Genomic DNA, 137,707 nt, shown 5'->3' with positions numbered 1-137,707 from the left:
ACGAAATAATTTTCGACGAGGGCTCGGCTGCCGGGGAGCTTTTCGTCGACGAGGGCTCGGCTGCCGACCAAATAATTTTCGACGAGGGCTCGGCTGCCGGGGAGCTTTTCGTCGACGAGGGCTCGGCTGCCGGGGAGCTTTTCGTCGACGAGGGCTCGGCTGCCGGGGAGCTTTTCGTCGACGAGGGCTCGGCTGCCGGGGAGCTTTTCGTCGACGAGGGCTCGGCTGCCGGGGAGCATTTCGTCGACGAGGGCTCGGCTGCCGACGAAATAATTTTCGACGAGGGCTCGGCTGCCGGGGAGCTTTTCGTCGACCAGGGCTCGGCTGCCGACGAAATAATTTTCGACGAGGGGCTCGGCTGCCGGGGAGCTTTTCGTCGACGAGGGCTCGGCTGCCGGGGAGCTTTTCGTCGACGAGGGCTCGGCTGCCGGGGGAGCATTTCGTCGACTAGGGCTCGGCTGCCAAAGAAATAATTTTCGACGAGGGCTCGGCTGCCGGGGAGCTTTTCGTCGACGAGGGCTCGGCTGCCGGGGAGCTTTTCGTCGACGAGGGCTCGGCTGCCGGGGAGCTTTTCGTCGACGAGGGCTCGGCTGCCGGGGAGCTTTTCGTCGACGAGGGCTCGGCTGCCAAAGAAATAATTTTCGACGAGGGCTCGGCTGCCGGGGAGCTTTTCGTCGACGAGGGCTCGGCTGCCGGGGAGCTTTTCGTCGACGAGGGCTCGGCTGCCGGGGAGCTTTTCGTCGACGAGGGCTCGGCTGCCGGGGAGCTTTTCGTCGACGAGGGCTCGGCTGCCAAAGAAATAATTTTCGACGAGGGCTCGGCTGCCGGGGAGCTTTTCGTCGACGAGGGCTCGGCTGCCAAAGAAATAATTTTCGACGAGGGCTCGGCTGCCGGGGAGCTTTTCGTCGACGAGGGCTCGGCTGCCGGGGAGCTTTTCGTCGACGAGGGCTCGGCTGCCGGGGAGCTTTTCGTCGACGAGGGCTCGGCTGCCGGGGAGCTTTTCGTCGACGAGGGCTCGGCTGCCGGGGAGCTTTTCGTCGACGAGGGCTCGGCTGCCGGGGAGCTTTTCGTCGACGAGGGCTCGGCTGCCGGGGAGCTTTTCGTCGACGAGGGCTCGGCTGCCAAAGAAATAATTTTCGAGGAGGGCTCGGCTGCCGGGGAGCTTTTCGTCGACGAGGGCTCGGCTGCCAAAGAAATAATTTTCGACGAGGGCTCGGCTGCCGGGGAGCTTTTCGTCGACGAGGGCTCGGCTGCCGGGGAGCTTTTCGTCGACGAGGGCTCGGCTGCCGGGGAGCTTTTCGTCGACGAGGGCTCGGCTGCCGGGGAGCTTTTCGTCGACGAGGGCTCGGCTGCCGGGGAGCTTTTCGTCGACGAGGGCTCGGCTGCCGGGGAGCTTTTCGTCGACGAGGGCTCGGCTGCCGGGGAGCTTTTCGTCGACGAGGGCTCGGCTGCCAAAGAAATAATTTTCGACGAGGGCTCGGCTGCCGGGGAGCTTTTCGTCGACGAGGGCTCGGCTGCCGGGGAGCTTTTCGTCGACGAGGGCTCGGCTGCCAAAGAAATAATTTTCGACGAGGGCTCGGCTGCCGGGGAGCTTTTCGTCGACGAGGGCTCGGCTGCCGGGGAGCTTTTCATCGACGAGGGCTCGGCTGCCGGGGAGCTTTTCGTCGACGAGGGCTCGGCTGCCGGGGAGCTTTTCGTCGACGAGGGCTCGGCTGCCGGGGAGCTTTTCGTCGACGAGGGCTCGGCTGCCGGGGAGCTTTTCGTCGACGAGGGCTCGGCTGCCGGGGAGCTTTTCGTCGACGAGGGCTCGGCTGCCAAAGAAATAATTTTCGAGGAGGGCTCGGCTGCCGGGGAGCTTTTCGTCGACGAGGGCTCGGCTGCCAAAGAAATAATTTTCGACGAGGGCTCGGCTGCCGGGGAGCTTTTCGTCGACGAGGGCTCGGCTGCCGGGGAGCTTTTCGTCGACGAGGGCTCGGCTGCCGGGGAGCTTTTCGTCGACGAGGGGCTCGGCTGCCGGGGAGCTTTTCGTCGACGAGGGCTCGGCTGCCGGGGAGCTTTTCGTCGACGAGGGCTCGGCTGCCGGGGAGCTTTTCGTCGACGAGGGCTCGGCTGCCGAAGAAATAATTTTCGACGAGGGCTCGGCTGCCGGGGAGCTTTTCTTCAACGAGGGCTCGGCTGCCGGGGAGCTTTTCTTCAACGAGGGCTCGGCTGCCGAAGAAATAGTTTTCGACGAGGGCTCGGCTGCCGGGGAGCTTTTCGTCGACGAGGGCTCGGCTGCCGGGGAGCTTTTCGTCGACGAGGGCTCGGCTGCCGGGGAGCTTTTCGTCGACGAGGGCTCGGCTGCCGGGGAGCTTTTCGTCGACGAGGGCTCGGCTGCCGACGAAATAATTTTCGACGAGGGCTCGGCTGCCGACGAAATAATTTTCGACGAGGGCTCGGCTGCCGACGAAATAATTTTCGACGAGGGCTCGGCTGCCGGGGAGCTTTTCGTCGACGAGGGCTCGGCTGCCGGGGAGCTTTTCGTCGACGAGGGCTCGGCTGCCGGGGAGCTTTTCGTCGACGAGGGGCTCGGCTGCCGGGGAGCTTTTCGTCGACGAGGGCTCGGCTGCCGGGGAGCTTTTCGTCGACGAGGGCTCGGCTGCCGGGGAGCTTTTCGACGACGAGGGGCTCGGCTGCCGAAGAAATAGTTTTCGACGAGGGCTCGGCTGCCGGGGAGCTTTTCGTCGACGAGGGCTCGGCTGCCGGGGAGCTTTTCGTCGACGAGGGCTCGGCTGCCGGGGAGCTTTTCGTCGACGAGGGCTCGGCTGCCGGGGAGCTTTTCGTCGACGAGGGCTCGGCTGCCGGGGAGCTTTTCGTCGACGAGGGCTCGGCTGCCGGGGAGCTTTTCGTCGACGAGGGCTCGGCTGCCGAAGAAATAATTTTCGACGAGGGCTCGGCTGCCGGGGAGCTTTTCTTCGACGAGGGCTCGGCTGCCGAAGAAATAGTTTTCGACGAGGGCTCGGCTGCCGAAGAAATAGTTTTCGACGAGGGCTCGGCTGCCGGGGAGCTTTTCTTCGACGAGGGCTCGGCTGCCGAAGAAATAGTTTTCGACGAGGGCTCGGCTGCCGAAGAAATAGTTTTCGACGAGGGCTCGGCTGCCGGGGAGCTTTTCGTCGACGAGGGCTCGGCTGCCGGGGAGCTTTTCGTCGACGAGGGCTCGGCTGCCGGGGAGCTTTTCGTCGACGAGGGGCTCGGCTGCCGGGGAGCTTTTCGTCGACGAGGGCTCGGCTGCCGGGGAGGTTTTCGACGACGAGGCCTCGGCTGCCGGGGAGCTTTTCGTCGACGAGGGCTCGGCTGCCGGGGAGGTTTTCGACGACGAGGCCTCGGCTGCCGGGGAGCTTTTCGTCGACGAGGGCTCGGCTGCCGACGAAATAATTTTCGACGAGGGCTCGGCTGCCGGGGAGCTTTTCTTCGACGAGGGCTCGGCTGCCGAAGAAATAGTTTTCGACGAGGGCTCGGCTGCCGGGGAGCTTTTCGTCGACGAGGGCTCGGCTGCCGGGGAGCTTTTCGTCGACGAGGGCTCGGCTGCCGGGGAGCTTTTCGTCGACGAGGGCTCGGCTGCCGGGGAGCTTTTCGTCGACGAGGGCTCGTCTGCCAAAGAAATAATTTTCGACGAGGGCTCGGCTGCCGGGGAGCTTTTCGTCGACGAGGGCTCGGCTGCCGGGGAGCTTTTCGTCGACGAGGGCTCGGCTGCCGGGGAGCTTTTCGTCGACGAGGGCTCGGCTGCCGGGGAGCTTTTCGTCGACGAGGGCTCGGCTGCCGGGGAGCTTTTCGTCGACGAGGGCTCGGCTGCCGGGGAGCTTTTCGTCGACGAGGGCTCGGCTGCCGGGGAGCTTTTCGTCGACGAGGGCTCGGCTGCCGGGGAGCTTTTCGTCGACGAGGGCTCGGCTGCCGGGGAGCTTTTCGTCGACGAGGGCTCGGCTGCCAACGAAATAATTTTCGACGAGGGCTCGGCTGCCGGGGAGCTTTTCGTCGACGAGGGCTCGGCTGCCAAAGAAATAATTTTCGACGAGGGCTCGGCTGCCGGGGAGCTTTTCGTCGACGAGGGCTCGGCTGCCGGGGAGCTTTTCGTCGACGAGGGCTCGGCTGCCGGGGAGCTTTTCGTCGACGAGGGCTCGGCTGCCGGGGAGCTTTTCGTCGACGAGGGCTCGGCTGCCGGGGAGCTTTTCGTCGACGAGGGCTCGGCTGCCGGGGAGCTTTTCGTCGACGAGGGCTCGGCTGCCAAAGAAATAATTTTCGAGGAGGGCTCGGCTGCCGGGGAGCTTTTCGTCGACGAGGGCTCGGCTGCCAAAGAAATAATTTTCGACGAGGGCTCGGCTGCCGGGGAGCTTTTCGTCGACGAGGGCTCGGCTGCCGGGGAGCTTTTCGTCGACGAGGGCTCGGCTGCCGGGGAGCTTTTCGTCGACGAGGGCTCGGCTGCCGGGGAGCTTTTCGTCGACGAGGGCTCGGCTGCCGGGGAGCTTTTCGTCGACGAGGGCTCGGCTGCCGGGGAGCTTTTCGTCGACGAGGGCTCGGCTGCCGGGGAGCTTTTCGTCGACGAGGGCTCGGCTGCCAAAGAAATAATTTTCGACGAGGGGCTCGGCTGCCGGGGAGCTTTTCGTCGACGAGGGCTCGGCTGCCGACGAAATAATTTTCGACGAGGGCTCGGCTGCCGGGGAGCTTTTCGTCGACGAGGGCTCGGCTGCCGGGGAGCTTTTCGTCGACGAGGGCTCGGCTGCCGGGGAGCTTTTCGTCGACGAGGGCTCGGCTGCCGGGGAGCTTTTCGTCGACGAGGGCTCGGCTGCCGGGGAGCTTTTCGTCGACGAGGGCTCGGCTGCCGGGGAGCATTTCGTCGACGAGGGCTCGGCTGCCGACGAAATAATTTTCGACGAGGGCTCGGCTGCCGGGGAGCTTTTCGTCGACCAGGGCTCGGCTGCCGACGAAATAATTTTCGACGAGGGCTCGGCTGCCGGGGAGCTTTTCGTCGACGAGGGGCTCGGCTGCCGGGGAGCTTTTCGTCGACGAGGGCTCGGCTGCCGGGGAGCATTTCGTCGACTAGGGCTCGGCTGCCAAAGAAATAATTTTCGACGAGGGGCTCGGCTGCCGGGGAGCTTTTCGTCGACGAGGGCTCGGCTGCCGGGGAGCTTTTCGTCGACGAGGGCTCGGCTGCCGGGGAGCTTTTCGTCGACGAGGGCTCGGCTGCCAAAGAAATAATTTTCGACGAGGGCTCGGCTGCCGGGGAGCTTTTCGTCGACGAGGGCTCGGCTGCCGGGGAGCTTTTCGTCGACGAGGGCTCGGCTGCCGGGGAGCTTTTCGTCGACGAGGGCTCGGCTGCCGGGGAGCTTTTCGTCGACGAGGGCTCGGCTGCCAAAGAAATAATTTTCGACGAGGGCTCGGCTGCCGGGGAGCTTTTCGTCGACGAGGGCTCGGCTGCCAAAGAAATAATTTTCGACGAGGGCTCGGCTGCCGGGGAGCTTTTCGTCGACGAGGGCTCAGCTGCCGGGGAGCTTTTCGTCGACGAGGGCTCGGCTGCCGGGGAGCTTTTCGTCGACGAGGGCTCGGCTGCCGGGGAGCTTTTCGTCGACGAGGGCTCGGCTGCCGGGGAGCTTTTCGTCGACGAGGGCTCGGCTGCCGGGGAGCTTTTCGTCGACGAGGGCTCGGCTGCCGGGGAGCTTTTCGTCGACGAGGGCTCGGCTGCCGGGGAGCTTTTCGTCGACGAGGGCTCGGCTGCCAAAGAAATAATTTTCGAGGAGGGCTCGGCTGCCGGGGAGCTTTTCGTCGACGAGGGCTCGGCTGCCAAAGAAATAATTTTCGACGAGGGCTCGGCTGCCGGGGAGCTTTTCGTCGACGAGGGCTCGGCTGCCGGGGAGCTTTTCATCGACGAGGGCTCGGCTGCCGGGGAGCTTTTCGTCGACGAGGGCTCGGCTGCCGGGGAGCTTTTCGTCGACGAGGGCTCGGCTGCCGGGGAGCTTTTCGTCGACGAGGGCTCGGCTGCCGGGGAGCTTTTCGTCGACGAGGGCTCGGCTGCCGGGGAGCTTTTCGTCGACGAGGGCTCGGCTGCCGGGGAGCTTTTCGTCGACGAGGGCTCGGCTGCCGGGGAGCTTTTCGTCGACGAGGGCTCGGCTGCCAAAGAAATAATTTTCGAGGAGGGCTCGGCTGCCGGGGAGCTTTTCGTCGACGAGGGCTCGGCTGCCAAAGAAATAATTTTCGACGAGGGCTCGGCTGCCGGGGAGCTTTTCGTCGACGAGGGCTCGGCTGCCGGGGAGCTTTTCGTCGACGAGGGCTCGGCTGCCGGGGAGCTTTTCGTCGACGAGGGCTCGGCTGCCGGGGAGCTTTTCGTCGACGAGGGCTCGGCTGCCGGGGAGCTTTTCGTCGACGAGGGCTCGGCTGCCGGGGAGCTTTTCGTCGACGAGGGCTCGGCTGCCGAAGAAATAATTTTCGACGAGGGCTCGGCTGCCGGGGAGCTTTTCTTCAACGAGGGCTCGGCTGCCGGGGAGCTTTTCTTCAACGAGGGCTCGGCTGCCGAAGAAATAGTTTTCGACGAGGGCTCGGCTGCCGGGGAGCTTTTCGTCGACGAGGGCTCGGCTGCCGGGGAGCTTTTCGTCGACGAGGGGCTCGGCTGCCGGGGAGCTTTTCGTCGACGAGGGCTCGGCTGCCGGGGAGCTTTTCGTCGACGAGGGCTCGGCTGCCGACGAAATAATTTTCGACGAGGGCTCGGCTGCCGACGAAATAATTTTCGACGAGGGCTCGGCTGCCGACGAAATAATTTTCGACGAGGGCTCGGCTGCCGGGGAGCTTTTCGTCGACGAGGGCTCGGCTGCCGGGGAGCTTTTCGTCGACGAGGGCTCGGCTGCCGGGGAGCTTTTCGTCGACGAGGGCTCGGCTGCCGGGGAGCTTTTCGTCGACGAGGGCTCGGCTGCCGGGGAGCTTTTCGTCGACGAGGGCTCGGCTGCCGGGGAGCTTTTCGACGACGAGGGCTCGGCTGCCGAAGAAATAGTTTTCGACGAGGGCTCGGCTGCCGGGGAGCTTTTCGTCGACGAGGGCTCGGCTGCCGGGGAGCTTTTCGTCGACGAGGGCTCGGCTGCCGGGGAGCTTTTCGTCGACGAGGGCTCGGCTGCCGGGGAGCTTTTCGTCGACGAGGGCTCGGCTGCCGGGGAGCTTTTCGTCGACGAGGGCTCGGCTGCCGGGGAGCTTTTCGTCGACGAGGGCTCGGCTGCCGAAGAAATAATTTTCGACGAGGGCTCGGCTGCCGGGGAGCTTTTCTTCGACGAGGGCTCGGCTGCCGAAGAAATAGTTTTCGACGAGGGCTCGGCTGCCGAAGAAATAGTTTTCGACGAGGGCTCGGCTGCCGGGGAGCTTTTCTTCGACGAGGGCTCGGCTGCCGAAGAAATAGTTTTCGACGAGGGCTCGGCTGCCGAAGAAATAGTTTTCGACGAGGGCTCGGCTGCCGGGGAGCTTTTCGTCGACGAGGGCTCGGCTGCCGGGGAGCTTTTCGTCGACGAGGGCTCGGCTGCCGGGGAGCTTTTCGTCGACGAGGGCTCGGCTGCCAAAGAAATAATTTTCGACGAGGGCTCGGCTGCCGGGGAGCTTTTCGTCGACGAGGGCTCGGCTGCCGGGGAGCTTTTCGTCGACGAGGGCTCGGCTGCCGGGGAGCTTTTCGTCGACGAGGGCTCGGCTGCCGGGGAGCTTTTCGTCGACGAGGGCTCGGCTGCCGGGGAGCTTTTCGTCGACGAGGGCTCGGCTGCCGGGGAGCTTTTCGTCGACGAGGGCTCGGCTGCCGGGGAGCTTTTCGTCGACGAGGGCTCGGCTGCCGGGGAGCTTTTCGTCGACGAGGGGCTCGGCTGCCAAAGAAATAATTTTCGAGGAGGGCTCGGCTGCCGGGGAGCTTTTCGTCGACGAGGGCTCGGCTGCCGGGGAGCTTTTCGTCGACGAGGGCTCGGCTGCCGGGGAGCTTTTCGTCGACGAGGGCTCGGCTGCCGGGGAGCTTTTCGTCGACGAGGGCTCGGCTGCCGGGGAGCTTTTCGTCGACGAGGGCTCGGCTGCCGGGGAGCTTTTCGTCGACGAGGGCTCGGCTGCCGGGGAGCTTTTCGTCGACGAGGGCTCGGCTGCCAAAGAAATAATTTTCGACGAGGGCTCGGCTGCCGGGGAGCTTTTCGTCGACGAGGGCTCGGCTGCCGGGGAGCTTTTCGTCGACGAGGGCTCGGCTGCCGGGGAGCTTTTCGTCGACGAGGGCTCGGCTGCCGGGGGAGCTTTTCGTCGACGAGGGCTCGGCTGCCGGGGAGCTTTTCGTCGACGAGGGCTCGGCTGCCGGGGAGCTTTTCGTCGACGAGGGCTCGGCTGCCGGGGAGCTTTTCGTCGACGAGGGCTCGGCTGCCGAAGAAATAATTTTCGACGAGGGCTCGGCTGCCGGGGAGCTTTTCTTCGACGAGGGCTCGGCTGCCGAAGAAATAGTTTTCGACGAGGGCTCGGCTGCCGAAGAAATAGTTTTCGACGAGGGGCTCGGCTGCCGGGGAGCTTTTCTTCGACGAGGGCTCGGCTGCCGAAGAAATAGTTTTCGACGAGGGCTCGGCTGCCGAAGAAATAGTTTTCGACGAGGGCTCGGCTGCCGGGGAGCTTTTCGTCGACGAGGGCTCGGCTGCCGGGGAGCTTTTCGTCGACGAGGGCTCGGCTGCCAAAGAAATAATTTTCGACGAGGGCTCGGCTGCCGGGGAGCTTTTCGTCGACGAGGGCTCGGCTGCCGGGGAGCTTTTCGTCGACGAGGGCTCGGCTGCCGGGGAGCTTTTCGTCGACGAGGGCTCGGCTGCCGGGGAGCTTTTCGTCGACGAGGGCTCGGCTGCCGGGGAGCTTTTCGTCGACGAGGGCTCGGCTGCCGGGGAGCTTTTCGTCGACGAGGGCTCGGCTGCCGGGGAGCTTTTCGTCGACGAGGGCTCGGCTGCCGGGGAGCTTTTCGTCGACGAGGGCTCGGCTGCCGGGGAGCTTTTCGTCGACGAGGGCTCGGCTGCCGGGGAGCTTTTCGTCGACGAGGGCTCGGCTGCCAAAGAAATAATTTTCGAGGAGGGCTCGGCTGCCGGGGAGCTTTTCGTCGACGAGGGCTCGGCTGCCAAAGAAATAATTTTCGACGAGGGCTCGGCTGCCGGGGAGCTTTTCGTCGACGAGGGCTCGGCTGCCGGGGAGCTTTTCGTCGACGAGGGCTCGGCTGCCGGGGAGCTTTTCGTCGACGAGGGCTCGGCTGCCGGGGAGCTTTTCGTCGACGAGGGCTCGGCTGCCGGGGAGCTTTTCGTCGACGAGGGCTCGGCTGCCGGGGAGCTTTTCGTCGACGAGGGCTCGGCTGCCGGGGAGCTTTTCGTCGACGAGGGCTCGGCTGCCGGGGAGCTTTTCGTCGACGAGGGCTCGGCTGCCGGGGAGCTTTTCGTCGACGAGGGCTCGGCTGCCGAAGAAATAATTTTCGACGAGGGCTCGGCTGCCGGGGAGCTTTTCGTCGACGAGGGCTCGGCTGCCGGGGAGCTTTTCGTCGACGAGGGCTCGGCTGCCAAAGAAATAATTTTCGACGAGGGCTCGGCTGCCGGGGAGCTTTTCGTCGACGAGGGCTCGGCTGCCGGGGAGCTTTTCGTCGACGAGGGCTCGGCTGCCGGGGAGCTTTTCGTCGACGAGGGCTCGGCTGCCGGGGAGCTTTTCGTCGACGAGGGCTCGGCTGCCGGGGAGCTTTTCGTCGACGAGGGCTCGGCTGCCAAAGAAATAATTTTCGAGGAGGGCTCGGCTGCCGGGGAGCTTTTCGTCGACGAGGGCTCGGCTGCCAAAGAAATAATTTTCGACGAGGGCTCGGCTGCCGGGGAGCTTTTCGTCGACGAGGGCTCGGCTGCCGGGGAGCTTTTCGTCGACGAGGGCTCGGCTGCCGGGGAGCTTTTCGTCGACGAGGGCTCGGCTGCCGGGGAGCTTTTCGTCGACGAGGGCTCGGCTGCCGGGGAGCTTTTCGTCGACGAGGGCTCGGCTGCCGAAGAAATAATTTTCGACGAGGGCTCGTCTGCCGGGGAGCTTTTCTTCAACGAGGTCTCGGCTGCCGGGGAGCTTTTCTTCAACGAGGGCTCGGCTGCCGAAGAAATAGTTTTCGACGAGGGCTCGGCTGCCGGGGAGCTTTTCGTCGACGAGGGCTCGGCTGCCGGGGAGCTTTTCGTCGACGAGGGCTCGGCTGCCGGGGAGCTTTTCGTCGACGAGGGCTCGGCTGCCGGGGAGCTTTTCGTCGACGAGGGCTCGGCTGCCGGGGAGCTTTTCGTCGACGAGGGCTCGGCTGCCGACGAAATAATTTTCGACGAGGGCTCGGCTGCCGACGAAATAATTTTCGACGAGGGCTCGGCTGCCGACGAAATAATTTTCGACGAGGGCTCGGCTGCCGGGGAGCTTTTCGTCGACGAGGGCTCGGCTGCCGGGGAGCTTTTCGTCGACGAGGGCTCGGCTGCCGGGGAGCTTTTCGTCGACGAGGGCTCGGCTGCCGGGGAGCTTTTCGTCGACGAGGGCTCGGCTGCCGGGGAGCATTTCGACGACGAGGGCTCGGCTGCCGAAGAAATAGTTTTCGACGAGGGCTCGGCTGCCGGGGAGCTTTTCGTCGACGAGGGCTCGGCTGCCGGGGAGCTTTTCGTCGACGAGGGCTCGGCTGCCGGGGAGCTTTTCGTCGACGAGGGCTCGGCTGCCGGGGAGCTTTTCGTCGACGAGGGCTCGGCTGCCGAAGAAATAGTTTTCGACGAGGGCTCGGCTGCCGGGGAGCTTTTCGTCGACGAGGGCTCGGCTGCCGGGGAGCTTTTCGTCGACGAGGGCTCGGCTGCCGGGGAGCTTTTCGTCGACGAGGGCTCGGCTGCCGGGGAGCTTTTCGTCGACGAGGGCTCGGCTGCCGGGGAGCTTTTCGTCGACGAGGGCTCGGCTGCCGGGGAGCTTTTCGTCGACGAGGGCTCGGCTGCCGGGGAGCTTTTCGTCGACGAGGGCTCGGCTGCCGGGGAGCTTTTCGTCGACGAGGGCTCGGCTGCTGGGGAGCTTTTCGTCGACGAGGGCTCGGCTGCCGAAGAAATAATTTTCGACGAGGGCTCGGCTGCCGGGGAGCTTTTCTTCGACGAGGGCTCGGCTGCCGAAGAAATAGTTTTCGACGAGGGCTCGGCTGCCGAAGAAATAGTTTTCGACGAGGGCTCGGCTGCCGGGGAGCTTTTCTTCAACGAGGGCTCGGCTGCCGAAGAAATAGTTTTCGACGAGGGCTCGGCTGCCGGGGAGCTTTTCGTCGACGAGGGCTCGGCTGCCGGGGAGCTTTTCGTCGACGAGGGCTCGGCTGCCGGGGAGCTTTTCGTCGACGAGGGCTCGGCTGCCGGGGAGCTTTTCGTCGACGAGGGCTCGGCTGCCGGGGAGCTTTTCGTCGACGAGGGCTCGGCTGCCGGGGAGCTTTTCGTCGACGAGGGCTCGGCTGCCGAAAAAATAATTTTCGACGAGGTCTCGGCTGCCGGGGAGCTTTTCTTCGAGCAGGGCTCGGCTGCCGAAGAAATAATTTTCGACGGGGGCTCGGCTGCCGGGGAGCTTTTCTTCGACGAGGGCTCGGCTGCCGACAAAATAATTTTCGACGAGGGCTCGGCTGCCGAAGAAAAAATTTTCGACGAGGGCTCGGCTGCCGGGGAGCTTTTCTTCGACGAGGGCTCGGCTGCCGACGAAATAATTTTCGAGGAGGGCTCGGTTGCCGAAGAAATAATTTTCGACGAGGGCTCAGCTGCCGACAAAATAATTTTCGATGAGGGCTCGGCTGCCGGGGAGCTTTTCTTCGAGGAGGGCTCGGCTGCCGATGAAATAATCTTCGACGAGGGCTCGGCTGCCGGGGAGCTTTTTTTCGAGGAGGGCTCGGCTGCAGAAGGGCATATCAATTTTTATAACAACGTTGTCATTGCATTTAATGTGCTAGTTTCTTACATACTTTAGAAGGACACCTATCGTTTTCTATCTACAGCCAAGAAAATTTAAGTTTAATTCCGAACCTGGTCACATTGCTGATGTAATAGGTCTAGCTGTAGTATAGGAGCAAGTAGCGTCATTTCCTGGAGAGTTTACTTTCTCTGCTCAGGGCTTTGCTTGCTGTAAATTTATGCAGGTGAGAACAGTGCTGCTGCTCCTCCAGCTGAATTTATAGCTTCTGGTCGTTTGCCCTTCCCCTTTCCCAGGTGATTGTGCTAAGGGTGGTGGGCGGAGGCTCGGAGTATTTGAGCCACAGCCTCTGCTGGGGGAGCTTATTGTGCTTTTAGGTTTTTGTGGTGTTGGTGCTTGGTTCTTCCTTGAGTCCTTTGCAGCTTTTGAGTTGGCTCAGTCTTTTGGGAAGAGGTGTTTGCCTGAGGTAAGAGCTTCAGGACCAGTCAAGGTTCAGCAGCATGCATAGTAGAAAGTAACACTTGTATGCAGCTTTTTTTTTTTCCTTTCTTTCTTTTTATCAGGTCAGTAACTTTGTTTTGAGTGTTCAGGGATAGAAAGATAGTTTAATAGTATGCATTGTTTGGTTTTTTTTTTCTTTTTAGTTTTTCATGCATTGTGTTTTCCTGGAGTTCCTGACTGTGTTGAAAACAGAACTTTGTTTTTTTCACCAGTTCTGCTGTATGCTGTGTAAGTTGCTGATATCTCTCAACAGGACTGATGGTGATGTTGTTTAGCAGGGGTTCGGGTGAGTGTCTTGTATGTATCTGTATATGCAGTTTTAGTATTTCTGAAGAAAGCAGAAGGGCCATGAGGCATAGTGCTTTTCAGGGTCTGGCATGCCTCGTTGCTTTTCCTCATTGCCCACAGAATGCCATGTTGTCCCTAGAACCTTTGCAGCTTGTGGCAGGCTCCTTGTAGGTTATAAACCTTAGGACTTAACTTTATTTTGTGGACGTGTGGCAGAGCTCAGAGTCTCTGGGAAGCTGTAGGTTAGGAGGTGCCCCCAGAATTTGGGATGTGGCTCAGAAGAGCGTCTCCTGAGGAGTAGCCACTGAAGGGGGTTCAGGGGTGCAAATTGAGGACAGGAGGTGTCAGGAAGCAGTGGTGTTCCTTTCCTGACAGTTGAGAAGAAGAAAAGGGGTTTCTAAAGTCTTGGGACTGTTGGGGAAAGGGAGGAGGGTTCGCCAGCCTTTCTCAGATGAGTTTTGCAGTTGAATTTGGATGTCATAGAATGGTTTGAGTTGGAAGGGACCATAAAGATCCTCTGGTTCCAACCCCCCCAGCAATGGGTAGGGACACCTTCCGCGAGACCAGGTTGCTCAAAGCCCCATCTGACCTGGTCTTGAAAGCTTCCAGGGAGGGCGCATCCGCAGGTTCTCTGGGCAACCCGTTCCAGTGCCTCACCACCCATAGTGAGAAGCTTCTTCCTAACACCTAAACTAAATGTACCCTCTTTAGGACTAAAGTTGTTATCACCTTGTCCTATTTCTGTACACCCTTGTAAAAAGTGCCTCTCCAGGTTTCTTATAGGCACCCTTTACGTACCATGAAGTCTGCTATAAGGTCTCCTGCAAAGCTGCATGCCAATGAGCGGTCCGAGAAGGTGAGGCGGTTGTCGGCCAGGTCAGTGTTGAATAGCAAAGTATTATGCGGCTGCTTGGTTAAGCATTTACCTTCTGTTTTGGAGGCGCTGTGTGGGCTATCTTTGAATTGGATGAGCGTTTGAGGAAAGCTGCAGATTAGTGAGGAGGAGCGTGGGGCCGATGACCTCTCATGAGCGCCATGCTAATTTGGTGTGTCTTGGTACCTTAGGTACCACGAGTGACGATGGCTGCAGGGTCTGACTCTGGAATGAGCGGGGAAGTGAACACAGTGGCACTTGTGAGGAGGGGGGAGTTGGGGAAGTAGTTGGCGTTGACTGGCGGGATGCTTACTCCCTTTCCTGGTTTGGTTTTTTTGTGTGCTTGTTCTATTGCAGATGTTGAAGACCAACGTGTCACCTTGAGGAACATCCCAGTTAGCCTGTATGGTTTTTGCGGAGGATGGATTTGGACCCTTGGCCCTTTGAAAGCTAAGTTGAGGGACCTGGGCTGGGGAGAGGCTGGGAGCGAGGGACACAGTTGGGAATTACAGGGAGGGGTTTTAAAGTTAGTGCAGGAGAGAGGGCTGTCCCAAAGCATTCCCCTTTGGGCAGGTGAAGGGAGCAGGTTGCTTTTCAGCATGAGACCAGCGTGTGCTGGACAGGGCAGTTCCGGCCTGTGTCTGCGGTGGTGTGTAGTTTGTGTAGTCTGTCTTCTGTGCCTTCGACCTTCCTCGGGTCTCAATGCCATCATCAGTCTTTGTGCTCAGGGAGCACGGCATGCACTTCGGTCACCGTCCCTAGGGTTTTGAATGCCCTTACTCATCGGCACTGTGCCAATCGGGTGCTGCTTTTCTTGTGCTCGGAGCTCTGAAGCGTGGATCGGTGTCAGAAGGTACCAGCTGGCTCTCTTCTGTGGCGCTCTTCCAGGCTGCTTTGGCAGCTCTGCTCTCTAGCCGTGTGTTGTCTTGGACTGGGAGTTCTTCCCTGCATCTTGATGTTCCTAGGTCTTGATGACAGGCTTCTTAAGGATATGTCATCTTGGCTTTGACAGTACCATCTTGTAATGGGCCGTTACTTTTGCCTCTTCTTCTTTGGGGCTGTCGTAGAGCCTCCTCGCTTCATGGTTTTGGACACTGTAGGTCATCTTGCCGGATGGCACCTCCCATCTAGGAGTCCTTCTTCTTGCTGAGAGTTTTCTCTCGCTTTGAATCACCTTGTTTGTAGTGTTCTGTGTTGGGTGTGTTTGTGCATGGGTGTGTTTGGCTTGGAGCTGCTCTGCCCGGGGATGTAGAGTCAGGGGTAGGTGGAACAGCGATAAGAGTCTATGGGTGAAATGTTGATATGCCTAGATTTTTAGCATTGAGGGTTAAATGATTTTTGGGTCATTGCATGTTAGTAGTGGAGTGGATTGCAAGTGGATTGTGAGGTAGAATATAGTAAGGCAGTAAGCAGGCATTGGTGTTAATATTTTTTTATGCGGACATTTTGCGGTAAGCTTCTAGAAATGGTTAAGGCATTGAGGTTTTTGTTTTTAGAATAGGTGGGAAGCAGGAGATTGGAGCTGTGGAGGATTTTTTTATGCCGAGGGTGAAGTGTCTATTCAACAGTTTTGTGTGTTGGTTTTGCAGGTGATCACGGGGCACGAGGCGATTGAAGGAACCTCGCGTTTAGGCGATGTGGCTGCTACGGAGGTTGGACTGTGACTTGCGCCACTATGAAAGCTAAGGATCAGGATGAAAATCTACTTGTGGTGGAGATGGTGTGTGTTGAAACACTGGTGTAATGGAAGGGTAGTTTGTGGGGAGCTTCGAAGGAGGTTGGGCTGGGGCCGGGGGTTTTGCAGGCAGGGCAATTTTTGAGGCCCCGGGTGCTGCGGGTAAGGGGCGATGGCCCCTTGATGCCCTTTGGCAGTAGGATGGGTTAGTTGAGAGTGAGGGCTAGTGTGTCTGTGATCTGAATGAGTGGTGTGTTGTGAATGTGTGTAACCTTGTAGGGTTATGTGGTTTAGCTTTTTAATGGTCTCTTGCAGGTTGGATGGGGAAATTGGAAAAAATAAAATACAATTAGAATTTAAAAAAAACCCAGCTGGGGGATTCCCCCCCCCCCCGGCTGGGTTTTTTTCTTCCCTGGTCCCAGCTGCTCTGTGAAGTGATGTTCATTGCCAATGTTTGGATGGGGGTCAGGCTTGGCCTGAGGTTTTGGCAGACAGGGCGATTTTTGAGGCCCCCAGTGCTGCAGGCACGGGGCGATGGCCCCTTGAGGGTGGCGGGCTGTTGGATGGATGAGATAGAGGGCTGGCATGCATGTGATGTGAATGTGTGGTGTGTTGTGAATGTATGTAATATAGTAGGGTTATGTGTGTTAGCTTTTTAATGTTTTTTTCCTTTCAGGTTGTACAGTTAAGATGTTTTTCAGGGAATTAGAATTAAAAAAAAAAAAGTACAACTAGAATAAAAAAACCCCAGCCAGGGGATTTTTTTTTTTTTTCCTCCCCGGCTGGTCAGGCAATTAGAAAAAATAAAATACAATTAGAATTAAAAAAAAAAAAAACCCAGCTCGGTTCCCCCCCCCCCCCCCCCCAGCTGGGGGTTTTTTTTCCCTGGTCCCGGTCGCTCTGTGAGGCGATGTTCATTGCCAATGTTTGGACGGGGGTCAGGCTCAGGCTGGGGTTTTGGCAGGCAGGGCGACTTTTTTCAAGGTTCCTGGGAGTGGCGTTCCTGTGGAGCACTCCCCTGGAACGTGGTAATTGCCACTTAGCACAGGCAGTTATGTTGGTCAGTGGATGGTCTTTGGAAGACAGTTGAGGATTTTGTGGACGAAGGGTGGGGGGAGTTGGACTAGATGGCCAGCATTGAGGAGGCCAGGGTTGTGAAGTGTGTGGGTGTAACTGTATTTTTCCGTGGTGTGCTTGTAAAATATTTGGGTGCTCTTTGTAGTTTGTGATGTAATGATATTTTTCAATTTTTATTTTTGCGTTTAGGTGTGGAAGGGGAAAGTCTGTGAAGAGGAGCGGAGCTCGCTCGTTTTCTGCCCGGGAACAGGGATGGTGGAAGTAACGTATCCTCGGGGAGGAAAACTTCTGGATGTGCAGCGACAGATGTAATGCCAGTGAGGAATGTGGAAAAGATTGATACGTTGGAAAATGCTCTGTAAAATTAAAAAATGCTCTGTAAACTTGGAAATTAAATAAAATGTGAAAAAACAAAGCAGTAGAATATGGCACTGTCACAGGGTGTAATTAAGTAAAAAAAATTTACTACTACTATGAAAGCCATTTTGTATTGCAATTTTTGAAGTTGCTATTGTACAACTGTATTGTAAAACTTTGAAGTTGCTATGGTAATCCTGTATTGTAAAACTATTGTAAAACTTCACAGTTGCTACTCTAAGACCGTATTGTAAAGCTTTAGAGTTGCTACTTAAAAACGGTTTTGTACCGCCCTCTTTTTGTACCGCCCTCTTTTTGTACCGCCCTCTTTTTGTACCGCCCTCTTTTTGTACCGCCCTCTTTTTGTACCGCCCTCTTTTTGTACCGCCCTCTTTTTGTACCGCCCTCTTTTTGTACCGCCCTCTTTTTGTACCGCCCTCTTTTTGTACCGCCCTCTTTTTGTACCGCCCTCTTTTTGTACCGCCCTCTTTTTGTACCGCCCTCTTTTTGTACCGCCCTCTTTTTGTACCGCCCTCTTTTTGTACCGCCCTCTTTTTGTACCGCCCTCTTTTTGTACCGCCCTCTTTTTGTACCGCCCTCTTTTTGTACCGCCCTCTTTTTGTACCGCCCTCTTTTTGTACCGCCCTCTTTTTGTACCGCCCTCTTTTTGTACCGCCCTCTTTTTGTACCGCCCTCTTTTTGTACCGCCCTCTTTTTGTACCGCCCTCTTTTTGTACCGCCCTCTTTTTGTACCGCCCTCTTTTTGTACCGCCCTCTTTTTGTACCGCCCTCTTTTTGTACCGCCCTCTTTTTGTACCGCCCTCTTTTTGTACCGCCCTCTTTTTGTACCGCCCTCTTTTTGTACCGCCCTCTTTTTGTACCGCCCTCTTTTTGTACCGCCCTCTTTTTGTACCGCCCTCTTTTTGTACCGCCCTCTTTTTGTACCGCCCTCTTTTTGTACCGCCCTCTTTTTGTACCGCCCTCTTTTTGTACCGCCCTCTTTTTGTACCGCCCTCTTTTTGTACCGCCCTCTTGTGGCTGCTCTACAGCTGTCTTGTCAAGCTGTCTTTTAAAACTGTATTGTAAAACTAATGTAAAACTTTGAAGTTGCTATTGTAAAACTGTGCGGTGAAGCTGTGCTTTGAATCTGTGTTGTGAAGCTTTAGGGTTGCTACTCTAAAGCCGTGTTGTAGAGCTTTATAGTCGCTAGGCTGAAACCGTGTTGTAAAACCGTATTGTAAAGCTTTAGAGTCGCTACTCTGAAACTGTATGATAAGATTGTATTGTCAAACTGTATTGCAAAACTATTGTAAATCTTGGAAGTTGCTGTTGTAAAACTGTGCTCTGAAAGTGCCCTGTAAAACCATAGTGTGAAGCTTTAGCGTTGCTACTCTAAAACTGTATTTTAAAACTGTATTGTAAAGCTTTAGAGTTGCTACTCAAAATATACTTTAAAACTGTATTGTACAATTGTACCGTAAAGCTTTAGAGTTACTACTCTAAAACTGTATTGTAAAACTATTGTAAAGCTTTAGAGTTGATGCTCTAAAACTGTACTGTAAAACTGTATTGTTAAACTTTAGAGTTGCTACTCTAAAACCATATTAGTAAAAAGGTATTGTAAAGCTTTATAGCTGCTACTCTAAAAATCTATTGTAAAGCCTTAGAGATGCTGCTCTAAAACTGTATGGTAAAATTGTATTGTAAACCTACTGAAAATATTTGAAGGTGCTGTTGTAAAACTATGCTCTGAAGGTGTGCTCGGAAAGTGTGCTGTAAAACTGTGCTGCGAAAATGTATTGTGAAGCTTTAGCGTTGCTGCTCTAAAACTGAATTGTAAAAAAAAAATTTCGACGAGGGCTTGGCGGTTGGGGACGTTTTTTGGAGGAGAGCTTGACCGCTGCAGAAAAAATTTTCGACGAGGGCTGAGCTGCCAGGGACCTTTTCTTTCACGAGAGCTCAGCTGCTGAAGAAAAAATTTTCGATGAGGGCTCGGCAGCTGGGGACCTTTTCTTCAATGAGGGCTCGGCTGCTGAAGAAAAAATTTTTGACGAGGGTTCAGGTGCCAGGGACCTTTTCTTTGACGAGGGCTCGGCTGCAAGACAATATATTTTCGACGAGGCTTGGCTGCCAGGGACCTTTTTTTCAATGAGGGCTCGGCTTCCGAAGAAAAAATTTTCGACGAGTGCTCGGCTGCCGAAGAAAAGCTTTTCGATGAGGGCTCAGCTGCCAGGGACCTTTTCTTTCACGAGGGCTCGGCTGCCGAAGAAAAAATTTTCGACGAGGGCTTGGCTGCTGGGGACCTTTTCTTTGACGAGGGCTCGACTGCCAAAGAAAAACTTTACGACGAGGACTAGGTTGCCGGCGACCTTTTCGACGAGAGCTCGGCTGCTGAAGAAAAAATTTTCGACGAGGCTCGGCTGCCGAAGCAAAAATTTTCGACGAGGTCTCGGCAGTTGAAGAAAAAATTTTCGACGAGGCTCGGCTGCCGCGGACCTTTTCTTCGACGAGGGCTCGGCTGCCGAAGAAAAAATTTTCGACGAGGGTTCGGGTGCAAGGGACCTTTTCTTCTACGAGGGCTCAGCTGCCGAAGGAAACATTTTCGATGAGGCTCGGCTGCCGGGGACCTTTTCTTCAATGAGGGCTCGGCTTCCGAAGAAAAAATTTTCGACGAGGGCTCGGCTGCCGGGGACCTTTTCTTCGATGAGGGCTCGGCTGCTGAAGAAAAAATTTTCGACGAGGGCTGAGCTGCCGGGGACCTTTTCTTCAATGAGGGCTCAGTTGCCGAAGAAAAAATATTCGACGAGGTCTCGGCTGCCGGGGACCGGTTGTTCGACGAAGGCTCGGCTGCCGAAGAAAAAATTTTCGACAAGGGCTCGGCTGCCGGGCACCTTTTCTTCGACGAAGGCTCGGCTGCCGAAGAAAAATTTTTGACAAGGGCTCGGCTGCCGAAGAACAAGTTTTTGACGAGGTCTCGGCTGCCGAAGAAAAAATTTTCGACGAGGGCTCGGCTGCCAGGGAGCTTTTCTTTGACGAGGGCTCGGCTGCCGAAGAAAAAATTTTCGACGAGGGATCGGCTGCCGAAGAAAAAATTTTTGACGAGGGCTCGGCTGCCGGGCACCTTTTCTTCAACGAAGGCTCGGCTGCCGAAGAAAAATTTTTGACAAGGGCTCAGCTGCCGAAGAACAAGTTTTCGACGAGGGCTCGGCTGCCGAAGAAAAAATTTTCAACGAGGGCTTGGCTGCCGGGGACCTTTTCTTCGACGAGGGCTCGGCTGCCGAAGAAAAAATTTTCGATGAGGCTTTTGGTGCCAGGGACCTTTTCTTTGATGAGGGCTCGGCTGTCGAAGAAAAAATTTTCGACGAGGGTTCGGGTGCCACGGACCTTTTCTTCGACGAGGGCTCGGCTGCCGAAGAAAAAATTTTCGACGAGGGCTGGGCTGCCGAAGAAAAAATTTTCGACGAGGGCTCGCCTGCCGAAGAAAAGATTTTCGACGAGGGCTCGGCTGCTGTGGACCTTTTCTTCGACGAGGGCTCGGCTGCCGAAGAAAAAATTTTCGACGAGGCTCGGCTGCCGGGGACGTTTTCTTCGGCGAGGGCTCGGCTGCCGAAGAAAAAGTTTTCGGCGAGGGCTCGGCTGCCGGGGACCTTTTCTTCGACGAAGGCTTGGCTGCCAATAAAAAAATTTTCAACGAGGGCTCGGCTGCCAAAGAAAAATTTTCGACAAGGGCTCGGCTACCAAAGAAAAAATTTTCGACGAGAGCTCGGCTGCCGGGGAACATTTCTTCGATTAGGGCTCGGCTGCTGAAGAAAAAATTTTCAACGAGGGCTCGGCTGCCGGGGAGCTTTTCTTCGACAAGGGCTCTGCTGCTGAAGAAAAAATTTTCGACAAGAGCTCAGCTGCCAAATAAAAAATTTTCAACGAGGGCTTGGCTGCCAAAGAAACAATTTTCGATGAGGGCTCGGCTGCCGAAGAAAAATTTTCGACAAGGGCTCGGCTGCCGGGGACCATTTCTTCGACAAGGGCTCGGCTGCCGAAGAAAAAATCATAGAATCATAGATTCATAGAATCATTTCGGTTGGAAAAGACCTTCGAGATCATCAAGTCCAACCATTAACCATGCCCCCTAAACCATGCCCTGGAGTACCCTGTCCACTCGCTTTTTGAATACCTCCAGGGATGGTGACTCAACCACTTCCCTGGGCAGCCTGTTCCAATGCCTGACAACCCTCTCAGTAAAAAAATTTTTCCTAATATCTAACCTAAATCTCCCTTGCCTCAACTTGAGGCCATTTCCTCTTGTCCTATCTGCAGACACCTGACAGAAGAGACCAACACCCACCTCACTACAACCCCCTTTCCGGTAGTTGTAGAGAGCGATAAGGTCTCCCCTCAGCCTCCTCTTTTCTAGACTGAACAGCCCCAGATCCCTCAGCCGCTCCTCAGAAGACTTGTGCTCCAGGCCCCTCACCAACTTGGTTGCCCTTCTCTGGAGACGCTCAAGCAGCTCAATGTCTTTCCTGTAGTGAGGGGCCCAAAACTGAACACAGTACTCGAGGTGCGGCCTCACCAGTGCCGAGTACAGGGGAACAACCACCTCCCTGCTCCTGCTGGCCACGCTGTTCCTGATACAGGCTAGGATGCGATTGGCCTTCTTGGCCACCTGGGCACACTGCTGGCTCATATTCAGCCGGCTGTCAACCAGCACCCCCAGGTCTTTCTCTGCCGGGCAGCTTTCCAGCCACTCTTCCCCAAGCCTGTAGCGCTGCATGGGGTTGCCGTGACCGAAGTGCAGGACCTGGCACTTGGCCTTGTTGGACTTCATACGATTGGCCTCAGCCCATCGATCCAGCCTGTCCAGATCTCTTTGTAGAGCCTCCCTACCCTCAAGCAGATCGACCCTGCCTCCCAACTTTATGTTGTCTGCAAACTTGCTGAGGGTGCACTCAATCCCCTCATCCAAATCATCAATAAAGGTATTAAACAGAACAGGGCCCAACACCGAGCCCTGGGGAACACCACTCGTGACCCGCCGCCTACTGGATTTCACCCCATTCACCACGACCCTCTGGGCTCGGCCATCCAGCCAGTTTTTCACCCAGTGAATAGTGCACTTATCCAGGCCATGAGACGCCAGCTTCTCAAGGAGTATGCCATGAGAGACAGTGTCAAAGGCCTTGCTGAAGTCTAGGAAAATAACATCGACAGCCTTTCCCTCATCCACTAGGCGGGTCACCTGGTCATAGAAGGAGATCAGGTTGGTCAAGCAGGACCTGCCTTTCGTAAACCCATGCTGACTGGGCCTGATCCCCCTCTTATCCTGGAGCTGCCGTGTGAGTGCTCTCAAGACAAACCGTTCCATAATCTTTCCCGGTACCGAGGTCAGGCTGACAGGCCTGTAGTTCCCCGGATCCTCCCTCTGACCCTTCTTATAAATGGGAGTCACATTGGCAAGCCTCCAGTCCTCTGGGACCTCCCCTGTTGACCAGGAACGCTGATAGATGATAGAGAGTGGCTTGGCAAGGACCTCTGCCAGTTCCCTCAGTACTCTTGGATGGATCCCATCAGGTCCCATAGATTTGTGACTGTCCAGATGGCGTAACAGGTCCCTAACTAATTCCTCATGGATTAAGGGGGGTATGTTATCCTCTTCTTCCTTACCTTCCAGCTCATGAGGTCGAGTACCCTGAGGATGATTGGACTCACTATTAAAGACTGAGGCAAAGAAGGCATTAAGTACCTCGGCCTTTTCCTCATCACTGGTTGCTACGTTCCCTTCTGTATTCATAAAAATTATCCATTACAAAATTTTCGATGAGGGCTCGGCTGCCGGGGACCATTTCTTCGACGAGGGCTCGGCTGCCGAAGAAAAAAGTTTCGACGAGGGCTCGGCTGCCGAAGAAAAAATTTTCGACGAGGGCTCGGCTGCCGGGGACCTTTTCTTCGACGAGGGCTCGGCTGCTGAGGAAAATTTTTTCAATGAGGGCTCGGCTCCCAGGAAAAAATTTTCGACAAGGGCTCGGCTACCAAAGAAAAATTTTCAACGAGGCCTCGGCTGTCAAAGAAAAAATTTTTTATGGGGGTTTGGCTGCCGGGGACCTTTTTTTGACGGGGGCTTGGCTGCAGGGACCTTTTGTTCAAAGGGGGCTCAGCTGCTGAAGAAAAAATTTTCGACAGGGGCTCGGATGCCGAAGAAAATTTTTGACGGGGGCTTGGCTGCCGACGACAAAATTTTCAACGGGGGCTCGGCTGTCAGGGACATTTTATTAAACGGGGCTTAGGCTGCCGAAGAAAAAATTTTCGACAGGGGCTCGGCTGCCAAAGAAAAAATTTTTGACGGCGGCTCGGCTGCCAGGGACCTTTTTTTCAACAGGGGCTCGGCTGCCAGGGACCTTTTTTTCGACGGGGGCTTCGGCAGAGCCTCTTTCCGAAAAGGTATACGTCCGACTCCTTCTCCCACAAGGAAGCCCCCGTTGAAAAACAGGTCCCTGGCAGCCGAGCCCCCGTCGAAAATTTTTTCTTCAGCAGCTGAGCCCCCATAGAAAGTTTTTTCTTCGGCAGCTGAGCCCCGGTCGAAAATTTTAACTTCGGCAGCCGAGCCCCTGTTGAAAATTTTTTCTTCGGCAGCCCAGAGCCAGTCGAAAATTTTTTCTTTGGCAGCCAAGCCCCCATCAAAAATTTTTTCTTTGGCAGCCAAGCCCCCGTCGAAAATTTTTTCTTCGGCAGCTGAGCCCCCGTGGAAAAATGGTCCCCGCCAGCGAGCCCCAGTTGAAAATTTTTTCTTCGGCAGCCGAGCCCCCGTCAAAAAAAAGGTCCCCAGCAGCCGAGCCCCTGTCGATAATTTTTTCTTTGGCAGCCGAGCCCTTGTCAAAAATTTTTTCTTCGGCAGCCGTGCCCCCATCGAAAAATATGTCCCCGGCAGCCGAGGCCCCATCGGAAATTTTTTCTTTGGCAGCCGAGCGCCCATCGAAAATTTCTTCTTCTGCAGCTGAGCCCCCATAGAAAATATTTTCTTCGCCAGCCAAGCCTCCATCGAAAAAAAGGTCCCCGGTAGCCGAGCCTCCGTCAAAAATTTTTTCTTCGGCAGCCGAGCTCCCGTCTAAAAAATGGTCCCCGGCAGCCGAGCCGCCGTCGAAAATTTTTTTTCGGCAGCCGAGCCACCGTCGAAAATTTTTTCTTTGGCAGCCGAGCCCCCATCTGTATTGGGTCTGGCTGAGATGGAGTTAATTCTCCCCATAGCAGCCCTCATAGCACTGTGCTCTGCATCAGTAGCTAGAAAGGTGTTGATAACACACCAGTGTTTTGGCTACTGCTGAGCAGTGCTGGCACAGCATCAAGGCTGTCTCCCCAGCATTTTTGCCCCCCCCTCAATGGCAGGCTGGGGCAGGGCAAGATCTCGGGAGGGGACATAACCAGGGCAGCTGACCTAATCTAACCAAACAGATATTCCATACCATATGACGTCAGCTCAGATATAAAAGCTAAGTAAAGGGAGACGGAAGGGGGGCATTTTTGTCTTCCGGATCAACCACTACGCGTACTGAAGCCCTGCTTCCCGGGAAGTGGCTAGACATCGCCTGCTGATGGGAAGTAGAGAATAATATCATTTGTTTTTCTTTGCTTTTGCGTGCGACCTTGGCTTTCACTTTATTAAACTGTCCTTATCTCGACCCACAAGCTCTTTGTTATATTTTCTCTCCCCTGTCCAGCTGAGAAGGGGAGTGATACAGCGGCTTTGGTGGGCACCTGGCATCCAGCCAGGGTCAACCCACTACACCATCGAAAACTATTTCTTCGCCAGCCGAGACCCCATCGAAAATTTTTTCTTCAGCAGCTGAACCCCAGTCAAAAAAAAGGTCCCCGGCAGCCGAGTCCCCGTCGAAAATTATTTCTTTAGCAGCCGAGCCACTGTCGAAAATTTTTTCTTTGGCAGCAGAGGCCCTGTCAAAAATTATTTCTTTGGCAGCCGAGCCCCCGTAGAAAAAAAGGTCCCCGGCAGCCGAGCCCCTGTCAAAAATTTTTTCTTCGGCAACCGAGCCCCTGTTGAAAATTTTTTCCTTGGCAGCCAAGCCCTCGTCAAAAAAAAGGTCCCTGGCAGCCCAGCCCTCATCGCGTTGAAAATTCTTTATTCGGCAGCCGAGCCCTGTCGAAAAAAAGGTCCCTGGCAGCCGAACCCCTGTTGAAAATTTTATCTTCGGCAGCCGAGCAGCCGTCGAAAATTTTTTCTTTAGCAGCCGAGCCCCTGTCGAAAATCATTTCTTTGGCTGCTGAGCCCTAGTCGAATATTTTTTCATCGGCAGCCGAGCCCCCGTCGAAAACTTTTTCTTTCGCAGCCAAACACCCGTCAAAACTTATTTCTTCAGCAACTGAGCCCTTGTCGAAAACTTTTTCTTCGGCAGCCGAGCCCCCGTCCGAAAATTTTATCTTCGGCAGCCGAGCCCCCATTAAAAATTTTTTCTTCGGCAGCCGAGCCTCCGTCAAAAAAAAGGTGCCCGGTAGCCGAGCCCCCATCAAGAATTTTTTCTTCGGACGCAGAGCCCCCGTCAAAAAAATGGTACCCGGCAGCCGAGCCCTCGTTGAAAACTTTTTCTTCGGCAGCCGAGCCCCCGTCGAAAATTGTTTCTTCAACAGCCAAGCCCCCATCGAAAAAAAGGTCCCCGGCAGCCGAGCCCCCGTTGATAATTTTTTCTTTGGCAGCTGAACCCCCGTTGAAAATATTTTCTTCAGCAGCCGAGCCCCCGTCGAAAAAAAGGACCCCGGGAGACGACCACCCGTCAAAAATTCTTTCTTTGGCAGCCAAGCCCCCGTCGAAAAAATGGTCCCCGGTAGCCGAACCCCTATCAAAAATTTTTTCTTCGGCAGCCAAGCCCCCGTCGAAAATTATTTCTTCGGCAGCTGAGCCCCCGTCCAAAATTATTTCTTCGGCAGCCGAGCCCAGGTCGAAAAAAAGGTCCCCGAAAGCCAAGCCCCCGTCGATAAATTTTATTCGGCAGCCGAGCTCCTGTCGAAAAATTTTTCTTTGGCAGCCTAGCCCCTTTGAAAAAAAGGTCCCTAGCAGCCGAGCCCCCGGTCAAAAGTATTTCTTTGGCAGCTGAGCCCCCGTCGAAAATTTTTTTTCGGCAGCTGAGCCCCTGTCGAAAAAAAGGTCCCCTGCAGCCGAGCACGAGAACGGTGAGACGCTACATCTCTGGGAAAGCACAGATCCCCAGGGCTGTTGTGTCTGTGAATAGGCTGCAGAGGGAAGGTGAAGACCAGCAGCAGCTGCCAGGGCTGGCCCCATCCTTTTGGGAGAATTAGCCAGATATTTGGTATTTCGGAAAAAAGTTCTGCGGTGCTCGAGAATGGTTAGACGCTACATCTCTGGGAAAGCACAGATCCCCAGTGCTGTTGTGCCTGTGAATAGGCTGCTGAGGGAAGGTGAAGACCAGCAGAAGCTTACAGGGCTGGACCCTTCCTTGTGGGAGTAGCCGCCGCACGTTTTGTATTTCGGAAAAAAGGCTCTGCTGAGAAGAAGAACAGTGAGACGCTACATATCTGGGAAAGCACAGCTCTCCAGTGCTATTTTGCCTGTCAGTAGGCTGTTGAGGGAAGCTGAAGAGCAGCACAAGCTTTCAGGGCTGGCACCTTCCTTGTGGGAGAAGTAGCATGTTATTTGATATTTTGGAAAGAAGATGCTGCCAAGCATGAGAACGGTGAGATGCTACATCTCTGGGAAAGCAGGTATCCACAGTGCTGTTGTGCCTGTCAGTAGGCTGCGGAGAGAAGATGAAGACCAGCAGCAGCTTTCAGCACTGGCCCTTTCCTTGTGGGAGAAATAGCCGGACGTTTGGTATTTCGGAAAAAAAGGCTTTGCCAAGCACGAGAACGGTGAGACGCTACATCTCTGGGAAAGCACAGATCCCCAGGGCTGTTGTGCCTGTGAATAGGCTGCGGAGGGAAGGTGAAGACCAGCAGCAGCTTTCAGGGCTGGACCCTTCCTTGTGGGAGAAATAGCCCGACGTTTGGTATTTTGGAAAAAAGTTTATGCCGACCTCAAGAAAGGTGAGATGCTACATCTCTGGGAAAGCAGAGATCCCCAGGGTTGTTGTGCCTGTGAATAGGCTGCACAGGGAAGGTGAAGAGCAGCAGCAGCTTTCAGGGCTGGCCCCTTCCTTGTGGGTGAAATAGCCAGACGTTCGGTATTTCGGAAAAAGGTTCTGCTGAGAACAAAAACCGTGAGACGCTCCATCTCTGGGAAAACACAGATCCCCAGTGCTGTTGTGCCGCTGAGTAGGCTGCTGAGGGAAGGTGAAGACCAGCAGAAGCTTTCAGGATTGGCCCCTTCCTTGTGGGAGAAATAGCCGGACGTTTGGTATTTCGGAAAAAGGTTCTGTCGAGAACGAGAACGGTGAGATGCTTCATCTCTGGGAAAGCACAGATCCCCAGGGCTGTTGCTGCTCTTCACCTTCCCTGTGCAGCCTATTCACAGGCACAAGGCACTGGGGATACCTGCTTTCCCACAGATGTAGCGTCTCACCTTTCTCATGCTTGACACAGACTTTTTCCGAAATACCAAACGTCCGGCTAGTTCTCCCACAAGGAAGGGGCCAGCGCTGAAAGCTGGTGCTCGTCATCACATTCCCTGGCAGCCTATTTACAGGCACAACAGCAGCGTGTATACCTGCCTTTCCACAGATGTAACGTCTCACCCTTATCATTGTCGGCAGAGACTTCTTCTGAAATTGCAAACGTCTGGATAATTCTCCGACAAGGAGGGGGCCAGCCCTGAAAGCTGCTGCTCATCTTCAGCTTCCCTCGGCAGCCTATTCACAGGCACAACAGCACTGGGGATCTGCGATTTCCCAGAGATGTAGCGTCTCACCATTCTTGAGGTCGGCAAGACTTTTTCTGAAATATCAAGCTACCGGCTACTTCTCTGAAAAGGAAGGGGTCAGCCCTGAAAGCTGCTGCTGCTCTTCAGCTTCCCTGTGCAGCCTATTCACAATCACAAGAGCCCTGGGCATCTGTGCTTTCCCACAGATGTAGCGTCTCAACGTTTTCGTGCTCGGCAGAGCCTTTTTCCGAAATACCAAACGTCCAGCTAGTTCTCCCACAAGGAAGGGTACAGCCCTGAAAGCTGCTGCTGGTCTTCACCTTCCCTGGTCAGCCTGCTCTCAGCCTCGACAGCCCTGGGGATCTGTGCTTTCCCAGAGATGTAGCATCTCACCGTTCTCTTGCTTGGCAGTGCTTTTTTCCGAAATACCAAACGTGTGGCTATTTCTCCCACAAGGAAGGGGCCAGCCCTGACAGCTGCTGCTGGTCTTCACCTTCCTTGGGCAGCAGATTCACAGCCACAACAGCAATGGGAATCTGTGCCTTCCCACAGATGTAGTGTTTCACCGTTCTCGTGCTTGGCAGAGGCTGTTTCCGAAATACCAAACACCCGTCTATTTCTCCCACAAGGAAGGGGCCAGCCCTGAAAGCTTCTGCTGGTCTTCAGCTTCCTTGGGCAGCCTATTCACAGGCACAACAGCACTGGGGATCTGTGCTTTCCCAGAGATGTAGCATCTCACCGTTCTCATGCTTGGCAGAGCACTTTTCTGAAATACAAAACGTCTGGATAATTCTCCCAGAAGGAAGGGGCCAGCCCTGAAAGCTGCTGCTGCCCTTCACCTTCCCTCTGCAGCCTATTCACAGGCACAACAGCACTGGGGATCTGTGCTTTCCCAGAGACATAGCATCTCACCGTTCTGGTGCTCGGCAGAGCCTTTTTCCGAAATACCAAACGTCCGGCTAGTTCTCCCACAAGGTAGGGGCTACCCTGAAAGCTGCTGCTGGTCTTCACCTTCTCTCAGCAGCCTACTCACATCTACCACAGTCCTGTGGATCTATGCTTTTGCAGAGATGTAGCATCTAAACGTACTCGTGCTCAGCAGAGCCTTTTTCTGAACCTGCAAAGGGCTGGCTAGTTTTCCCACAAGGAAGGGGCCAGTCCTGAAAGCTTCTGCTGCTCTTCACCTTCCCTGGGCAGCCTATTCACAGGCACAACAGCCCTGGGGATCTGTGTTTTCCCAGAGATGTAGCGTCCTGAGGAGATTGAAGTAGACGGACGACTGTAAAGTTGAAAGCAGACGACCCTTTATTGCTAAAACACACACATATTTATAGTCACATATTCTGCAAAGTCACTGTACACGCACACAAGCGTAAAATATGATTGGTTATACTAACTCTGTACACACGCATAAACATAGGACATAATTGGTTATACCAACTAGAACATGCGAAACTTGTCTCAGTCTAATTGGTCGAGATAAACTGCCAAATTGAGGTTTTTTGTGCCAAGTTCCCTTTATCGTGGAATGCACACCTGTGTTCTTCTAATGGGCTTTATTATCATCTTTCTTTTTTTGTCTTCTTGTTTATTCTGTTTAAAGTCTTCTAAAGGCATCTGCAATGCTCTTGCGACCAACGTTAGCTAAATATGTGTCCACAATTCCCCCTTTTTGTTTTTCGACAATTAACACCTGCTGTATTGCCCTTTGCAAAGACCTATGAACACAGTTAATTAAACATGGCAAAAGCAACATTATACCTAATAAAATACATAAGAATAAAAGACTGTGAAGGTAATGCCAATGACACACAAAAAGAGGTTTAGTTAATAGCTTTAGCCAGTGTCACCCAAACATTCTTACTGTCCCACGGCGTTAAACGATGTGGATCAATCACCAGTGTCACTGTCATGCTGCTTACTACAGTCGGTGTGTTCCATATCAATCTCAGCATAAGGTTTCGTCCATTTAGTTGGAATCCACTTTGGCCCATTTTCTGAGAGTTCCATAGTAGAATGGTTTCTATTGTTGAGACATCTACTCCGGCACTTCCAGCTGTTTGGGCTGGCAATTCTGCCAGACATCCTTCTTGGCGTCATTCTGGGATCCTTATGGAGCTGTTGGGGTCATCGCACTGCTCCTCACACTCTTCTTGTAGTTTCCCAGCGATGGGGTACCTCGAGGTGGCAGAGCTACACGTTTCTTTGTGAAACGAGATCTACATTGGTTAGCATAATGTCTCCCTTTATGACAACGAGGGCATATATTAGGCCCAACTTCCACTTTGTTTCGCCCCTCTTTACACTGAAATTGCAAATGTCCTGGTTGTCCACATTTATAGCATTTCTTAACATTTTTTGTATCCATTCGCATGGCTACAGCAAAAGCATTGGCCATTAATGTAGTTTTATGCTCCAAAGACCCAACTTTGTTACAGGCCTTTATCATATCTACTAGCATCACTCTTCCTAGCATCGATTGTAGTATTTTTCTACACTCTGCATTTGCATTTTCCACGGCCAGTTTTATTATCAATGCTTCTTTGGCATCAGCATTATCTATTTGCTTTTCAATAGCATCTCGCAGACGATCGATAAAGGACATATAAGGTTCCGTATTACCCTGCCTTATACCTGTAAATGATTGTTGTGGCTTTCCAGCTTCAGGCAAGGTTAACATTGCCTTCAGAGCTAAGGAAGCTGATTCTTGTAATGCTTCCACCAGTAGCCTTGCTTGCCTATTAATGTCTGCAAAGTCACCAGTCCCCATCATTTGTGCAGTAGTGATCATATACCACGGATCTCCTTCTGGGCGGTCCAAATTTCTTAGTGCCGCTAAATCACATAATTCTGCCCATTTCACCTTCCATAATAGACGCTGAGTCGGGGTTAAAATCATTGTAGCCAATTGTGTACAGTCAAAGCCCATTAAAATTTGACCAGAAAATATATTCTCCAATAACGCCTGACTAAACGGAGCAGACAGTCCATTAGCCATTACTGTTTTCTGTACTTCTTTTATTAAATCCCAATTGAAAGGTTGCCACATGTTTGGGGCATTCTGCCTGACTGTAACTGGAAAAGCAACAGGATTTAGACCTTCAGTTAACATTTTATCATTTATGTCCTTCCATCACTTTTTTATAGCTTCTCCTGGGGATGTATCTGCCTCATAGGGAGGTGCAGAGGGGAATAGGTCCCTGCTTGAGAGGCAGGTTACTTAAAGGTTGATCGTTGCCTCCATTAGTGACATCTCCCTCGGTGTTTAATTCCTCATGACTGTCCGAATTATTTACCACCTCACCGCACACACTTTTCTTTTTTTCCGGGGCTTCTTCAATTGAAATTTTTGCAGCGGCAGCCACCTCCTTTTCTGCCTTAAGGGCTTTCAACATTTCCAGCACCGATCTCCACGTAGCGGAGATTTACTGAGCCTTCAAGTCCCCACACAATACAAAGTCCCAAATTACTTTTCCCATTTCTTCCCAATTTTTAACTTCAAAGACTTCTACATTCAAAGTGGGGGCACCATGGTCCTTAAGCCACTTCAGCATCATACGTAAATTATTTAAATCATAGTTAATCCCTCTCATGGAGAGGATATGCGAAAGCATTCGTACAATTGCCCCTTCTTCCGCAGACATCTGGCACCCATTTTAATCCTTCTAGCCGCTCACCTTACTTCCAAACGAGCAGGGTGATTGATCTCCTGGGAGAAGGTTGGCCGCTCAGTCCGGCTGGCTAGATGATCGCTCAGCTAGAGTCTCCTCTGGACGCACTTCCAGCAAGTCCAGCGTTTTCTCGGCCCGCAATCACGTCAGGGTCGCCATTTGAGGAGATTGAAGTAGACGGACGCCTGTAAAGTTGAAAGCAGATGACCCTTTATTGCTAAAACACACACATATTTATAGTCACATATTCTGCAAAGTCACTGTACACGCGCACAAGCGTAAAATATGATTGGTTATACTAACTCTGTACACACGCATAAACATAGGACATAATTGGTTATACCAACTAAAACATGCGAAACTTGTCTCAGTCTAATTGGTCGAGATAAACTGCCAAATTGAGGTTTTTTGTGCCAAGTTCCCTTTATCGTGGAATGCACACCTGTGTTCTTCTAATTGGCTTTATTATCATCTTTCTTTTTTTGTCTTCTTGTTTATTCTGTTTGTCTTCTAAAAGCGTCTGCAATGCTCTTGCAACAGACATTAGCTAAATATGTGTCCACATGTCTCACCATTCTCGTGCTCAGCAGAGCCTGTTTCTGAAATACTAAATGTTCGGCTAGTTCTTCCACAAGGAAGGGTCCAGCCCTGAAAGCTGCTGCTGGTCTTCACCTTCCCTCCGCAGCCTATTCACAGGCACAACAGCACTGCGTATACCTGCCTTCCCACAGATGTAGCTTCTCACCATTCTCGTTGTCGGCAGAGTCATTTGCCAATATACCAAACGTCCGGCTAGTACTTCCACAAGGAAGGGACCAGCCCTGAAAGCTGCTGCTGGTCTTCACCTTCCCTGGGCAGCCTGCTCACAGCCACGACAGCCCTTGGGATCTGTGTGGAGGACCTCAGCTGGACCGAGGGGCCTGAGGAGGATATTGACCTTGACAAGATTGCAGTGTTCCCATGAGAGAACAAGAAAGGATGAGAAGCATGCCTGGGAAGCTAAGTTTAAGGAATGTGTTGACTGTTTGCAGTTGTGATAAGGAACCTGAAAAAGTCACCCAATGAGGGGTGAGAAAAACAACTTCTGACAACTTTCTGACCAATAAGGGACAGACATATGTACAAGGTAAAAAGTACAATGGGTATAAATTTGCTGGCTTGTAGTAATAAAAAAAAAACCTTCTTTGCTTGTACTATAAGAATGCGTACTTGTCGTTTGTCCGTCTCGACCACGACAGATCTGTGCTTTCCCAGAGATGTAGCGTCTCACCATTCTTCTGCTCGTCAGAGCTTTTTTCCAAAATACCAAACGATAATTCTCCCATAAGGAAGGGGCCAGCCCTGAAAGCTGCTGCTGCTCTTCACCTTCCCTGTGCAGCCTATTCACAGGCACAACAGCACTGCGGATCTGTGCTTTCCCAGAGATGTCATGTCTTACTGTGCTCGTTGTCGGCAGAGCCATTTGCCAAAATACGAAATGTCCGGGTAGTTCTCCAACAAGGAAGGGGCCAGCCCAGAAAGCTGCTGCTGGTCTTCACCTTCCCTCTGCAGCCTATTCACAGGCACAACAGCACTGGGGATACCTGCTTTCCCAGAGATGCAGCATCTCACCATTCTCGTTCTTGGCTGTGCCTTTTTCCAAAATACCAAACGTCCAGCTATTTCTCCCACAAGGAAGGGGCCAACCCTGAAAGCTGCTGCTGCTCTTCACCTTAACTGTGCAGCCTATTCGCAGGCACAACAGCAGTGTGGGTCTGTGATTTCCAGGATACGTAACATCTCACCACTCTTGTTCTCGGCAGAGCCTTTTCCCAAATTGCAAACAGCTGGCTGCCTGGGATCTGATCTGGGGCTGCTACCTAGGATCTGACGTCCCTATAAGTAAAGGCCAAAAGACTCTGTGAGATTCCTGGGATGAGTTTCGGGCGGATTGTGGAGAACAGAGCTTCCTCCAAAGGAGAAAAGTCATCTTGGGTCACTGTTACGGATGCACACATAACCAAATCCAACAGGTGTTAAAACTCAGATTTATTCTTCAGCAAAAGTTAGTTAGAAGTCCGGTAACATTTTATAAAACCACAGGCTCAATGATGTAAAGAGAATTAATAGTACAGAGCCTACTCAAGAATCCCCAAGGTTTAAAGTGCTGGCTCCAAAACACCCGTATCACTCACCTAAATGCTGAGGGCTCTCTCCCTCAAGGAGTTACCTCGGGTGGTGCCCCGACCCGAGGGGGAGTCCCCGACTGCAGAGCTGCTGCTCCGAGGAGGACTGCCAACATGTCCTCCGGCGGGACCCCGTTTATACCCCTGTTGAATCTGACCTGTGGTCATTTAACCTCTATTGGCCAAGAAGCTCGCCCACCTGGTGCGTCTTGATTGGCCAGGTCAAAATTCAACCTGCGGCCTCTAGGGTTTACGTTTTCTTTCCTTCCCCTTCTCCCTGCCTGGAGAAGTTTCGTTTCCTGCTGGCGGGATGGCGGGGGGGGAAGTGTACTGCCACAGTCGCTGCCTTGGAGAAGTCTGGTGCTGATACCCAGGATCTCAAGTCCCTAAAAGAGAGGTCAAAAGCCTCTGCGAGTTGCTGGGAGGAGTCACAGGTGGATCCCAGAGGGGAGAGCTTCCTCCAAAAAACAAAAAAACCTCAAGGGTAGCTTCCTTGGAGGAGTCTGGGGCTGCTACCTAAGATTTGAGGTAGAAAAGCAAATGTCAAAAGCACCTCTGCCCCCCCCAACCTGGCCAGCACCCAGCCCTTTCCCCCAGGCACCGGCAGGCTCTGCCCTGGTGGTGCTGATGCCTGGCCCAGAGGGTTACTCAGTGCTGGCAGCAGCAGGAGGAGCCGCTCTCCGGGAGACCGCTGCAGCCTGTCCCCCTGCACTCAGTCCCAGGGGCACTCACGGACTCGGCCCAGGGGTGCCTGAGGGCTGCGCCTCCACCTGCTCCCGCAGGAACCCGCTCATGGACCTGTTGGCCAGGCACGTCTGCCCCTCGGGCCCTGCCGGTGCCATGACAGCCTCCCATGGAGCAAGGCCCACACGCTCCCTGGAAGCAGCCCTGGCCCCTGCCAGCAGCCCCCACCCACAGCCCGGCCCCTGCCCGCAGCCACCGGAAGCCCCCCCAGCCCCCTCCGTGGCCAGACCTGCCCCGCCGCTCTGCCGGGCCTTCCACAGCACAGCCTGGCCCAGGCCTTCAGGGCTCGCAGCCCAGCTGAGCCAAGCCGAACCGAACCAACAGAACCGAACAGAGCCAAGCCCAGCTGAACTGAGCCGAACAGAGCCGAGCTGACCCGAACAGACCACAGCAGAGCTGAGCCGAGTGTAGCCGAGCACAGCGAAGCTGAACCAAATGTGATGCCTTGAATAAAGGCATGAGAAGGAAAACCGTATCACTGTAGTGATTAACTTTTGCTTGCTTGAGCAACTTTGAAACTTTGGTATGTACGAATATGAAAACCTTGAGCCTTGTCAATGGTATGCACCAACAGACAAGAGGCCTTGGGCCCTGATGTTAAGCCTTGGGTCCTGCTGAGTTTTTGTAATTCAAACCTGCCAAGGCCAGCTAACTAGGAAAAAGAGATGAACCACCTGGGATGACCCACACTGTACATACCCAAAGGGCGGACACTATGTAAATGATTTCTGGGAAATAACATGAATATGTATATGATTAGAACAATATAAGCTTTGTTTGCTGTAGGTAACAGTATGCATGCTAGGAAGAATTATCCCCCATGCATCCAGCTCTGCAATAAAGAATGCCTGCTTTCTAAAACTCCAAAATCGAGTCTTAGACCGAGTCAGAGACCACCTGAAAGGGGCCTGAGCAAATGCAGAGGTGTGAAGCACGCTGCCAGATGGGTTTTGCATCACAGGGTGTGTCTCTGAGGCTGGGGGAGCTCCTGGGTGCACCCCCGAGAGGCTTGTGATGTCACAAGAGAGTCACAGTCACCCCATGACATCACTTGCGATGGGCAATGATACATGCCAGTGGCACGTACTGCCAGCAGCACATGAGAGGTCAAGTCCTGTGGGCAGCACCTGAGCCATCAAGTCCTGCCAAGAGCACACTAGACGTGACCTGCCAGCAGCCAAGGTGCCACCGAGTCCCACCGGCGGCACCCATTAAGTCCCGGCAGCAGCTGACAGGACATCAAGTCCTGGCAGCAGCAGCGCTGGAGGGGCCCAGGCATGAGCCAGCGGCACCGGGACCTGCCATGATGTCCCAGCAGGGGGACATCTGCCCCATCTGCTTGGGTCCTCCTGAAGACCCAAGATCCACTGGTGTGGACCTGTGCTGGCATGAATTCTGTTATGCCTGCATCCAGCGCAGGGCTGCCACCACCGTCACTGCCACCTGCCCACTCTGCCAGCAGCCCATCATGGCCATCCGCCACCTGCAGGTGGAGGATGTCCATGGTGGGTTGGCCCTCCATCCCCGCAGCCGATTCCATCCCTGCGTGGGGCCATGGCAGGGCCGGCAGGTGCAGCAGCAGCAGCAGCAGCGGGGCCCTGGAGGTCCCTGGTGCTGGTCTCCGGAGCCTGTCTGGGCAGTGGGACAGGGGTGGGCGCAGCCAGCTCTGCTACCGGCTGGAGAGCAGCAAAGATCCATCATGGCTGCGGAGGGCCTGGGAGGAAGAGCTGGGCTCAGGGGACCATGCACACCACCTCCCCTGGCTCCGCTTCTAAGTGGGGCAGCCAGGCCCCCCAGGGTCCCTCTGAAATAAAACCACCAGGGATGCTGAGAGGGGCCATGCCTGGTTTCTTCCGTGCTGCTTTGCTCATTGCTGCAGAACTAGGGGAGTGGGAGGGATATGGCCCTGGGAGCTGGGGGAGTGGGATGCACCCCCGGAAAGGGAAGGGAAAGGGGAAGGGGGAAGGGACAGTCCCCTGGGACTCTTCCAAGAAGATCCCCAAAGGGGCCAGGGTGAGGAAAGAGGCTGAGATGGGCGTTTGGGGGAGACCCTCCTCTCCTCTCCTGGTCCCACACACCTCTGTGCTGTGGAGGGCTGCGATCCTGTGGGGAGGCTGTCCAGGCTGGGGGAGGCAGCCCTGGCACAGCCACCTGCTGAACGGCCCCTGCCTGCACTGCCCATGGGAGAAGTGGCCCCAACTGGGATGTGCCTTGATTTGAGGAGTCTCCAGGGAAACCCAGAGCTCCTCCCCACACTGGGGCATCCCCAAGAGCTGTGCAGTGGCAGTGTGCCCCAAAGGGTGCCAGGCCCTCGCTGCCACCCCGCTCCATCCTCTCCTGCAGACCGGGTGGCTGGAGAGGTCCCGGCGTTGGGGCTGAGCTGCTGCCCACACCTGCCTGCCGCCTTGGCAGACCTTGCTTCCCAGTGAGTGGACCCAAACGTTGGTGTTGAGAGTTTTGGGGGCCACGTCTGCCCCTGCAAGGGCAGCCGAGCATGGGGTGAGGCTGCTCAGGGAGACCACGGCCTCTCAGTGCATTCTTCCCCAGAGATGGATGCAAAGATGAAAATCTCACAGAGAATTAGATGGGAAAATGCTGGCAAGCGGGAGGTGGCTCTTTGGCACTTCCCAAAGGCTCCCTCTGAGCAGCATCTTTTCGTTGGAGGTCCCAGGCTATGCCAGGCATCCAGGTGGCCCTTTCTGTCCTTCCCCGGCACTCCAGGGGAACAGGAGGCAGGATGTTTACGAGCGGCTTTCTGGTACCTAGAGGAAGATCCAACCCTCACAGGGCTTTTGGCAAAATCCCCCCTTGGCCCAGCAGCTGGCAGAGCTCCAGCCCTTGCCCGCCATGCCTGCAACGAGACAGGAGTGGGCTCACATGCAGCTCACATCACAGCTTGCAACATCTGTCTGCTTAACCTGAGACACGTGGCGCCTCTGGCACCAGGCCTTGTTCCATACAACATCCCCATCAATACTGCAGGGTGCCGCGCTGCCACTGGTACAGCGTAACCCACTCTGGCACTGCAGCTGTATTGCAGGGTGGCATTGGCTCATCTACCCACGAGAGCCACTCTGTGCCAGGCGTCAGCCCGTACCGGGACCGGGGAGGGATTAAGAGGCTGAATCTGTAATGGATCCTCACTGGGCAACCAATGTTTAAAGGCTGTGATCTGCTGCTTCTTGATTGTATTCCAGCCCCTCGATGGAACTTCTCACATGTAACTGAGCCCCGCTAACCCATCCTGGCCATATATAATGGATGTCAGTGGAGTGAAGGAACACAAATGTGGCTGAATATTGGTAACAGATGTCCAGGCAGCAGTGCAGCAGGTCCCTCTGCGGAAGATCCCCCATTGCCGGTACCTGCCCTCTGTGCCAGCCAGTGCAAAATCCTTCCTACGCCCCCAAAACCTGGCTTGGCCATGTGCAGGGGCAGGTGCTGTGACCAGCTTCAGCCATTCTCCATTGGCCCGAGGAGTGGGACGAGGCTTGGAGCCAAGCCACAAAGCCTCTATTTCCAGGACTGGCACCGGTACCACCCACAGAGCCCCAGTGCTGCCACTCATTGTCCCCATCAAATATTAGCACAATGCTCACTGCGCTCTCTGCCCAGCCCCAGTGCCGCAGCCATGGCCCCTGCCCACTCCAGGGCTGCCCAGCCCCTTCAGCCTCCCCTCTCACCCTGTAGTGCTCATTGCTCCCAGCGCAGGGACTTTGGGGGTACAGCTGCACCCACCTTTGGGTGTTGCCTGGGCAGGGCAGGATCTGACCCTCTGCACTTGGCAGGGGGCTCCCGGGTGCTTCCTGTCCCAGGCGGCCAGCTCAGCCCCCCGCGGCAGGTAAGGCCCCGCTGGGGCTGTGGGCACCCCCATCCCCTGGGGAAAGCCAGGCCCTCACCCCCCTGGGAGCGGGGCAGGGGCATGGGGCACCCAGAGAAGGGCTGGCGGTGATGGGGGCAGCCCTAGGCTCGGTCCTCCGCTGTGGGGGCATCGCAGTGTCCTCCAGGGGAGAGGGGTCAGTGGGGGCTCTGCAGCTCCGTCCCGTCTGCTGAAGGAAACACCCGCCCATTTGCAAAAATTTGCAACTGGCCTGTGCCGACCGATGGGAGAGGCTAGGATGCAAAGCATAGAACTACAAGGGTAAATATTTATTCATGGGCATGTGGTGTCCCAGCCAAACTGGGGCACCCTGAATGTGCTTTTACACAGGGGTCTTATACCCTTCAAATGATCAAGAACAACATAATCGGACTAAGCACTAACACCCACGCCACCAATTGCTAGTCAGAGTAAAACTCTGCAAAGCCACTCTATTTCTGCAGCATTCTTGCTGCTTGTCTATTGATCCAGGCATCCCTGGAGTCAGTCTTGCTCGAGTTGCTGATCTGTGACACCAGATGATGCTGGGAGGCTTTCAAAGATGTGTCAGAGGGGCTGGGGTGCTGGCATTATCATGGTTGTCCTGGGGTATCCCATAGGCCCTTAGTGGAAGAGTTGAAGTCAAATAAGAATAAATAAGGAGAAGAGCTGTTCAGATGTTACGGGGAACAGTGATCCAGCTAATGAAGAGAAGGTTGTCTTGTCTGTTTGTCGTGGTTTAACCCCAGCCAGCAACTAAACACCACGCAGCCGCTCACTCACTCCCCCCCACCCAGTGGGATGGGGGAGAAAATCGGGAAAAGAAGCAAAACCCGTGGGTTGAGATAAGAACGGTTTAATAGAACAGAAAAGAAGAAACTAATAATGATAATGATAACACTAATAAAGTGACAACAATAATAATGAAAGGATGGGAATGTACAAATGATGCGCAGTGCAATTGCCCACCACCCGCCGACCAACACCCAGCCAGTCCCCGAGCGGCGATTCCCCGCCCCCACTTCCCAGTTCCTATACTAGATGGGACGTCACATGGTATGGAATATCCCGTTGGCCAGTTTGGGTCAGGTGCCCTGGCTGTGTCCTGTGCCAACTTCTTGTGCCCCTCCAGCTTTTCTCGCTGGCTGGGCATGAGAAGCTGAAAAATCCTTGACTTTAGTCTAAACACTACTGAGCAACAACTGAAAACATCAGTGTTATCAACATTCTTTGCATACTGAACTCAAAACATAGCACTGTACCAGCTACCAGGAAGACAGTTAACTCTATTCCAGCTGAAACCAGGACACTGTTGGAATGTTTAGCTTAGTGAAATGAATGCTGGATTATGGACCATAGACCACTAGGGATAACTGAGAATGGAAGAGATGCAGTGAAAGGAACTGGTAAGAGGGGACCCTGGAATGTGCAGGTGCAAACATGTATGAAAACACATCTGTTGGCAAGTTAGAAGGCTTCTACCCAATGGCTGGTTGACTTTGGAACAAATTTTTCACATAAAGTGGCATGAAACCAGCTGGTTGCAGTGTGGAACTTGGTTGAGAGAAGCAGTCCTGTTGTGTGGTTGCCTGGAACATGGGACTCATGATGCAGGAGGCCCTCATGGGACAGTTTCCCTTACTAGTGGCTCTTAGCAATGAGCTTTATTTCATTAGGTTCCCAACTGTAGCTGTCTGTTGCCTGGGGTGGTGGTTCAGAGCTCCCCACAGTAGCAGGATGCTGCTGAGCAATAAGACAGGGAGAGTTTATTTTCAGGAAACCTCCTGCAGACCCCACTCTGCCAGGAAATACAAGCAAACCATTTTTTGACTTCCACTAAAGCTGGGGTTGAACCTGCCTTTCTGACTGTCTGGCTACTCACAAGCATGGTGAAACCTGCTCCACAGTGCTTCCTTTTCCCCTTTGCCCTGAAAAATGGACAATACAATCCATTCTATGGAAATAGTTATTAACTGTACCATAACACTCTGTATTACGTTCCTAGTTGGAGTTGTGCTTTCAGTACTCTTTAAAAAAGAGAAGGAAAGATGAGTTTTCAGAGGAGAGAGGGGGAGAGAAGACAGTCAGAGAAGGACAAGCTGATACTGCTCTCACCAGCTCTTGCACTGGAATTAAGAGGGGCCTCCTGGAGGGAGCACCAGAGAGAGGGTTGCTTGGCTCAGCTTTTGCGCTGCTCAGTTCATTCATCTCCAAGCCCTGCCAGGATCCTGGGACCGAGTGCTCTGGTGTGCATGATGTTCTACAAGCTGTGCCATTATGTCTAGGACTGAGGACTTTGATGTGTGCAAGAGTCTCGGAGCCCCAACAGTACATGGAGAATGGACTCGGTGCTGTAGGCAATGGCCCAGAAGCCTCAACAGTACAGCGCTCCTGGGTGCAGTGCTGTTAGCATTGTTCACCAAGCTCCGACAGTGTCCCATGGAATGGGCATGCACCTGTGTGTGGTGGTCTACAAGGCCTGCTGGTATCCCTGGGACTGAACACTCTATGATATGTGCAAGAAGGCTGCCATCCCTCCCATAAAGAACATGTTGCAGGTACTTAGTAATTGATATCAGAGCCAATAAAGAGTTTCCCCTGCCCCTCCATGCTCCATTGCCACCTTTCAGCAAGGGTAAGACTAGGACATATTCTGGGAACATGCAGCATTCCCAATTTTTGTACCAGCCTGTCAGAGTCAACAACTAGGACTTACACTACAAGGAGGCTTAGATGGCTCCTGCTTTGAGACAGCTAGGGTAAGCTTGGTTATGAGTAACATGACTTTACAGCACCAAAACCAGGGTCTCCTCATCATTTTCCTCTGATGTACACCAAGCCTAGACAACACCAGACTGAGTGAGAGCATCCCAGGACCTAAAGAACATGTATAATGAAGTACAGAAACACCTTTGAGCACCTCCACTGTTTGAGGACTGATCTTATGAAGGTTTCCTCAGTCTGTCCCCCAGGCACCGTTCTTCCAGGATTGCTCTCAGGACCTTATTTATTTCCTGGGTTTGTTACTTCTCTTCAGGAACTGTGATTCCTTTTACACCATAATACCAAGTGAAGGGTAATGACATTCAGATTTGCTTACTTGCTTGTTTTCTCGAGACAGAAGAAAGACTTCTGTCTGTGCTGACAATGCTAGAACTGGAGATGCACCGGACCAGGAAGCTGCAGTTAACAGACATCCTTGAGATCACTGAGCAAAGCATGAATGACCAGATGCCTCAGACCCAAGGAGGTTTACCATGGCATCTTCTGAGAAAAGTAATGGGTCTGCATGGCATGGCCAGAAGCGTGAGCCTGGGAAATGGAAAAAGTGCTAGCATACAAACAAGTGTGGATGGAGATGACCTGGTCATTTCTGATGATCTCTTTTCTCTGGTTGAGATGGATAGGAGTGATTCCTCACACCCGCTGGATGTTCTCTGTGCTGTTTTGCATTCCCCAGACAGCTTCCTCCAGCAGGAGCTCATCTCCAAAATGGCTGTGGGTCAGTTTGCTCTCCCACTGCTGCTCCCTCCCCTTGACAACTACCAGTGAACCCTCCTGCTCTGGGCCATGAGGGGCACTGTGAAGAGGTGGAGTCTGCACCCCCTGCCAGAAGGCAGAGGGTTCAAGGAGGAGAGCTGGGTGCACATGTCCATGCCAACCATCTCCTTCATGCAGATTGGACACTGCAGCTTCTCCAAGTCCAAGCTCCTCAACACTGTTCTCAGTCCTTCCCAGCACCACCAAAATTTCTTTGTCCACTAGGAAATGGAGTTGGGTGATGCACTGAAGGAAATTGCAGATGGGCTGGTAGAAATTTCCTGGTACTGCCCTCGCAGAAAGGAGAGGTCCAGTCCCCCCCCAGAGCCTCTTCCAGTTATGAACCTTCATAGGCACAACAGATAACACTTGGTGCAGCTTTGCTTTCTCAATGGTGTTCATAGTGATTGAGAACACTGGTGAGAGAGAGTATGTCTAGTCTGTCAGGATCAACAACCAAATACTGCTTCGTCATCAGTGACCAGGGCGGGGCAGCCAAGAAAACACTAGAGGAGTGCTTTCTGAAGGAGTTTGCCCCCGCACTGAGCTTGACAAAAGCATGTCTGCTCATAAAAACTAGTAGCACGAATGAAGCAAGATTTGATAAAGGCCTCCAGTACACAATAGCAGGCACACTCAGCACTTCCAAAGGAGAGGGAGCATTGAGAGCATGGCTGAGGTGGCACATGATCTGAAGATCTTGGTGGGCAATGATTGTGAAAAATGTCAAGACTGAAAGGAAACTGACCACAGAGATCACTTCTGGAAGAGCACATATGGGAAAGGACAAACAGGAGACACTGCAGTTGCAGGGTGAGCTCTCGAAGAACTTGGCCAGAGTGGAGAAAGAGCTGTGCTGGATGAGAAAGTTGGGAGACACTGCCACTGCAGATTACAAATCTCAGCTGACAGAGAAAATACAGAACCTATGTAGACAGCAAAACCACTGTGATCTCACTCCTGGTTTGACGTAATTTATTACTGCAGTAGGGTTGTATTCCACAGTGGGAAAACATTATTTCCTGAAATAGCTGAAATTCAACTTGGATCATATTGCCAGGGAGAAGCTTTCCCAGCTGAATGCCCAATAAAAACAGGAAAATGAGCAATCAGGGAACAACCTGAAGTTCCTAACCAGGCTCGATAAAGACATTTTGGAGAGCTCCTTAGACATGGAGCATTTCACGTGGGAGCTGGGGCAGTTTTATGAGGCTGAATGTTCAATGGCCCAAGAAAGAGAAATGCCTAAGGACCAGAGACAACTTGTCCAACTCCCAGATAGAGCAGCCGAACTGGAGCTGGAAGGGGTTTCTCATGGAGCTGGTGGATGGAGAAGCCTCCAATATCCCACTGCAGTGGGTGGCTGATGTGTTGGCTCAACTCCACACCAAGCTGGGGGGCAAGTCCAGGGTGGTGGTGCTAGCTGTGTTGTGGATGCAGAGCACAAGGAAATCCACTCTTCTCAACCCCATATTTGGCCTGCAGTTTCCTCTTTAATAACCTGAGCAGCTGGAAGGGTAAAGACGGCTACACAAATCCATATAGATTTTTTAACTCAATGGACAGAAAATACATTTATTTTTTCTTGAGTCTTGTAAGGAATACATATGCCCTAACAGCCTCTGGATCTCTTTGGTTTACAAAGACCCAGAAGTCTGAAGAATTTGAATAGACAGAGGCATTTACCTGTCTACTAGGTATTTGATGAGGTAGCTCATCTTCAAAGCCTGACAGTGACTCCTCATCACTGTATGTTGATTCATCTTTTAAACTATGATTTATAATGTCTGAAAGACAAGAGAGGTTTGTTAGCATTCCCAAATAGTGTGAGCAGGATGTCAAGCTGGAACACCAGGCCTCAAAAACAGGCACAGCTTTTGATGGCAACCAGCAGTATGATGAATGCTATGGAAGGGCAAAGGTAGGGTTTGAGCACAAAATTATTTATATTGCTGCTCTGGCATGCACGCTGTCTGTGCAGAAGAGCAAAACTACTTGTGCTTAATCGGAATTAGGCAGGCTAACGTAAGCTAAATCTGTCCAGAAAACATGTGTTGTAGATGAAGTGTAACAAGCGTAAGCTGTACAGTCAGAAGGAAGTGCTGCAATGCAAGGTCACCCTCATCTTGATGACAATATCAATAATATACTATTGGGCCAAAGTTACTTAAGTAACCATGTCAGAAACACCAAATCTGAACACAGTTGTAACAGAACTGAGACCATGAGAAAAAGGGATTAGGGGCACTTGGTCTATATGGGACAAGTCTGGGAAGAGAAAAGAAGGAGCAGAAGTGGCAAAAAGGTGGGTGCAGGGAAAGAAGGAAGGAAGAATAAGGTGTAAAATCAGGTGGAGAAGAAAGAACAGGGGGATTTGCCGGAGAGTAGAAGTGCAAATGCCCGTGGACAGTGGTGAGGCTGACCTGTGCACCCAGGTGGTCTGGGACACTGGAGCGAGGGACCTCTTGGCCATCTCACCAGACTCTCCAGCAGGCCGGTGTCCAAAAGACCTGGTATGGAAGGTTGGACTAGGGAGGGATGAACCTGAATGGAAGAACAGGCTTATACCTTGATACTAAATGCAGCAGGATGGCAGATTAAAGGTGTGGATGATTTATGAGATTTCTTTATGGTAACATAACTGTGTATCAGTGCTAATCCTACACGATAGACTTGGAACTCAGTATTACTTGCAGCGATATCCTGGCAAAGTGACACTATGAAGAACGGTGGTGTGTTTATTAGTAGTCAGTTAAGGAATTATTCATTTCCTAAAAGTGTGTTGCTTATGCAATAACCTTCTTGATAAGCTGCATTTCAAGTCCCACTCTAAAAGAGGATAGTTCTTTTTAGGGAGTATCATGTTGGGGGCTATGATCTGGTGCACCAAACAGCTCGCATTTACTCCAAACCTCCACCTTTCCCAGGTCACCAGTGCCCAGCTCCTGGCACTGTTCTGGCTCAGCTCTGCCACCCAACTGCTTGTAGGGTGGCAGGAGAAGCCACTTCCCAAAGCCAGGCTATGACCCAACTCTTCCTCTTCTGTGGTGACAGAGGGACCCTGGAGCACATGGTCACAGGGCAGGAAGCCCAGCAGGGACAGAGCTCAGGGCCTCACAAAGGGCGCAGCAAAGCGAGGCGACACCAGCCTGCAGCCTGGTCACGGCAACAGGGAGACGTGGTGGCCGCAAGGCAGTTGTGGTCCTGAGCAGCCTGGCCCCAATCTCCCACCGGGATGGCACCCCAGGGCATTGTCCCATCCCCATGGCAGCCCCACCAGTGTACCTGTGCAGAGGAGCAGCCCCTGCCATGCTCTGGCTCGGCACCTTCTGCCCAGGCACCTCCATGTCACTTCTCTGTCATGCAACAGCCTCTTCTCCTTGCCATGGAGGATACATGTCCCACCTTCCCCCAGGGCCACCGAGACCCTCCAGAGAGGCAAGAGGGTGAACGATGCCTCACGTGCCTGCAGCAGGGGGGAAGTCACAGGCTGCAGTTCCCTGGGGGCTGCTTCATCTTCAGAGCACTTGAAGTAGGGTTGGCCAGAGAGATGAGCGGGAACGTGCTGCCCTGGCCGTGGCACTGCAGGTGCAGAGGACGTTGGGCAAGTCTGATGGAGCTGCAACAGGACATGGGGTCCCTGAGAAGCTGGGCGGCTACAGAATTTGGACATGCTTGGTGCAGCTGTAGACCTCCTGTTCTGGATGGCAAAGAAGCAGAAGACTGGCTTTGCAAGCCAATACTCTGGAGAGACTTTTGCTTCCATTTTTGACAGGTCTTCCTCTGCCCTCCTTTTTGGGAACTGTGTGGTTTCAGGACTCAGTCCGATGGCAGCAGTCAGCAAGGGGTGTGATGCCAAGTGCAGGGATGCAGTGTCTCCTGCTGTCAGGGGAATAAGCAATGGCAGCCCCCGCTGCAGGTGCAAGTGCCACATGCTTGCTGGCACACTGATCAAAATGGCCCTCATTGTTTGCTCTCAGACAACAGACACACACCCTTTGCACACACACACACACACAAACACAGATCCATGCACTCCACACACACAGCTCCATGTGCCCCTAACACACACAGACATGCTGATACAGTCCCATTAACTCTGCATTCACAGAGAGCCACGCACCCCTCACACACCCATTCAGCCTGCACACACACCGACACTCCCATGCACACACACCCCCTTACAATATGACCCACACACCCCTTTTACACACACACACGCAGAGACCCATGCACCCCACACACACGTACACATACTCTCCCACACACCCCCCAAACATAGTACTGGTGTCCAGGGAATCCCCAAATGTGTGTGTGCTTGTGAGCCCTGGGAAGTGTCGTCTGTGTGTGCCAGCACAAGCGACCTCCTGGCTGTGCCAGCCCCAGAGGAGGGAACATGGCTGTCAGTGCTGGTGTGTGATGGTGACAGCAGTGCCTGGGCTGTGGCAGGCTGTGTGACCACCTGTGCCAGTGTCCTGTGTATGAGTCCTGCTTGTCTGTGTGTGCATGTGTGCATGCATGGGTGTGTCAGTGTCTGCCTGCCTGTGTGTCTGTACATGTACATGTGTGTGTGTCTGTGCGAGTGTGCATGTGTCTGTGTGCATGTTTGCATTCGTGCGTCTGTGTGTGCATCGATGTGCGAGTGTTTGTGTGTCTGTATGAGTCTGCATGTGTGTGCATGTCTAGGTGTGTGTGTCTGTCTCTGTGTATGCATGTGTCTGTGCATGTGTCTCTGTGTGTCCGTGTGTGTGTCTGTGCATATATGTCTGCATGTGTGCCTGTGTCCAAGTGTGTGTCTGTGTCTGTGCTTGTGTCCGTGGGCATGCATGTGCATGTCCGTGCGCATGTTCACTGGTTGAGGCTGTGTATGCAGGCAGGCAGAGGCTGCTGCATCATGGGGAGCGCTCAAATCACTCATAACCAACTCATTGCCTTATCAGTCCAGAGCAGAGGTGGGGTGTGATGAGTGGGGGCCATGCTAGGGAGCTCTGCTGGGCACTGCCCCGCTCAAGCCACTTCCTCCTTGGTGGCCACAGCAGCCACTGCTTGCTCCTCACCTGCCACCCGCAGGAACCGCCACTGGTGCTTCTCCCCAGGGGACACTGGAGAGCAGTGGGAGTGTGATGGCTGCACTGGCCCAGGCACCTGTCAGAGGTCCAGGGCCAGGTGCCAGGGCCAGTCGTGGTGGCAGAGCCATTGTGTACCCTGGGAGGAAAGGGTTGCATGGCTGGGGCCTCTCCAGGCCAGGCAGCACGGGTGGATCTGCGGACCTTCCGGCCTCCCCTTAGAGCATCCAGTGGGCAGTCAGAGCCAGCCTGCCCCAGCACCAGCTGAAGAAAAGGAGGAGGATGGGGGGACATTTGTGGTGATGATGTTGGTCTTCCCAAGGAAACGCTGTGTGGGCTGAGGCCCTGCTTCCCAGAAAGTGGCTTAACATCAGCCTGCCAATGGGAAGCAGTGAATAAATTCCTTATTTTGCATTGCTTGTGCACACAACTTTTCCTTCACCTATTAAACTGTCTTTATCTCGATCCACGAGCCATTTCAGCACCTCCTATTTTCCCCCCATCCTGGGGAATGGGGGAGTGAGTGAGCTGCTGTGTGGGTGCTTGGCCATTAGCAAGGGTCAACCCACTCCACTGGCTCATAGATCATAGAGGAGCCCAGGTTGGAAGGGGCCTCCAAAGATCATCTGGTCCAACCTCTTGTGGGAAGGGGAGCCTGGATGAGACTATCGTGCACCCTGTCCGATTGCATCTTGAAACCCTTCAGTGACGGGGACTCCACCACATCCCTGGGAAGGTTGTTCCAGTGAATGATTGTTCTCCCTGTCAAAAAATTCTCTGTCAAGATGAAACCTCTTCTTTCTCGTATCATCTCATATCATGCCCAATTTGTGGTCAGTGTGTCCTGGTGCCTGGGGTCATTCTTCCCCAGGGGAAGGACTTTGCACTTCCCAAGGTTGAACTTCAGGAGGTTCCTCTCAGCCCAATTCTCCAGCCTGTCGAGGTCCCTCTGGATGGCAGCATGACCCTCTGGTGCCGCAGCCACTCCTGCCAACTGAAGTTGTACCACCTGCCAACTGGCAGAGGGTGTAGGTGGTCACCTTGCTGCAGAAGACAATCAGACTGGGGAAGCGTGATCTCCCCTTGGTAAATCCATGCAGACTCCTCCTGATCACCTTCCTGCGCCTGGAAAGGGTTCCCAGGGTCGCTTGCTCCATCCCCTTCCCAGGGATGACGGTGAGGCCCGTCTGGCCTGCGGTTCCCCAGATCCTCCACCTTGCCCTTCTGGAAAAGAGGGGCAGCATTTGTTTTTCTCCAGTCCTTGGGAACCTCTCCCCTTGCTGGCACCTTTCCAAGGCGACGGAAAGCGGCCCCGCACGGACGCCGGGCAGCTCCCTCGGCCCCGGCGGGTGCCGACTACCGACAGGCACAGCCCCGGGCAGGCCAGCCCTGACGCGCCCGCACGCTCGCTCCCGCCCAGGTACCGCCTTTCGCCCCGGAAGCGGCAGCGGAGCGCTGAGGGCGGCGCACCCGGAAGCGGCGGCGGGATCGGGGAGCGGCGGCGCCTTTTTCCGCGTCTAGCAGCTCCGCGATGGCGGTTACGCCGCTGCGCGTGTGAGTGCGGTGGGACGGGCCGGGCCGGGCCGGGGAGGCGGGCGGCGGGGCTGGGCCGTGGCGTGGGATGGCGGCAGCCGCTGACACGCCGTGTCCCGCAGGCTGGCGTGTGGCGACGTGGAGGGGCGGCTGGAGGCGCTCTTCGGGCGGGTCCGGGCTATCCAGGGCAAGAGCGGCCGCTTCGACGTAAGGCCCCGGGGAGCCGGGGGGGTGGCGGGCGGGCGCGGGGTGCTCCGCCTGGGGCTCCCGGGCCCGCCCGGCGGGTGAGCGGGGCGCGGGGCTGGCTCGGGTCGGGTCGGGAGCCTGCCCGGGGTGATACGGGAGAAGCTCCTGGGTGGGTTTCGCGTGGGGGTGATGTGCGGGGGGGTGCTCGGGCGGGTGCTGCTGTCCGGAGCCGCGCTCCCCCCCTCTTTCCGCTGGCTGGAGGAAGGGGCCGGTGGCGGGGGCTTTGCACCCCCTCAGCCCTCCTTGTCCAGCACCACGGTGTGGGGAGGAGCCGCGATCCGAGAGCGTGGGAGAGCAGCTGCCGCTTTGTCACATCAAACCCGTTTGTTTTGCCGTTCTGCCTTCGATCCCAGACACAGAGAGACACGGGGGAACCTCTGTACCCTACTGAACAAAGTGCTGTTGAAGCAATGCGTGTCACGGCGTTGTGACAATACGGCAACACCTCGGTGAAAAAGTTGCTCGTGTCAAGTCTTTGGTCAAATGGCAACTCTTGCTTTATCTGATGTTTTTAGATGCTTTTGTGTGTTGGGAATTTTTTTGGCTCTACTTCAGAGACAGAATGGGCAGAGTATCGCACAGGGGCCAAGAAAGGTAAGGAAGGTGTTGTCACTCTGGATGCTGGTGATTATGCTATTGCACGACCCACTCCGCTGTCTCATCGCAGTGTGCTTTGGAATTCAGAAGTTGCAGTTACATGGTGTAATGTTAAAGCAGTTAAACTCAAGCAGGAAAACTCCACGCAGGAGGGAAAGATGGGTTTGTTTTAAAACAAATCTCATTTCTGTCACGCTCTTGGACTTGGGAGCATGAAGATGCATGTGTCCCAAGTGGCCTGCCTGCGATTTGGGCGTCAAGGCCCATGCCTGGGTCACTGGGCCAGCACTGTTTGCAGTCATAGGAGAGACACAGGATGCTGCTAATTGGTGTCAGGGTCTTCTCTCTCCTTGCCTAGATGTCTTATGGCTCTGCTTCTGTTCCTAATATCAGCTCCCTACAGTTTCAGCCTGCCATGTGGGGCAGTCTTTGTTTTTGCAACCTACGTAGCCTGAGAAGCTGTAGGTACATGTTTACAGTGCTTCAGTCAGCAGGCTGTGGGATCCCAGCATGCCTGCCAGTGTATAGCCCTTCTTCTGCCACTCCTGATGCTTCCCTTGCAGAAATTTCTGGTCATTCCCTGTTCACACCCACCTTCACGCTTCTACCACAGACATCTCCGCAGTGTGTAGCAGTGCTGTTCTTCCCCTCCCTGCATTCAGTCCTGAGGAGAAAGGGGAAAGCAGAGGTGCTGGCAGGCTGAACATCTCTGTTCTTCAGCCATGGAGATCATAAGGCTTTCCAAAGGAGCAGGGTTTGCCCATTTCTCCTTGGTCCCTGCAGCCCTTGTGCTGAAGACATTTTCCCAGCCATGGACATGAAAAGTCCTATGTGGACTTCTCTGCCTCTTTCCACACCCCTCTTGTAAGGGAGATGCTACCTCACAAGCACTTGTAGTGTTCCTCTTTCCTCTTCAGTGCTACTCTGGCTCTCGGCCCTGACACGAGGCAAGCCAGAAAGGAGCTGGGACTCTTGCTTTCTGGTTCCTCTCTACTGCTGCGTCGCTTCCCAGTTATCCCCAGCTTGTTTGTGCATTTATGTGAGCTGTCTGGACAAAGACTGTCCCATTTGCTGCTTGTAGCTGAGGACTTACCATGGTGAGGCGTGCTGCCTTGTGTTCCTATTGCTATGAGAATATAAGAAGAATTGTTACTGGTTTAAACTTTGCTCCCTGAGGAGGCTCTCCTGTGCACACAGGGAGAAAAGTGGGTGTTAACAGCAAAGTCTTCCCTGGACCGATGCATTTTTGCTCATCCTCACTTGAATCGTCTTTACCCTTTGAACTGTTGAAAAAATCTCTAGCTTATAACCTCGCTTATATGCACATAGATACAAACCAGATTCATGTCACTTCATTTTGGGTTTAAGCCATTCATAAAGTTTTCCAACTCTGCAATTGAAAGCAATCTCCTCTATCTTCTGACTGTGGGAGCTGGAACTTCAAGCAACAGTCTAACAACGGCTGTAGCAGAGCTGCTGTATTGCTGCTGCTCTCCCTTCTTAAACAGGAAACTATTGCTGGTTTTTATTCTGTGAAAAGCTTTGGACCTGCTGACTAGGTGAACTGTTGACCAGCTTACTGGTGTACTGGTCTGCCAGGAAATCTACAGGAGGTGTCTTTGACATTGGTCATTGCTTTGTCTAACTTTTAATAGCGTGAAAAAATTTGACTTATGCTGTTTGGAGAAATAAATTTTTACTGTTCACCTAGCTAAAAGAAATAAAAAGCAGTACTTCCCATTGCTTTTTTTGTGTTATATCCACCAGTTCTAGGTGAAGTCATGCAGCAAGTTCTTTTACCAAGTGAATCAAAGAGCTGACAAACTTGAGCTTTTCCCCTAAAACATCAAGGGTTTGCACTTTTTCAATAGCCATATGAATTTAGATCCGCTTAAACTGAATCACCAGGTGTCCCTCTGTGCTGGTATTTACTTAGCATTGCCTTAGGGAAGACCCGTGTTTTTAGGGCTATGGATCATTTTGGAGCTGATCTGCTTATGTAGGCAGTGGAGCAAGTTGTAGTTAAAATGGAGGTTATTCTCTCCTGGTGCTCTATGCATCTGTGGAAACAGCAGGCTTGGGGACTTATTTTGAAGGAAGGTTTCTTGTTCTGTTCTTATTGCTCCTCGGCACACAGCAAAGGAGTGGTGTTGGGGTCTGTAGGAAAGGATGGGACCTGCTGTGATTCCTAGTAAATGTGGATGGAACTTGTGCTAACGTACTTGAATTAAAGCAGCCTGAGTACATATGGTTTTCTTCCTCAGCTCCAATTCCAACCTACGTGCTTGGCGCTAATGACCAAGAGACTGTGAGCTATTTTCCAGAAGTCAGTGGCTGTGAATTAGCTGAGAACATCACTTATTTAGGTAAGGCTGCGGGTGGTTTGTGATAAGGGATGTGCATTTGCCCGGTCGTGCTTTCTTGAACGTTTTCTGCTCTTCCCACTTCAAAGCCCTTCCTTTCTCCGGAAATTTTAAGGTGTCATTTCTTATCCTGGGGTTCAGACTGGAGTTGAACTCTATGTTGAAAGGCTGACAGTCTGCTACATAAAATGTGAAAGAGAACCCTGCTTTATTTGTTGTATTCTAACACTGAATTTGCTAACCAAAAGCAAGAGTGGTTGAAAGAGCCTGTTCTTTGTGAATATCTTACTCCCATAGCATGCCCGTCTTTGTATGGGGAAGGTTTCCTACTTGAAGTATGATTTTGCTATGCTCTGAGGCTGTACTGGAGTAGCAGAGGTAAGAAGTGTCATCTTTAAAGGTAATGAAGCTGTAGCAAAGCTAAAAGGAAAAACTAATTTCTTTCTAGATTGCCACCTGACAAAAAGCATAACAAGTAAAGGCACTTGCAACTGGCCTTTTTTACTCAGCCTTCATACTGAGCTTTTGATGTGGATTGATTTTGGGGAAGCAAGATAGCAGGGAGGAGAGAAGGCTAGGGGTTGTCTGAACAGCTGCTTCCCTGCAGGCAGGGTTGGATTTGAGCCATTGCACTACAACATGTCTTTGCCGCAGCTTACGGGCACAGAAAATGAGCTGTCTGTAAGGATAGTTTCAGTAGAAGTAAGGCAGGACTGCTGAATTTGGTCCTCTGTCTACGATGTGACTAAGAGATTACTTGCAATGTCTACATCTCAAGCGCGTGCCTGTGTATTAATGCAGGCCGTCGAGGTCTTTACAGTGGTACTTCTGGACTGCAGATCGCATACCTGAGTGGTACCGAGTCCCAGGATGAGCCAGCTCCTGCCTACAGCTTTAGTGCAAAGGATGTGGCAGAATTGAAAACATCTTTGTTATCAACCCCAAACTTCAAAGGTGTGGATATATTGCTGACGTCCCCCTGGCCCAGAGATGTGGGGACTTTTGCCAACAGTGCGGTAAGTGTTCCGTTTTCTGGTGGAATGGTTTTCCAGTTGGATTTAACAAAGGATTGCCTCTCTGCTTGCTGTGGCAGTTTGGGCTACTGGGCCATGTCTGAGTGCTTGAGAAAGCTGAGAGTAAAAAACAGACAGCGGATGTTCTGGTTCTTCAGAGAAGAAGGACCAATGGGAAGGGGAATTTGTGACACTTCAGGGTGTTTTATCTGTCTCTGCCTGAAAAGTCAGAGTCGATAGCTTTCATCTGATCACAAACGTTGCTCTGAATTCAGTTCGTTGCAGTTGCTGTGGAACAATGCTGCTAGTCTGTCAGGTGGAATGCTGTGCTCTAAGCATCTCCAATACCACTTGACATTTGTCATTCCTTTGCCCCCCTTCAAAACTTTTTAAGCGTTTTAGCATTTATTTCCTTAAGTATCAGTCAGCTGTACTAAATGATCTGGTTCTTCCTCTGTCTGGATTTTGAGGATGTTGTTTTCATTTGTGTCCAATTTTCTGTTGTTAGTTTTCCTCAGCAGAAGTGATTTTCCAGTCGTAAGTTCAGGTGATCTGAAACCTTCCTGGAGTGCAAGGCCATATACTGTGGCAAAACTACACTTTTTTCTTCCTCTCAGTATCATCCAACATCCAAAAAGAGATACAATCCCCAGTCTAAAAGCATAAAGACCCTCCCTCATCTCCCACCCCACTTCCCCCCCCCCCCAAAAAAAACCCAAAACAAAACAAAAAAAAAACCACCAACCCCACTAGCCTAGGGATTTGGAGAGAAACAAGTTGTAGGGATGTTCTGGCTTAAAAAGAAAATTCATGTCTCGAAATTCCCATGGGGATTCTCTGTAGTAGTTCAGTGTATCATTCCACGCTTGGCTTCCCTCGGCATGAATTTTCTGAGAAAATACTCACTTGGATGAACAGAGGAGTATACTAATAGTGATTATATTCAAATATGCATCTTGTTGGAGTGTGTACTTTATCAACTGAGGATTTCAGTAATAAGTCTTGGAGATTCCCTTGTGCACTGCGTCCCTGAAATCCTGTCACTCAAATAAAGCAGGTTTGAGGAATGAATAATTGGGTCTCTTGCTCTTTGTGACCTGAAGTTTCTCTTTCAGCAAAAGCGGTGTGAGGAGCTAAATTGCATGGATGAGAACTGACTCCCTGGAGAAGTCTGTGGGTTTCCTTTTCCTGACATGCTTTGTAGCTCTGGCTGTTTTCAGTGGGGCTGGAAGCAGACACTGCTGGGCTCCCCTCTGCCATGCTTCCTGCAAGGGCAGCAGGCGGGAGCACAGAGAGGAAAACCGCTTTCTTGAGGGTGGGTTAGTGCCTGTCACACTGCCGCAATGAAGGGCTGTGACAGATGCCTGCCAGGTCACAGTCTCGTTCCCTGTGCTTTTACCAAAGATAACAAGGTAACAGGCATAAGCTGTTTCTGAACTTCTCTCTTCTCCTGCCCTTCTCCTTCCCTACTTCACTTCTCAGTCTAAGGCTAATGGGGAAAAGACATCACAAGAGCGTTCACCCAAGCAAGTGGTTTGAAGTCTGCTCTTGGGTTGTGTTCTGTTTTGTTTGGACTTCTTAGGGATGGGAGCGGGATAAAATTCAGCTTCCTAAGGAAACCTCAGAGCTTTCCTGTTCGCTTGACTTGTGCACTAAAGGTTGGGCACTCTGGACATGTGGTCAAATATGTCTTAATGATTTTGACATCTCTTGGTGTTTGCCAAACTCACTCTGTGCTGCCCTGGCTCCCCATGACCAAGAGGAGGAAAATATGACAAACTTGGATTGATGAAATGAGTGGATGCAAACCCTGAGTACACAGAATGGACTAAATGAGTAGGCTGTGGTTGGTGATAAGAGATCGAGCCCTTTTGACTATTTTTTCCACTTCCAAGGAATGGTGACCACTATAGTCAGTCTCTATGTTTCCAGCATGCAGTTCTGTATAAAACTGTTTCTTTTCACTGCAATCGGACAGGTTTTGTTACATAAAACTTTGTTTGTATTTCGTAGGGAGAAATAGATACCAAGAAATGTGGCTCCAAGTTAGTATCTGATCTAGCGGCAAGTCTCAAACCAAGGTACCACTTTGCTGCCCTGGAGAAGGCCTATTATGAAAGACTTCCTTACAGGTTTGTTAGACCATGTGAAATCGCATGTATTTTCTAATAAGAGTTAATTTTTAAAGAATGCAGGAGGACAACTTTAAAATAATTTTATGAAGTCATCCAGCCCCAACGCAGGGTCAAGATTGTTTCTCAGATGCATCTTATTACCATAATTCCTGCTGCCTCGAAAACTGTGCTGTTGCTGACAGTACTTGTCTGAGTATGTTGCTGTGAATCTGATGCCAAGTTAGTTGCCCTTAGTCGCATTTAAACAGTGTTCAGCCTAATTCAGGGGTGTACCTCTGAAAACGTATCATGGAAAAGCTCTTGTGTGGTGAAGAGACTGGTGTCTTCAGTCATAACTTCGTATATAAAATGTGATTGGGGACATAAGGTAGGTGTCAGAACAACCTAAAATAAAACTAAGGCTGTCGTGTTAATGTTGGGTAAGACTATTATCCTTTCCACAGGAAACACTTCAAAGGTGTGGCTGTTTTCAGACCAGTGAATTTTCCTCCCCTCTCTGTATTTGGACTGCAGTGAGATGTCATTTTGGTCTGTGCAGCTGTTTGCTGTTAGATCTCATGAGTCCGTCTGTCCTCAAGCCTCCTTGTTCTGGGCCAAAGACTGTACGTGGCTGACGTGCTGTCTGAATAGCTTCATGGAGGACATGTGGTTTTCCCACTGTCTTTTTCTATATTGTATAAGCCAGTACAGTCATGTTCTGCTTCCTTACAGAAATCACACAGTGCTACAGGAGACCCCACAGCATGTGAGCAGGTTTATTGCACTTGCTGATGTTGGCAATACAAGCAAGAAAAAGGTACTGATGCTCTTGAATCTTTCTTCTTTTCTCAAGTAGAAGTAATAGGGCAGTAAGCCCAGCTGTGGCTAGCTAGAGGACGGTGTCAGTCACTTAAAAGCTTGACTGAAGTGGAGGGATCTGTCTCACTTGAGTAATACATACCATTTGCCCATTATGTCAGAAGGGTAAGGGCTGCAAGATGTGTTCTGAGGCACCGCTGTTCTTCTCTACCTGGTCAAATGGCATGTAGCTGTGAAAACAGCTGCAGAGGAAAGTGGTTAGAAAGCTGCCATTCCTTCCTCTTCCCCAGCTGCTTTATGTATTTTCTGTTCGCATGGCCTGCTTCAAGAAGGAAGCGAAATTCCAAAGAAGCCCTTACAAATCACTGACAGTAACTAACTTCCGGGATGGGAAGGGGCTGGGTTTTTTTAACCTGTTTCTCTTCTCCCCTTAAGAAAGTTACCGAATATTGATGTAGAAGGACAGGTTGCTAGTGGTTAAGAAGGCATTGGAACCAGGCCTGGTAACAAAAAAAGGTCCAGGAGTTCTGGACAGAAAGAAGGCCTGGAAACAGGCAAGGATCAAGGTTGTTTCTTTTTCAAGTAAGATATACTGCTGCTTTTCAAAAAGATCTTTCCATAAAGTGAAAGAAGTGAGCCACTTGGAAGCACTTCATAAACTCTTGGTTGCACTGGGTGGAAGACTGGCACAGGGAGTGTGTTTCTCATGTCCTGCCTTAGCTTAAACACTGATTTGCTGAGTTCTTGCAGTGCCAAGTTTTGTGTTACCATTTCAGGGTGGCTTAGTTCACAGCTGACGTCTTCAGAGTTGCAGTCATGGCAAGAGCTTCTTGCGTTTGAGCCATGTGTTTTTGTTCTAGTATCTCTATGCCTTCAGCATTGTGCCAATGAGCTTGATGGACCCTGCAGAGCTAGTGAAACAGCCACAGGACGTCACTGAAAATCCATACCGAAAATCGCGGAAGGAGGCACAGAAGACCAAAGCACCCCTGTGTGCAGAGGTACTGCTGCGTTCTCCTTCATGTGTGCACTCTGGTTTCACTCTTCACTCTCTCTGTTCAGGGAGCTTAGAACAGTGTTTGGCTTTAACCTTGGAATATTTCTGTCCAAAACACTTCAGGGTTCTGTGTAAACTATTTGCATCAACCAAATTGTATAGATGCAATGCATGGGAGTTACAGTTTACCCCTTCTTAAACCAACCGTATCCTGGGCTGCATGAAAAGAAGCATAACCAGCAGGTCGAGGGAGGTGATTCTCCCCCTCTTTTCCGCTCTGGTGAGACCCCACCTGCAGTACTGCATCCAGCTCTGGGGTCGCTAGTGCAAGAAAGACCTGTTGGGTCCCTACCTGTTGGAGGGAGTCCAGAGGAGGGCCACAAAAATGATCAGAGGATTGGAATGTCCCCCGTGTGAGGAAAGGCAGAGAGAGTTGGGGTTGTTCAGCCTGGAGAAGAGAAGGCTCTGGGGACACCTTACTGTGGCCTTTCAACACTTAAAGGGGGCTTATAAGAAAGATGGGGACAGACTTTTTGATAGGCCCTGTGGTGATAGGACAAAGGGTAATGGTTTTAAACTAGAAGAGGGTAGATTCAGACTAGATACAAGGAAGACATTTTTTACGATGAGGGTGGTGAAACACCGGAACAGGTTGCCAAGAGAGGTGGTAAGATGCCCCATCCCTGGAAACATTCAAGGCCAGGTTGGACGGGGCTCTGAGCAACCTGGTCTAGCTGCAGATGTCCCTGCTTATTGCAGGGGGGTTGGTCTAGATGACCTTTAAAGGTCCCTTCCAACCCAAACGATTCTATGATTCTTCCTGCAGGCCTGCATGGTGATGCTGTAGTTAGATCTGCTTGCTTGTCAGAACTGCTCCCTGTGGGCACCTCAGCACACACAGTCTTATTCTTTCTAAGCTTGTAAACTACAAATTAGTCCTTTGCAGTTGGCCCCCAGTTTTCTCCCTTAGGCTGCTGGCTACTCAGATGCTACTTTATTTGATGTTGCATGTCCACTGTGTCCCTTAATGCTAGTGAAAGAGGTGTTGGGTACTGTTTTTTCTTGAGTGTCTTAAGTTACCACCTTTGTGCTCCTTTAAATATTGATTACTTGCCACCTGAGGGCAGAAGGGTTCCTTCCTGGGGCCTGAACTCTGAGCTGTTGGTGTCAGAAGCTTTGAAATCCCCAACTTTGTAAGTCACTCATCAGACAAGTGGCTTGTGTTCATCTGTGTAAAGGCTCAGATTGTCTTCCTGTGCAGAGCACGTTTTGCCTTCTAAGCGCTGTGGGATACTCTGCTTATGTAGACATTTGAACAGCAGTGCTTGTGTATCTCAAGGTGTGTAGAGAAACCAAACTGTGAAATCATTGCCTGTTGCGGGGGAATACTGAGCCTGAGGTTAGAGCTGAGGTGGGCTTTGCTGAACCAGTGTGTCAGGTAGGAAGTGCAAGCGCTGCTCTCCAGTCTTTCTCCCTGGAGCATGCACACAGAGCGAAGGGCTGGCTCCTTCCAGATGGCAGCATGGGTGGGCACGAGGGTGACAGACACCTCCTGACCCCTTTAGCTATGACAACTTCCCTGCCCCCAGCTGAGATTTGCTGTTGTGTTCAACCCCTGGCAACAAGGCTTTTTCAGAGACCAAACAGTCAATAACTTGATGGAAGCAAAAATTCTTGTGCATTTGAGCTTCAATATCCAATTGAAGACAGGCAGGAAAGCTTGCCAAGTTTACTGGGAAAAATGCTTCTGTTGTACATAACAGTTCTTCCAGCATGGATTGGATTTTAAACTGCAGTTGTGCTCCCGTGTGGGAACTAAGCTAAGCTTGCGCAAGCAGCCCTGTTCTTTGCTGTCCCCTTCCCCAGTGCTTTCCTCTGCAGCATTAATACCTTCTAGCGGCATTTTGCTTTACGTTACCACTTAAGTCAAGTGGTTTCAGCCTCTGTGTGAGTCTGTTAAGAGGCTAACATCTCTAAGAAATAAAGACATTCTTTTGTCACTGGCTGTCAAGTGAAAAAGAGATTTGAACAATCCATAAAATCAAGCAATTCTGAATGTTCAACATAAAGCTAAATAGCACAATGTAGCAATTTGGGGCAGCTCTCCCAGAATTTTTTCCTTGGCTGAGGCTGCGTATCCAGGCAGGCAAAGTCTGCTGCATTACTGGGAGAGCTCAATTCATTCTGTTCCAGGATATTGATGCTTTTGCTGTTGATGCTTTTCGAAGGTGGTTACACACCTCTTCAGGAAAAAGCAAATTCTTGTACGTACTGTGACTCTGTGATGCAGTTATAATGGGCTTCGGTTTTCATTTTCTAAACAGGAAGAACCAGCTTGTCAGTTTTTCTTTGATTTGAACAAGCATCAGGGAAAGAAACGTCCCTCAGATGAGAAAGAGAGAGGGAACTCCCAACCTAAGCAAGCCAAAAAGCCCTGTAAGTATGCAGATGCTTTTTTCCTGAGCTCTTCCTTTGAGGCATTGGACCATCTCACTCTTTGTTTTTCTCAAGCTGTTGAGCTGTACAGGTCAGCTTGCCAACGTACTCTGTCACTATACTAGATGCTGTGGGAGTAGAGAGTAATGAAAGGTCCCTTGTTTCCTACAAACCTGACAATAGGTGAAAGAAAAGTCAAAAGCATAGTTTAAAAGCTAGTTGGATCTGTGGTGGTTGTGGCTGGGCTGATGCCATTTACCCTCTGAACCAGACTGGCCTCTGAACATGACAACAGGCAGTTTCACAAAGCAGTTTCCATTCAGAGGGACTGCAAGAGACTGGATTACGGTGCTGATGAGTTCTTGAAACACCACTTCAGTTGTTCTGTGCTGTGAGTTCATGAAGTATTAATGAACTGGGAAGGGAGGAAGCCCTTCTGTTACCTCTCTATTTCTGGGCTGTAAATATCATTAGAGTTTGTCTGACTTGTAGAAATTGTGATCTTTAAAGATTTCATTTCGACTTCTCAGTGACAGTATTACTGCAAGCATGTATCTTTAGAAATGTTGGTCTCGGTTATAGAGAAATTTGGGCTTAAAATGCAAATGTAGGTGTCGGCCTCCCCTTTTGTTTCTGTGAAAGCTAGTCCCACTGCCAGTGGGTAAGAAGACATTCTTCAGAAATGCCTCTGGTAGATAAGTCTGGTTGCCTTTGTTACGTGAGACTAAGTTGTTCAGTTTTTTATTTACTAGATTTCCAAACCCTTTGCATAGTCCTTGCACATAACAGTTCTATGGGCTAAATTACTGTATGCTAAAACGAGCACAATGTCATTGATCTATACATGCCTGCAGAGGCACAACTGGCTGTAATGGCAGTCAGTTTTGATGAAAGAACGTGTATGGGTTTTCTTGTTTTCCCCCATCACTTCTGTAGGACATAGTGTGCCATTGTGCATATTCATGTAAATTCCAAAGTCTTCTGGAGTTTGATGTCATGAGAGCCTTGTTACACTGTTTTGCTCAGAAATGAACCCCAGAATTGGACGTTTGGTTTCCTGCAGTTCTTGAGAACTTTGTCATGTTTATTGCATTTGCAAAGCTGATTGTCTATCCTTGTATGCAACCTGCAGAGGATGTGAATATAGTATTTGACCCTAAGGAGAGGCCTAGGTTATCAATGCCATCAACTTATATTAAAGGTCAGCACAGGTATTGCAGTTTGGGTGTGAATGCAGGTGGTTTTGAGTGTGATGAATAGGCCAGAACTGACAAGTGTGTTTGACAGCATCTGTCCTTGTCTGTACCTATGCAGTAATTTTACCTCATTTTGATTTGTCTGTTTAAATTTGCTGGTGCTTTCTTATTAGTGAGCTGTAACCACTAAATTCCTGGGATTAGTGCTCTTCCATTAAATTAGAGCACTCGATGAGAATGGCAGTCAGCAAGGGTCTGACTGCCACGACCTCTCTTGCTGGAATTGCCCAGAGGCACCGGTTCTCTGACCAGACCTGCTTCCAGGGGCTGTGTCCTTTTGACATCTTCAGCACTTTATCAACTGGGAAGGGTGGCTGGAAAATAACACCTCTTCAAGATCTTTTTCTGTTCCTTGTTCTGACAAATAAGCCCCGTGCTAACACTTGTTTCTCTTTCCTCTCCCAATAAAGCACAGCCCACAGGGCCCTGCTGGTTCTGCCTCGCCAGCCCAGAAGTTGAGAAGCACTTGGTTGTTAGTATTGGCACGCATGTAAGTACCCATAGCACGTTCTTTGCTATGTGACGGCAGAATCGTGCTAAGACACAGCAATATAAAATATCAATCTCCAATTTTAAATCTTAAGAAAAACAATCAAACTTTATTTGAAGCTGACTCTTGGGGTTTTTTTTCAGTTTCTTTGCCTCTCCCCTACAAAAGACGTAGGTATGTAGATATTAAAAAATTAAGCATGGCCCAATTTTGCTCTGGCAGCAGAGCTGGATTACAGTGCCAGAACACTTTTTACTGTGCCAGCCCTCATGGTTTGCTTATGTTACCATCTGGCAGAACTTTTCCAGCGTGAAAAACTGCGTCCTGCTTTGGCAGCAGGATGCACCATCTGGAGTTATGCCATATCTCCCTTGGATGATTGGTTCCAGTTTTGTTATATAGAGATTAAACAGAAGATCAGATAGCTTTAAAGTTGACACCTCGAAGTACATCTTGGAGATTAATTCAATCGTTAGTGTATTCACTTTGCTTAAAGTTATTGCTCTTGTATAGCATAATCCACTTCAAACTGCTACAGGGACAGATTGGTCCATGGACTTATTTTAAAATAAGCTGTTAACAATTTTCAGGTGGATTTTCTTGTCATAGTAAGAAATTCTAGCCACAGTGGTGAAGTTCACTCAGCTGCTTTCTTGCAGACAAGGCATTCTCTGACATTCAAAAGATTTTTTTTTTTTTTTTTTTTTTTGGGCCTTTAGCAGTCCCTCTCTCTTTCTCATTCCTCTAGTAATTAATAAATAGCTGATAAACAATCCCTAATAAGTGACATAGAGGAGAAGACTTTCCTGTTCCTGAGGCAGAATCGCTAGGCTGGGGGATACTCAGAATACAGTCAGAGAGTAAATTTCCACAGAGTGGTAAATAAGTGTTGCTTGTAGTGAGTAACTGGTGTGCATTGTTTCACTCTAGTGCTATCTTGCCCTGGCCAAAGGTGGCTTATTACCTGATCACGTCTTGATTTTGCCTATTGGGCACTATCAGTCAGTGGTTGACTTGTCTTCAGAGGTGGTGGAAGAAGTGACCAAGTACAAGTCTGCCCTAAAGGAATTTTTCAGAAGCAAGGGAAAGAGATATGTCCTATTTGAAAGAAACTATAGGAGTCAGCATCTGCAGTTACAGGTATGGTTTTAGTGTCACCATGGGAGAATATAAACTTGCACTTATCTGCAAATGAATTGAAAGAGAAAGCTCACCTTCAAATTTCCCTCTTTATTCTGTACCTTCCCAGAGTATGGAGAGAAGTCATCCTACCCACAGACAGAGACAGAGCAAAAATAAAACCAGTGTGCTGGTTCTACCACAGTCCTTTAATTCTTCCTGTTACAGCAGCACAGCATTGGTTGTGTTGAGTGGGTGAGGAAAACTTCTCCCTGCATGGAACTGATTAAAAAAACCCGCAGGGTTTTCAGATAGGTTGCAAGACCTCGCTCTGACTCTGATCGGCTCACACTGGCACACAAACTGTGGTGCTCACATTTGTAACTAAAGTAGGCTGAAAATCTAAAGATATATGCAGAACTCTGGTCTTAGTCTACCAGTACCAGCCCTTTGATTTTCTTTTGGTTTTTTCTTTTTTTTTTTTTTTTTTTTTTGGTCCTTGTGTGTCAGTCCTTTAGGGGTTTAATGTGGTAGTTTCTGTATTTGGCAGATCTGTAATTGTATCAGAGCGGCCTTAAACTACCACAGAGATCAGAAAGGAGAAGGCTGAGCTGAGAACTCTTTCAAGCTTTTTGGTTTTCAGCTTTTTGTTCAGCTCCTACAGAAAAAAAATCTCATAAGTTTAAGCCTGTACAGATAGGTGCTCACCTGTCTTGTTTGATGATGCTGAGCGGTACTGAGGAGCATACCAGCTCCAGTGATGGATTGATTGCTTTCTGCAAGTGGTTTGTTTTGTCTTTTCTTTTTACGGAAATGTTGTCTTCCCTCTCCAGGTGATTCCTGTCCCATTGGACCACTGTACTTCCGAAGACATTAAAGAGTCCTTTATTGCACAGGCACAGGAACAACAGATTGAATTATTAGAAATCCCAGAGCACTCAGATATCACGCAAGTATGAGACAAGATTTCACCTCTTTCTTACTTTCCCTCTGTCCTGTCTAAGCTGCTGTTTCCCTCTGAGGTCACTTTGTGTGGTAGGGTTAAGCTGTGGGAGGCAGACCATTGTAGACTTGATTTGGAGATGTGCCAGGTGTATTCTGCTTTGGGTGAAGTTCTCATGAACAACAGATGCATTCCCTATTTTAAGATTATTCCAGCCATGTGTAGGGCTTGCTGAAGTCATTCCTGCTGATACCAAACATCAACCCTCTTTCAGTGCTGCTGCCTATCAGGTAGTTTTAGGTTGCCTTCGATAAGAATTTGAAAGAAATCTTCCTGTTGTATCAGAGAAATGAGTCAGTAGTGATGTAGGGTTTTTTTCTTTGTGCTCAGTGGCCACAGGGAGACCTGATCTGCGGCAGGAGGCAGAAATAGCATGTGTGCATGCTTGTCTCTTTCAAAGCCATTACAGCTATTGATACCCACGTTGGCAAGCTTAGGGGCTGATTTCTCAGCCAAGAAATGTGAATGTAGTCTCTTCACGTGCTTTTTTTTCCTCTCAAAATGTGCTGTATTGGCATGGGATGACCTAGGTCAGGTTAAGAATGATCGGAACTGCCCGACTCTCTCATTTACTGACTCTGCAGTGATAAGTGCAGAATTAAACCACGAAATAAATTATGGTAGTGCCCTGTGCACATCATCAGCTGAGGACCCCAGCGGAAGGTGACCCGTGGCTTCACCCTCCCTTGGCAGTTACAGTTTCACGTCGGCCACTGGGGCAGTTTGGTGTCCCCGGGGCGGTCGGTTCGGTTTGCCCAGTTTCCTCTCTAGAGAAACGCCTCTCCGGCTAGGAAACACCTGCTCTTTTCCAAGAAACCGTGCTCTTTGCTGGCGGGGGGACTCTGCAGCGGGCCCCCCTCTCCTCGCTTCTGCCCCCCCTCCCCCCCCGCAGGTGGCGCAGCCGGGGACGCCCTACTTCTACGTGGAGCTGGACACGGGGGAGAAGCTCTTCCACCGCATCCGCGGTCGCTTCCCGCTGCACTTCGGCAGGTCGGTGCCTCTACCCCACCCCCACCCCGCCTCCTTCCCCGGCCCCGCGGGGCGCGGCGCTGACGGCACGCCCGGCGCGTGACGTCGGCGGTGACGCCGGCTTGTGCTTGCAGGGAGGTGCTGGCGAGCGAGGCGCTGCTGGCGCTGCCGCAGCGGGCCGACTGGCGGCGGTGCGCGGCGGAGCGGGCGGAGGAGGCGGCACAGGCCCGCGCCTTCCGCCGCGACTTCCAGCCCTTCGACTTCGCCCTCCGGGCCTGACGGCGGCGCTGACGGCGGCGGCGGACGCGCGGCAGTTGGCGGGCGGGCGCGCGCGCGCGCGGTGACGCGGCAATAAAGGCGGAGTGCCCGTGGCGCCGAGTGGCTGCGGCGCGATGGAGCGGGGCGCCCCCCCCGGGCCCGGCGGCGGCGCGGAGCGGGCCCCCGGCGGGGCGGCGCTGCGGGGGCAGCCGGCGGGCGGGTGCGGGCCCTGGGAGATGCGCGACCGCCTGGGCACCGGCGGCTTCGGCAACGTCTGCCTCTACCAGCACCAGGTGGGGCGGCGCGGAGCGGGGCCGGGCGGCGGCGGGGAGGGCCGGGCCGGGGCGGCTGACGGCGCTGTGTCCTGCAGGACTCGGGCGCCCGGGTGGCCATCAAGTCCTGCCGGCTGGAGCTCAGCGTCAAGAACAAGGACCGCTGGTGCCACGAGATCGACATCATGAAGAAGTGAGTGCGGACGGGTCGGCACGGGAAGCCGGGGCCCAGCGGCCCTAAGCCAGCCGCGCTGAGGGGCCGGGGCACGGGGACAGGCGGGCCCAGCCCCTGAACCAGCCGGGATGAGGGACCGGGGCTGCGGACAGCCGGGCCCTCAGCCCCTGAACCAGCCGGCATGAGGGACCGGGGCTGCGGACAGCCGGGCCCTCAGCCCCTGAACCAGCCGGGATGAGGGTCTGCCTGTTGCCCAGCGGCTCTGCACTGGTTTCTCTGTTATCCCAAGATGTCTACGCACTTCTGATCTGGTGTACCAGCTTGTGCCTTGGCTTGGGACCTAGCGACATACAAACACCCTTCACTCTTGTGCTGCCTGGGCTCTTTGTCCATCCTAAATTCCTCCAAACTCAGACCACACGGTGTGTTGAGTTTTAATGTGGTGACATGTTCCCATACCATGCAGCCCGTTCATCTTTGATCTAGCAACCAGGGATCTAGGAATTGCTTTTTTTCTGTCGTGCTCCGGCATGTACAGATTAATGTCTCCTAACACTTTCTCATGAGAAACTACGTACACTGTGCTGCCCGCCATCCCTTTCTCCAGCATGTCACTCTGAGGTACCTGTGAACCAGAGCTGGCCAGGTTTGTCCTCATGGATGTCAGCGGCAGCTCTGGGTGTCATGGTCTCATACAGTTGTTCCCTCATCCTGAGAATTCCTCCTCCCTTTTGAGAGATATCCTGGAGCATGAAATGCTCTGTCCCACTGGTGGGAGCAGGGATGCTGCTCAGTTTGAGTTGTCCTCGGCAAGGCCTGCAGTGCCCTTGCTGCATAGAGCTTTACTGAGCTCCTGCTCTGCCTTTTTGTCACCCTTGCCTGCTCACTGTGTGCACTAACGTTGGAGGAAACCACTTGCAGGCAACCTGAGTTCATATGGCCTGGGCTTGGTGATCACTGTTTTTGTTGGCATCATCACCGTGCTCGTTTTCTGAATACAGGTGCTGAGCCGCACAGCTACAGCTGCTCTTGCGGCTTCCAGAGGCTTTGGAAGGTGTACACAGAAGTGCTTTGTCTTCACTTCCTTCTGCATGTGTCGTTTATTCCCAAGGGTAACATATATCGGAGACAGTCAGGAAGCAGCTGTTTGAATTCAGCTGCAGAAATGAATCCTGCTCCGTGTATGTGGATTTCACCTACTTGGTTCTACCTCCCTAGAACAGTTACACAAGTGTTAACGGATTCCTGTGAAACCCTTGGGCCAGGGGGAAACTGTTCCCACGTGTAGAAACAGATGCATGTATGTAATGACTTTGCCAGAAATGTGCAGGAATCCAGAACTTGAGCCCGGATCCCCATCATCAAAGTCCTGTACCTTGACTTTGAGACGTCATTTGTCCTCATCACTGGTTTGTGTATTCCCAAGGTATGGATTTTATGCATTTGGATGCTGGTAGGTACCAGTTGAAGAGTGTGCTTCTCAGCAAGGATATATTTGGGGAACAGAAGTTGTACCTGAAACATAAAACATAGTTGGTTGACAATCTGTTGTCTCATTCTTCCAAAAGAGGAGTCAAGAGTTTTCATCCAACTTTCCATGTGCTTAGGTTGAACCATCCCAATGTAGTAAGAGCCTGTGAAGTTCCCGAGGAGATGAACTTTCTGGTTAATGACGTTCCCCTTCTGGCAATGGAATATTGTTCAGGGGGGGACCTCCGGAAGGTAATGTCTGCTTTGCTTTGCAATATGTAGCAAAATAAGTGGCCTTAACGCTCTTTCTGTAGCTGTGGTTGTCTGTGAAGCCATGTATGTTCTGTGACGCTTTTCTTCTTTGGTACAGGGGTGGGGAAGTAAATGTAAAGTGGAAAAAAAACACGTGTAGGAAATGAAGCTTGTGTTTTTGAAACCAGAAGACAGAAAGCAATCTGGGGCAGACACTGTTATCCTGAAGCAGCATGTCCTTTCACGGAACTGCTTTAGCGTTAATACTGCTTCCCACAGCCTAGATACCCGCATCCAGTGCGTTTGGCTTTGCTGCAATGTGTCTCTATCTGTTTGGAGTCTGATCTGGTTTTGATTCACGTGTATCCAGTGTTGTATTGCTCTCAGCACAGGGAATGATCCTTTTGGTACTGAATTGGGGCCTCCAGGGCTTCAGAGACTTTCCTGTTTCCTGTTGAACTGGGAACTACCCTCCTGCAAAGCAGCAACACCCAAGAATAAAGGAACCTTTCAGTAGTTCCCCAGGCAGTGGCTGTATGGCCTGTTAGAGTTTATGCTCCCTTTCTGTTGCAGCTGAATTCGGGAAGCAGCCATTTGTATATGGGTGAAAAAGCAAATCCCTGTTGATTAAGGTTTGCTTAGAAATTGCCTTATCTAAGTGATCAGGAAGCTCGTTTTTCTGTTGTTTTTGTTACTGGTGTTAAACAGCACTGGAGGAACGTGAGCAGATGTTGAATGCAATAACTGCATATCTGTGAGAGCAGCTAGTGTATTGGTAACTTAATGAGCCTCACTTTGTGTTTTTGAGTTATTTAGAACAGTAGGGACAATTTTAAGGTTGGCAATGAAAGGAAGTGGGTATGTATGAAAATAGCATTTGGATGTTGCAAACACACGTAGCTGACCACGTTCTTGGTGACGCTTGGATATTGTATTTTTGCAGTAAAAGTTTTGAGACTACTTGAAGGTAAATTGGAGACCCTGGCCAAGAAACTTAGGGTTATATTAGCTCTACTTGTAATGCAGTGTTTGATCATTTAATTTCTAATGATTCCTTAGATGTTGCATAGATGTTGGGACAATTTAGGAAGTAACATGCTTCATTTCATTTGATTGCATGTAATGCTTTGTTCCTTAAAGAAAAAAAAGTGCATGTTTTTTTTATTTCTGATCCTGCTCTTCTTTAAATCTTTCTTTTACACTTGATTGGCATCATTTGTGTTTTGCACCACTTTTAATTTCTCATTGCACGTCTGCAATCTTCCCTAAAGCCTGGAAAAGCATCTGCTTCTGTCTATGGGTCATGCATGTTTTTATGCTTGTGCTCTTCCAGGGTAGTGTTGTGGGCTCTGAGCTTGATTTCTGACTTTGCCCCTTTCCTCCTTTGTTGTTCAGCACATCTACCCAGAGCTTAAGGAGTGAGATGTTGAAGTTTGGCTTCTCCCCCATAGAGGTTTGACTACTGGTTGTGCCTGAAGTGTGGGAGGCAGACAAAAACATGAGGATGCATCCTGGGAGGGGTGGCTGCAGTGCAGAGGTGTACCTCAGTCATCTATAAAAGCCATCAGTGTAGTAAACATGAGATCACATGTTGATTGATCCAGGCCATATGCAGGAAATTGTTGAAGCTACTTATTGACAGATCATTAAGACACTGATTAGGAGGGGTCTTCCTATGGTGCTTCTACCATAGCTTTCACTAGAGGAGAAGAATTCAGGGCAAGGGAGAAGAGAAATGAAGAAGCACTTTAGAGTGGAGGCAGGTCACTCTAACTTGAGAGTTCAGGTCATGGTCCATGCTGTGAACACTCCAGTGATCCACAGGCCAGTGATCTGCTTTTTAGCTTGGATTAAGTAGGTGGGCAACCTAGGAGCCAGTGTGCTGAAGTGTCGAGCAGCTGCTTCTTGTTGTGAGAGGGCAGTCAGGAAGGAGACCGTGTCCCAAGGCAGAGCTAGCCAGCGACCAAGCGCTCCGAGCTGAAGGTGACCTGTGTGGAGTGGGGCCGCCTGCGGCGATAGCACTGTTATCAGAGAATGTGCCCTTTGCTGGTTTTAAGGTGCCTGACCATGAGGTGGGTGGCTGGTCCTGTGCCTCAGACCCTGCAGGGCTCAGGCAGCGTTGTGGGAGTGGGGCATGACTACAGGAGAATGCGGAGGTGGCTGCACAGTGTTTGGCAGCCTCTTGCAGTGGGCACCGATACCTGGGTGGCTTTTCCATAGTGCGGGGTATCACTTGGGTACAGCACATGGAGAAAAACAGGCTCTGTTAGAGTCCATGGCCAGCTTGTTCAGATTAAAGCAGCAGTTGCTTTGGGCTAGCTGGGCTGTTTGGGAGCTGTAAATGGCTGCAGTCATCTTCTCTTCTGTGGCCTGCCCTGAATTTAGGAGTTCAACTGTTGTTTTTCCTTCTTGTCCTTTTATCAGTAAGCTGTGTTTGAATGCCAAGGGCTTAGATGCGTATCCATTCCTTTTGTGTTCTGTCAGTCAGTTTATTTTCTTCACTGGAGAGTTGTTTTTTCAAGCAGCAGTCCTGCTTCAGGTATTTGAGGTGTTCCCAAATCCCATCAAGCCAAACTTCAGCAGATGAGGAACGAGCAGATTCCAGGAGCCTCAGGATCCCTGTTGCCTGCAGCCATATGGCCCTGCCTGCATCTCTTGCCCGTTTGCTTTCTGATGGCTTTCATGCTTTTGTGGTATTATTCTAGCAGTCCAAATCTTTTCAACGCCATCTCTGTGCAATAAACTTTCATTTTGTCCTAGTTGTCTTCTTTTCCCCCATGCTTTCATTTCACAAAGCGAACTAGCTCATTTAACTAGTTATATTTGGGCTCTGCTGTTTTCTGTTGTGTCAGCAGGGGATGGAAAGTTTTGTTCTTGACTGTTAACTGTTGCACTGTGGGTCTAAACATCTTTTTCTCTACTGTAGTTGCTAAACAAACCGGAAAACTGCTGCGGACTCAAGGAAAGTCAAATACTTTCTCTGCTTAGCGACATTGGTACGTAGTCTAATGCCTTTCTTGTGTTTTGGTTTTTGGGTTATTTTTATTATGTGTAATGGCATTTTGCTTTTTCAGCTGACCCTGAAAAGGGGACTAACGAGAACAGGGTGTTAAAAAAAAATCAGGTTTCTTTTCCAGAGGAAGGACTCAGTATCCCTGCTGATCACAGAAACAAGAAGCTTGCGCTAATGACGTGTCTGTGGAATGGGATTGGAAAAGCTGTGTAGTGGCCAGTTGTCGGTAACTGACCTTAACATTTTATTTTGTTAAGGTCACAGTTTTCCATTCAAATCCCATTTCTGTTCCAGGCTCTCGAGATGCCAAACTGCATGTCACTTGAAGGAATGTAACTTTTACAAGCCAAAAAGCAAGAAACCAATGTGAGAAGTGCTAAAGTTGCCCTGTGGCTTCTCTCTGTAGGGCTTCCTTAGTAGGAGGGAAATTTTGTTTGTTCAGGGTGACAGTACAGAGAAGACAATACACTGGAGTGGAGCTGAGAGCCAGGTAGGTATAAGAGCATAGCAGAAGAGGAAGCCAACCATGCCGTGGCTAGTCCAGCAATCTTCTGGCTAATGATTTGCTCTCAACTGAGAGTTAATTAGGTAGGCGATCGCAAAACAAGTGCACCTAAATGTTGTGAAGCTTCTCGTTTTGGAAGAGCAATTCTGTTGGTCTGCATTAGAGTTCTGGCTAGCACAGTGACGGAGATCATTGTCTCCTTTACTCAGCACTGGGGAGCTTACATCTGGATACAGTTGTCCACATCTAGCCCCATGTTCCAGAGGGATGTGGAGATCCCGACAAGGCCATGCAAAGGCTGCCCAGGGCCTGGAGCACTCGGCCCACCAGGAGATGGGCTTGTTGAGTCTGGCTGCAGGGAGGCTGAGGAGGGTCTGAGAGCTGCCTGTGGCTACAGAAAGGGCAGGTACAAAGGTGATGGATGGGACCAAACTGTACTTGGTGAGCAGCGTAACAGGAGGCACCAGCCCTGTGTTGCACCATGGGAGGTAGAAGCATGAGGTTGGAGGAGAAACCTCCTTTCCCATTAACACTGCTGTTGTGCTGTGTATGGCCTAGGGAAGGTCCCCAGCCAGCCTACAGGGAGGCAGAGTGATGACAAGATGAGAATTAGCCAGACAGCAACTTGATACACGTTACAGAAGGTCTCTGATATCACATGGATTTCAGATTCTGCAGTTTGGAAAGGTAGCAGGCAGCAAATCCATACAGGATGGGAGTAGCCCAAGGTGACAGCACTGCTCATGGGGAACAACTTAATTTGATATCTTTGGGTGCCTGCTTTAAAGCTATTTCCCAAGGCTGTAGTAGTCCGTGAAAATCATTCCGTGACATGAACTTGATGGTATCCATAAGTGTTTCATCAAATACCTTATTTTTCAAACTGTTGAGCTTTAGTTTGCTTGATGCCAAATTCTTGACTACCAAGAGCACTGTAAGAAAATAATGTGACGCTTGAAGCTGGCCTTCTGTCCATCAGGAAGTGCCTGGCTTCTTGGACCTGGGGAGGACAAGTCATCTGATTGAGGGTGATGCCTACAGGTGGTTTCTCTAGCAAGTAGGCTTTTCAGGAGAGCTCCTCAGTAGACCTCCTTGGTTTTTCAGTTCTGTTACAGATAACCCGTCTCTACTCATAGGAATGGAGCTAGTTTTGGCATGAGAAATGATTTTGGACATATTGGCCTGGGCTTCTGTCCTTTCAGTGCTCAGAGGGCTTGCAGTTGAGTTCCCGAAATCAAGCGCAACTCTGCGTTCCTTCATCCGTGTTCCCCTTCTACCTGCAGAACAGGGTCTGTTGTCTTCATAATAAGTTGAATGTCTTTGGCATGTCTTTGGCAAAGATTTGAAAATGCAGTGTAGAAGAAATGCAAGTTAGAAGCTGTTAAATATATAAATGAGTGGTAAATCAGTGAAGATGGGGGACTTCCTCCCTGATGGGTTGAATATTTCTCTTAAAATAATCCTGTAATGAATTTACAGTCACATCTGGTTAGAAGTAGGCTTTACACATTGTGCAGTCAGAATATCTTTTGCATAGGAAAATTGTAAATACTCCATGACGGAGATGAGAAAATGCAGTACCTGCCTTGGGCCTTTCATAGGACCTTTTATTTCCATTTGCACATCTCCAAGATTGAAAAATCATGACTTGAAAAAACAAACAAATGAAAAAAACCCCTCAAATTCTGAAAGTTGTCTTTTGCTGTTTTGTCTGTGGCTATGTCCTGTGGCAGATACTTGCTTGATAATCTTTTGTTTAGCGGCCAGTGTTGTTACTTGGGTGGACCAGTAGTGACTTTTCCCCCTTCCTGCAGGCAGTATTTCTCTTGTTTCTTTGTTGTTAGTGGCTCCACAACCCCCTCAAGGCAGTTCAAGTGTGGACTGTTGCCACAGGCCAAAGTCCTGCTCTTTGCCTTTTCTTGGGCGCATGCTCCCATTCCCTCCCTTATTGGAGCTGTTCCTGTATCCAGGTGAGGAGCAGGTTCTGGAAACCAGCCTGGCTAAAACCTGATTATTTTTTTCTTAGAAGTTTCCAGCTGGATCGGTCCCAGGATCAAGCTGATCATGCGGTGCCATAAATGCTTGTGCTGCCATGGAAATTGCATCTGGGAAAGGAGAGTCTGGGAACCTGTGTTCCTTCTGGGGACAGCCCCCATGTAGATTGGCTTGAAGCAGTCATGGAATTTCGTTTTTAGCAGTGGGAGTGACAGAAGTGGTGCTGCTTTGAGCACACCAGTCCCCCACCAGCAGAAGGGAAGCCCTGAGCCCCAAAGTTCAGTGCTGCTGATACGGACTAGGACATTGCTGGTGGCTCCTTGGTCAGCTGCCCCATGCAGCATCAACCAGAGGCTGCCCAGGAATCAGTTTTTAGCTTCAGACGTGCTTCTGCTTCATTGCAGCTGGATGGTCCCTTCCCTGATCGGGTGGTTTGCCTTGTGGTGCTTTGGCAGTGGTGGAAGTTTACTAGAAGCTCTGTAAGCCAGTAGTTGGCAGTAGTTTCAGGTCAAAGGGAAACTCGACTTGTTTCATTTGCTTAATTAATTTCAGTGCTTTCTTTCATCAGCATCTTGTGCTCACATATATAAATAGGTCGTCTTGTTTTCTTGTGTTAATTTACCAAGAACTTAGGCTAGAGGACATGCAGAGCTGTTTCAAGCTGCCTGCACGTTTTGGAGACCTGTTTTGCTTGTCTGCATGCTGTCGTTCATTTTGTAACTCCATAGTTTGAGAAGAATTCAGCTGCCTTCTCTCTTGCCTTCCAGGCAAGAGATGTGACCTGCAGTTATGCCACGAGGTCTGAAATCTGTAGCAACCTTCATTTCTGCAGAGCAGAGGAACAGAGCTAGTTCAGTCCTAGCATAAATTTGACAAACCTTTAAGTCAATAGTTCTTAATGGTGCTTTAAAATGAAAATTTATTGATGTCAACTCCAAAGTCAGGGGTATTGGATTTCTATCAGATGTATCTTTAATCAGTGTGAGTTTATTTTCTCTTAAATCAAACATGTGTCTTTCAGGATCTGGTATCCAGTATTTGCATGAAAACAGAATTATACATAGAGATTTAAAGCCTGAAAATATTGTTCTTCAGGATGAAGGTGGGAAGGTAAGTCAGGTGGCCTCTGTCAGTGGTGCTCCCACTGTCATTTCTGGAAGTTGTCAGCAGCTTTGTCCTACCCAAGAGAAATAAAAGAGAACAAGTAGTTTGTGGCACTGAACTGGGCAGAAAACTCAACTATGAATTTACTAAAAGTTTGTCTTCTTTAAGCCACAAATCCTATTTTGCTTGTTCTTAAATCCTTGTCATTAAAAACAAACAACTTTTACTTCCATTCAAGAACCTGCCTGCAACAGAATATGCGTGATAGGAGATTGTAGCATATCCCTGTGTTTGTGGCTTTGAGGGCTGCATGTATAATCAAGCTAATTCAGAGAGTCAGCCTAATGGATTTCTTAGTGAAAATTGTTTTCTCTGTTGTTACTCTTTAAACAAGTAACTTTCAATTCCCAGATAAAAAGCTAGATACTCTGTTTGGCCAAGCTGTAACTGGCAAGCTGCTTCAAATAAAGTTGAGTCTAAGTTGAGATAGGTGGACAACGCCAGCTTATGTGGTGAAACAGCAAGGCTGTGTCCCATGTCGAAGCTTTGCATGGACTTTCTCCAGAATTTCCATTCTGGCTTTCCTCTTCTTTGAGTGTATGCCATGGATGTCACTGCACAGATTTTGGGTTGTTTAGCAGGGGCGGTTCTCTGAATTTGCTCTTCTGGTGAACTATTTAAACTGTCTACAGATTGTTCACAAAATAATAGACCTGGGATATGCAAAGGATCTGGATCAAGGAAGTTTATGCACTTCATTTGTTGGAACATTACAATATTTGGTAAGATTCCCCCCCCCCCCCCCCCATGTATACAAGTGATGTGGCATTGCCACGTTTTATAGAATCACAGAAGTGTGTGTCAAAAGGAACCTACAGAGGTCCCTTGTCCAGCCTCCTGTTCACAGCAGGACTGTCACCAGCACTAGGTCAGGGCAGCCATGGCTTGGCCCAGCCAAGCCCATTTCAGGGTTTCACTGAAAATGGAGATCCCACACCTTTCTGGGGACCTGTCCCAAGGGTGTTCCTTCTCCAGGGGAAGAAGTGTTTCCTCATGTCCAGCCTGAACCTCCCAGATGGTGACCTGGGGCCATTGCCTCTCGTTTTGTCACCCGTCGCTTCCAAGATGAGTTTGGCCCCATCTGTCCCCTCCATCCCTTCCTCTGCCATGGTCAGGGGCTGCTCTCAGCCCGCCCCTGCTCCAGCCTCTCCACAGCCAGACCCAACAAGCCCAGCTCCCTCCCATCCCCTTGTGGGTTCGGTGCTCCAGGCCCCGACCCACCAGGCAGCCTAAGTGGGGCCACATCAGGGTTCCCATGCTCCTCTAGAACTCGGGGGCCACACCTTGACGTAGCTTTGTCTTGACCGAAATGCAAGGAAATAGATGACCTGAAATACCACTTTCAAAGTGTCTTTTTATGATCCTTTTTTAGGCTCCAGAACTCTTTGAGAATAAATCCTACTCAGTTACTGTTGATTACTGGAGCTTTGGCACGATGGTGTTTGAATGCATTGCAGGATTTAGACCTTTCTTACATAATCTACAGCCGTTTACCTGGTAAGACACTTACTCTGCAAGAGGTGATGCCAGGCAATAGGAATGACAGCTACTGCCTGTGGTGAGGTGACAGAGTGAACCAGAATGATAAATTTCTTGTTAGTTAGGTACTGAGGCTGGTGGTCTGCTATGCTTTGCAGAAGCCATTGATATGTTAGTAGTATCAATTATGGTTCAATTGGCTATTCATACATATTGAGTACATGCTTATTATATTGTGTGGTAGCCTCTGGTCATAATAATTCCTTCACAAGTGAAATTTGAATCAAAAAATATAATTATAAACCAGTCTGTGTATCAGTGTCAGAAGAATTTAATGGGAAGGAGTGATATAGTCCTTTGTTCACCTAGGCTGTGAGGTTGCTTGTTTTTAGCAATAAATAACGCACAGCAAGACAGACCGTGTTTTGTGTAGTAAACACAGTTACGTGTTTGTAAGTAACTTTACAAAAGTGATGACTGAAAGACTTTAACCTGCATATGGACGTTTCTGCTTGCTTTTTGAGGGCTAGAAGAAGGGGCAGAAATATATATTTTTATAGAAAATAGTGTGGAAGCACTTCTTACCTTGCAATACCACGAGTGTATGTAAGCTTGTTTTTTAAAAGGGTGATTCTGCAACAGAAAAAATATGAAACTTGCTTTTCTGTTAGTATTGAAATAATAACAGGAGAAAAGATAAATTTGAGTTTTTATGTAAGTGTTAGCTTAAAAAACTATTATGTGTTAACAAAAAATAATTTTAGCCAATATGTTGCAATAGTTTCCCTTTTAACTGCCAGCTCTTGGGATTTTATTATTTTAATAGTTCAGTATTTTTTGCATTTTTTCCAACATGGAAAACTTGATTTCCTAACGTAAGTAGTAGAACACTAATGAATGAATGAGATTATAAACAGCTCTTCCCTATAAAAGAAGGAATAGAACAGCGCAGGCCACGTGTGTAGCTTCAGTTCCAGTTGGGGCTGACTGGGACAGAGAGCAGGCTGGCAGCCTCCAGGAGCAAGAAGCGTTCAGCTGCTTCACAGCTGACTGTCAACTTGCCCTGGGAAATCTTGCTGCTCTGGGAGCAGCTGAGCTCTAGGCAAGATTCAGACCAGTGCTGAAGTGAGCCAAGGTGATGAAACTGAGGCAGAGTTGCTGGTGATGTTTTCCCTGGTACTGGATCCAATAGCATGCTGTGTTTCTAACATTTACAGATGCTTCACTCAGATTGAGGTAAGGGCAGTGGTTTTGCCAGATGACTCTTGCAAATCTTATCTGTCTCATTAATGTGTGGAGGGTGATTTTGTTGTGCAGGCTTGCTCTGTGGTCAGTGAATTGTTACCTGTTAATCCTCTTGTTCGATGCTGTCCAGACCTCCTTGCAAGCATGTGCAAAAATGTTTCCAGAGACAGAGTTAATTGCAAGGACACCCCTCTTCCACTTGGAGATGTTCTGGGTGGATTGTTCGGAAATGTCATCTTTGTCCTGAAAGAAGAGTATTTTTTCTAAAGCTACTGTGACGCTTTTTGCTGCTGCCATATTTAATTGGCCCTTTATGAAAGTAACATTGTCAGTATATCCACAAAGGATTTTATTTTCTAGGCATGAAAAAATCAAGAAGAAGGATCCAAAGCATATCTTTGCTTCTGAAGAGATGAATGGGGAGGTTCGCTTTAGTACCCATTTGCCACAGCCTCACAGCCTCTGTGGGTAAGTGTGTCCCTGTGGCTACATGTGATAATTTTTGGCTTGTCTTTTAAACTGAGGGCTCCTCCTCCTTTATCGCAAGCACTTGAGGGGTCCTCCTTCTTTCTCCGAAGGAGTGTTTCAAGCTCCTGGCAGGCTACCATTTGCTGTTAAGGAATAGCCCATAGCCACATGGCTCTTTTTGATACTTTGGGCTCTCCAATGGCAGTTCACCCTGCAGTTTGTGGGATTATGGCAGTTCACCTTGCAGTGTGAACTCTGTGACTGCTTCCCACCCATTATCATAAGGCCTCTGAGTAACATCTACCAGGTAACTTGATGGTATTGAATCTCATAAACCAAGTACTTGAGTTAGCTGCTCTGTGAAAGCAGAAGCTTCTAGTACTTGTGCTGGGAAGACTGCTGCAAGTTCAGCAGAGGCCACAAAGATGGTCAGAGCCTGTTGAATAGAGCATACAAGGAGAGGCCCATGAAGCTAGGCTTCTTTGGTCTGGTGAAGAGAAGGCAAAGGGGGGTCTAGTTTTGTCTTCTACTATCTATTGGGGTGTTACAGAGACAACAGATCTAGGCTTTTCTCAGAGGGACAAAGCAAAAAGACCAAAGGCAACAGCACAAATTACAATAAGGGAGATGAAATTTGGGCACAGGAAGAGGGTTTCCCTGTGCTGGCGATGTGTCCCTGGGAGAGGGCCCCAAGCAGTAGGGGATCTCCGTCTGTGGGGACTGCCCAGACTGGCTTGGACAGAGTCCTGAGCAGCCTGCTGTAGTTGTGATGTTGGTCCTGCTGTGGGCTAGCAGTCAGACCGAAGACTTCCAGGAGGGCCTTTAATCTGAATTAATTGCTCTGTACCAAGTCAGAAGTCAGGTTCTGATCATTTGTCACTTACTTAGCACTTGTGTCTTTAGATGTTGCCCAGCAGTCCAGCGCAACTCATTGGCACTGGCAGATTTCTAGGAAAAGTACTGGAGTTGAGAATTAAATAAGTGGCTTTGTGCCAGTGCTTTGGGCTTTTTGCACTGTGTACTTTCTTCAAAGATGTTCTTGACAATAAACTTCACATGCTTCTTGTGTGGATAAACGTGGAGGAGAACCTTCCAGGCAGCTCTGCAGCATGGGGATGGTTATTCTGCAGACAAGGCTTTGAAAACTATTCGATTTTATGTGCATCACAGATAGTTTTTGGAGGAAAAAGAACCAAAAAACAATTCTTCCCCTTATCCATTTTGACACACGTGGCTCGCATGTCAAGATACTTTTGACTCAACGAATAGGAGTCAGAAGAAGAAATGTAATGCAAGGTGTATTGGATGGGTGTGTGCTCCTGCTGAGATCAGTGAAGACTGTTGTTACAGTGAGAATGCTCACTCTGTATGTGCTTTCCTCCCCTTCCATGCTTTCCCTGCTGTCAGGATGAGTGACTGCAGCGAAATCGCTGTTCTTCACACATGTTCAGCAGATGTTACACACATATCATCTCTAACCAAAGAGTTGTAACCTTATTGCTGTTGTGAGACCCTAGTTTTCTAAGTGGACTGAGGGTTGTAGAATATCTGCCTTCTCTTTCTTATGGCCCTTCTGTTTCAGTTTAATTGTAGAACCAATGGAAAACTGGTTGCAACTGATGCTGAACTGGGATCCACAACAGAGGGGTGGAGGTTTAGATCCTGAGACCAGTCGTCCAAATTGTTTCCTAATAATGGATCACATACTGAATTTGAAGGTGAGTGAGGATTGTTACTGGGTGCAAAGGCCTACTGAAAGCATCTCAGAGGACAGAACGTGTGTTCAGTGGAGCAAAGCTATAATCCTGGCATCATCCAGCTGCAGGATCATGAGGAATGTTTTTCTTGGTATCAGGAAGTGAGTGTATATACAGCCTGTCTGATGCATGTCTGAAGGCAAAATATCACCAGCAATATTAATCTCTAGGTTTGCACTTGGAGCAGAAGAATGACCCTGTATTACTGTCTGTCCTCTCAGAAAGGACTCGCTAAGATCAAATAATGGTTCAATGTTTGCTAATAACAGTTTTCCTGAACTCCACTACTGATGCTGTGACCTCCAGGTCCATATACTGTAGTAGTACCTGTAGTAGAACAGTTTACATTCACCTGACTCTTCCCCTTCAAGTAATTATTGGAGCTTTGCTAGAGTAAGACTAGCTGAGGCAAGCATGTATAGAAGCCAGAGGATAATTTTGTCTGATCTGGAAGGATTCCAAAGGAATTAAAGCCTGAAACACAAAATACTGTGCCCATAATTGGGACTTGTCAAAATTTGTATACTGTGGCGTGGTTTAGGTCCTACAGTCTCTGTCCAGATATAGTGAAACTATAGAGGGACATGAGAGCAGTGAGAAGACAAGCACTGGTATGTAATGGCTTTTTTGTATGGAGGGATTAAAGGAAAGGGGACCTTTCTTGGCAGCAGTACTGGCCAGCATCAGAGCCAACAAGGGTCAAGATGGCCTTTATGCTAGCATGTCACCATTCTTTTGATGTAATTAAGCTGCAGCCTGGCTTGTGAAGGCTGTTAGTGCATTTGATTGTAATTTTCTCTGACATTAAGTTAAAAATTACAGGCCCAGGCTTTGAGCTTTATTATGTGGGGCTTTACTCCTGAACTTGATTATTGTAGTCATTAAAACTCAAATGATGCTCTCAGTCTAACATGTTAATTGCTACATATTCCCTCCCAGGCCTTCGTTTCCTTTGTCTTTGATAGCCAGTGACCTGTAATCAGTTCGTACTCTTTTTACAGATAGTACACATCCTAAATATGACCTCTGCCAAGATTGTTTCATTTCTCTTGCATCCTGAGGAAAGCCTTCATTCCCTTCAGATTCGGATTGAGTTTGAAACAGGAATAAGTACTGGAAATCAGGAACTGCTGTTGGAAACAGGGATTTGCCTGGACCCTCGGAAACCTGCTTCCCAGTGTGTTATTGATGGCGTAGTAAGAACGATTCTGTTCATTTAATGTCTGTCACTTTCTCAGGGAATTTAAAATCTTAGGGAAGATAAATTGCCTTAATTTTTTCCCAGTGGAGACAGTTTGCTCTGTAAGTGTAGTAACTCCTAAGGTCTAGCATTATTTCCTTTCTTGGGTAATGTTAGCAGATTCCTATAGTTATACTCTGTCTAAATATTTAAATAAAGTAACTTGCTAGCAAAAGGTCCTGTGTTTCTGTGGGATTTATGAAAATCAGTTTTTTAAGGCACCTGATAAGAAGAGTTTCTGCCCACAATAATTAGTTCAGAATGTAACCAGGACCCTCTGGGTTAGTAGGAGCTATGTTTGGGTTTTCTCTTGTTTATGTTCTCTTCTCTTTTCTCACCAGAGAGGCTGGGATAGCTACATGGTCTATTTGTTTGATAAAAGCAAAACTGTCTATGATGGACCCTTTGCTTCTCGGAGTCTGTCTGATTGTGTAAATTACATTGGTAAGTATGCTGGAGGACAGCTGGGAACTGGAAGCGCTGCTTCTCATGTAATACGAAAGTAGATTTGCCTTACAAATCTCTGTGTGTTGTCTTGAAGGGCAGCGTCTAATTCAAAGAGGACCATTTAAGAACATGGGGCAACCTAACAAAGTTTCATCTGCAGTGCTGTATCTCCACATTTTGTAGATGTAGCAGTTCAGAGAATTTATTGCCTGCCCTTTGGGAACTCTTCTATAGAGCAACTTAAGAATTCATTTAAGTTTTTTGCCCTTGTATTAAATTCTGTGCATCTACCCCACGTAAACATTGTCCCACTTAAACAGAACCACGATGTGAAGGAAGGCTGGGGAAGTAATACGTGCAACCTAATCTTGTAGCCTAGAGAGGGAAAATTTTGGTTATGTCAGCACACTACATCCTGGAAAGAAGATTCTGACTTGGGGGCTGTGATTTCATTTGCACAGTCTTCTGCTCTGCTAAAGGGTGTTGTCCCTTCACACCCACAGAGTGTTGCAGTGACGTCATGCTGGGATATGTTTGCAGAACTTGAGTGATCACCCACATAGACGTCCTTTGGTGGTACAAAGGGTCAGGGACCTTCTTATCTTAGGGTTTAGCATCTGTAGAAGTTGTGCACATATCCTTTCTCCTACTCCCTGTGCACAGGTACAAACAGGTTTCAGCTCCTTGCAGTCCTGTCTCCTGAGACTGGGTGCTTTGGATGTTCATGAGCAGTTGCCCTCCTACAGCTCTCCTAGATTGATGCTTCTGAACCCCGTATCAGCATCTTGAGGATACAGATTACCTTTTTGCCCTATAATGTCTGTGATAGTTGCATTTGAGCTGTGATCCATCTCTGGTGTCTTGCCTAAGTGAAAGAACAGGTCCCTCATTCTGTGCTGCTGATAGTTCAGGGCCTGTGTCAGGAAATACACCTTGCTCTGATCACAGAGCCAAGCCAATGTGTTTGGCCGTGTTGCACCAGTTGCAGAATTGCTGTCATTCCCCTGTGGCGGTTATGAGTTAGGGCTGGTCTTCAGAGACACTTGGCAGAGGTTCAAAACCTCTTGTACTTTCTTCCCAACAGTTTTCAGCTCTAGTCATAATGTGTCTATAACCCCATAGCACTGTTTCTGCTTCTGGTCTCACCAAGCAGAGCCAAGTGCCTGAGAAAGCCCAGGCCCCTCTTTCCTCTTGAGCTGTTAGGAGTAGAGCCTGTATATTGCTGCATGGATACTGGTGGGATCTGCTCCTATTGGTCCCTCTTAGTTCTGGTGCTGCTGCCTGGCCCTGGCATCATCAGTATACTTTTAGACCATGCATGAAAGCTGCTTCTCTGCTTACAGCTTCCCTTACACGTCTCCTGAAATGACAGCAGTCATCTGCAGGACCTAATATACCTCTGTGAAGGTACCCAATATACCTGTATGAAGGACCTTGTATATCTCTATGAAAGAAAAAATAGTGTCAAGTGACAGGAGACATCCAGTGGCATACTGCGTGTGCAGGGAATGCCTTGTGACATACAGTTACTGTTAAGTAGCTTAATTTTCTTTGGTCTGGCTCTGCAGAAATTGTGCTGGTTTTCCTTGTCTCCTTTGTGTCCCTCAGGTTTATTCTGAACTTTTTTTTTCTGTGTTCTGGGCTATTTTAGTCTGGTGAATCTCATTGTGTGGCATCATTGTGCTGAATCTCTTGGAGCTAAGGCTTTTTACAACATGTTTATTGATATCCCAATGTACTGACACTTCTCTGTCTCTATAGGGGAACACACATAAGTCCTGCATCTTTTCCCCTTAAAACATCTACATCAGGAATCTGGGAGGAAATGTACAAAAGATTTGAACATGTTTTCAGATGAAACACACGTCCCAACAGTGACCAGTATCAGTTGATTAAATGGAGCAATTAAATTTGCTTTGCTAGCTTGGGCAAGTGCTTTAGATAGAGTTTTTTGATAAAACCATGCATGGGTCCTGCTTTGTGCTGTGTTTCATGCAGTGTGCCCTGTGTTTGCTAGTGTCAATAGGCCAAAGTGCTCAAAGAAATCCGTACTATTGTAGCTGTGAATTCAGACATGAGCTGTTGCATGGCCAGTAACAGGCTATCAAATACGTGGGGAGCTGTAACATGAAAAGCTTATACATGCTTAGGCAGCATCACATAAAAATTGAGCAGATCTTACGTGGCTTGATCCTTTAGTTTAGGCACCTGAAGCAGGAATTAGGAACGTTGTAAGCACTGAAATCCTTCTGTAGAGTTGTCCTTTCATTTGTGTACAGTTGTGGTTTTTTTGCATTCAGTACAGGATAGTAAAATCCAACTGCCAATTCCTCAGCTGCGCAAGGTATGGGCAGAAGCAGTTCACTACGTGATTGGGCTAAAAGAAGATTATAGCAGGCTTTTCCAGGGCCAGAGAGCTGCCATGTAAGTTGTTACTCCTCATTCAGAAGATTCGTTATGCAAATACAGAGACTGTTTGCATGGAAATGTACATCTTGGGGAGCTTGGGTTAGCCACAATTTTACAGCCCTCTGCTGTTCTCTACTTTTACATTATAAAACATATTTGGGCTGGGAGCTTATTCTACTCCAGGAATTTTACTGCATAGTGCCCGACTGATAATAACTGAAAAAACTTGAACTTTGAATATAGTCACAGACTCACAGAATGGCTGAGGTTGGCAGGGACCTCTGGAGGTCATCCAGTCTGACCTGCCCTGCTCAAGCAGGGTCACCTAGAGCTGGTTGCCTAGGACCATGTCCAGATGGCTTTTAAATATCTCCAAGGATGGAGACTCCATAGCCTCTCTGGGCACCACCTCTGCAAGTGCTCGGTCACCTTCACAGTAAAAAAAGAGATTCCTAATGTTCAGAGGGAACCTCCTGTGTTTAAATTTTTTGCCTATTGCCTCTGGTCCTGTCACTGGGCACCACTGAAAAGAGCCTGGCTCCATTCTCTGTGCACCCTCCCCTCAGGTATTTGTACGTTTTGATCCCCCTCGAGCCTTCTCTTTTCATGGCTGAACAGTCCCAGCTCTCTCAGCCTTACCTCATAGGAGAGATACTCCAGTCCCTTAATAATCATCATAGTCCTTCATTGGCCTCTCGCCAGTATGTCTATGTTTCTGGTGTACTGTGTAACCCAGAACTGGACCCAGGTGTGGCCCCACCAGTGCTGAAACGAGGGGGAGGATCATCTCCCTCAACCTGCCGGCAATGTTCCTCCAAATGCAGCCCAGAATAATCGTTTCACAGAAACGATTCTGCCACAGAAAGTGGCAGAATGAGTGGAACTGTTCGTTATATTTGTAGGGTTTTGTCATTTGATTGAATCACGGAATGGGCAGTGTCATATATCTCAAGTGATTAAAAAGGGACCAGAATTCATCAGGGGCAACATGCGCTACAGGACTCTTTAAATGCTAAGAAATACTCTACACTGCAAGGACTGTTTAAGTGAGCTTGACAAAAAAACTGGGAAATGAGGAAGGACTTCCTCTTTTGCTTGCTGAGGACCTGCAGCTTCTGAGGACATGAGATGGAGCCTGTGACCCCACTGAAACTCCCTGTTCCAAGGATCTTACAAAATTTTTTGCTAGCTATGTCTTTCTTTCAGGTAATGTGACAGCACTGGCCACATAAGTCCAGATACGCTTTTCAGCTAACTTGCTGTTCTTGTTTCATTTGTTAGGCTCAGTCTTCTTCGATATAATGCCAACCTAATCAAAATGAAAAACAATATGGTGTCAGCATCTCAGCAACTGAAAGCAAAGCTGGAATTCTTTCATCAAAGCATTCGCCTCGACCTGGAGAGATACAGTGACCAGATGGCTTATGGCATATGTACGTATTGTGTAATACTTGCCTGCGTGTCCTGTCTGATCCTACAAAGGATCAGACTGACTATGAAGGCCTGTGGGTAAGAACTAGCATTAAAAAAAAATGAATGCAGGAGCTGCCAGTGTGTTCCTCAGCATCTTTATGGGTATGTTTTAGCTGGGGCAGATGCAGGAGAAGAGTTTGGCAGAAGCAAAGGCAGGAAGATAAATGTTTTTGGAGACCTTCAGTGACAGTGAAACAGGAGGTCAGCTGTTCCCCACTGAGAACACCAAGCTAATAAAATTAAATAAAATTAGAGTATTAATAGTACTGGTGATGTAAATGTTTGCTATTTATTCATTCAGAGTCTGATTCATTTGGAGTTGTCACTGGGCATAAAGTGGAGGGCAGAGTTGCTGCACTTGATATATGGTGGAAGGGCCACTAACCATCCATGGCAGAACAAATGGGCATGGTGACTGTAGAAACACTGTTTTGAACAGTGCTAAGGGAGTGATCTAGCTGTGCTTGATATCAGGAGGTAGCATAAGTCAGGATGAGAGATGAGGTGAAAAAGCACCTGCTATGGTTTTAATGTTACAGAAATGTCTCAATCTTACAAATACTGTTCAGGAGAGAATAGTAAGATTTATGCATAGCTTGGATATATGGCTAAAAACTGAAACTTGAGTCGAAAATTATGACTGGGCTGAAGGACGATGATGGAAAATGGAAAGACTCGGTGAACTGATTTTGGACAGTCTGTGTTTAATCAAAAGTGGCAGTTGTTGAGCTTAATGGTGGAGTTTGACTGAAACTCATTTTAGGCCAGTGATTGCAAACAGTAGTGAAATCCTACCAAAGGGTTTGTATGTGAGTTAAGGTCAAGTATGGAGTTGTTAAGTTGCAACTTTGCTGTCTCTGTGATCTCTGAGTCATGACTGCTGCTTGGAGATTCAGTGTCACGCTCTTTGTGTTCAAATTCAACTGATGTATGTAAAGGTCAGGTCATGCTTCATTTTTGTGTCTGTATTTTTTTAAAAATTAACAACTCTCTTCTCCGAAGCTTCAGAAAAGATGCTCAAAGCCTGGAAGGAGATGGAAGAAAAGGCCTCTCAGTGTGCACAGGTAGGGGATATTAAAGAAGCTTCATTATCTCTCTGTGAAGGAGATCATGACAGGAACTTAGTGTCATATGTGCTACTGCTCTGTCCCTTCAGTGTGTTTCATATCCTACCTGCTGTGGGAATGGGAATATCATTGCAGGTGCATTAAAAAAGAAACAGTCCCCAGTTGCCAGGTTGTTTGAATCTAGTGATTTGAGCAAAACCAACACAAATGGCACTAGACTCAGTTGTCTGTATAGGAAAGTAGACTATAGAGACACGTTATTTATTGCCCAAAAGAAACAGTGTTGCTATAGACAAGAGTCTTCCTGGTTGGATTTATTGCACAGAAAAATTTCCATTGCTAAAGCTGAAAATAATACCAATCAGTTACTATGCAGTGATTTCAAAATTGCAGTACTTCATTTAGGAGTACAAGCATAAATTTCTGGTATTCTGCAAATAAAGATGCAAATTAGTTTTTAATGAGAGTCATCCTTAAGAAATTTAGAGCAGAGCTAGAGCCAGCTCTTACTCTGCATAGTCCTAACAGTTAACAGATGTTTTCATTTGTGGTTTATGGACAGTTGAGCTGATGTAATGGCTTTCTGTTTCTCAGAGTTAGTTCTGCAAGAAAGGCTGGTTGAAATTTATCTACTGCTTAGAATTCTGATCTCTGTCTTCTGGGAACAAGCATTTTAGTTTTACCTCTGTTGAAAATGATGAGGAGACAGAGGCCTTTTTGACAAAGAATAATTATACCTGCAGTTTTGTCCAGACCTTTATAGGGAAGGAATAAGCTTTTAGCTATGAAAACTAGGGACAGAGGATGACTGTAGTTTATTGTCAAAAGCTGTTTCTTCTTCTCTTCTACTGGATGTGCTGAATAAAGCTTGGGAGAGGGGAGCATTCAGAAGGAATGCAAGGAAAAATCAGCACATTTGTAATGTATTTCTCAGAGTAGAGGTCTTTAAAATACTTTTAAAAAGTACTCTCTTTTTTGTGCTCTGTGATAACAGCTAACTGTAAGAGTGCCAAGAACATTGCATGTTCTGCTGACCAGGACTGTCACATAGTTTGCTGGGCTGATGTCTTGCATTTCTGCTCTCCCCTGCAGGGAGTTTTTGTATCAGCCATCATAGTAATACAGAGCACAGTGATTAATACATAAAAATCACAGACACCATTAGAAACACAAACAAATTACATTGCCTGTTTTTTACCCTGTGAGGGAATAGACTGGGTAGTTCAGGTTCTGGGATCCATTACCTATCCTGATCTAAGTCAAAAGGTTCTTGGAGCCTTGAATCTGCTTGCTGTGGTTTGATAGAGTAGGGGAATTGTGATTACCACCTGAATTTACCTCTGGTTAGCTCTTTAAATTTTGGGATCTTGTTGCTCCCTCTTAGGAAGCAAGAAAGATAAAAGGGAGGCTGCTTCTAGCAGAATAACTCAAAGCTGTCACTGGCTGTTTCCAGAAAACCAGGAAGCTCAACAAATATTTACTTTGCGGACCATCAGAATTATGTTCTGTCTTCAAGCTGTGCAGTCTACATGTATAGTCACACCATGTCCATTTATCAGGAAATGAAAATGTTTTACTCTGTAATACACAGTGGTATCTCAGTCTATCTAGCGGGCAGCTTAACTTCTGTGAATTCAAGAGATACAGTTATGCTGTGTGGTGAGTCACGGTGCTCCAGATAAAGACATTTCTTTTGATAACAGGGTTTACTTCACATTTTTCTCACAATCTGATTCTCCTTTGATTATGTGGCTTCTCGCTGCTTCTTCTTCTTGGTTTATTCTTTGCCTGCAAGACCTACAGACATCCCTTTCTGGTCAAGGGGTCACGTCCCGTTTATATAGCCTCATACCAAGTACTTCTGCAGCTTCAGCAAGGGGTACGTTATGTAAGATGTTCAATTTTCAGGTCCTACAGCCTCAAGTCAGAAAGGAAAAGCTGAAATGGCTGAAAATACTTTCTCAGGAAAGCAGATCAGTGCCCACAGTCCATGGCACTAAGACAGATTACGGTGACCAGTGCTTTCTTAACCATGCTGGGGATCTCCAGTGCATGTCTGGCACCACATACCCGCTCCTTATGCTCAGAAATGTTGTTGTTGGCTGCCTCACCTAACTTATGGGGGGGCTTGGCATAAGATCAGTACCTTTTATATTGCTTTGAGGAAGATGTGAAATACCGGAGAAATGTCAGACCAAAATGTGTATGGGAGGGTAAAATGTGAGAGCACCCTCTGTCCATATGGTAAGAGCAGGAGAAAAAAACCTTCGCTGCTGGAGCGTGCATAGAGCCAGAGAGTGTGTGTGTGCGCACGCGCACAGCATGCATCTCAAAGAGATAGGAGTTATGAAGACAATGATTTTTCTCATCCAGTGTGGTTGTCAGAGATTTGGATCCAGGTGATACCATGCACTGAGAAGATAATAACACTAACCTCAATTATTGTAGCAGCCGTCATGTCAAAGAGCTTTTTTCTCCTAAAATTTGCGTGGAGTCAGTCCATTATCCAAACAAGTACTCTGGGGATCTTTCTATCTACTTTACTGCTCTCCTCCTCCAGTTTGATTTATACCTACATTTTGCCATTAGGCTGAAGATATTGGATATCTGGATGAGCAGATCATGGCTCTGCACACAGAGATTGTAGAGCTTCAGAAGAGTCCATATGCAAGGCGCCAGGGAGAGGTCATGGAGAGCTTGTAAGTCCTTTGCTTATTATTTTTATGGCATGTAAATGGATTTTGTGTATTGCAGTGTCTGAGGGGTTTTTTTTTCTCTGTTGGTGGTTCCATCAGCGCTTTTGAAATGCACTCTCCGCTTTTTGCAAACTGCAACTACAGAGTAGTTTGCAATTGGTTTAAGATCATTTTGCTGGTAAAAGGGAAGATCCCACCACTTGTGACTGTATGTTCCTCATTCTTCTTGAAGTTCTCATGATCACTTGGAAGCATTATAAGGCAGAATAGGACACTGCTCTATCCGAAAGCTAGCTGTGCAAGAAAGATTAACATTCAGTTGCACGGGTAAACTCATCTAGCTTACCTAACTTACCCTGCAGCCGCACAATGACTGGACCTGGGGAAACATGGAAAAGAGAGCTGGGGAGGACAAGACACTTCTCTGTCACTGACTATGAAATTTCATTGTAGAAGAGGATGGGCCTAAGATATATCTTGGTCTCAGCTGAAAAATGCAGAGCATCTTTTTGCATCAGAGAAGAGAGAATTTTATAGTGTTGAGTGAGAAAATGATGATGTCATTGTAAAGTCCTGTTAAGTATCTTCAGTGTGTTTTTAAAGGAAGGATAATTGACAACTCTTGGATACTTGAATATTTGGAAACTTGAATTTTTTTTTTTTAAGTATTAAAGTATGAAAGAGCTAACTGGTATTACTGATCTTAGGAAGACTTTTTGTAGTTTGGGCTGTTGCTGAGAGCACAAGTGACAATTATAAAAGAGGGATCGAATAGCCACCAAGACTGAATAGCCACTAAGTCTGTTGTTAATAAGAGCTCTTCTGAATGACTGAGTATTCTGGGAGGAAATGTGCCTGTTCCTGGCATGTTCTCCCCCCTCCCTCCCTCTTTGCTGAGGTAGATCAGCTAAGTTGCTTTTCATCCATGTGTGGTTGCAGGAGCAGCAGGACTAATGCACAGGGGAGGAAGTGGTGGAAGGGTGAACCACCTCTTGCAGCAGTAGCCCCCATTCAGAGCAGCTTAAACTAAAAATGAACCTGCCTCCTAAAACGTTGTTAAGCACTTCCGCCACTGCAAACCCATCAGCTATTTTCAAGGTGCTTAAAGTGTGCCCTAAGCTGTTGATTATTCTGGTCTAAAGCTACTCGTCTTAATGAGGAGTGAAATGGAGAACAGATTGAGTCTCCTGCTCTTCAGTTTTTGGGGCTGTAGTGAAGCATACTGTAGAGCACTAGCTTAAGGTTTGAGATACACAGCCACGAGACACACATAGATCCTGGGTGATATCTCAGATTTACCTGATGGTGCTGGATGCTAATGTTCTCTTTTTACCAGTGCAGCAGGAGTAAAGAGCACCTCTCCCCCTATCCTTGGCTGATGCAGGAGTTTGAAGATGGATAACTATCCAGCGCACTAGAAATGCTAACTTACATAAGCAGAAGCAGCTTGCATGATCTCTTGAAACAGTATTGGGGTGATCTAAGGGCAGCTAGGGGGAAGAAGAGGCCTGTTGAGGGCCCAAAAGCAGAGTTAGAACTGGCTAAACTGCTACTTGTTTCTGACAGACTTTTGATTCAGAACAGTGAAGATTTGTTCGAGGGTGGAAGCTTCAGTGTTTGGCTGCTTTTGAAATATTTGAAAGAAGTAACATTTATTTAATGGGAAGAAGAAAAACACTGTCCTCTTGTTTGTGATGCAGCTGTCTTTCCACTTACAGACTATCACTAAAATTCAGGCAAAAAATGCAGAACAGGAACTAGAATTTCTCAGGCAGTTGTGCAGAAGTACCTATAGTTACAAAAATGAAGTTTCATAATTAAGGGTACCATGGAAAGAAAGCACAGCTGAGCCACATGAAAATTTGAAACTGAAAATAACCTTCAATTGGTATGGTTATCTGACAAGAAAATGCGTAATCAGAGGAAAAGAGAGACAGCTTTTAGGGAAGAGTTGGTTTCCATCACAGAAAGACCACCCCTTGTGTTCCAAATTGTCACCTTCTTCTACAGCTAGTATACATCTCCAATGTATGAGGTTCAGCAAGGGATAACTTAATTGCAATGCTTTTTTTTCTTGAGTCACTGGCTTGTTGATACATATATGAATCATTTTCTTCTTTTTACAGGGAACAGAGAGCCATAGACCTGTACAAGCAATTAAAAACAAGACCTCCAGGTATGGAAGGAGATGGTTCAAAGGCCATTTCACACTTGTACCCCATGACTAATTTTTCTGAACTCAAACCCAGAAAATACTGTTTAGAAGGCAAATGATTGTATTAAAATTAACCAGACTCAAGGGCATACCTTAAGATGATTTCGTCTTTTTGCTGAGCCTAGAGCTCTCCCAAATTCTGTAGTTCTGTTCCTCAGCCATGGGTTTGTCTTTTGTTTTTCAGTCTTGGAGCATCTGCCCTGAACATGTGTCTGCCTTCTGGCATTCTCTACCTTTTTTACTGCCCCCAATACTGTTGCTTTACTCCCCCCAGACATGGGAAGAACTGCTGTTCCTCTGTCGTCACTCCAACCCAAGGGCAGTCTCTTTTCTCCCTCTCCTCCTGTCTCTCAATTGTACTGGATGGAGCCCCATGTTTGGGCCTTATTATGTTCTGAACATAGTAACTGGTGAGCAGAAAGATTTAGTTGTGCATTTTGCAACTACCTGCAGTCCTTATTGAAGCCAGTATCTAGACAGCAAGAGTGGCTGGAATTGTATACATTACTGTGGTGAGAAGAGACATTAAGGAAGAGCTGTGCCTAATGAGAGATTTTGACAGACTTTAAGATGTTTCATTGGGCTTCAGTTTGTTTGGCTGCACTCGTTAAGTCAAAGCTGTCATTGACTCTGAATGTTTGTGTTCAGAGTAGCTCCTTGCTGAAGAGCATTTTACTAATGCGGTGATTCATGGCCCTTCCAGATCATGCCTACAGTGACAGCACGGACATGGTGAAGATCATTGTGCAGACAGTACAGAGCCAAGACCGAGTTCTCAAGGAGCTCTTCGGCCATCTCAGGTACTTTATGCAGAAAAAACCCCAAGCAAATGCAATTTGTAGCTTTGTAGCAGGAAAGGAGAGGGAAAACCATGGAGATCGGAGCCCAGAAGCTCCATCCACAGGTATACGTTTCTCGTAGCAATATTAATTCTGCTCCTTTGTGTCTGTGTTGAATTTCCATTTACTTTATTAAAACATATAGCTAATTTGTATAACTTAATAGGGAAGGGGAGGACAATGCACAAGCTTGTGCTGTTAGCATCCAAGAGTTCACTTTAAAATGAGACAAATTCTGCCAGTGTTTAGGTTGGGATTAAAATCTTAAGGAAAAAAAGGAATAATGTAACAGCTGAGAAGACACCATAGTGATTCGTTCATTAATTCATTAATTCTTCAAGTAGCTCAGAAAAAATGTCATTATGCAGATCTCAGTAGTTAGCAAAGCATGATTTAGTTTTATTTTCATGTGTTGCTTATGCTTAGTAGATCCCATAAAGGAAGTTGTTAGCTATGGTATGGTCAGCCTAGACTATGGTCAGAGACCAACACAGACCAGAGAAGATTAATAAAATACCGTGGTTGAGTTGCTGTGCTGTCCACTGTCATCAGGATCAATTTTTGCATTTCAAATAAGAAGAGCTTATATTGTGGGTATTAATAGTAATGTCATCTGCCTGCTTTTTCGAGTCTTAACCAGGGGTCCCTCCAGTCTTGCAGGTTTTGTACCTGCAGGTGTCACAGTACTGTGCTAAGAGAAGGGGGTGTTCTTAAAGAATTTTTCTTGAATCCGAAGGTGAGGCTTTTGGTTTTGCCAGAATGTATTGCCGCACAAGCTGGAAAGTAACTTTGTGTTTGGTTTTTATTATAGCAAGCTCTTGGGCTGTAAGCAGAAGATCATTGACTTGCTTCCAAAGATTGAAGTGGCTCTAAATAACATCAAGGAAGCCGACAACTCAGTGATGCAGATGCAGGGCAAAAGACAAAGGGAGATATGGCATTTACTGAAAATTGCTTGCGTAAGTAGCTTTTGGACTATTTGTTAACTCTTCCTTCCAGTGCAGGAGCCAGGGGACATCACATGAAACGCTGAAGAGACCAAAAAGGAGTAACTTCCACACAATCGTTGATTTTACTGTAGTGAAGGGAAGTTTGAGATGCTATAAGTTGACAGGGTAGACAAATTCATGGAAAAGCAGCCCAGTAGAGGAGTCCTTGGTCCCAGTAAGTCATCAAACTGCAAATCGCTGGTGGCTGGGGTACAGTAGACATGCCATGCTGTGCACCTTGTTCTTACGTTCCCTGAATGTCTAGTGTTGGTTGCTGTTGGAGGGCATACGCTGGGATAGGTGAACTTCAACCTCATGTATTAAACCTATCATGATTTTAGTGCTGCAAAAGCAAAACAGGTGCTTTCCTGGTTAGTTTAAGGTGTTTTAAGACTACACTGTTTTTTCTGCATCAGTTATAGTGACTATACAGCTGAAGCAATCCGATTTCCACATACCTACATTTAAGGTTGGCATAGGAAACATGTATGTCTTTCCCCTGTCAGGAGAGTTGCTGCTGTGCATGACTCACAGTTTAGGACATGGCACTGCCTCCTAATTCTTCAGTGTAGAAGACACGCCATGTACAACACAGGTGACTTACATGCAGAGGCATTTGGTACCAGCTACATCTGCAGAACTGTGGAGGGTTGTATCAGCTGACTTGCCAGCCACAGGCATGGCCTAGATTGTGTGTATGTGTTACGAACAGTGCTTATGTTTAATCGCAAGTCTTGTATGCAAAATAATTAAGCATGACTAAATTCTTCCTTTGTCCATCACAGCAGATGAATTTCTTTTTTCTAGACGCAGAGCTCTTCTCGATCACTGGTAAGCTCCAGCCTGGAAGGCACAACCTCAACTCCAGCAGCCACGTGGCTCCCACAGAGCTCCTCAGGGAACGTACCTCACCCTCTGTCATCTATGGCAACTCCCGAAGATGGGTAAGAGCTGTTGGGAAAGGAGGCCACTGCAGAGAAGTCAGTGTAGCCATTTTGTATGCATATACTCTGAAATCCTGTCCTCTGCTGCTGGAGTCTCCAGTGCTGAGGGGGCCTGAGGGGCATGTCTTCACCACATCCCATGTGGTGGTTTTTGGATATGCTGGGCAGGGAGAGTTTTGGTATGCTAGACTGTCTCCAAAGGCAACATTGTTCAACTCCTGACTGGATTTTTAGTAACTTGCCTCTGGTCATACCACAGCAAAATGCAGCAATAAGATTTTGAGCCAAAATGCAGTTTCTTTTCATGCCCAGGTTCTGGTGCAAGTCCCAGATAAATCAGGGCATATTTAGTGCTGCTTACAGCTTCAGTGATTTTAAAAAGTCTCAATTCAAATGGAGGTCTGAAGTCAGGGTCAGTACTAAGCAATCCTTCTGGTTCAATATCTGGGGGGTTTTTTATCCTTCCAAAAAATGCTTCAGTAGCTCATGTGTCACTAATGCTCTAAAAAATCAGGAATTAGGTTGAACTCTTTATTCAGAAACCCCAGCTCTCTGGTCCTGAGCAAGTTCCACATACCACTCTCAGATAAAGCACTGTGCTGTTCGTTTCTTGCACGTCATGTTACTCTGTCTTGGGGTTGGATTTGGTTATTAAGGCCCTTCTCTCTCAGCCAGTCCTAGCTGAGTAAGAGTTGTCAGGAGCTGAGAGGTTTCTCTCTGCTTCATTAGCAATTTTACTTCCAGTCAGCATAACAGAAGGGAAGGTGCCCCTCAGACTGCTCAGCCCTTGATCTGCAGCAGTGCTAGTTTTGTGGGGGCTGTGGCAGGCTGCGAACATTGGCATCAAACCATTTGGCCATCTCTTTCTTTTTGGGTGGTCAGGGAAACACCTAGGTTCTGAAGATACACATCTTCTAAGCAGGCTTTTGCTGGAAGTCAGTTGATTTTTCTGAAACCCTGAGCAACCTTTTCCACTTCCTCTTTTCTGTCTGCTGCTGCGGGGCAATTTTTGTCTCTGAGTAATGTGGGGTGATCACCTTTTTAATAGGTGCTTCCCTGAGCAAGGTGCCTTTGGATTGCCTCAGAGCTCCTCTTTGAACCATGACTTCACTGTATGAGGCACTGTACAAAGAGTCAAGAGATGTAAACCTTATGGGTAATGGGCAGTAATTTCAAGCCCCTCATACCCAGCTCACTTCCTAGGTTCTGTTAAGGTTGAGTTTCAGTGTGGCTTGTGCAGTTCCTCTGTAAGGAAGGAGTGCAAATCCACACTTCCAGGGTGGGGATCTGCAGGGTGCCACCTCAAGGCATGTTTTTGTGCCCTACAAGGTAGCTCCTACAATTGCAGAGAGCTCCTATAAATCAGTTTTGGGGTTGTTTGTTTATTGTTTGGTTTGGGTGGGTTTTTTTCCCCGATGCGGAGCCTTTTGACATTGGTATTACTTTGTGTTTTAAATCTGTCTTAAATCTGTCATCTTATGCCTTCCCTTCCCTGTAGGGAAAATTTTGTCCATGTGATAGAAGAGAATCTGAATTACCTTGAACTCTTTAGCAGTATTTTGCAGGAAGCGAGACAGGAACAGAACAACAGCATGATGGTAAGTCTGTTGATGTATCTCTGAGGACCTGATTTTTAAGAGCCATGGCAGGGTCCTGTGGGGGTGTGGAGAACTCCTTAAATAGGGTCATTTGTGATGATGTGAATTGCTGTGGCTGGCATGTGATGTCTGTCATCCCTCCTGGACTCCGCTAACATGCTGGTCCTTATGGAAGGTAGCACTTGGTGCTAGTGTCAGCCAAGTGGTCTGCATGGCAGAGTGGGCTGTTCTGTGGGGCCGCCCTGACTGGTAGAGCTTGCTCTGAATGCTCGTTGCATTCTCAACTGGAGAGTCCTGGTTTGTGTCCCTGCACTGGAGTGGACAGGGTTCTCCATTTCCAGAGCCCTTTCCTGATGATTAACTGAAGCTCTCCTTATGGCAGAAATGGGGCTTTAGAGAGAACTAAGAAGGCTCTTTGCACAAATTGGTATTTCAAATAGCAAGAAATGACAAAAGTAAATAATGATCACCCGGACATTTTGATGCAGTCTGAAACTCTGTTTCTGACCTGCTAATTGAGGCCAGTAGGTTACTGCTCAAGAGAGCCCAGTTACCAGAAGAATGAAGAGCACCACAGAATACTGGTCTTTTAGAATAGACTCTCAGATGATTTTAGAGGCTGTATCATAGAAGCACGTCTATAAATATAGTGAGAAAAGGACAATTAGGGATGTAGATTGACCTGTTTATAAGGGAGAGGAGTCAATACAGCTTCTGTTAGTATGAGATTGTCTCACAAATTTATTGCAGTCCTGTAAAGAAGTCAAAGATCCTCTGATATGCTGTAACTTGGATTTTCAAAAAGCTTCTTAAAGGTCTCCTTAAGGGATGACTTCCATTCTCATGGGATAAAAAAGTTGAAGCAGTTTACCAATTATAACTGCTGAAATAACAAGGAACAGAGGGTTGGGGAGATGGAGGTGGTTGATGAAATGGAGCTCTTATAATTCATAAACATTTGAATGTTCTAATGTTAATGAATAATAGTAAACAGTGAACTGAGAGTTTACTGGAGTTACCAAATTATTTGGGATGGTGAAATGAAAACTTACTAGTGGGAGTTGCAGGTGACACTGTAATAGCAAGGGATTGAGCAACATGAAAGGGGAAATTATATTAGCTACTGATTAAGGCAAAGTAATTACATTAGTGGGGAAAACAGCCGTAATTATGCATACATTGGTCAATGAATGCTGTGTTTGTCTTTGTTCAGTTCTGACAGGGTTGGTATCAGTTGTGTGACAGTCTCCTCTCCCGTCTTGTCTCCTTGCTGTGGCTGGAGATGAGCGAGAAGCTGTATGACTGGCTTCTTACCTGTTAATCATCCATGTCTCTGTCACCTCCTTTGTCTCGTTCCAAGGTGCGGCATCTGTCTCTGGCATGTTTTAGCCCAGAAAGATTATTTATTGTTGTGGGATCACGCTCTGCAGATCAACACCTGTTTTGTTATGTTTGGTTTCTTTCCCCTTTTCCTTGCATCAGGGGACAGAAGTTAGGCAACAGGAAAGTAGCAGAAAATGGCATTTGTCCTCTTCAATTCACTTGGGGAAAAAACAGAGGAAAAAAGAATGAATAACTACAAGAACCTTTTCTCTATTCTTGCATACCTGTGACTTGGAGCCTTTCTTTCTTTTTAATTTGTGTTCTTGCACTACCACTATGTCCCATGGTGCACTAGGAACCCCAGCAGTAGGTTTTGTGCAGGCACAAAATGTAATTTCAAAGCGAGTACAGTCTGTGACGTGTCTGAGCACTGCAGTAAGTATGGGGGATTTTGTACTGGGGGCAAACTGAGTCGTGAAATTGTGAGATTACTTTTCAGCTCTTAGATCAACATGATTCTTCGAGAAGAGAGAGAAGCTGGATACTGAGCGTCCTTTGGTCACCACCTTGGAAATGTACATTCAATAGCCATTTCCTGCACTTCAGTTGTTTCCTTGCTGCTTCTTTCAGAGTTTTGACTGGAGCTGGCTGAAATAGCCAAAGGAACCGACGTGCTGCTATCTGGAAAGTGCCTGCATGCTGAGAGGTGGCTTGGCAGCCTTCGATGTGACGAGCTGGAGGGGACTGGTCGATCAATCACCTTGTGTTTTGTAAACCTTAGGGGAGTTGATTACAAAGGTGGTGGTCGGTAGCAGATACACCATTGGCAGTAACGAACAGCATTTTACAGGCTCTTGCCTAGTTGGGCTTTCAACTAAACAAGTAATCCGCTTCACCTGTGGTGGGCTCTCGTGGGGGCAGCCAGCCGTTCGTATCCCGGGGGAGCCGGCGCCGAGGGCCGGGTCCCCGCAGAACCCTTCCTGGAGAGGAATGGAGGAGAGGTGAGGGGTGGCGGCTGCCTCAGGGCCGGGGCCCTGCTGCCCCGCCCCGGCCCTCCCGCGGCTTGTCACGACTGCTCACGTGTGTAATATGAATGTATAGATTATCTATATTTTAAATAGAATTAACTGCAATAAATGCTGTGGAGAGGCTCTCGGTGCTCCCTCTCGACGGGCCGGCGGGAGCCCGCCCTCACGGCGTTGCTGGGCAACAGGGCGGCGGCCCCCCGCGCGGTGACGCCATCGGTAGGCGCCGCGCGGCGCGCTCTCCCTACCTCCCGCCCCGCGCACTGAGGGGGCGGCGCGCGTGCGCGGCGGGACGGGAGCGGGGCCTCGGCCGCACGTGGGCAGGCGGCGGCAGGTAGGGGCGGGGGGGGGGGGGGGGGGGGGGCTCGGTGCCGGGCCGGCCCAGCGGGGCCGGGGGAGCCCTGGGCGCCGGCGGGCCCGTCCGGGGAGCAGCCCGCCGGCCACCGGCCCTCGCAGGGCGGCTGCTGGCCCCCGGTGCGGCGGGTGTGCCCACGTCCCTCCGGCGGGGGGGCGGAATCTCGTCAGCCGCCGTACGCTTTCGGCGGCGGCGTTCTGCCCGCTGTAATTAGCGTGAGGGGGTAACGCGGCCTCGAGGAGAGGGGGCGGCGGCACCCCGCTGCGGAGCGAGGTCCGCCGGGAGCTGTGAGGATGTTCCTTGGCTTTTTGCCCCAAAAGCTGAGTAGGTTTTGCTGTTGGAAAAGGGGCAGAGACACCATCAGAGAGGAGAGAGAGCGAAGATCTTCATGCAGGCGGCGGATAAACGGTGCCTCATCGTCCAGGCGACGTGCTGCTTCAGGTGGTAACGGTCCGTGTCCCGCAGGTGATGTGAGGATGACCATGGCCCAGGCTGGAGCCGTAGTTGCAGCTGCCACGGGACTCCTCGTCTTCTTGCTGTACTCCTCCATCCACAAGGTTGAGGAGGGGCACCTGGCTGTCTATTACAGGTACTGTTCCCTGCCAGCGCCTTGAAGGCTTCTGTAGCCTTCCCTAGGTTTCTGTCTCTCAGCTGGGATTCATCCCTGGCCCCAGATCACCTCGGGAGGTGATTGCTCTCTCTCTGTTTCCCTCCAGGTTTTGCCCTGAGGTGGGCCGACTGCATTGTTCTGCTCTCTTGCACCAGAAATGACATGGGCCTGGATAGCCTGGCTCTGGGCAAAACCATTATGAGTTTTGGTCTTTCTGAATCCTCAGCTACTTTTCCTCACTCTCCTTCCTCCCTTTTTCTGGGTCACAATTTGGATTTCAAAGCTTAGAGGACCAAAGCTTTTGGTCCGTCCAGTCTTTTCATGTCTGTTGATCTCTCCCTCTTACATCGAGGGCTGTCACGTCTGTCCCAAGCCTGTTGGCCAGCCAGAGTACCCGCTTTGTTGTTGCTTTGAAATGGCTCTTCTCCCTGGCTCTGGGCTGAGTTTCACCTGGGGCTCATAGCTGCCCTGAATAGCATCTGTAGAGCAACTCATTGTCAGTCCACAACAGTGAGCGGTCACAGTCACTAAGTGAAACCTCTTGACTAGATTTGGCTTCAGATTTGAATAAGGGAACAGAGAAATTCAGCACCAACCTTTGTGCACATTTTGCCATTTCTGTTGTATTTCTGTCGTGTCTTTTCTATACTTTGCACTCACCACCATGGGCCAGTTTCCTTTGCACTGCTCTTCCCTTTTAATTACAAGTGTTCTGAACAGCACAGGCCCTTGCAGGACGCTGCAGGAGACCTTACTGCGCTACGAGGATCGATCACTTAGAGCTGTCCTCTGTCTCCTGTCTTTTAACAACCTGCCAGTCCCTGCAAGAGACTGCAGGTTTTCTTTGCACTTTGGGTAAGGGACTGTGCCGAATGCCTTGTGGAAATCCACGCTGGCAGTATCACATCTAACTGCTGGATTTTTCCATGGTTACCAGTGAACTATTTAGAGAGGAAAATCTGTGTTCTTGAAGCTCTTTGCAATGTTGCAATGATGGAAGAATTTAGCAATATCTGTCTTCTCTAAAAGCTAACTGTTCACAGGACTGAAGCAAATGATTGTCAAGTTGCAGCAGGCAAGTATCATATGCAGTCAATCCTTTTGTAGGGGAATTGGTGGCAAATTTGGTGCAGGTGAGTAATGTAATTTGCACTGCCACAGCTGTGACTCCTGGCAGTTTGAATGTACTTGCTTGCTCTCAAAGCCAGCACTTACTATTTTCCAGTTGCTTGAGCCTTTTCCCCATTTTTCTCTCTCTCTCTCTGTAGGGGTGGTGCATTGTTAACTAGTCCGAGTGGACCAGGCTACCACATCATGCTCCCGTTCATTACCACTTTCAAATCCGTGCAGGTTAGTATCCTCTCAGAAGAGGGTGAGTGGGAGCAGGTGTTGGTAGGGATATTGCTGGATGGGGGTGACTTGGGCGACTGGTGTTTGCAGAGGGGCTCGGTAGTGTGGTAGTCAGAGCAGCAGCCCCTAAGAAGCCCTTGGTTCCTTCTGCCTTAGGTGCCAGACCCATCTGTGCACTGGCACTTGTCCTTTTGGTGTAATCTCCACAACGTGCGTGTGTGTTGTTTGGGACAGGAGATGGCTTGCTCTGGGAGGACAATCTGTGTTTGTGGCCCTAATTGTTTCCCAGGAGAGCTGCAGGCCTTAGTGCCGCAGGAGCTGAGAGTAGGGGGACATGAGCACAGCTGCCTCTCTATCTCCCAAAAGGCAGTTGAAAAGAAGTCTGTCTTCTGCCCACACCTGCCAAAGTCAGGGAGGAGGTAGAGGACATGGTTTTGGCTCCATGTTCCTTGTTGTGAGAGTCTGGGCACAGCATGATCTTCCTGGAGAATGGAGTGGTTTTGTGAGCTCTGGTTGTCTTTTTATTTCAGACCACGTTGCAGACTGATGAAGTGAAAAATGTGCCTTGTGGGACAAGGTATGTTTTTCATTTGTATTTCTTCTGATGGTGAGCAGATGCACTCTATCATGTAGTTTGCAGCTAGTCGTTTACAGTGCTGTGACACAGAGGCTGAAAAGTAAAGACACATACCCTAAAATTAGTCCCAAACATAGACACACACATTATACTTGGAAATAATAGCACAGGAGGTATGGAAGGGAGGGCTCTTGCTTTCCCTGGTATTGATGTTCAGAGGGTATTTGCATTTATAGTGATACTCTCTTGATTTTTCTTGGTTTCTTCCCTTGATTACATTGATAGCTCGTTGCCTGTGCTTTGGTCTGCCCTCTGCTTTGTGGTGTTTCTAGACTGAATCTGGTGGCTAATACAAGCGCTGACCCCAGCAGGGGACAAAAGTAAATGGTGAATGGGAATACTCCTGATGGGAAATGGCTCATTTCAAAAACAGCTCAAGAAAATGAGTCTTCTGGAATCGTTGGGGCATTTTTTTGAATTGACATTTCACCTGATGTAAAGAACGAGTGAGAAAGAATAAAGAAGAATCCTATGCATGGGCGGCATCTGGCTGCTTCATAATTAAGCTCATTCTTTTGTCAGCAAAGATCTGTATAGTTTTAACAAGCACAGCAGTAACAGAAGGAGAAGGCTAGTTGTTGGGTTGCAGATCCTGTTGTGTTGGTTCACTCACAAGTTAAAGTGATGACCAAATCTGTTTCTTCAGGATAAAACCAAAAGTGATTCTCCTTGTCTTTTAGCTTTAGGATACTCAACAATATTGCGGGGCGGGGGGGGGGGGGGTGTTTTTGGTTTTGGTTTGGTTTTTTTTAAAGTCACTATAACTTGAATGATGATTCACAATGACCACGTTGAAATTAAAAGTTGAATGTTAGTGACAACGTTAATGAGATAGAGTTAATTTTGATCTGGTTTAGCCCTTATTGAAATGAGATCTTGGAATATTCCTATAGCAACTCATCAGACATCACTTGAGCTTAAATATTAACATGGAGTTTTTGCAGGCCATAGCTGGTTTTAGTCTTAGACCTCAAACCTCTTTCAGGAGTGTCTGTAAATAATGCTAGTGTTCAGTGCTGCAGCCAGGGCTTTGTGGTCAGATGAAGAGTCTTTAAGTCAAGTGAAGACTAATTGCAGGAGGGAGGAGTAAGTTAAAAGTTAAAGGCACAGTTAAAAATAAGTCATCGGAGCAGAGTTTTAGCAGCATGTTTAATGGCAACTTTTAGCTCATATGTAGCATAAATAGGAGTAATGCTTCACCTGCTGGATGTTGTGAAACAGCATCACGTCTCTGGGCCAGGGATGGTGTCCATCTGTCCTGCAAGCCTTCTCAACAGACCAAGCAAAGCTTTCCACTGAAGCTTAACCACTTTAGATGTACTAACAGTCAAAATTAAACTGTGCTGCTTTGACCCTGCTTGAGCAGGGAGGTTGGACAATACGACCTCCAGAGGTCCCTGCCAGCCTTGACCTTTCTGCGTGTCTGTGATTTAGGAGCTAAATATTCTGTTTAATTCTGTATAGTTAGTTCATTAAGTTCCTGTTACATTTCAGCACTGCGGGATTCAGTTGCGCAATACAGGTGGTTGTGAAGTTACAGGTAATAAACATGCTTTAAAACACTGAACAGCTGGTGAAGCAGTTCTTAGTTAATAATTGAATACACTTCAGACCAAAGGTCCCAGTAGCTCTGTCCATTTTTAAGGTGTTACTGCAGGAGCCTTGACATTTGCTGCATTTGGAATCGAAGGCTGCAGCTGCTCCGTGCCAAAGCTTTGAATCCATGTTTCCATAATAAAACATTAGCTTATAATAACAAATGGATCAAATCTGAAAATTCACTCTCCTGGTTCAAAGTTCATTACAAGAATAGATCCTAAACAGTTTCAATTTCTGTAATTGTTTATTAAACCATCAGATTTTAAAGGCTGTGTTTTTCTTCCACCATATTCATATTCCTGTTCCCTGTATTCTCATCTCCATTGGGAAGCTTCTGAATGGCTGTGTGGGTGTCCCATCGCCAATTTCTGCCTTACCTGTTACATTTATACTTGACAGCATTAAGTGAATACATTAAATACAGATTTTAAAATACTTTGGCACCAGATGACTGTTTTTCATAAAACAGCTGTCACCTCAGAGATAAAAACCATTTCATTACAGCAGGTAGAATATGTATCTGCTCTAAGCTGCCTCTGGTGTCTGACATTCCTGACTTTCCCCAACAAGAAAATGTGTGCACAGTTCCTTGGAAAGTTCAGCAGTTTCCTCACAGTGGGTCTGCTGATCTCCAAAAACTGATGGAAGATCAGTTCAGTAAACTAGTTTTAGAAGAGCAAAGTATTCCAAAGGACTGACTCGAAGAATTAATCAAGAAGGAATGTACTCACAAATGTATTAATTGTGGAATACAATAAATGGGTTGAAAATGGTGTTGTGCAAATATTGCATGAGAGAACTAGGTAAGTAGCATTTCTCTTACAAACTTGACTGGAAAGAATCACACTAAGTATTGTACAAGTTTTTACAATGCCAGGAAACAGTAAATAGCCAGGACGCTCAAGCATTTGATGTTTTATTTGCAAAGGTGTGAGAGTTGTCTTGTGTTCGTGCTACAGATAGTTGGCAGGAACACAAACGGAGCGCTGGAAGAATACTGTTCTGGAACAGGTCCCTGTTTGTTAGCCAGTCATGGAAAAATGTGTCACGAATGTTGCAAGTGGATGTATTGCATTAATGCCTGTATCTCTAGACAGACCAGATCTGACCTTTAAGCCCAATTTTTACGTGCTCTGATTGCCTAATCTGGTCTGGTCTTGTTTGTGGTCAGCTCTAGCAATAAGCATTAAACCTTCAGCTTCTTTTTACAGCCCCTGTTTTATGGCAACGTCCTTCAGTTTTTCCCTTGTCTTCTCCTGGCCTGGCATAGGCTAAAATCCTGAAATACATGAGGCTTTCTAAGGTCTGCTGAAACGCCTGCTAGTATATGCCAGTCCCCTGTACACTTTCACCTTGTTAGGCACTATCGCTGCTTAAGCTTCTTTGAGGTGCACGTAGTCTAGTTGTTGATCATCTTTTCAAACTTCCTCTGTGTTTCTTCTTGTTCCTCCTCTCTCTGACCAAAGAGCCTGCTCAACTCAGTGCTGCTCTGCCTGACCAGCCTCATGAGCAGCTCTGCGGTGAGGACCTTGCGGGTGCGAGTAGCCCTTACGGAGGCTGCAAATGCCAGTGTTAGAAAGGCTGTGGAAACTGCAGTGGAGCGTTGCAAGCGCTGGGAATCTCCCCGTGGGAGTCACCCTACTTTGCATCTGCCAAGAAGCAGGCTTTGGCAAACAAGGACGTTTTGAGAATGGTAGTGGCTTGTTGAAGTGGAAAGAGTGCTGTCTGAGCCAGCGTTTAAGCCACAGGTGCCAAACAGCAAGTAAAACAGCTGTGGATGATGAGAGGATTTGTACAGTTCCAAGTCAACAAGGTGTGTGAATCACCCCAAATTAGTGCATGATGCTCTGCCCAGGACAGCGTCTCCTGCACTCCAGGAGCTTACTAACGTCTTCTGGATCAGGCTGTTTGTGAGGAGGTCTTGTCTGAGATGCTCACTTTAAGATCAGAGTGTTACAGTTCAGTTTGGCTCCTGGGTTTACAGCAGCAGGTCCAGAGGGCTGTCCCCACTGCACAATGTGAAATGATGATGGCTCCAGCAGCTGGATAGATGGATGGAAAACACAGCGTGTGCTTTGTAGGCTTGGTTTAAGCTTAAGCCCTCAGTGGGGAAATAGATGGCCATTGTATTTGGGCTCTGAGTGGCACCGGTTTCCTCAAAGCCTGGCCAACAGGACTGATATAATTCACATATACCCCACCCTGTTGACCCACCCTGGTTAAGGTCCTTGGCAGGGTTGCTGTAGGTAGTGTTGGTTGAATCGGATGGGCAGCAGGCAGTCCTCTCTGGTCTGAGGTGCCAGACTTTCTTGTGTGGGGGGTGATGAGGGGCTGTGGATGAGTCCTGTGTAGGAGACAAGATTCTCTCAGGTGCTCTCTTTTTTCCTTAAAACATCCCTGTAAAATTGAAATGCCAAAAGGACCCCAACATAAAGATGTGCAGTGGAGGAGATTCTGGTGGAAGAAGCCCACACGCTCTGCTTTGGTTCCTCACCAGGATATCTGGAAGATGCCCCAAGATGGTAGCTGGTTTCCCTGTCCTGGTGGAGATGTCATAAGGTGACTGGAACAAATCAGGAGGATGAGAGCAGGTTTGAAAGATCCTGAGGAATGCTGTTGGATGTCACTTGCAACAATAAATAGTCATTTTATTCAATGTGATGGGACATGGTGGAGAAAAACACATATACCATACCGTTATAACTGCTTGTGCAGCCTGACCTACCTATAAAGGATCCATAAGCCTGTCTTATTTAAAAATAGTAATGGCTCTTAAGAGAGAGCCAGCAAGAATGCCCATGGCCTAAAGAGAAATCTTGAGTGAAAAAGAGATTAATACTCTTAATAGTAGTATCTCACTGGGAAATAAGTCTCTCTTTAGCCACAGATATCTTTTGTGCTGGCTTATCCCTTCCAGCAGACAAGTTCAGTCCATCACCAATGTTTTTAGCTCGTAGGTTGCCATGAAGCAGGCCGGTTTGCAGAGTGAACACAGGCTGTGCCTGGGAGACCTTTTCTAAAAGACGACAGACACAGGCAAGTTCAGGTGATTTTTCTGCAGATGTAGCTTTCAACTGCCAGAGATTAAGATCTGCAAAATAAGAAACCAGGTTTGTCATGGGGGATACGTTTGAGTTAAAATACCACAGAGACTTAAGTTTGGAAATGTGGGAGGTCCACTTCTGGGGATCAGCTGTCTTTAAACAGTTTCTGCTAAAGCTTCTCGTTTGTGATTTGCCTTTGCCCTGAAGACAAAATTGCAAGAGAAAAGTGCTTTTAAAATATGCTCTCAAGAGACTTATGAGCTGTTGAAAATTAAGGGTTTTTTTCTTCACTGTAGAGTTTTTGCTTTTCTCCAGTGTCACAGGTATCCAGGGGTGGGCATGACCTGCTGAAAGCCACATCAGTAAGAGCAGAGGCTGGGATCAAGCCCTACCTCTGATTCTCTGTTTTCTCTGCCGGTCCAGCAGCACATGATCCCCTGGGGAGAGGACTGCCAGCAGGCTTCTTCCAATGAGGTGTCTGGAGCTTCTTGACAGTGCACATGCCTGGGCGCATGTGCACGGTTGTGGTGTTTAACTAGGGAGCTGTTTGCAATGTGACATTGAAGCAGGGATCATGAATTAAAGTCTGTTACATGCTTTGTTTCTTCCTTTCTAACAGGGGCCTTGTCAAGTTCCTGCTGGAGTTAGTAAATACATGAACTTAAACTAAGGGTTTTTCTATTTCAAATGTATGTGCTGTCTAGCAGACCTGCGGTGCATCTGCAGTTTGTCTCTGCTCTGCTGCTTGCAGGTGTCATCTGCTGTCTTTGTTGCCTTACCTTCATCGTGCTGGACTCCTTCTTTCTGACAGTTGCAGCTACATTCCTGTTCAAAAATGTTTTCCTTTTGCTGACTAAGTAGGAGATAACGAAATGAAATGAAAGTGCTTTGCAGACTTGCTGGAGCATGCTTTTGATTTATGCAGAGAGAGGGACCAGTCTGTACATAGCTGGGGTTTGCTGCCATCTAATTGCAAAAAGCTCAACAAGTCAGAATTGTTCTGGGTAAGTTTAGTAGAATTTAGTAAAAGAGGGATGAAGACAACTTTGCTTTAAATGTGGACCACTGTTAACAGTTGCAGTAATAATTCATGAATTCTCTTTTTCACTTACAGTGGTGGTGTTATGATCTACATTGACCGAATAGAAGTTGTGAATAAATTGGCACCATATGCAGGTATTTCCCGTCCTGTTTCAACAAGCAGCGCTGTGACTGTCTTCACTCATCCTGTAGCAGCTCTATCTTGGTTTGCAAGGCTTCCATTTTCTGTGTCTTGTTATCCTTATGGTTCCCAGTACTGTAGCACTTAGTTTCATGCATGTGTCTGAAAGCTTTTCGAAAAGCCACAGATTTTCAAAGTTGAAGAGAAATTCTAGGATTTCTTCTCCCCTGTATGTTTAGAAATGCGAAGGGTTCTCAAGCAATCCTATTTCTTGCTGCTGACAGGGAGACCACCTGTGAAACTAAATACATGGGACAAGGCCCCCAGGTGCTTTCCAGCTCAGCTGCTGGGAAAATTACAAAGGCAAAGCCCTTGTAGGAGCCTCTTACCTTCTTGTTTCACCAGCTGCTGAACCAAAGACCCAGACAGCTTGGGTTTTTTTCAGCAGCATAGCTTAATGCAAAATGGTAGTGTTACTGAGGCATTGAAGGGTGAATTTATGTTATATTTGTGGGAATGATACTTGTTTTCTCTCTATAGTAGTATCTGTTCCTATGCATGCAGGTCCTGGACAGGCTTTACTGTTTCATTTGTTTATGCAGATCATAAAACAGGACTGTGCAGTATATCTTGCTGTAATTACTCTGCTCTTTGAAGTCGTACAATCCCAGCAGTGCTGGTGGAGGGGACCTCTGTAGGTATCTCCTCTGACCTCCCTCCCACTCACAGCAGGCTTCTCACTAGCAGCTGGGCAGGGCAGCTGTGATTTTGTCCAGCCAAGTCCTGAAAAATCCCAAGGATGGAGGTCCCCCACTCACCTGTCCTGGCGCTGCACTACTTTCCTAATACTCTGAGCTTTTGTTTTGTGGTTGTGGCATTGCAGAAAGCAGTATATGTCAGTGGTGACCTGTGATAATTTTCTTACTTCCTCAGTGTACGATATTGTGAGAAACTACACTGCAGACTACGATAAGACTTTGATCTTCAATAAAATTCATCATGAGCTGAATCAGTTCTGCAGTGCCCATACCCTGCAGGAAGTATACATTGAGCTGTTCGGTAAGTGGATGGCGGCTGGATGTACCCACCAAGGGCTGTGTAATCTCCCTGTTCTGCTGTGGAATGTGTTACAGCAAGCCCCTGTGAGCAAACAGCCACTGTGCTGGAGCTGCAGTCTAGAGTCCAGCTCCTGAGATATCCATATTCCATTTCCCATGTGACTTGACTCTTGAATGATTCACACTTCCTTGTCTTTCCACATCTGCACGTGGGAATTTGATTTCAGTCCTTTTCCACTTAGGACTGAATTCTGGACACACAAAGTAGCCACTTTGCTGTTGTGCGTGCAGTTATGCCCATTGCCTTCAATCTGATGATGGTTTTGTCTTGTCTACTACTTTTAGGCCCCCGTTCTGTTGCTGAATTTACTTTTTTTACTTTAAAAGCTTCTTTCTGGCTGTATTTAGCAAGTGAGAGCCGGAAGGGACATGCTCTCAGTTCATTGCAATGCTCTAGTTTTTCACGAGGGGGTAGCAGTGGTTCAGGAATGAGCAAATCTAATGGTCTGCTTCTTGGTAGCTGCCTGTGCCCCCTAAGACATAACAGTATCATGTTCCTTCTTGAGTGGCAGAGCAGGGGAAAATGGGTTTATGGAAGATAAAAGGTTGTCAGAGTTTTAATATTAAGAGACTGTAAATCTTTGAATGCTGTAGTCAAACTTGCCAAATATCTGTAGTCAGAGAGAAGTTTCCTGGTAGTACATGCAGCTTAATCCCTTCATAACTGGCCATTTCTGTGGAAGGATCTTCCTGGAGCTTGGAAGTGACACAATGCATTTTTTTCAGTAGCAGGTACTAGATCCTGCAGGTTGCTAGAGACTTAAGGCAGAGCTTGCCACTGGCAGCAGGGTTGGTGTGGCTCCAGCTAGGAAGGGATGGACTTCTGCCACAGGCTCTAGGTGCTTTTTCTTGCTGAGATGCTGAAAGCCCTTAGCTCACATACCATGAATTCATCAACAGCTGAACCTTTCTAGAGACACTAGCGTGTGACTCTCCATTCGTGAACAATTTCCAGGGGATATATGAAGGGAAACAATGTACTGAATGATCTCAAAAAGCATCTTTATCTTACACCATAGACATACCTGCTCTTCAAGGCCAGCTGACTCTCTGCCACACAAGCTGTAGGAGAAAAGATGGTAAGCTAAGTGGTCTCTTTCTTGTCTTCCAAACACAGATCAGATAGATGAGAATCTGAAGTTGGCCCTGCAGAAAGATCTCAATGTCATGGCACCAGGTCTCACTATCCAGGTAGGTTCATTCCCTGACAAAGATTATTCTTTTTTCCACTTCGAATATGCTCACCTTTCACTAGATTGATTAAGTTTCTTGCTTCTGTGTTCCACATAATGTGAAATAGTTGAGCCTTGAGTTGAGGTTTGTCAGCTGTCCAAATGACAGTGACCACTTCTAAGTACTGGTTTTATGTTAGGGGAAGACCTGCAGGGTAGAGAAAAGGACCTTTTAGGCCACAGACCTGCAGGTATTGGATTTAATTTTTAAAGCGCAAGAAATTGTTTTTATTTAAACTACCTTTGGCACCTCTGCAGAGCTGGGTGCTCGAGTGTGCTAGCGCAGTTCCTACAGGTAACTGAGAAAGAAAAGAGATCTTCATCTTTTCTGCGCTTGTGCCAGAGATAGGGAAAGATGTTATATCCCAAGTGATTTTCTGCTTATGCTTCATTTCAGAAAATCATGTTTAATCTTAGCCAGGCTATGGGATATACTGGCTTTTTGGCATGTTGAAGTTCAGGGCAACGAACTGGGAAAATTATACCTTAGGCTCGTAAGGGCTAAGATGGAAATCTCTGGAGATTTCCACTGAAGGGATGAATGAGACCAAATCTGTTTTGCCGTTCCTGTTGCTGCATTTGGCTAGGCTGGCTGGCTGTGTGCAGGGAGGGAAAGCCTCACGTTGACAGCACATGTAATGCTACCATAAATACTGTCTGCTTTTGCTCATTTGTGCATAAGCTAGCTCTGTGTTGATGAGGGTGAACCACAGGCAGTGTCTTACCACAAAGAAATTGAGATGGCACCACTCTTCCAAATATCCAAGTTAACTTGCCTTGTACATTGCAGAGTGATTTTCTACAAAAATTCATCATTAGTCAAAATTATCATCATAACATAAAGACCCTTTTTGATCTCAGGCTATGGAAGGGCGTAAGCAAAGCTCATGGCTCTTTGCTGGGAGGTTTTAACGACAGAGCTAAATCTGATCTTCAGTGTATGCTATCCCATCTCAATTTGCCATGCTCAGTCTTCACTGTTGGTCAGAAGTTGAAGGATATCCTGCCTGCATCAGCCCCACCTGACCTCACCAGACCACCAGTTTGAAGAGGTCCCATAACTAGTGAGGAAAGTGGTTCATCTGTAGTACTTAAGAGATGGTGTGATCCTGCCCTTGTGTTCCTGTTGTTCCCTTTCAAAACAGAGCTGCACTCTTGTCTCCAGTGAAAATGTGCCTTAGCATAAAACTCTGCTGTGTTGCTGTGTCTCTTGTCAGGAAATACCCTGCTTCATCGGTGAAGAGCTGAGCTTTCTTTAAACTCTACACATGCAGCTATGTAACCCAGATTAACTTAACTGTACCTAGACTTGAATTGTTTTGTGAGCTCTAAGGGAAATAATTCTGTATTTGGGCATAGTGCTTTCCTCTTGAAGAGCATGTTTGCATGCATGAGTACTTCAGAGATCACTGACAATTCATTTTTGAAAGAAGTGACACAGAATAAAATTATTGAAAAGATGCTGTTAGAAAAAAAAAAATGCTGTTCATTTCCTCTAGGTTTATTAAAACTATTTAGTGTATATGAACCCTTCACAAGCCCTCCACGTTGCATGATACAAAACTTTCTTTCCCAACTGTCATGGTCACCACAGCCTGAAGAGAAGTGGAGGCCAGTGGACAGTAAGAAGTGTTGTAGGGGAGGCTCCTGCACTTTCCCCCTGTGAAAGCAGCACACCCTGGGGCTTGTCTCAAGTGCCTGGACAGAAACACACACATCCCAGGAAACAAACCTGAGAAACTGGAAATCCATGCACGTTTGCAGTCCTGGCGCCTGGTGGGATAGCTCATGTGAGTGCTTTGCTGCTGTGGATGTGTACAGGCTCTCTAGGGAGGACGGGCTGAGAAGGTGAGGCAGCAGGGTTGTACTGTCTGCAAAGGACTGGCCCAAATCATGTGGAGCTTTGCTTTGGGATGGGTGATGAACAGCTGAGATAAGAGCCAGTATAGGTAAGAATCAGACCAACTTGGAGAACCACATGGTCCTTGTCTGCTGCAGACCACCCAGTTAGTAAGATGAAGTAGGTAAAGCTGCCTGTAGAAGACCAGAGGAAGCCTCATGATCACAGACCCTAGTTCTTATGGCGGTCTCTGATCACCTCAGTGTCTGCAGGAAGGGCAATAGGGCTGGGTGCAAGCCATGCTGGATGTTTCTGAACGGTGTTGAACGCAGGTTTTGGCACTGGTGAGTAAAGCTAACTGAGAGAGGTGCTCTGCTGGACCGTTTAGAAACAAGGAAGAACTGGTTGAGAGGTGAAGTCTGGTAGTAGTGTGAGCTGTAGCAGCTGTAAGATGGTGAGTTCGAGGTCCTTGGAGGAGTGAGGTGAACAGGGGAATTATGGGCCTGGACTTAAGGAGAACAGAACTCGGTTTGTGCGAGATGTGCCTGGCAGGGTCCTGTGGGAGACTGTCATGGTCAGCAAAGGAGGCCAGCAGGCCTCACTTTATTGCCAAGGACATTCCAAAGCATGGAAAGTCAAGCAGGTGAGACAGACAGGAGTCTGGTGTGGATGAGCAAGGAGCTCATGACTGAGCTGGAAACCAAAAAGGAAACTCACAAAACATGGAGTAGGGATAGATGAGCTGGGAGGAATAAAGCTGGTTGAACTGAGAGCGCAGGGACAGAGTTAAGAAAACCAAAGCTCAGGTGGACTTGGACCTAATGATGGCTGTGTAGGGCAACACAGAGGGCCTCTGAGGTGCATCCACAGCAAAACGAAGGCCAAGGAAGCTGTGGAGCAGGGGACATAGTGACCAAGGATGTGGAAAATGCTGAAGTACTCAACACCTTCTTTCACTTCTTTCTGGCAAGGTCTGCCCTTGGGCCTCCCTGTTCCTTACCCTAGCAGCAGAGTCTGCAGAGGTGAAGCATTACCCACAGTGGAGGACAACTGAGCAGGTGGACACACAAGTCTGTGGAACCAGGTGGGATACATCCCAGGGTGCTGAGCTGCTGGCCCACACCATTGTGAAGCCACTCTCTTATCTTTGAAAGATGACAGTGGTCAGGGGAGGTCCCTAATAACTGGAAATAGGCAAATGTCACACCCATATTCAAGGAGGAGGATCAACAGGAGAGGAGAAGTACCATACCAGCAGCCTATTCCCATTCTCTGCAATATTTACATTGCCATCTCAGTGGCTTTCAGCTGCACTCTCCTGTTTGTTGGTATCCCTCATACTGGGTTCCCCACATGGGAATAAAAATTGCCTTCAACCTGCTGCTGAGCCTTTGCCAGTGCAGCTCAGGATGTGGCTGGACTTCATGGCCACAGGGAAAAGACACTGTCGTATAGTCAACTTGTCTTTTGATTCCTTCATGCTCTTTTTTGCAAAGCTGTTGCTCAGCCAGTTAGTCCCAGCATCTCCCAATGCCTTAACATTTGATTATTAACATTATTGACAGTGCACAGTAGTGTTTCCATCTAGTAGATTAAGTAGATTTCACCATGAAATAGGTTGAGCCATTGGCTTGAAAAAGAAGCAGCTAGTGGAGGTTTTCAAAGACCTGGCAGCTTTCCTGATTACAAAGGAATCTTTGCCCATGTTGGAAAAGCCATGCTTCTGGAAACTGATCTTTGGTTTGGTGCAGGGGGTATTATGGAGGTAGAAAGAATATCCCCCTGCACACCCTGCAGTAGCTGGCGAGGTGAGCTTTCTGCATGCGGTACCTTTCTAGGGACTTGGAGAGGCTTTGCTCCTGGTAGGAGCTTAGAAAAATCCTTTCACTGAAGAATGTTCTGGTGTGATGTCCCATAAATCTGCTTTCTTTGCTTGTTCAGAGAAGCAGCAGAATTGCGGTGGTTTGGCCTGGAGAAGAGAAGGCTCCAGGGAGACTTTATTGTGGCCTTTCAATATATGAAGAGGGCTTAAAAAAAGGCAGAGGAAGATTTTTTACCAAGGCCTGTAGTGGCAGGACAAGGGTTAACAGTTTTAAACTGAAAGAGGGTAGGTTTAGATTGGATATAAGGAAGAAATGTTGTATGATAAGGGCGGTGAGACACTGGAACAGGTTGCCCAGAGAAGTTGTGGATGCCCCATCATTGGAAGTGTTCGAGGTCAGGTTGGACAGGGCTTTGAGCTACCTGCCCATGGCAGGAGGGGGTTGGACTGTATGACCTTGGCAGATCCCTTCCAACCCAAACCGTTCTGTGATTCCCAAGTGTCCTGCTTTGATGACAGGCTGGCTCCTTCTCCCTAGGCATGGTGTTTGCTGGGACCAGGGTGCCTGTCACATGGAAATGGTTCTCTTTTCTCACTGCCTATAAAGACTTGCCTGGACGTGTCCGTATCCCATTCCCCTCTGTGGAAGCCCCTTGGTTCTTCGCAGACTTACCCCAGAGAGAAGCAGCAGGTTCAGCACTGGATCTACAGTGAAGATGGAGCAGGAGGGCTGTGAAGCAATTGTACAGCCGTGGACTGTGAATCTGCATCTCCCAAAGCTCACTGATGAGCCACACAACATGCCAACTGAACAGCAGTAGCTCCTGGTCCTGCCTCTGAAGGTGTTTCCCTCATATTTCAGAGAGAGTCCTCTGCAGAGCAGTTTAGCATCTGTCTCTGGCACATACCTGAGTTGTGGAGTCAGCATCACCATGAACATCACTCCTGATGATCCACAGTTGCAAACAACAGCTGCCACCCGTGCCCTGCTGCTCTCCTCTGTCTTCACCGCTATGTCTCTCATTGCATGGTCGGTTTTGCAAGCTTTTCTCTTGGAAATCCATTCCTGAGCTTGTAGCCCTGCCTCTTTTGCAAGTCTTGCTCCTGCGATTTAATTTCATTGGGTTGTGAGCCCCTTTCTTGAGCAGTACTTTGGGGAGCGTTGTCTGGTGATGTTTGAAGAGTGTTTGGAGTCAAGAACTAAGCTTCTTTTAACAAAGGTGGTGGACCTCTTTAGCAGTCTCCTCCACGGGTCTTACTTGATCATTTAGGTGCTATTAAAGGTGCAAAGACAGCAAATACATGTCAGGCACCTCTGAGAGTGGCTGTGCTCAGCTGTGTTGTACAAGAGGATTGGGAACCATTTTGTGTGGTCTGGGATCAATGTGGAAACGTCCTGAGCGCTACAGCTAGTTTTGCAAAGACATCTCTTAGTTATGCAGCTCACATCAAAATGTTTAATTTAAAATGCACTCATTTATTTTTTTCATAGGCTGTGCGTGTTACAAAACCCAAGATCCCAGAAGCTATCCGAAGAAATTTTGAGCTAATGTGAGTAGCTGTACATAAAATTGTATTAATTGGTTTTGAGGGGCCAGCACAGGCATAATGCTATTAGAAAGCTCTTACCTGGTGCTCAGAAGGTGAGAGGTGGGCTCTAGTCAGTGTGTGCTTGGCTAGGTGCACTTGTGCATTCTGTTTCTCCATTTCCATAGCTCTTTCACCTTGAAGCCTTTCAGTCCTTCACAAAGATGGTTGTTAGCATGTACAGAGTCTGTATCAAGGCTATGTTCCTACTTCTTTATGTAAAAGCAACACTGACGTGCTATAGAGAACCTGTAGAAGACTCGTAAACTGAATTCAGGGCTCAGGGGTCTTGATGTCTCACCCATAAGCTCCCCTCCAGCAAACTCAAAGAATTGCACGGATTTTAGTCTGATATGTACCCATGGAGATCTCCTGTCCAAGTCCTTTCCCAAAGCAGGGCCAGCGCCACAGCTGCAGCGGGTCACCGGGGACCGAGTCTGGGTGAGTCGGGGCATCCCCGGGGATGGGGATCCCTCACTGCTCAGGGCCCTGTCCCTGGGACACCCAGCTCGCATAGGGACGGGCTGTTTCCTTGGGGCCAGACGGGGTTTCCCGTGCTGCAGCTGTGCCGGTGCCTCTGGGGCCCTCGCTGTGCTCCTCCAAGCAGAGTCTGGCCCCGGCATCTCCAGGACGCCATTGGGCAGGGGGAGACGTTGGATCCCCCTTCACCTCCTCGTCTCTGTCTGAGCAAGTGCAGCTCCCGCAGCCTCTCCTCATATGCCCTGGCCTCCACCCCACATCTGCAGTAGCCTTGCACTGGACTCACTCCTCCTGAGGGCCTCAAACTGTATATAGCATCCAGATGTGGCCTCACCAGTGCCAGATAGAGAGGGGGAATAATCCCTTCCTTTGACCTGCTGGCTACACTTCTGCTCATACAGCTGAAGACAGAACTAGTTCTCATGGCTGTGAGGACATGATGCTGGCAACTGGTTGGCTTCTTGTCCCCCTGGCCTTTCATGCCCTGGTTTGCAGAGCTGCTCCCCAGCACTGTTTCCCTGTGATATCATTTCTCACCCTGCAGGGAGGCTGAGAAGACCAAGCTGCTGATAGCAGCCCAGAAGCAGAAGGTAGTAGAGAAGGAGGCAGAGACAGACCGGAAGAAAGCGCTTATTGGTATGTCACCAGTTGGGAGTACTAGTGGATGGGGTCCAGACTGAATTTGCATTCCTACATCCCCCTGTAAGCCAAGGTAGGACATTGTCTTGCATGGCTGACAGCTCCCTCAAGGAGGCATGGCCAGGCTGCACCAACAGTCATTTAGAAAATATGAGTGTTTGCATTGCTGTATCTACATCCCACCTCCCTCCCCATAGCAGCAGAGCAGTGAACACGTCTGTCCTACAGTGGGGGCTTCTGCTACAGCAGGCCAAGAGGTAACAGCTCTGCCAGAAAAACTGCTTGGGCTTCAAGCTATGTGTCCCTGTGCCAGGGGGACTCACACTTGTAAAAGAGATGTCAACCAGTGCAACTCTAGAAACATCAGGACTGTGGTTTTTTTCTGTAACTGTATTCCTTGGAATACAAACTGGCACTGTAGGATCTGAGCAGAAAGGGAGGCAGCAGAGAGCAAACTGCATATGTGGCAGATTCTGTGACCAGGTGCTGGGATCAGGATGCTGATGCTCAAGCCCTGAGAAGTGAATGTCTGAGCTGAGCCTATTGTGATTGCAGAGGCAGAGAAGGCTGCTCAGGTGGCGAGGATTCATTATCAACAGAAGATTATGGAGAAGGAAACAGAGAAGCGAATTTCTGAGATTGAAGGTAACTGTGCTGCTGGGCTCATCTTCCAGCTAAAGGTGGTGACAGGTAGAGGAACCTCAGAACTGGGCTCATAGGCATTGTCATCCTGCAAAAATAATAAAGGGTACAGTAGCACAAGGTTATGCACTGGGGTCATTCCTCCCCTTTGCAGGTACCTCTCCAAGAAGCCAGCAGTGCAGGTATGTGGCCAGCTAAGCTGTGTCATGGGCACACCTGGGTCAGCTCATCCCCATGCAACAAAGGCTCAGGTGTTTGATATGATGGGGCTATTCACTTGCTAATGCTGCTTCTCCTGTCTGTCCTCTGTTGCTGTGTTAGATGCTGCATTCCTAGCAAGAGAGAGAGCAAAAGCTGATGCGGAGTACTACACTGCTCGGAAGCTGGCTGATTCCAACAAGGTGAGGACTTCCTTACTCTTTTTCTCTGCGCAGGAGATTAGGTTCAGGTGGGCAGCACTGGAAAAACACTTGATTTAACAGCCCACATCCCAGGAAGCAGCTGCCTAAGATGAAGTCTAATGATGTGGGGGCCCAGAAGGTTGTCTCTTACAGTCTCTGGTTTCTCTTTTTGTAGCTGAAACTTACCCCTGAGTATCTGGAACTAATGAAATATCAAGCAATAGCTGCGAACAGCAAGCTGTATTTTGGTGACCGCATCCCTAACGTGTTTCTGGATTCCTGTGCCTTCCAGCAAGCTAATCTGAGGACTGCACAAGAAACCAGCCTTCCTTCACAGGAGGCCCCGGAGACCTCTGGAGAAAGCCACCTCAGAGCAAAGGAAAGCACTGGCTGACAGAGGTAGAAAGATACCTGGTATAGCTCAACAGCTAGCCCAGCTGTGAATGGGGATGTTGCCCTGTGCTGGTGGGGCAGATGCAGCGCATGCATGGACATCTTGTGTATAGCTGGCAGTTGGGTTGATTTTCTTCTAGCAACACATTGCAAGTGCTCTGCCTCTTCCGTTTCTTCCCCTGTTAAATTGGTGCTTCCAAATGAGGGATAATCCTGTATTAACATACCTATACTGGAATATTAAAAGACAGACACCAGGAAAGCCTTCGCGCAGTAGGTGCAATTATTTAGCAAGCGTTGCTCTGGAGGTAGGAGATGTGGCTTTGAGTGCTATGTTACCGCACGCTGGCTGTTCCCCAGTGCTCCTCGCTGAGGCCGAGTGAAGAGGTTTCCTTTGTCCTGCTGATGAAGCTTCGCTTTGTGGACTCCAAGGCAGGTTTCTACTCGTGCGATCTAACTCTTCTCAAGGACTTCAGTGGAGTGGGCTCTCCTTGGCCAGCACAGGCTGCATGTTCCTGCTCAGGACAAGGCCTGGTGACAGGACAAGTGGTTTGGTGTGGAATAGGTTATTCGAATAGGATCTGCATAGCCATAATCTTCTTTCCTGTAGGCAGTGGCACTTCAATAACAACTTGGAGCAAGCAATTTCTAACAGGCTTCTGTAACTCCTCCTTTACAAGCAAGAGTCTCATGCTGGCAGCCCAAGACTGATTGTAGTATGTTTCAGCTGGGTGGCTGGGTCTCACCTTGCACCCTAAACCAGATTTCAGAGTGCATGGAGCACCTCCAAGCAGCTGGTAACAGAGCTGGGAAATGTTTGCTCAGACCCCAGTGTCCCTGTAGGTCTTTTCACCAGGGAAAGGGGGCTGAATTTCCACTGCTCTGCCTTGCTGGCAAAGTGAAGGGGAAGAGAAGAGTGAAAGACCCCGCTCTGCAGCAGATCAGATGTTTGACACCTCACCTGCAAAGGAAGTGAGGCATCACTGCTCCCCAATGTGAAATCCACCACTCCAGGAAGAAGTGGGACCTGCCTCATGTGTCCTTGAACAGGCATGGTGGGGAGTCTCACGCTGGTCCTCTTATCACTGGCCAGGCTTTGCTGCATCACAGGGCTTTTAACTCAGGAGCAGTACTGGCAGGAGGATCTTTTCTCCTGGTGTGTGTTGTAATACATCCAACCCCTGCTCCCTGTGTGCTACTGCAGAGCAAGACAAAGAGATGTGCTCCAGGGGGGAAATGGGCTGGTACGATCTGCTTTCCTCTTTTCCCCTCTCCCCTTTGCCTGCGAGCACGTGCTTGTTTCTAGGACCTGTTTGTCATGTTCTGCGGCGATACCAGAAGACAGTGACTGGGGAGGCAACTGGCAAGAGCTTGAGCTGGATGCATTGCCTGCATCTGAACCTACCATATGTTCAGAGACTGCCTCTCCTCTGCCAGCCTGGGATAGCTATACATTCATCCTGCTTTCCTGTCCCCTCAGGTGCAGCCATATGCGGGGCCTCAGCCCTGGCACAGTTCACCAGATGGGCCCGTTGGTGGTGATGGGCTGGTTGGTGCTGGCGTTATCTTCTGTCCCTGGCACCATCTGCAGCCTTGTGGCAAGGGGAGGAACATGCTTGGCTTTTGCCTTGGTGAAACATTCAACCCAAAATGAATGGCCTGAACTTCACCTCTGCTAATGATTGCCCCAAATGAGTTGTGTGGGCTTCAGGCTTTCCAGTGCTGTTTTCCTATCCTGTGTGGCTTGACTCGGAAGATGGCAGTGTCTCTCCTCAAGGAAGTCTGGTAACATATGGTGCCTTACGCTGTCTCATCTCTTGCTCTGGCTGCCTCTCCATCTCTGGGGCGGAGCAGGGATGCATTGACCCTGCCTCTTCTGCTGCCACTGCTGGCCAGCTTGAGTAATACATGACTGTGGGACTTCACAGCAGTTTCAGATGGTTGGTCTTTCCTCTCTCTGTCTGCAAACTCGTAAGACCCAGTTGATGCTCTGCTCCAAGATACCAGCTCTTCTTCAAACCCAGCCACAGCAGGAGCCAGGGACCAGGACCCTGCCCCAGTGAGAGGCCAGCTGAAGGAGCTGAGCACCAATCTCAGCTTCCAGGGAGGTTATGCATGAGCATGCTTCCTTGTGCTCTGCGGGTGGGAGGAAGGGTACTGCTGTCACCAGGAGGAGAGGTTTCTCCAGTTTTTGCTGTACACACCTGGTGCACAGGGATTCTGGCACAGCCATGTGCCTTGCAGGTCCCACCCAGCCTGGGGAGTGCTGAGCTGAGGTTTTGCATTGGGGGCTCATGTCTTCACCTGCCAAAGGCTTGGGTAAACAGTACCCTCCTGGTGCAGAGCAGCCTTTGAAGGATGCTGATGGGCAGAGGAGCAGGAAGGGTGTCTGTATGTCATGATGGAAGGCAGCTCAGCCAGCTGGAGCCCATGGCTAATGGCAGGAGAGCAGCGGGCAGCCACAGCATTGGCCCCACCAGACCCTGCAGTGCCCTCCCCAGGGGAAGGGTACCAGGGCAGAGAGGGCATGGCAGCATATTTTGTAGCTGTGGTGTTCAAAATGTCTGCTGGAAGTACTTTTGACTTGCTAGGTCCACTTTTTCCTGTGGGAGGGGGGAGTTGCATCTCTTTAACCCTCCACCTCCTTGGTGTTGCTGGCTTGCAGCAGGAGCTTTGCAGCAGAAACACGGCCTATCCTCGCTCCAGCAGCAGCCAGTTTGGTTGAATTTTGAGACAAAGGCAGGCTTTTTAGAACAGAAGCACTGCTGGAGGTGATGTCGACTTGTCTCCATGTTGTACGCACTGGGGTTGGGCACTACCCAGTGCTTGCATAAAACCCTGGGCATCAGGCTGGGTGGACAGGGTAGATTCTGCCAGCCTGCAGATGACAAGAAGGAAGGGCATGAGGGGAACCACTAGAAGCAATAACCAGGCAGCTCACACCTTGCGTGCAGTGATCAGAGTGAGATCCCAGTGCAGGGAGCAGGAAAGCCATCCAGGCTGGAATTCTTCCCTTTGGATCTGAGCCTTGCTGGGCGGCCAGGTGGATGCATGGATTTGCCGTTAGTGGCTGTCACTCTGGCTAAATGTCATCCTCCTCTGGTTGGGTATGCATCAGCCACCTCCTACCTGTGTGGTCTGAGGGACACTGGGGGATGCTCCTGCAGTTTGAAGTCCTGCAGCAACATGTGCATGATTCTCAGTGCCTTCTGCAAAAGCCTCCTCCATCCCTCTCTGCTTCCCCAGCCACCACTTCAGAAGCCTGAGTAGGTGTGCAAGAGGAGGGAATCACCATGGCTTTAACACCCTAGTCTGGGCTTTGCTTCTCTCTGAGCTGGGAGCTGTAGAGCAGGAACATGGGTGCAACCAGGAATGTGGGATTGAAGTGGGGTTTTTTTCTCCATTCAAAAGGCTGGTGTGGTCCTGTGACTAAAGGGGTCTGCCACTGGATCCGCACCTTCTTCAAGAAAACAGAATACGTATGTTTGAGTTTACATGCACAGTGTTAAGTTCTTTTGATAAAGCAGAATAAAATTATTTTGTTACCATTTCCTTGGTGGCTTTATGCATCCTAGGGCTGGTGTCACTGTAGGCAGGTGGAGGGGGGGCATCTATGCCTCTCACCCTGCAGTAACACTGCGTCTAGTTGCGTGTCCCCAGCTGCAGTGACTGCCACCCTAGGAGCCCCGTAAGCAGCCTGGGCTCAAAGAAAACCACATGATGGTGCTGAGCAGCAGGGGCAGCACATAGTGTTCTGCTCTGTTTCTGCGGTCATCCTCTGAAGCTCATGGTGGGAAGGGAGCCCTGCTGGCCCTTGGGCCCCCACCGTACCTGCCCTGTTAACTCGCATGCTGCCAGTGCGGGAGCATGTCCCAAGCAGGCATGGCTGCTCTGTGCCAGCAGTGTCCTTGGGGACTGCGGATGGGCCCCTGAGCACTGATGTCACCTGCAAGCATGAATGCTTGTCTTAGACCAGGATGATGGGAGCTGAACTGGTGGTGGGAGTCGCAGTGGCTGGTCGTCGGTCACAGAGAGAGCCCAGGATCTGTTTTGGCAGCTGAGGCTGGGGGTCACAGGGACTTGCTGCAGCACCTTGCAGCCCCTGTGACAGCCTCACTCTGTGCAGCTGGCAGGAAGTGCTGCCATTTGGCCCCCGTGGCTCCAGCACAGGATTTGGGGGCTCAGCTCAAGCCCTTCTTCCCCCTGGCTCCACCCATGCTCAGGAGCTCTGGGGAGCTCACTGCCTGCTGCCACCCTCTTGCCCCACTGCCTGTGCTGCCCACTTCTGCCGAGAGACACTCCACAACACCACTACCTTCAGTCTTTATTGGTATAAAAGCCTTCAACCTAAATTATATAAAAAATGGGTAGGCCTGGTTTCACAACAGATGGCTCAAAATGGTCACATAAGGGTCATAAGTTAATGGCTACAGTAAAAAGGCTCCCAGGAAATTCCCTTTCAGGAGAATGGTAACTCAAGTGATAACCTCAGAGAGAAAAGCCCTACAGGGAAGCCAAGCCCAGCTTGGACCTGCCAAAGCCCCTAGCGAGACCCCCCGTGTGACTGTCCCCAGCCAGGGCGGTGGCCCTGGGGCACTGTCCCTGCGCTGCAGCACTTCTGCCCTGGCCAGCCTGGCGGGCGATGCCAGGAACTCCTCGCCATGGCCCCAGCAGCGAAGGGGCAGGAGGAGCAGGACACATTCAGGTCATCGGGAGAGAAGGCAGCAGCTCTCAGGGCGCAGGAGAGCCTGGACCAGCTCAGGGCTGGCCTCAAAACCAGAGCTGGCATCATCCCCGCTCCTGGTCTCCTCACGAAGCCCCCAGCTGACGGCTCTCCCTGGGCCAGCCACGAGGCTACGAAGTCTGTTAAGGCACAACTCAAATATCCGTAAACACTGGTGCACTCCCGGGGGAGGGTCTGGTGAGCAATTCAAGTAAGGGTGGAAGCCAGACGGCGGCTCCCCAGCTGTGCCACCCAAGCGCCAGAGCCAGCAACTCCTCAGCCGCGGTGGTGGATGGAGCATCCTTGGTCACCTCCTGGCTGGGGGCGGCTTCAGGGCCACCTTCGGGGGGACGCCCTGCTGAAAGACCGAGGGGGGTGTCATCGGAGAGCACGGGAGGGCTGGTCCTGGCGGCCCCTCGCCACGGCACTGCGCCTTGCTCTTCAGTGCTGGGAGAGGCTTGCTGGGCGGCTTTGGCTTCGCCTGGTGGGAGGAGAGGAGAGATCCGAGTCCCTCGCCTGGTCGCCAAGGAAGGACCCAGAGAGGGACAGGGGGCAGAGGAAGGCCCCCCTCCTCATCATCAGTCGCCTGGGCCTCCCCATGGATGCACCCCACATGTGCAGGGCTGGTCAGGCCAGGGGAGGCTGGCGGGGGGCAATGTCTGAGAGCAGCCCCCAGCTGCAGGAAGGACAGGCCACCCCGCTGCAAGGCAGCAGTGGCTTTTGGAGGAGTGGTTACCTGCAGGGGCTGTCCTGGAGAGGCTGGAGATGTCACCTGGGGGGCTGGCGCTGGCGGCTGCAGGGTCAGCAAAACCCAGGGTGAGAGGCCGCCCTCCCACCCAGGCCATGGGGGCTGCCCTGTGCTGGGGCTTTGTTCATCTCCCTTACCTGTGGGGCCGGGCGGCAGGGCCTGAGGGTCTTGGCGTCCCGCGGGGCTGCCGTGCTGCTGAGCAGGTTGGGATGGCCGATGTCATGGCGGGACAGCTGGCGGCGGGGGGGTCGCATCCGGCCACCCTCCTGGAAGAGTGGGTTGGCGAGGCCAGCGGCAGGCCCGCTGGAGGTCCTGTGGGGCACAGGGACAATGGGGGACTGCTCCGGGCACACCCCGAGCTCAGCCTGTGCGGCCATGGCTCAACACCTCGGGGGGGGGGGGGGGGGGAATGGCAATTACCCTTTCTGAAAGTGCCTTGTCCCCCTGCCTCTGAGGAGCACAACCCCGCTGCCAAGCAGGATGCCAGAGAGCCCCAGCACGGCCAGCACAGCCGCCAAGACCACGCCGCCGCTCCCTGTGGAGACCCAGTAGGCGTCGGGACAGGCACCCCCCCCAAGCCAGGGATGCCCCGTGGGGATGGAGCAGTGCCTACCAGCACCACGGCAGGATGCCGACCCCCTCCCCAGGCTCCCTTCCTGGCACACGCACTGGGCCAAGGGAGCTGGTGCCGGCCACGCACAGGGGGTGCCATACCTGCTGCCATCCCCGAAATCTTCTGTTCGCAGTAGGGTGCTGCCCAGCCTGGCTCGCAGTGACACTCCCGCTTGTGGTTGCACACCTGAGATAAGGAAGGAAAGTGTCAGGGTGGTGGACATCCCGTAGGGGCTGGGACCACCGCCCAGGCCCCACAGCTGTTCTGAGAGAGGACGATCTCACAGCATACCCCATGGTTGTTGCACTTGGCCGAGCAGTTCTTGTTGCCATAGACCAGGAGGTTCTGGCAGCGCCCAGCATAGCAGACCTGGGGACAGGCAGGGGAGGTCTGAGGCTGCCCCGGGTCCCCACAGCCAGTGGTCACCCCCCACCACCACGCCGGCACGGCAGCCAGCACACTCACCATCTCCTCGCCGCACTTGGCGCCTGTGGGCACCAGCCTAAGCTTGGCCACCACCTCGTTGGCATCGTTGCTAGCGATGACCGCCTTGCACTTGAAGCGGCCAAAAAAGAGGGAGTAGGAGCCGTCACCAAGGACGGGGCTGGCGTTGTCACTGAGGCACAACAGCGTGCCACACTTCACATCCCTGTGGGAGAAGCAGCCATGAGCACCAGTGGTGGGGGTGGCAGGGGGCTGGGGAGCTTCACTTGGCCCTGCAATGCTGTCACCGGACATGGATACCACCCCCACCCCACCTCCACCCCCCCAAGCTCCTTACTTGGGGCTGCAGGGCCGCTTCCCATACTCGGTGAGGCAGTGGAGGTGAAGATGTTGCTCGCTGTTGTGCTTAAAGCAGACATCAGGAGCCACCTGGGCCTCTGCGGGATACACAGAAAGCATCACATGGAGCCAGAGCCCACAGCAAGCCAGTGGTGCCAGCACCAGTGGCCACACTTTAGGGTCAAGAGCCATAGCATGCCAGCTAGGGATGCAGGAGGGGACCACAGCCGAGCAATTCCCTGGCCCGAGGAGCGAGGACTCCAAGCACATCAACCAGCACATGGGATGAGGAGGGTGGGCAGGGTGAAGGAGTCACTACCTGCACCCCAGAGCGCGCGGCACTGCTCGCCATGCGAGGGGCAGGCCCCGTTGTAGCAGTAGCCATTGCCATTCTGGCAGGGGATGCCGTTCTCCTGGAATACATCCTCTGGGCACTCAGCGCTGAGGCCAGTGCAGTGCTCAGTCAGGTCGCAGTCGTTCTTGCTGGCCCGGCAGAGTGCACCAGCAGCCTTCACCTGCACAGAAAAGCGGATGTTGGTACTGCCGCAATGCTCTTGCATCCTCAGATCCACGCAGGCAGCACCCTGGTCTTCATAACATCTCCCAGCACCCCACAGATCCAGACACGGCAGCTTGTGCCACGCTGGCACAAAGACATTTGCTATTGACTGAGCTACTGCATAGGATGGAGACACCATCAGGCCTCAGATGGGGTCTTCCCATAGTTAAATCTCTCCCTGCAGGCAACACCTTGTGCTTTGCTTTTAATCTGGACTTGTCCCAGGGTCCTCTTCTAGCCCCGTCTCTTCACATCAAGGCATTTCTTATGCCTGTGTGCAGGAACCAATGCATGTAACACAACTTTCTCTTGGATGAATGGAGCAGGTTGGTTTCCTGGACCAGAAATGGACCATGTTGACCTCTTCTGAACATTGCCCAGTTCTTCAACACCTTTCATCCTGCACCTAACCTAACAGAGCCAGGGGACCTGGGCTCCAGGATGCCAGAAACGGAGGCTGCTTCACCTTCCCAGCCAATTCCACCCGAGATGCTGACTGTCTGTGTAGTGAGAGCATCAAATGGAAAGTGTGATTTCCCCACACACAAACCATTGGGTACATTTGGCTCTGGGCAGGCTGCTACGGAGGTCCTTCAGGCTCTCCAACAGGCTATGGACACACCTTGCCTCTACTGTGAAGTTCTGGAGGAGCCCGGGGCAGGACTGCACACCCACCAGCTCCCTTCCCTGCCAAGCTGGTCGCGCTGCTGGCGGCAGTACCTTGCAGTCCTGGCAGCAGTCCCCCCGGGCGCACTCGGCTCCCTCTCTCAGCTGGCAAGTGGTGGCATTGCAGCAGCGGTCGGAGCACTCCTGCAAGACAGGGAGGGACTGAAACACTCCTGAAAGCCCCCCGAAAGATCCTTTTCTTCCCTTCTGGGGGGACCCAGTTGCCACCTCACCAGATGCCAACGGCAGTGTAGGTGCCACAGGCTGAACCATAGGGCAAAACCACAGCATCATCCCAGGTGTGAACCATTCCTGCCTCCTCTTTATCCCCCATTACTAACACCAAACCAAAGGACCAGAAGAGATTTTTCAGAAAATGGTGCCTGACCTGGGCCCCTGCTCTCTGGTAGCACCCTTTGCACATCTCCAGGAAGGAGAAAACAGGAGGATCTCTGTGCTCTCTGCATTGGGGGAGCATCCCTTCAGGTCCCAGAGCATGGCTGTGACCCAGGGATTTATCCCAAAGACATTGCCTGGCCATTTGTCTCAAATCTCCCCCCTGCAATGCAGTGATGGGCTGCTAGGGATGAGGAAAAGCTGATCATGGCTCCTGAAAGGACAACATGCCATGATGTCCCCCTCCTTGGATCACCTCTTTGGAGGATGTGTTGGGGGGATGTCCATCTTTCCTAGGCATGCACCTGCTAAAATCACAGCCAGCTACGTGAAGCGGGGGGGGCACACATCCAAGTTAACAAATATCCTCCACAAGTTATTTTTCAGCAGAAGCATCAGGAACATGAGGAAGATGAGTCTTGCAAAGCACGATGTCCAGGGAAGAGGCTTGCACAACCTTTTCCAAGTCTGAATTACAGGTCTGAGGTCCCTGCCGCTCACGCACCTTCCCGGGCTCTCAGAGAGCATCCCTACCTCTGGCGTGCCACAGTCGCACTGCTCTCCCCGCTCCACAAACTGGTTCCCGCACACTGGCCCCCCGTACAGCTCATCTGCCCTAGGGATGTTCAGCAGGCAGCTGGTCCTGGGGTCCCCGAGGAACTGCCACATGTCCTGCTCACTGCAGCGGCTGAAGAGCTTGGGGTAAACCAAGCTGAAGGGGGCACAAAAACAGGCAGTCATGAGCAGAGATGAGAGCCCGAGGACCCTCACACCCACCAGGCCAGGGAGAAGCTGGAGAGCCACCAACGGACCTTTGAAATACATCTTCAAGTGGAGTGTCCACCCAGACCTGACCATCTCATGGGCTTCACCCCATCAGGACAGTGCTGGAGGACACCTTGAAATATTTGCTGCCCAGGGATATTCCCCTTTCTCCTTCACTCACCCAACACTCGCCGCCATGACACATCCTCCATCAGCTTTGGGGACAGGACAGCGGCAGCCAGCAACATCTTCATCATGGGACATCCCCAGGTTGTGCCCCATCTCGTGAGCCATGGTGGACGCAGCGCCGATAGGATTCGTGCTGTGGTCCTGTGGGACAAGAAGTACAGCGTGGTTCAAATGCTCTCCACAGCATCTCCATGGGGCCCACCAGGGCTCTTCAATTACTCAGTGCCAGGTCTCGCTGCTGTCTGCAATTCATTCCCTAATGCTGCCATGCTGTGGTAAAGGAAGACAAAAGCTGGACTTGGTCCCATGGCCCCCGAAGACCTCCAGACTGGGCTTTCAGGGGTATAAGTGAGCTTAGGTATAGCAGCTACTCTGAAACGATGCTTTGTGGTGGTTCTGAACAGCCGCAGGTCCTGTGGCCAACTGCTCCAGCAAAGCATGCCCTCCCTAGGGTGGGATGAGGAGCACAGCCAGGATGGATGAGAAGCAATTGCAAACCAAGTCCCAGCCACCTGACAGGTGGTGGGAGAATCCCTGTGTCCACGGAGCTGCTCTGGGAGGCTCTTCAGGGCTCAGGTATATCAGAGCCCTTCGCAGGCACCTAGCTGGGTTCCCACAGCTACCCCCCCCCTCCTCCCCTGCAGCCCCAACACTTCTCTGGGGGGGTCAGTCGCTCAAGGGTCAGAGGTGCCAGGGACCAGACCCAGCCCTAAGGCTGTGGAGGGGGAAAGCTGGAGACCAGTGGAGGAGAGACCCGCTCTGGAAAATACAATGCAGGGAGCGCAGACTGTGGGACTGCTGCTGCCCTCTCGGCACATACCCAGGCAGTGGGACCCACCTGGTTGACACCGCCTGAGTCCCTGGTGCACATCACAAGCTTCTTGGCAAGCCCTACGGTCGTGCCGTGGAAGTCTATGCCCCTGTGGGATTGAGATGCCACCATGGCCATGTGGCCTGGGCAGCAGCAGGGCTGCAAGGATGGTGAGGTGATGGACCCCCCATTCTTACGTGATCAGCTGGGCATTGTCGTGTGGCTTCCTTGGCAGCAGTTCTGCCTCCCGCCAGTGGAGGAAGTTGTCCAGTGTCACCTCTGGGTTAGGACTGACCACGATTTTGTCCTTGTGGCTCCACACCTCCAAGCCGATCAAGGCCACCCGCAGGCGAAGAGGCTGATAAAGCTGGAGCGGGAGACAGCCCAGAGGGAGCACTTGGATTTGAGCTACACAAGCAGAGGGAAGGTGCCACATCCCCTGGGGAAACACAGCCAAGCCCAGGACCCCACCTCACTCTGTAATATCAGCTCTGTCACCCCCTCAATAAATAAGACAAGCTGGGGTGACCACGTAGACAGGGTTTACCCCAGGACCTCTGGGCTCCCTCTTGGCCAGTGAAGGCTGGGATGCTGCCCCCACGCTGCTGACCAAAGAGTGGGGCTAATGCAAGACAAGCAGAAACCCCACCTTGGTGCACTGCATCCATCCCCCTCCCCTCATTAGCACCTGCTCCAGCTTGAGAGTGGCTGTGGGACATGCTCCCAGGGGTTACGAAAAGAAATTTCTCTCCCATTCCCTTATGAGAGAGCTGGGATGCAGCCGTCCCATGCTCCTGAGGACCCAGGGCTGAGCTGCTTGTCATGTCCACTTTGCACATCCTGTTGGCCAAGGGAGCTGGTCACCCTGCGGCAGCCCACCTGGGGGCTTGAGATTGGCTCTAGCTCCATCACCCTACCCATGCCAATCTCTCCTCTGCCACATTCATGCCCATGCTGCCACTGCAGGGCATGTGTGGGAGCTGGGAGAGCAGACCCCTGGGCTCACCTTGTCAACGTGGTTCACAATTTCCTTCATGCGGTTCTGCACTGTGCGCAAGTCCTTGTGTTTCCTGAACTATGGGAAGGACACAGAGAGATTTCCAGGCTGGCTTCGACCTCCTCGCTGCAGTGGATGACAGTGAAAATGCAAGCACCAGCTCGCCGCCTACCCCTCTTTCTTACCTCCTCATTGTCCACAACCAGGACCAGCTCCACGTATCGGGGTCCTTTGTGTAACGGAGCTGATTTCTGGAAGGGAAGAGGAAAGTGAGCGCAAACAGGGGCTCAGCTCTGCCGCTTGCTGAGCCCTTCAGTTGACCCTCCTGTGGGATGCGTTGGATCCTGGGGCATCTTCCAATATTACTCAAGGCTAGTAGGTCTTCTAGCTCTGCTTTCTGATGTTACTTTGCTTTACTTTCAGACATCTTCCAACATACAAGGAAAAACCCAAGCCTGCTAGTGGGATAAGGCACGAGAGAGGCTCTGCAAGCATCATGGAGCTCACGGGGTAGGAGGATGCTCCTGCTAATGGTACAGGATCTGAGGACTTGTTCTCACCAGGAGCTAGGCCACTGGGAGCAACCGTGTTTGGAACCAACAACATGTGTGAGGGGAGCATCTCCAAGAGATGCAGTATGACCCCACTCCTCTCCTGGAATTCACAGGACCTAGGCTATCGCAAACTCAGCTACAGGAAGGAGAAGCAATGCAATCCTTAACCCAGTGGTAGAGCTTCATGGCTGCAGGAATTTTTGGTTCGTGGTCATATTCCAGGGTGGCACCAGACTCTCGACACGTGCCGTGCTTCCCCCGTAGGTGAGCTGCTCTGTACACGGCATGCTGGCCGGCCACATCCTCCTCCAGGGGCTCCAGCAGGAAGGTGGTCTCATTCACCCGGAAAAACCCACTGCCAAGAGAGAGGGCAGGCATCAGGTTGGGGAGATATCCAGCAGGACACGGACAGACCCTACATGCACCACCGCAAGTGCCTGTGATACAAAATCCCAGCTAGGAAACCACCCAACCCCTTCATGGTTCCCAAAGGCAGCTTGGATGAGCTACAGGCCACTAGTGGGATGTGACAGTCAGGTCCTTCTGGCCAAATGCATGAAAGTGCACTCAATGCAAAGTCCCAAGCAGCCCTTGGGTGGTGCATGAAGGCCTACACCGCTGTGCAGAGATGTACGGGGTGCAGAAGCTCACAGCAACATGAGGGACTGGATGTCTTTTCCCTGCAACCTTGCCTGGCCCAAGAGCACATCAAGGAGGTGCTGCAGGATGGAGCTGAGCTGGGGCATGCTGGGAGATGGGGAGCGATAGGAAACATGTCCACAGAATTTGCTTTCAGAGGCTGCAGAAGCACCAGTTGAACAAAAGCATTGTTAGGGAGACTGGAAACTGTCTGCTAGGCTGGGAGGGAGCAAACCATGGCACAGTATCTGTGGCTGGTAGCAAGGGGAGTATCCTGTACTTTGAGCAGCAGAAATGTCCCAGGGTGGGTTCAGCAAGGAGAACTGCCCAGTGCTGCCAGGCCAGGTTTAACACAGCATTTCTGCTGAGCAGCTCTGGCCTTCAGGATGATTTCTGTAAGGTGTCCCATGTGCCTTGTCTGTATTGTCCTTGTCTCCTGTCCTGCCCTTGCACATCTTGTCCTCCTACTATACAAGGATATCAAGTGTCCCATGTATGCACAAGCTGTGTGAACCAGGGTCTCCGCAGACACAACCCCTGATTTCAAAGTGAGGAGATGGCTGCCACGCAGCTCCAGCAGGTGTTTCTCCTGCAAACAGGTATTTGCAGGTCCCTGGGTGCTCCAGAGACCACCCGTCCTCCACACACATGCCCCTGCAAGGGACCTGTTCCTCTCTGGCTTACTCTCTTGCAATGTCTGGCTGCCAGCTGATCTTAAAAGAAAGAGAACAGCAGAGTACAAATCTTCCATGGCAAACTGAGCAACCTTGTATGGACCTGGTGGCTTGGGTTACCCTGCAAGGATGCTTTCTGCTGTTAAATGAAGGTAGACCCAAGGCAGCTGTTGAGGAACGAGCACCAGCACAGCCAGCAGCCGGTGGGTAGAGACGCAGCTGGCCTGATGCACCGTATGCTTTCCTTTTCCTTTGGAAAGGCATTTGGCCATCAGCAATAGGAGCTCGGCATGGCCCAGAGATGCAGGCTGCCTGCAAGCCAGTGCATCACCATGAGCACACCTTTGTGCCGCTGGCTGCAGCAGTCGGGGCAAGTTCAGTCTGGTCTGCCCTGAGAAGAGAGGATGGATCCAGGACAAGCTGTGCTTTGCTGCCCAGGGAGGGCACTCCTGCCCAGAGCTCCTGTCATGCTCAGGTTTCCAGTCTCATCCCATGCCATGAATCAACCCCTCAGAAACAGCAGGCTTAGCTGGGCGCCAAGCCAGGGTGGTCAGCAATCCCACTGCCAGCAGGAAAAGGGATGTCATCTTCTCTTCCTTGGGTGAAAGCTGAGCTCTCCCTCCACCAGCACAGCTCCAGCCGCCTGGGGCTTGGTCACACTGGCTCAACTTTACGTGGCACCGCGTCCACCAGGAGAAGCTTCGTGGTGTACACCAAGGCCGGGCTCGATGCTGTGCTCCGGCCAGCCACAGTGCCCCAGGGGAGTCGGAGGTCCTACCTGAGCCCGCTGCAGGTGCTGATGCTCACTGCCGAGTCAGTGTGTCCTTGCACGTGGCCCTGATAAAAGCAGTGATCCTGCTGCTGAGAGAGAGGAGAGGTGTAAAGGGGGTCAGCATGGTGGGACCCCACAGGAGCGGGAAAACTGCTCTGCCTGGAGCCAGCCCCATACCTGAATGTCTGGCTTCTTCGTGATCTCTGTGCCATTGGCTGAGTAGTGCGTCTCAGTGTAGTGCTGCCCCAGCAGCTCCCTGCAGAATGGGGAAGGGGCATCAGCAGTGACCCCAGTTTTGGGGAGAGGATGGAAAGCTTTGGGGATAAGGTTTGTCAGGTTGGGTATGGTGGGCCCATGACCTCCCTGGGTGGGTTTGGCAAGGAGGAAAAAAAAATGCAGTATTTTGCTAGCGAGGGTGTGGGCTGAGGGCTTAGATCACCAGTGCAGTGACACCAGACCTTGGAGAATTGATGTTCATGGCAAGGGTGGGAATCGAGCCTCTCCCAGGCCATCTCACCGTGCCCACACACACTCACTTGTTCTTCTCCAGCCGCAGGAGGTAGTCCCTGCCTTCGGCACGGATGCTGTAGAGGACGTGGTCTGGGTAGATGCTCTGCATGAAAGATAGATGACATCACAGATCTGCTGTCACCAGAAGCAAAAGCTACAGACAAGAGGACCTCTTGGCCCCTGTCCTGCCCAGAAAGGGGATGGGGTCTGCATACACCCCACTGGAAGGCAGCTGCGGGACAGGGAGCCTGGCTGCTCATCCTGGAGGCATCCAGCAAAGACACAGGAAATCAGAAGAGACTAAAGAAAGCATATGGGCAATAACGCAAATCCCTGGCACATCCTGAGATAAAGAACAGGTCACCAGGAATGAAAAGGAGTCAGCAAAGTCTGGTTTCCCTTGTCTGACACATGGCTGCAGATGGCCGTGCCAGAAACTGAGGTTTCCTACTCATCAACAACAAAACTCCTTTTTTAGGGACTGAGTTCAGCACTTACTCATGGGCTGAACCACAAATATCCCAGGTGCCCAATGGCTCTCATCAGCAGAGACTTCCTTATCTCTGACTGACCTAACATGCAACATCTCTTGGTTCTTGTCTGCTACTGAAAGCAGCTTTTAGTATCACCATGTGCCAGATCCCCCAAGCACCACCCTAGTGCTGGTGGAAGGGACCTCAAGGCATCTCAAGTCCAACCTTCAGTCACTGGCTGGGTCAGGGTGGCCGTGGCTCAGCCCAGCTGAGCCCTGAACCCCCAGGATGGCAGTGTCCCTCCAGAAGAAGTGTTTCCCTCTGGGATGTCTTGTGATCTCCACCTGCAGAGGTTGGGCCACAGACCTCCAGAGGTCCTGTCCCACTGGGGCCACTAAGAGAGATAATGATCCCTTGCGTGGTGCCCCATATCAGGCTGCACCCTTGGCACCAGGGACCTCCTCAGCCACCACCGCAGCCCAGAGACCTCTCCTGAGGGCACATCCTCAGCTCTTATGGGATCCTGGGGTGGAGATCTGAGCAAAAGGCAAAGCAAGCATCTCCTGCAGGGCCAGCATTCCTCCCAGATGAGGTGTGTGGCCTCTCCCCTAGGAGGATGACAGCACCTGCTGTCATACAATGGCTCAGCACTCCCAGGGGAATGATCTGCAAGCGGGTGGGAGCTGGGGCTGAGCAGAAAGTCCTGCTGACTCAGCGCCAGCGGGGCCAGGTGAGAGGGTTTGCACATCACTCAGTCACCCACAACTCCACCCAGTTTGCATTTCCAATCTGAAGTGATGGTCTGCCAGCCACGAAACATCCTCTCCACATGATGAGCAGGTTGCAACAAGCTGGCCAGGCAGCCCTGGCTGCAGGCGGGCGCACCGCTGGCATGCGAGCATGCTCATGGGTCCCTGAAATTCTTCTCTTATGAACAGCATCTCCCGCCTGACGTGGCCGTCCCGTCCTGTGTCTGCCGACAAAGCGATGCTTTGTTATTGTTGGCAGCGCTGGAGCCAAAAGAGGTCTTAAGAAATGGCAGGAAAGCACTTGGAAGGGGTTGGTGGGTCAGGGACCGTCTCTTGGAGACAACCGCAGGGCAAGTTTAAAAAAAAGGGCCTGATAAACCTTCTCTGAATCATCCCTTTCCTTATTAGCATGAGCTTTGCAAGGGCTCCAGTTGGGAAGACTTTGAAAGCACAGGCAGCTCAGCCCTGCCCCTACCCGAGCCCTGCTAACCTGGTGACCGTGCTGAGAAAGCAAAGCAGAGCTGTGGCCACAGCACACAGAGAGGAGGGATTTCTTCCAACTGGTCTGATTAAGAGATCCAGAGAGCTCGCAGAGGATCGGGACGGGATGCCAACTGGGTGGGAAGAGGTGATGAGTCTCGCTAGGACAGTAGGGATGGGGCTTATTGTACCATGCCATAGATCAGAGGAGCTGCAGCACAAGAGAGGAGGAAAAGAAGGTAGGTCGCTGGGCCACCACTGTCCCTTGCTCCTGCTCCCTCTGGCCCCGCTGCTCACTCTGCAACGTCCTGCTGCTTCCTGCAGAGCCCCAGGCTGGGCCAGCAGGAGCTTGGCTGTCTCCACCCAGGCAAAGGACTTGCCTCTTTGCATCAACTGGCTCTGGGATGTGGCGGGGGAGATCAGCAGGGCTGTGCAAGCACAGGTGCGCTGGGGAAGAAGCCGGCAGCTTGCAACACCAGATCTTACACGCGCTGGAAACCACCCGGCTGCTTCAATACAGCTCTTTGAAATGCTGGAGCATGGGGATGAGAGAGATGTCACTTCTGCAATCAAGAGCATGAAACTATAAATCTTTTTGAAGGTCCTTCTTGCTTTTTTTTTCATGAAGAATGCAGGTTTGCCACATGCCCTGTCATGCCCCTGCTAAAAAGACCATGGCCTGTGGGAAGGCTGGCATCCCAGGAGATCCTGTGCTGCAGGATGCAGGTCTCCACCCTGTCTGCAGGGCTGAACATTTTGATCTAAGCAAAGCCAGATGGGAGCTGGTCTGCTTCAAACCTCACCTGGCAGACGTTCTGCTGGACCAACCCCATGTGTCCCAACTGCTCTGATCCCAGAACTGCTCTTGGCCCATGCCCATCCCAGCCAGAGACTGCTAATGCAAAGCCACAGGAGGAGCTGGCACAGAAAACACCCATCCAGCTACCTGTCTCCACTTCAAAGAGGGGCTTGGTGGTGGTCAAGCCTTGCTAAGAACCTCTTCCCCACCAAGGTTACTGGGAAAGCAAACCCAACATTTGTCCAAGAGGAGCAAAATGGCTTGGAAGGCAGGAGTCCTCAAACCCTCAACACAGCAGGTTTGGGAGGTCCAAGGACTGCCCAATCCAAGAAGACTGGGACCAGGTGCCACCCGGCAGACACCACCCATGGTTGTTCCAAAGACCACGGCTCAAGGCTGGTATCTTCTCCCATGCTGTGGAAAGCAGAGGGACCCCAAGATGGGTGAGCTCCCTTTTCTGGTGGGATCGGTGCAGAGCCGCCCGGCATGCCCGGCACAGATGGTGTCTCTAAATAGCCTGGGGAATGTTTATCTCGTGGACAAGTTTAGGTTTCTAGAGCAGAGAAAACAGATGCTTTCAGGGAGTGTTTTTGAAGCTAGTTTATCAGAAAGGGTTTGAATCACAGATGAATGTGCTGTACAAAGAGTTTACTAGGAAATAAATGTCCCCAGCCCCTCCATCTCATCAGGTGCTGAAGTTGGTGCTTTTCAGTCCTAGAAAATGAATCCATGTATTTAGCTGAATTTCACTTTAAGGCAATGTGGAAAGCATCTTTGAGGTCAAGGCCATCATCCTATGGATGTCAACCCCAAGCACTCAAAATTCCTGAGTCAAACCCCATTCCTTCCCCAAATTACAAGGTTTCCCAAGAAAAATAACACTGGCTTGCTTTCATGTGGATTTCTGCAACTTTCTGATTCTTATTTCCCTGTCCCAAAGGACAAAAAAAACCAACTTGAGCAAACAGAGCAAGAAAAGTGCTTACAGCTCAATGAGGCTTTGCAAATCCCTCTTTAAGCAAAGACCAGATGTCACAAGATCACTGCAAGGCTGCAAGAGGTGGCACCGCTGAGTAACGTTTCCGAAGAAAGCATTGGAGAAAGCAGCCCCCCCTCTCCAAGTCCACCGTGCTATCTGCAGTTCCTATTTTGACTCAAAACAGTCCAGGAAAGCTGATTTGATCAACTTTTTCAAGATCTCCACCCTCTGGGATGGAAGCAATGCAAGAAAATGTGCAGCAGTCATTCTTCTGGCACAGAGCTAAGGGCATCCAGCTCCGAGCCCAGTGGTGGGCCAAGGGTCTCTGCTGATTGCAATGCCCCCCCCAGACCCCCTGCAAGGCAGCAAGGGCAGCTGTTCCAAGGCAGTATTTGGGAGGTGACAATACTCACCAGTGGCGCAGAGAGGTCCCTCTTCCCCCGAGGTGCCGGCACCTTGCGCGGCAACACCGTCTCATACGTCTCAACATGGGCAAGCTTCTCCTCCAGCCTGGCAGTGGTGCCTGGGAAAAGTCAAAGGGCTTTGAGCCAGGATGCCCAGAAACAACTCAGTCAGGGGGTAATGGAAGCAACCAACATCAAGGCGCAGGCAAGAGCCGAAATAGCAAGTCCTGAAATACCTGCTGGGAATGCAACTCCCTGATGGGCTCCAGAGATGCTCCAGCCCCACCCCCAGCCCCAGCACCCACAGAGCACTCAGCATCACTGACGGGCAAGCGGGTTCCTTCAAGGCTGGAAAACCCTGCTGAGACCCTGGTGTGTAAATAAAGACGGAGGTTTTTCAGCTCCCCATCTTGATGCCACAGTTTGTGACTTGGCATCTGGCAGCTGCCGGGGGTTGTGTTTTGGAGAACGGCTTGTGTCTGGGCTGGCTCAGCCCTCCTCCCATCCTCTTTTTTTGATGTCAGAAGGGAGACATTTCTGCAATAAACCCTTTGCCTTCCCCGGAAGCCCCAACCTGCGAGCTCATGCCGCAGCCGTGCCCGTGCTCCCGGGGTCAGATGGGGCCAGCGGAGCCCGCGGCGAGGCAGCGACAGAGCAGGGTGCTCCATCTGCGGGTGCCTGGCGGCCCTCGCCCACTGCGCCCGAGCGGGAGCCAGGAGCCTCATCACCACCCCCTCGGCCGGCTGAGTCACCAGTCGTCCCCCCCGCCAGCACGCCGCAGGCTGGCGGTGACAAATTTCCCCTCGCTCACAGGAGCCTCCTCGCCGAAGTGCCTTTACATAACAGTGGGCACCCCATCTGTGTGGGGTGGCATGGCGGGGCGGGGGGGCAGAGGTCACTGAAAGCGTCCCTCTGTGATGGGGCCTGCTGCCAGCTGCCAGCGGGGCCAGCCGTGGGAGGCGAGACTGGTCCTCGAAGCCCCGTTCTCCATCCTTCGCCCTAGAGTCAGCCTGGGGAGGCAATGTCAGCGACGCCCGCCTAAGCCCCCGGTGACGCCCGGGCTCAGAAGCAGCCGAGACCTTGCTGAGCTGTGACCTGTCCCAAAAAGCCACCCCACACCCCGTTACCGCCTTGTGCATCCCCCCCCCCCCCGTGCCGCTTCCCACTCGTCCCCTTAACTGTCACGGGGAAAAGCATCGCCTCCACCCCCACTCCCGGTACCCCTAACCTTACCCCACAGTAGAAGACACCCCCCCCCCCCCGGGGAGCCGGGCTTTTCCCCCTCGCCCCCCAAAAAACTTCACGCCCGTCCCGTCGGCGGAGCTCGGCTGCCTGCCGGCTGCCGGGGGGGACCCACGCCCGCCCGCCCCACGCTCACCGTGGACCACCAGCAGCAGCAGCAGCAGGAGGAGGAGCCGGCGGAGCGGGACGAGCGCCGGGGCCATGGCTCGGCGGTGGCCGCGGTGACCGGCCCCAAGCGCCGCCGCTCCGCTCCACGCCACGCCGCGCCGCGCCGGCAGCCCCCGCCCGCCGTGACTCACCGCCCCTCGCGGGACGGGACGGGACGGGGCGGGGCGGGGCGGGGAGGGGAGGGGAGGGGAGGGGGCCGCCCCCGGCGGGGGGGCTCCATGGGGGAGAGGGGAAGGGGGGGGTGTCCATGAGGCATCGGGAAGGGTCCGTAGAGCCATGGGGACCATCCCTGGGGAGTGGCCGTGAGGGACTGGGGAGGGTCCGCGGGGCATCGGGGGGGGGTCCCTGGGGCACCGGGAGGGGTTTGTGGGGTGTCAGAGGGTCTGCGTTTGGCATCGCGGGGGGGAGGTCAGAGTGGCATTGGGGACTGTCTGTGTGGCTTCGGGGAGAGTCCAAGGGGCATCAGGGAGGGTCTGCGGTCCCCAGGGGCATGTCCTGGGGCACTGCAGGGGTGAGCAGGGCATTGGTGGGGGGGGGGGGGCAGTAAAGGTACCTGGGGTGGCGGGGGGCACTGGGAAGCTCCACCAGGCTCTGAAGTGGTGGAGGGGCTGGGGGGGCTGGGCTGCCACAGGAGGCAGTGGGGCTGGGAGCGTCCCGTGGGTCACTGGGGACTGTCTGTGGGGTATGGAGGGGGTGTCCCTGGGGCACCAGAGGTGCCCGCCTAGCTCTAAGGTGACAGGGGGGCTGGAGGGGCCGGGAACATTGAGCAGTGTCCATTGCACATGAAGGGGGGGTCTGTGGGGCACTGGGGTGGCCCTGAGGTGATGCAGGAGCTGTGGGTGGCTGGGCTACCAGAGGGCAGCAGTGGGACTGGGGAGGCATTGGGAGGTGCTGAGCTGATGGAGCACTGAGATGATGGAGGGGCTGGGACCACCATGTGGGGCTGAGCTGGGAGGTGCACTGCACCCTGAGCTCTCTGCTCTGCCACAGAGCTGTCTGCTGTCTCCCCCTTGTCCACAGAACGTTCCGGGTTGGAAGTGACCCCTGAAGATCATCTGGTCTGACCTGTCATGGGGAAGGGAGCCTGGATGAGGTTACCTTGCACCCTGTCCAGTCGCATTTTGACACCCTCCAGCAATGGGGACTCCACCATGTCCCTGGGGAGGTTCCAGCAAGTGATTGCTCTCATTGTAATGTATTCCTTAGGTTGAGATGAAACCTCTCCCAGTGCAACCCATTGCCCCTTGTCTTTTCCATGTGGCAACTTCTGAAGAGAGAACCCCCTCCTGCAAACTGATCTTTTTATACTCTTAGTGTTTTGGGCCAGGACCAGCCAGGAAACTCCACATTTAACTTTTGCATTTAACAAAAGAGGGGGGGTTGGACACTGAATTCAGCTATTGCAGAGCTCCATCACCAGGGACAAGCTTCCTTCAAAATGGTACAGAAACCACCATAGCCAAGTGCTGCTCCAGTGTCTTCCCTCTTTCTCCCCACTGCTTTTCTGTAATTCCCTCCTAAATAGACAAGTTTGTTTAAAAAAAAAAAAAAAAAAAAAAAAAAAAAGAGCTCTGTGCTTTCAGATTGACACTCCTATTCATGTCTGGTCATATCTCTCTAAATGTCTCCAGTAGAGTTGTCCCCACCACGATGGCAACCCTTGCAAGGTGTGCAGAGCTGAGCTGGCCTTGAAGGAGCTACTGACCAACCAACCATCTATGGAGCACAGCAAATAACCCGGCTCGCCAGGGAGACGCAGAGCAGCCAGATTGGTTCAGAAACAGGCCCTTTTCTAGCACCTCTCTGGGCACCTCCTGGCTTCTGGTGAGGGGAGAAGACACATCCACCTCCTGCTTGGGCGTCTGGCCTGGACTGAGGTCTGCTCTCAGAGAAGAGTGGGTAGCTCTATGTGGAGACCCATCCAAGCACCCCAAACCTTTAGAGTAACTGCTCAGCCAACTGGGCATCCACGTGCAGGCCACAATTTTGGGGTAACTGAAGTTACCTGTCAATGTGTTCTTAGGCAAACAGCAGGAGCCAAAGCCGGGAATGACACCGCCTCACCAGCGCCACCACCTCTGCCTGGGGCAGGCATGGCGAGGGGGCTGCATCCAGCTAGTGCACTGTTGGTACGGGGTGCAACAAGCAGGGGGGACCCTGCCCCAGGGTGTAGGTGACCTCCCGGGGGCTTTCTCACTCCGGTGTGGACCTGCAGGTCGCAGGGAGCAGCATGGGATCCTGTGGAGGTGGAGCACCCACATCTCCCACAGAAGGGGTGTGCAAGAAGGGGAGACCCCCTCCCAAGAGAGGGGTGCCTCCCCCCCCAAAAAAAAGTTGTGAGAGGGGTGCACATAACCGTCTGCATGTGTGCACAAACCCATGTGAGCGGGACTTCTTGGGATTACTCATAGACGGGTGCTTACAAATCTGCTGTTGATTTTAAAAATTAACATTTCAGAAATACCTATTACTTCTGCTAAGACTCAATGCTTGCTGGTTAATGATGTGTTATTAATCTATAAACAGCTTCAGTCCTGATTTAATTTAAACTGCGTGAACAGTTTTTTCCTGCAACAGCCACCACAGTGCACATGGGTGTAAAAAATGTGTGTGACACAGTGAGGTGCCAGGGGAGTCTCTCAAGCCTGAGATGTTGGGCACCAGGAGGCGAGCAGGTTCCTCCAGGGACCTGGGCCCCTCTGCCTCTCCACCCTATGCTCGAGGGACAGGCTGTGAAGTCTGTAGATCCACAGAAATGCCAGGTCAACTTCTCCAAGCCTCCCCGGACTAAGAAGTCACCTCAGTGGGGGGAACAGGAAACTTTCCCTTCCCCATGAACTGCACAAGTGCCTTCCCTGAAGGGCCAGATGATGCTGGCTGAGGCCCTGGTCCTTAACCTCAACCTCCAGATGAAGGAATTCAGTCCTCCAGACTCAGGACTGGTGGTCTCCATCCTCTCCTTGAGTCTCTCCCCCTCTGCCAAGCTGGAGGACCAGCTTTAGGCCACCAGAGCAAAGAGAACCTGGCTCTTGCCTCTAACGCACTCTAGAAGGTCCTTGCAAAGGAGGAGGTGAGGGAGAGGAAGGCCAGGTCATTAACAGGAGCACTCAGCCCTGTATCTACAGCCCTTGCACGTCTCCCCAGGTTCACACACTTGCCACTGAGGCCTCTGGTTGTTCCTGGGAGACACTTTTCCTCTCTTCCACCCTCTACCACACCTGCTCCCAAACTGGCTTAAGCAATTTTTATGGCTGCACAACTGCGTAATATACCCTGAAAGTCCTCTGTTGAGGACT

The 137,707-nt window shown here is 50.6% G+C and overlaps 4 protein-coding genes and 1 non-coding gene across 16 annotated transcripts; 4 read left to right on the top strand and 1 right to left on the bottom strand.

Annotated features, from left to right (window-relative positions):
• Positions 1-47,973: 47,973 nt before the first annotated feature.
• On the top strand, positions 47,974-63,860 carry CWF19L1 (CWF19 like cell cycle control factor 1). 2 transcript variants are annotated; one of them, XM_052798434.1, is made up of 14 exons: positions 47,974-48,088; positions 48,190-48,274; positions 48,829-48,907; positions 51,175-51,276; positions 52,075-52,289; positions 54,300-54,418; positions 55,133-55,217; positions 56,080-56,220; positions 58,541-58,652; positions 60,319-60,398; positions 61,329-61,538; positions 62,351-62,470; positions 63,413-63,510; positions 63,624-63,860. In XM_052798434.1, the coding sequence occupies exons 1-14, from the start codon at positions 48,066-48,068 to the stop codon at positions 63,766-63,768; spliced, it is 1,614 nt and encodes a 537-aa protein (XP_052654394.1). In that variant the 5' UTR covers positions 47,974-48,065; the 3' UTR covers positions 63,769-63,860. The 2 variants fall into 2 exon arrangements, with proteins under 2 accessions (XP_052654394.1, XP_052654395.1); XM_052798435.1 differs by lacking the exon at positions 48,190-48,274 and having other exon boundaries at positions 48,025-48,088.
• On the top strand, positions 62,041-62,183 carry LOC128147588 (small nucleolar RNA SNORA12). Its single transcript, XR_008237056.1, has one exon. It is a non-coding gene; the product is annotated as a small nucleolar RNA SNORA12 (small nucleolar RNA).
• CHUK (component of inhibitor of nuclear factor kappa B kinase complex) lies at positions 63,823-95,933 on the top strand. 2 transcript variants are annotated; one of them, XM_052798433.1, is made up of 22 exons: positions 63,979-64,040; positions 64,118-64,212; positions 65,196-65,620; positions 65,802-65,916; positions 68,843-68,912; positions 72,451-72,539; positions 73,226-73,315; positions 73,966-74,090; positions 75,678-75,785; positions 77,368-77,503; positions 78,544-78,738; positions 79,124-79,226; positions 81,530-81,653; positions 82,920-83,071; positions 84,114-84,175; positions 86,768-86,877; positions 89,001-89,050; positions 89,793-89,889; positions 90,740-90,887; positions 91,725-91,861; positions 93,360-93,459; positions 95,413-95,933. In XM_052798433.1, exons 3-22 carry the CDS (start codon positions 65,493-65,495, stop codon positions 95,437-95,439), a joined length of 2,166 nt encoding a protein of 721 aa, XP_052654393.1. In that variant the 5' UTR covers positions 63,979-64,040; positions 64,118-64,212; positions 65,196-65,492; the 3' UTR covers positions 95,440-95,933. The 2 variants fall into 2 exon arrangements, with proteins under 2 accessions (XP_052654392.1, XP_052654393.1); XM_052798432.1 differs by lacking the exon at positions 65,196-65,620 and having other exon boundaries at positions 63,823-64,040.
• Positions 95,934-96,325: 392 nt separating this feature from the next.
• On the top strand, positions 96,326-118,266 carry ERLIN1 (ER lipid raft associated 1). 5 transcript variants are annotated; one of them, XM_052798872.1, is made up of 12 exons: positions 96,342-96,751; positions 97,816-97,905; positions 98,041-98,122; positions 98,653-98,699; positions 104,517-104,578; positions 105,498-105,623; positions 106,800-106,873; positions 112,069-112,127; positions 113,188-113,279; positions 113,838-113,927; positions 114,246-114,325; positions 114,501-118,266. In XM_052798872.1, the coding sequence occupies exons 3-12, from the start codon at positions 98,087-98,089 to the stop codon at positions 114,717-114,719; spliced, it is 885 nt and encodes a 294-aa protein (XP_052654832.1). In that variant the 5' UTR covers positions 96,342-96,751; positions 97,816-97,905; positions 98,041-98,086; the 3' UTR covers positions 114,720-118,266. The 5 variants fall into 5 exon arrangements, 2 of the variants coding, with proteins under 2 accessions (XP_052654831.1, XP_052654832.1); XM_052798871.1 differs by lacking the exon at positions 97,816-97,905 and having other exon boundaries at positions 96,338-96,751; XR_008236887.1 differs by lacking the exons at positions 97,816-97,905; positions 113,838-113,927; positions 114,246-114,325; positions 114,501-118,266 and adding an exon at positions 108,509-108,704 and having other exon boundaries at positions 96,326-96,751; positions 113,188-113,211.
• A 764-nt stretch (positions 118,267-119,030) lies between these two features.
• ADAM8 (ADAM metallopeptidase domain 8) lies at positions 119,031-134,503 on the bottom strand. Of its 6 annotated transcripts, none has more exons than XM_052799970.1 (22): positions 134,380-134,503; positions 133,011-133,120; positions 129,144-129,220; positions 128,785-128,863; positions 128,614-128,696; positions 126,691-126,877; positions 126,154-126,219; positions 125,978-126,046; positions 125,169-125,338; positions 124,999-125,080; positions 124,153-124,301; positions 123,741-123,918; positions 122,865-122,954; positions 121,905-122,100; positions 121,584-121,683; positions 121,268-121,451; positions 121,094-121,171; positions 120,904-120,988; positions 120,610-120,724; positions 120,327-120,501; positions 120,178-120,234; positions 119,031-119,922 (listed from the first exon to the last, which is right to left on the bottom strand). In XM_052799970.1, the coding sequence occupies exons 1-22, from the start codon at positions 134,444-134,446 to the stop codon at positions 119,749-119,751; spliced, it is 2,571 nt and encodes an 856-aa protein (XP_052655930.1). In that variant the 5' UTR covers positions 134,447-134,503; the 3' UTR covers positions 119,031-119,748. The 6 variants fall into 6 exon arrangements, with proteins under 6 accessions (XP_052655930.1, XP_052655933.1, XP_052655931.1 ...); XM_052799973.1 differs by having other exon boundaries at positions 119,031-119,799; positions 134,380-134,478; XM_052799971.1 differs by having other exon boundaries at positions 128,614-128,693; positions 134,380-134,478.
• Between the last annotated feature and the right edge of the window lie 3,204 nt (positions 134,504-137,707).

The sequence above is a fragment of the Harpia harpyja genome, chromosome 10 (genome assembly GCF_026419915.1).
Source record: "Harpia harpyja isolate bHarHar1 chromosome 10, bHarHar1 primary haplotype, whole genome shotgun sequence".
Taxonomy (NCBI): domain Eukaryota; kingdom Metazoa; phylum Chordata; class Aves; order Accipitriformes; family Accipitridae; genus Harpia; species Harpia harpyja.
The sequence above is the reverse complement of the archived record's forward strand: the minus strand, read 5'-3'. Positions and strand labels throughout refer to the sequence as shown.

Bases quoted from the DNA above. Each gene is read 5' to 3' on its own strand.
- CWF19L1 (XM_052798434.1), top strand. From the start codon at position 48,066: ATGGCGGTTACGCCGCTGCGCGT. The intron at 56,221-58,540 runs GTACTGCTGCGT...TTTTCTAAACAG, and splicing joins AAGCACCCCTGTGTGCAGAG to GAAGAACCAGCTTGTCAGTT. The intron at 62,471-63,412 runs GTATGAGACAAG...CCCCCCCCGCAG, and splicing joins AGCACTCAGATATCACGCAA to GTGGCGCAGCCGGGGACGCC.
- CHUK (XM_052798432.1), top strand. From the start codon at position 63,882: ATGGAGCGGGGCGCCCCCCCCGGGCCCGGCGGCGGCGCGGAGCGGGCC. The intron at 77,504-78,543 runs GTGAGTGAGGAT...CTCTTTTTACAG, and splicing joins ATCACATACTGAATTTGAAG to ATAGTACACATCCTAAATAT. The intron at 78,739-79,123 runs GTAAGAACGATT...TTTTCTCACCAG, and splicing joins AGTGTGTTATTGATGGCGTA to AGAGGCTGGGATAGCTACAT.
- ERLIN1 (XM_052798871.1), top strand. From the start codon at position 96,456: ATGTTCCTTGGCTTTTTGCCCCAAAAGCTGAGTAGGTTTTGCTGTTGG. The intron at 105,624-106,799 runs GTAAGTGGATGG...TTCCAAACACAG, and splicing joins AGTATACATTGAGCTGTTCG to ATCAGATAGATGAGAATCTG. The intron at 113,928-114,245 runs GTAACTGTGCTG...TTGCTGTGTTAG, and splicing joins GCGAATTTCTGAGATTGAAG to ATGCTGCATTCCTAGCAAGA.
- ADAM8 (XM_052799970.1), bottom strand. From the start codon at position 134,446: ATGGCCCCGGCGCTCGTCCCGCTCCGCCGGCTCCTCCTCCTGCTGCTG. The intron at 125,339-125,977 runs GTGAGCCCAGGG...CTCCCGCTCCAG, and splicing joins TTGTGAACCACGTTGACAAG to CTTTATCAGCCTCTTCGCCT. The intron at 121,172-121,267 runs GTGAGTGTGCTG...GCCTGTCCCCAG, and splicing joins CCAAGTGCGGCGAGGAGATG to GTCTGCTATGCTGGGCGCTG.